Raw genomic sequence first — 125,000 nt, forward strand, 5'->3', positions numbered from 1 at the left:
ATGCGTTCCGGACGCAGCGGTGTAGTCGGATTTTTAATTTGAATTTTCTAAACTGTCCGAAATGGCCATAAAAGTTTCTGGTCAGAATGTAAAATTTGGAACTATTAGGAGTTTGATGAAAACATTTGAAATTATCAAGTCTTAGTGATATCTTAATGGTATTGAGTGGATTAAATGTGTAAACACGGTCTAATACGTGATCGTTCTGTGTTATTTAGGATCTCGTTTCATAAGAGGGCGAAATTTTAATTGTGCTTGAACAACGTGTGTTTGCAACGTTCAAAGGTACACGCTTAGACCATACTGTTTATATGGTTGTGCAAGTAATGTTGTTTTATTCCTAATCAAGGCATTGTAATCACATAAGGATTAGACACCTCAAATAATATGAAATAATTATGTGGAAATTGAGAATTTATGGATATGTTACCCAAAAGGGTTAACAAATAAATTGGAAAACTATCAACTATTTTTCCCATGGCATTCAGGGATCTTTATGGTCACCATTGGGGTATGCATACTTAGCCTTTGGCGACCCGAACAGGACGGGCAACGTCTTAGGTAGGTGGTTGCCTTGGGATTTGCTCTCCCAAGTGTATTCCACCAAACAAATTTGAAATATGACTTGTACGACCCGAACAGGACGGGCAACGTTACAAGGTTGGAAATAATGAATAAAGATTACATAATAGAGCCTTTGCATGCTAGGGTAAACACAATGCTTGTATTCAACCTGTTTTGTATATGTATGAAGTCTCTGACGTGTTTTTGGTTGTTCTTTGGAACCTGCTACGTGTTATCATACGACGTGCAGCAGGTTAACTGCAGGAGGGGGCTGGAGTGAGGATTCAGCTTAGAACCCGTAACTATCAAGTCTAGACTTACTTTGTAATGAGTCTAAATACCTCAGTTTATGTAACCAAAGTTTATGATGTTTTCTTCTTATCTCGTACAACTTTTAGCTAGTCTAGAGGCCGGTGGGCTCTCGAGTTGTATGTAAAGACTTCCGCTGTTTTGTTTGGTTTTGTTTTGTTTGGCGCTGTATTCTTTGTTGACCATATTCCTTTACCGTTGGAACGTTGACGATCCGAGTAAGGATGAGTTTCCTTGCGTCCGTTTGTGAGCCGGATTCATGTTTTCACATGATTTTTCCGGGTCACTTAAACCGGGCCGTTACATAATCCTTTTATTCTTTGTCGATGGAAAAACTTGTGTTATTGTTGAATTGACGATTATGCTTGGTGTTGAATGAGATGCGTACGTGTTAGAAGTAATTGAAAACTTGTCGTGAATGGATGATAATGGTTACTTTGGCTTTTAGCTGGTATGACAAAGTAGTTAAGGGAACTTATTCGTTCTATTCCTAACTTGTATATGTTCCCAATTCGTAAGAGGAAAATAGAACCTTAGTTGGGTGATTTTCGTAACTTTTGGTCGTGCAATGACGCTTGCAGGTACGTACACGTAGTAATTAATTATTATATTCATCGTTTCAAAGTATTATCAATATTACTTGATTATATGCATCGCATGAGAATTATAGAACTCCAGAAAGTAAACCATGCTAGTGAATAGTCATAATAGTGATATAGGCAAGTAGAATGAAAGTATTAGGAGACTATGAGAACAGATTTCTAAATAGTAGAGAATGCACCATGGTTGTGTGTGGTATCGAAGTGATTTACTACTTATTGAGCGTTGATTTATGATTAGCTGGCGTGATTCAACTGGATTATGTCCGGCTGATTTAGTAGTCCCCTAGGTGAGGTCCAACGGGACCACCGTAAAGGGAGTATGAGCATGCTTGGGTCACTGGGCGCCGAATGGCCGATACCGCCCCACCGAGGTGTTACCATGTGGGCCTTGCAACCCCAATATGGTGGCCTCTTCACTGGTTTAGTACCCCAATGTGTTAGTTTTTCCCGAAGGTAGCACCCGAGAGGGTCAGCTGGAGGGGGCATGAGCTCATACTTTGCCATGGGCGCCGGATGGCCGATAACGCCCATGGGCGTGTCACTATGCCATGAATAGAGAAAAGATTCATTACCTTTGAATATACTTCGAGAGATTAGTAGTTTGAAAGAGAAATTACGAGTAAAGAGAGATGATTAGACAGATGAGTAGACTCGTTATTGCTTTACTAAATCGTTGTCCATAGTTTTATTCAATGACTCTAATTGTTATAAGTTCATTAATTACTGACGTGTAAGTGTTTGTTGTTGTTTGTTCATGACTCTCTATGATGTTCCTGTTATGACACATCTGACTATGGTCATTATGTTGAGCGACAGGAGGATCATAGCTTGACATGACAGGTATAGGAGCTTCTTTTACTTTACATTGGGGAAAAGAGCGGAGTACGGTCGTAACAATTATGTACAAGTTGCCTAATGCTTGTAGCTTCTATATTACTTGTAAAGTTTCTTTTGGGGTTGTATAATTTCTTTCATATGGAGCCATGTGACTCCTTGTATGATCCATAGTTTCGCTGCGTAGTTTTTGGATGTATAGTAGTGAGAATACTCCTTTAGCATCCGTCAAATCGATGCGTTAACACTGGAACCACGATCTTCGTTAGAGTTGATGATTTGAGAAGCCGACGATGATTCATTTCGTCGTGACGTATTTTTGAAAGACATTAAAGGTCTTAGATTGGTTCAGTTATATTAATCATTTATACATTCTTGTCTCATCCTCAGTTTTTAAGCGAGATGTTGTCGAAATTTCCACTCACTCACCTTTTAAATTAATCTTTAGTGTTTATTTTAATTACCTTCCGTTTTCTTTTTATGTAACACCCGAATTTCCTCATTTTCTTTACGATTTCGGGTTTCATTTAAGGAGTTGGAAATTCAGGAGTGTTACACTATACCCTGTGAAAGACGCATTATTTGGTAACATGCGTAATACTAATAGTAATAAATGAAATAATTTATGTTTTATGGGTAATAATAAATTATAAAGGGAGTGTTATATATTGTCACTTCATGGATGCATGTAAAAAGACAAAGGAAGAATTCAAAAATGTAAAACCAATAGCCAAAATCCAATAATAGTCATACCATAGCCATGCTCATCTATAATTGCTTTTTCACTTGATAAATGATAAGAGTTTAGAAAATGAAACTGAGAAATATCGGATACATAATCCAACAAATCATTTACGTTGAAAAGAATGAAATGCGTTTTACTCAAACCCGGGTCTATTGCTCGGAAAGCAATTTCCTAACCGTTGGACTACAAACGCTAATGTTATTCAGTGGGATTAGACCTGTGCAATGAGCCGGAGCGGGCTTAAACTTAAACGGGTTAAGTTGGGTAGGGCCTTCTAAAACGTAATATGGGCTTAAAAACGAGCCCGACACAGCCCAAGCCAACCCGTATCTCATACTTCTTAAAACTGCAATGAATAAATTAACCCTTGCATAAGTACATAGTATCTGAAAATAAATAAATAAATATTTCAATTTATGATATTGTTGTATTATTATAAATATTAGAGCACCGAATAAAATTTAAGTATTGTTGAAATAACAAAGTACTACTAGTTAGTTGCAATTTATTTCTAACAATCAGCATTTCTTGTATTATTGCAGTTGTAGATATTAGGTGGCAGTGCTGACTTTATCTATACTCCATCTTTCACATTCTCTTATGCAACTTTCATTTGTTGCAACTTTTGTATTCTCTTCTTCAACAGCTTCATCTTTCTACTTACTCCACAGCCCTTGTTCAACCCTCAACAATCCTTACCCAGCCCGTATTAATAAAGCCTGTTCATAGCCCGCTCCGCTTTCAACCCAACCCTTTTTAAACCCCGGAGCCCCAACCCGTTGCACAGGTCTAGCAGTGATTATGTTTTATATATTTTCAACCCCTTAATTTCAGGTAACAATGTAACATAGTGTATCTTTGCCTTTGCAATTAATAAAAAAACCCATAGGGGAAAATAGTACTAAAATGAATGGTTGTGGACATGCAACGTACGTAAGTGTGCAAGTACATTATTAGCTTGTACTAATCAACAAATCCAAGGACAAAAACACAACATACTCCCCTAGATTAGTTGATAATAAGTCAATAGTGGGAACAGATGACCCATATATATTCCGATATAGAGTTATTTCCATTGGGTGCCACCATAGACATTCTCAAGAGGCATAAACTTAACATGCTATATTAATTAAAAATATTATAAAATAAATTCGATTAAAGGTGACGAATGGAAAGGGAAGAAAGGGGACGGATGGAAGGGTTGGAACTTGGGAAAAAAAGAGACGTTTCATATGTTTTGATTGTATTTACACGAAAGAATATTTCTTACAGAACGTGAATGATTTTTTCCTTTTAATTTCCCTTATATATCCTTTTCCTCCTAAGCTATAATTTAAAATAAAAGGAATTCTCCATTTTAAGGCACTTCGTTTCCTTTAATAATTCTTCCTTCTATTTTATTTTCCTCTCCATTTCCTATTAGAATGAAAAAAAAATTCTATCACCAATTCCCCACCTTTTTTGTCTCTCAATTTCCTTCAATCCATACAAGACTTTAAGAACACTATTATTGCAATTTTAAGCTCAAACTGAAAGACGATTCTATCTTTATTCTAAAATGAAATACATAAGTACTTTTAATTTTTGTGTTTTATTAAATTTACTATATCATAGGAAAATAAATTTTGTAAACTTTAATTAGCTTGTTCGATGATTCAATCTATGATTTATTGAGATATTATTAAGAGCATCAAAAAAAAATTTGACGATCTCACAGTTACCCAACTTATTCAAATAGGTTTACAATTATATAAAAACCCAGGTGAACACAAGACTCAATTTTAATTGTCTCGAAAAACCCAAATAAACATCTCTATATTATTACATCAAGATAAATATCACCAATCCCGATAAATAGCTTGCCCTAAAAGTGCAAATGAATCATGCAATAAACTGCCATAAAAGTGCAAGTTATTCAAAGTTGAATAAGATTCCACAATAGTAGGACCAATATGTTGGTTTGGCTAGGTAGCAAAGCATCAAAACATCTACCAACCAGAAATGAATTTTAGTAACTACGTAAAATCAAGGTGGAGTGACAAATATATACCAAACTTTAGTCATCAAAAGCAATAATGTAACACAAGTCCATTTTCATAAAGGTATTTTTCTTGTAGAATACACGAGTCCTAAATTACCATGTAGAAATATAAAAATAATCCGATTTAAAATTTATTTATCTGACTGTTTTAACGTGTCTAAATAAAAGTTATTAAAGTTTGATATTTTTAATATAAATTACAACTATAAATAAGAGAATGTTGCTAAATGATAAAAACAAAAGCATACATAATTATTAAAAAAACAATAATCAATTATTTGGTGGGACGTTTAATAATGGATGCAAAAGATCTAGTGATAGTGAAAAGTTGAAAGCAATTTGTAAAACCTATCTTGTCTAATAAGTGTATTAGAGTGACACTTTTCTCCTCTAATACATGCACTTATGCTTGAGAAATTTAACATCAAGAATTCGAAGTGTAGTATAAAAACAGAGTCGCATTATATCTCTTCGATTCGACCGTGTTGTAAAGATTTAATTAAACGGAAGTGATATTTTCCGTATGGTAAAGATGTAAAAAACCTAAATTTTAAGTCGTTTTAAGAAATATCTCATTTTTTCAGTTGATATTTAGTGTTACAATGATTCATGACCTATCACTATCGTTAGCGCATATTCATGTTCGTTCTGCAATCGCAATGGAAGCACTAACACGTTTGGACCTTTATTTTGAACATGATCATGTTTTCGTGTGTACCCTCGGCTCATAGGTGAGTTATTTACATCCCAAAACAATATTATTCACATAGAGTAAAGGGTTCGGTTATCTTAAATTTTTATAAGGTATATGCTGGGGTTTTAAGCTATTATATGCTGCGGTTTTCTAAGAACCACATCATATATCCCTTTTTTTTCTTCATTTTTCAATCTATTTTATGCTGCGTCTTAACCGCAGCATATGTCACGCAACACTTGATATTTTTTCCACCAGTAGATATATACAACCAATTTCAAACATTTTTCATTTCAGCTCAAGTACTTATGCCGGATGCTAAACACTTTGATCTTAGCATTACACCTGGGGAGTGAATTTCTTGTAGGAAGTAGAACAATAGTCTACTGAGAGGCCCCACAAAGCCCATTCTCCCAGTGTAGAAAGATGATTCACCAATGACAAATGAAACCCTATCCAGGAAGTGTTTACTTCTTTGTGTCCTTCTCTTTGTCTTCTTCTAGGAGGTTTTGTGTTGGAATCATGGATATGTTTAGCATCGGGACAAAGATTAATAGCTCTTTGATTTTAAATTATAGCAGACTATTAGGCCAAAATATGATATTATCCTTATTAGCTAACTCCGCACAAAATTGTTTTTGTGCACCTTCTCGGTGTGTCTCATGTTAATTTGAAGTTGAATTAATATGACTTATTAAATTATGTACACTTTTTAGTTACGTAAATTTGCTAAGTGAATAACAAGTTTTTGTAATTGTCGTATTAGCTAAGTCCACACATAATTGCTTTTTTACATCTTCTTAGAAAATTTGAGGTTAGATTAATACGGCTTATTAATTTATGTGCACTTTTTATTTATATAAATTTGCTATACCAAGAGTCTGTCGGAAATAATATTTTTTTCTCATTTACGAAGATAAAGTTGTGTACATCTGATTTTCCAAACTCCGCTAAAGTGAGAGCCACTTGAAGACATTGGGATAACAGAAAAATAATATTAAATTGTTGAGACAACTGTAACCTTTTATGTATAGCATACTTCTGTCTCAACTTTCTACAGAAAAACAGAAAGCATTGATCAGATATTGGCTTCAAGAACGAAAAGATGAAGGTAAACACAGTTTTCTCTACTGCATCTACAAAGACAAAATTAATGAAAATTTCTAAGTGTTCTATTTTTGTGCTTTGTGCAGTTACTTACTTGGATGCATCGTAAGTTTCGACAAGGTAATGGTGAGACAATGAAGGAATTTCCCATTGGTATGTCTTTTATCCTTTGAACATCTTTGGTGTTTCTCTCATCGAATAGACTATACAACCTATTTCGGACTTGTAATTATCAGCTTAAATTTTTAGTTGAGTTGTTTTTTTAATTTGTTATCATAAACTAACGTGACAAAATACTGTGTTGAAAAACTCAATTCATCCTTATTTCAAGTGCAATATTTAGCATGAATTAAATTGTCTTCTATATGTTTTATAGGATCAATGAATCTCATTTGATTGACTTTATGACATAAACTTTATAACATCAAATTTGCAACCTTTAGAAAACACACTACAATTGACTTTTGAAATCATAGGATCGACGACTGTCATTTGATCATATATGAGTATATGGTGATTGGGGTTTTGGGGAAGTCGGTTACACATACGAATTTAGGGTATTAGTATAGGATGAGTCAAACACTTATTTTTGCATATACTAATTTTCTGTGTAATATGTAATGCAATTTAATGTTAATAGGGTTTTTAATCGATGATCTAGGCCATAAATCCTACCCTGCCCCTTATTTTTGCATGTGTACTAAATCAGCTCAACTGTCAATTCTTTTCAGTGTTATATATTACACGATTTAATATTAATGGGGTTTTAATCGATGATCTGGGCCTAGATTCTCCCTTGGTCGATTCATTGTAAAGAGTCTAAGCATCAAACATCCAAGTAGTACTAGTATTGACACACTTTGAAGGTGGAAATTCCTGTCTTACAGGGCAACCATTGCTTGATGACTCTACCTTATACCAAAAACAAAACCAAGGAAAACATCAACGAACATCATTTACGAGCATAGAAACATTAAAGTACATAGAATTCGAAAGAAAAACATCATCAGCCGATGAGTATCCTGAGTACTTTAAAGGGTTCCTTGCAATCGGAACCCTTGGGATGACAGATGCTGTCATCTCGGAGCCAGAGACACCAACATTCGCAATGTCGTTAGAGAAGTTGACTGATGCGGAGGCAGAAGTGTCGGAGAATGAATTAAGGCTAATCAACGACGAGTTAGAAAGGGTGCTCGCGGCTGAAGCTAAAGATGATGGTTGGACTGATTCGTCAGGCAGAAACAGTCATGTTAGCAATGGGAGAATTAGTCATGCTAGCAGCATAACACTGAGTGGCACGGGCAGGCCACTCGAAATTCCTGAGTGCACGGTTATGACAGCAAGTAATTTGATGTACTGTCCTTTACAAGAGTATCTGTTGGGATCAGCAGTAGAATTGCCGGAGAAATCAGCAGTGTCAGTACCGACAAAAGAGAACAGGACATCTTTGGGTGAGTTATTCAAGAAGCATAAGGCGGAGGAGATTGCGGAGAATAAGTGTAAACGAGGAGAGAAGAGGGGAGACAAAGATGGGGATAAGATCGTCTCTATGAATCTAATGAAAAAGCTACTCATGAAGAAGAAATCTTCGACTACTCGAGGAATTACTGAAACTGGTAGTGTTGAGACAAAATTGTGCAAGGTACTTGGTTTATTTGATGCTTTTAGATTACTAGTTCTGTGAGGGCTTATGTATGGATCTCTTTGTGTTAAAGGAATTTAACTGATCAACCAAAAGCTTAAGCTGATGATTGAGGATACGGGATATGTTATATACTCTAACACGCCCTTTCACACAAGAGTCATTTGAGTTAAAAGTGTGGATGCAGCACAGACTCGTCTCATACCTGGCGCATATTCTACATTAAATAAGGGGTGGCTGAGATTCAAAACCATGTACTCTTGTCACTGTCAAAGAATTAACTCAACCAAAAACTTAAGCTCTTGGTTGAGATTCCAGAATATATTGTTGGAAATACTTCACATGTGAGACAAAATTCCACATCGATAAAATAGTAAGTTGTGGACTTGCATATATATTGGGTGGGCTAATCCTATTACTACTACATGGTATTAGAAAACAATGAAACTCACCTAGTGTATGTGCAAGTCAATGTTCTTGACCCGTGGGTTAGTAGGCCCAAGCCTACGGGTGTCCATGTCCACACGAATGGGCTACGGTAAGATCATGTAACGAATTATCACGGCCTAATATATATTATATACTCTTAACATCTTTGAACACTTCCATAAGGTGTTGTAAAAGAAAAGGACACTCAAAGTTCTAAGAAAGCTATTGATTTACATGTTGAGAATCTATATTTTAATCCCATCTATTCTCTGTCTAATAGTTTTTCAGTGCAGATCCTTCAGAAATTTTACAAGAAAGTGCATCCAGAAGAGTTATTCCCCGCAGAGAAGTCTGACAAAATGCACAAGATTGGGACTGGGATCAAGGAGATAATAACTTGCAATGGAGGCTACTGCAAGGATGATCATGGATTTTCAAATGGGAACACAGGCAGAAACGGTTATATGCTGTGCAGAAAGAGCACCTCTAATCCAGCTCAGTTCACAGATCATCAGGATGAGGGTGATTCAAATGGAAGCAGGGAGTGCTGGATCAATACTGATGAAAATTGTAAGTATTACCTTCCATGAAATATGATACTATGGATCAATCGAAACAACCTCTTTGTTTTCACCAGAGGTGTTCATTGGGGCGGGTCAACCCGATGGGTCAAGGTCGGATATCTTTAAAACGGGTCATTAATTGGTCGGGTCGATAATGGGTCGAATTATTGTTGGGCTTTAATGTACAAGGTCAGGCTGAGTCAGGTTATTATTGGGCTTGGTTTTCATTAAAATCTTTTATGTTTTTTTTATGACATTATTACATATAGACTGGTCAACCCAATGAGATACAAAATCAGACTAAAATATCATTGAATGAACTGTTTTAAATGGGTCGGGGTAGGTCAAATTTAAACAGGTTTTGACCCATCTCGGCCCATTAAAATTTATATCTGACCCGTTTTATTTAAAATTTGACTCGGCCCGACCCGACTAGGGTGATTAACAACTTAGTTATCACTCATAAAATTGAGGTTGTGTACATTTCATCATGGTGGGATCTATTTAATGGCATTGGGGCAGTGGTATGTTGTTATGCAACATTCTAACATAATGAGATGTGTGTTGTCGTCTCGTTTAGTTTTAGGCCCCGCAGCGAAAGATAAAAATAACCTTTAAAAACATAAGGCGGAATAAATTATATAATACTACTTTTGTTTTGTATTATTGATATTTTAACTATTTTATATAAAAAAATGCGAATAACTAATATTACATAACAAAAAAACTTGGGGCCCTATTGTTTTGTTTTGTTTTGAATAAATTACTACATATAATTTTAGGCCCCTTAAAAATTTGGGGCCCTGGGCGAAAGCCCGCTTTGCCTTGCTAATGGACGTCTCCACGGTGTTGTAGACCTTGTTTTAGAGCTCTAGAAAGGAAGTGCAAGGATACAGCTACAGTAAATCCGTCATGATTCATGAAGAACAATAATGATGATACATCATATGTGTATAAGTCTCAGTATTTATGTAAAGATTTCCCTATTATATTTGTCAAATATATTAAGTGGTTTGAGTATGAAGATATATAATAACAGGAACTCTGGTTTGAAACTATGAATCATCCATAAGTCTGTAATATATATTACAGTTGTATTGTTACTTTGTACCAATTTGTGATATACATTTTTCTTCAAATTATTAGAAATAAACTATACTTTCATTTCTCAAAATGAACATGTTTTGATGAATTTATGTCCGAAATTACGTAGGTAATGACTTGGTTTATTTGATTAAAATTGTATTCATATGATATACTTGATTCAACATTTCAAAAACTAATACGTATCTATTTTGTTCTTCTCATTTACTTTTTGCATCATTTTTAAAGTAAATTTTAAACCTTAATATCTCTAAATACCCATAATAAAAAATTATAAAAAATACATAATAAAATAGTATACATTACTAATCTAACGAGATCTCACATGAATATATTTTATCTTCTAAATATGTGCCAAAAACATTAATTAAATTTCTCTCTTTTTAAGGTGAAATATTTTAAATGAAAAGAATATTAAAGAACAAAAAGAGTAAAAAAATATCAAAATTCATTGACAAAAATATTAATCATAATACAACTATATTTTTGTTCTTCAAAAAGATCTATACAAATACAAATTAAACAGGATTGGCTAAAACACTACGCAACCAACAATTATATATCATTCCTAGAAATATTCTTCCTCAAAAAATCAAAACTCTAAAGACAATCTTGTCTAGCTAATAAGTAAGAACTGGGCTTGTAGATTCAATTTTATTTAATCCTTTTTGTTGTAAAAATGTCTTTTTTGAGAATTTTTTATTGAATCGAGAGGCTTTTTAACCGCATATTGTTTTATAGGTATAAATTGTCATCTTTGAATGATTTAAATTGTTTGAATAATATAAAGAAAAATTAAAATATATGAATGAAAAGACATATATAAAATATAAAATAAAAAACAGATAACAATCTCCTAAAAATAAAAAGGGTAATAAAATTTCAAATTCTATAGCGTGGTTCCTATTTCTCCGCAATCAATAGTTTATGATACAAGTGTTTCAATACCGAAAGTGAGCATTCTCTTATTAAAGTATCCAAGATTATTCAAAAAAAACATGTTTAATTCTGATTTTAATATAAATATATAAAAGGGACAGGGATCACATGAAGGGAATGATAATTTAATAGTAATTCTTTATGAGGGAAATTGCCAATAAATAACAATATTTGTTCAATCCGGTAAAACTATTTATGTTTTAAATAAATTTATCTGTTTGATATAATTCCCTAAAATAAACTTATTTATTGTCTATTAGATATTTACTTGATATCAGCAATTATAGTACTACACTAATACCTCCAAAGTAAACTCATTTATTGGATACTTAACTTTGAACACTATAGCATTAATTTTAACAGATTTTTTTTGAAAGTATTTTAAGTCAATAAATAATAATTGGGGTATATAAGGTTAAACATTCTATTAATTGAGAGTATGCAGTATTAAATAATAGTTGAAAATATTTTAATATCAATGAACAATAATTTTAATTATTATTATTTACAAAATTTCCTATATAATAATATTATCTTGGATTTTTCTCCATTAATTAGCATGTCCAATGTTGAAGGTTAGAACTTGTGTATGAAGAAAAAAAAGTTCAAAGAAGAATAGACCTTATACGTTGTTCTTATTAGATCTTGAATTTCGTGGTGCTTACACATAAAGGACGAAATGCCAACGGGCATATGATCATGACTCCTAATGACCAAAATCAAATTTGTAGACTAATTTATACATTATTACGTGTTGCTTCCTCTTTCCTAAATAGAGCTTTATTATGATTTATAAACACAAAAAAAAGCTAGCAACGTGTCAAGGCATTTGTTAACAAAAATAACAACATTTTTTAAAAAAATTAATTTGAAAACAAATATAGAATAGAAATTATATATAACATAGATACATAATTTGGTGACAAATTTAAATTATTATACTATATCAGGCGATATGATAAATATTTATAAAATTTAAAGTTTAGTATGTATTGAAATTTATTGTTAAATTGAATTCAATTCTTATTAACGAATTTCTTAAGGGCATTTGTTAGCAAGATTTGGTTTAACGTTGTGAGTTAATCGGTACTTTGTTGGGAAGAAACTATCACATTTGATTTGAGATGAATACGGAAGTTAAAAAAAAGAGTATAATTTAATTATTATAGTGATTAATATGTAATTTGATGATAAATGTTATTTTTTCTACTTCACTACATTTGATGAAAATTAGGTTGCTTGAACGAGCAACTTTCAGTAGCTCACTATGAGTAGAGGTGTTTAACGGGGCGGGTTGGGACAGATCGGGTCAAAATTTAAATGGGCTGGGTCGGGATGGGTCATGTCAAATGTTAAACGGGGCAAAGGTGGGTCAAAGCTTGTTTATATCTGACCCACTTTGACCCGTTTTAAAAAAAGTTCATAAAATAGTTTTTTTTTAATTCTATTTTATGGTTCGTTGGGTCAACCCACCTATGTATATAATAATATCATATAATAATATAAAACAAATAGATAAATATTTTTTTGCAACCAATTCCTATAAATATCAGACCCGCCACTGCCCGACCCTTAACACCTGTAACACCCTTGAATTTCCAACCCCTTAAACGAAACCAAAACCGCAAAGGACGGGAGGAAATTTAGGTGTTATATAAAAAGAAAAAGGAAAAGAATTTAGATAAACGTTAAAGGTAAACTTTAAAGAGGTGAGTGGAAATTTCGGCAGCATCTGCCCTAAAACTGTACGCCTTTGTAGGAAAACAAAAGTTATTTAGAATTTAATAAAGTAAAGGCATCAACGGCCTATCAAAACTATATCACGGCGGAATAATTCATCGCCGACTTCTCAAATCAACATGCCAAGCATGGATCGTGGTTCCGGAGTCAACGCTTGCGTTTTAAATCGACTTGAGTCTTTAAAACCATACAAGTTATAAACTACGCAGTGAAAATAACTTATACAAAAAGGAGGACATGTGCCTCAAGCCAAAAACATAAACAAATTTAAATGCAAAGAAACTACATGTAGCGTCAAAAACAAATATAACATTGCACGCTTCAAGGTTCTCACTCATTCCCCCTGTATGCAATGCATAGAAGCTCCATCACATGTGATGTCTATCTATGATGTCCCCGCTGCTCAACGTAAGATTATAGACCAACACATCATAGCAGGGCCATCAAAGACGCGCCATAAACAAAGAAAACAAAAAGTACACATCAGTAACTAACATTATATCATAATAAGGCATAATTAGTATCAATAGAGTATGTCATAATAGGAGGGTGATTTCACAACACTCCAAGTGCCAATCACAACCACGAAACATCACTTCCTACTTCTCATTATCATATCTATCTTCTTCACTTCTTTTCGACTTCATAACTTCTCGATATCACTTGAACCAAGAACTTAACCACTTTCAAAAATCTATATATATGTGACTAGAGGCCATCATATTGGGGTTTGCAAGACCCACATGGCAACACCTCAACCAAAGGGCGGTGACGGGCTATATCGGCGCCCAATGGTAAAGTATGATCATACCCCCGTACAGCGACCATATACAGATGATCCTACCTCCGGGAACTAAAGCCACTGGGGTACCAAAACAGTGGAGCCAACATACCTAAACGTATGTGACTAGAGGCCACCATATTGGGGTTTGCAATACCCACAAGGCAACACCTCAACCAAGGGCGGTGATGGGTCATACCGGCGCCCAATGGTAAAGTATGAACATACCCCCATACAATGACCATATATAGATGGTCCTACCTCCGGGAACTAAACCCACTGGGGTACTCTAACCAGAGGAGCCACAATAATCGAACAAATCTGTTATCTCATCAATAAGGGACTCATTCCCATTACAACCAACAACTTTCTTACTTCATCACTAAGGGACTCCTTCCAATTCATAAAACATAAATCAACCACATTAATAAGGGAATCGTTCCCTATTCAACTAACATAAATCAATCTCAATAACAAGGGAGTCATTTCCATTCATACTAACGTAAGTCAAACTCATCAATAAGAAAGCCATTCACTATTCAAACTAACAATAAACAATATCATTAATAAGGGACTCGCTCCCCTTTCAAACAAATAATAACCAATTCAATAACATGGGAATCGAATCATTCCTATTTAAAATAGCAATAACTAATCTTATCAATAAGGAACCCATTCACTATTCCAACTAACAATAATCAAATCTCATTAATAAGGGAATCGCTCCCATTCTAAATCATCATCAGCATTTAGCATACTTGAATCGTTTTCTATCGGTAAACTTGAAAATCATACAATCAATAACTTCGATATTTCATTCGACGATAATTCACAGATAGTGTACAACATATGCTTTAAAACAATTCAATATCGATAAATATACAATGCAAGATGCATGTAAGGGTTAATTACTGCGTGTACGTACCTATAATCGTCACCGCACGACTAAAAGTCACAAAAATCACCCAATTAAAGTTCTACTTTCCTCTTATGAAATGAGCATCTATATAAGTTATGAGTAGAACTAATAAGTCCACTTATCTACTTTGTCATACCAACTAAATGTCAAAGTAACCACTATCATCCATATAAGATAAGTTTCTAATTACTTTAGCATACACACATCTCATTCACTACAAGTCGCAATCATATAAGCCTTTCCACTAACCAAATTTGAGTTATATCGATCCACGTTACTTTAGGATAACATAGCAATTCACACTTAAATCTTACAATGTTAATGTAGTGCTAATATGACGACAATGAAGAATCTTAAGGTTATCACATCGCAATATCATTTATTGCATTCTCCAAGGTTAGAAAGAACGATAATCAAGACATCATAACAAGTAACTTCAATAATTCTCAACAAGTTGACACTATGTTCATAGTCTTACTAATTATATTTATTTATAACTTTGATAACCTAACAAGAGTACTTGTAATCAACATTAATAATTTCTTTTACTTCAACAAGGCCAATTAAAATTACCATGCGTAACAAAACTCCCACATTCAACACAGTTGAAGTTGCTCATGTACTAAGACACCATCAAAATAGCACACAACCATTATTTTCATTCATACTTCAAACTCTAAGTCATAAATATGTTCAATTCATCAAACACACTCTTACCCACAAAAAGATTCAATGAAAATAATACAAAGTTCAACACTTTTCATTCATATTTCTAAAACCCAAATCATAAGTACATTCAAATCATCAATCTAATTCTTACCCGTAACAAGATTCAATGACAATCATACAAAATCAACACCAAACTCATAAACTTAATAAAATCCCAATTAAAACTAGAGAATTAATTAGAGAATAGAAGAGATGGCTTACAAAGAGTGAGACTAAGAAGTGGACCAAGAGATGGGTGGTCCTTGTGGTGGTGGCTCACGTGTGTGGTGGTGGACCACAATTGGTGGTCGTGTGGGCAGCCTCCACGGCTGGAGGAGGAAAAACGCAGCAGAGCTGCTCTTAGGGGGCCTACAGCCGCCTGCTGCTAGAGTAGGGTGGACGGGGCTGCTTTTGGTGGTGCCGTGGTGGCAATGGGCTGCTGCTGGCCGCCAGTTGCTGGTGAGGGGAGCGGGACGTGAGGAAGAGAGAGAAAAGAGGGATGGGAGTAACGGCTACCCTTTGAACATTCAGGGTTTTCATGGCTTTTTATCCTCCTCCTCCTTCTTCTTCTTCTTCTTCTTCTTATTATTATTATTATTATTATTATTATTTTTATTTGTAACACTCTGAGATTTTCCTGACGTCATTAATTAATATTTTAATAATTTTTGGGTATTTTATAATTATATTAAATTAATTTTGAAGTAGTTTTAATAAATTTCTTTCATATACGAATTTAAATATTAACATATATTTATATAAAAAATACAATTACGATTCTATATAAAGGGGTTCAAATCAAATTAATTATTTTATTTAAAATGTGTGAGCATATAAAGGTGAGTTTCTTAGTTGGGCCTCGCAAGAAAATAAACCTAACTAAATAAATAAATAAATAAGTGTACAAATAATATAAAAGGATGGGTTAAGGTCGTGTCTACTCCTTCCCTCACTCACAAAGAATCACGTCGTCACTCCCTTCCTTCTCTTCTCTCTTTCTCCCTCCTCCCTCCTCCCTCACTGTGAGCAAGAGCAGCCGGCAGCCACCAGCACAGCTGTGCCTCTTCTCCTCCTCCACAAGTAGCAACCGAATCCTCCCCGTCCTCCACAGGTAGCAGACGGCAGAAACCGGTCTTGCTCCACCACCTGGCAACAGCAACTGCTGCTTTGCGTGCCCCAAACAGCAGCAAGCCGCTATAACACAGCCCCCGCAGCCAACGCAGCTTCTTTCACCACCTTTGTGCTCCACACCACCACAACAACCACCTATACCCTCACCCATTTCTAGTTCCCCTTTGTGAGCCATCTCCTCTTTTCTCTAATTTATTTTCTAGCTTTTGATTGGAGTTTTATCAAATGTATTGAGTTGTTGGTTGTGTTAATTCACTGAATCGTTTTGTGGATAAGAATTTGATTGATGAATTGAACATGTTTATGACTAGGGTTTGGATTTAGAAATGAAATCACTAATGATATGTGTTTTATGCTATATTTTGGGTGATGTGATGATTGATTAAATAACCTTAAAAGTTGTTTTGAAACTTAGTCGATTGATTGTTGTTGTGATAATTAGTAATGGTGATGATTGTAGCTGAGTATGGAAGTGATTTTGGTTGTTAAATTGGAAATAATAGTTGCTAATTGTTGTGGTTTGATTGTTGCGAACTACAAGTACCCTTATTAGGATGTCATTGAAGTCATAATGCATAATGATAGTAAGGCTATGAACATAGTGTCAACTTGTCGAGAATTATTAAAGTTACTTGTTATAATGTCTTGATTATAATTCTTCCTAACCTTGAAGAATATAATAGATGATATTGCGATGTGATAAACTTAAGATTCGTCATTGTCGTCATATTAGCACTACATTAACATCGCAAGATTTAAGTGTGAATTGATATGTTATCTTAAAGTAACGTGGATCGATATAACTCAAATTGGTTGATGTAAAGGAATGATTCACACGATCCTTTTTTCTCTTAAATTGATGGAAAGACTTATGTTGTGTTGAGTTAATGATTTTGACTTGTATTGAATGAGTTGTGTGCGTGCTAAAGTAATCGGAACTCATGTTGAATGGGTGATAGCGGTTACTTTGGTATTTAGTTTGGTATGGCAAAGTAGTTAAGGGAACTTATTAATTCTACTCATAACTGATATAGGTGCCCATTTTGTAAGAGGAAAGTAGAGCCTTAGTCGGGTGATTTTGTGACTTCTGATCGTGCAGACGTGCAGTGACGCTTACAGGTACGTACACGCAGTAACTAACCCTTATATGCCATTTCCCTTAAGACATTATTGTTTATTGTGATAATATGTAGTGTATCGAAACTATGAGGTGCTAGTGAGAAAACTTTATATATGAAGGGCCATCGATTATGAAATCCCTGAGCTTAGAATAGTTTAGAGAATGAGAGTGTTAGTAGAAGGCGGGGACCACCCCCTTATTTATTTAAGAATTAGATTATGCCTTAATTGGAGTTAGAATGACTCCTTTATAGGTGAATTTCATATTTTGTTGAGTGGCTCAGTGGGTTTTGACATGCTGCTATCCCAGGGCGCTCATCAATAGTCGAAAGTGGAAGTTATTCCCATCTGATAAAGTATTAGATTATGATTAGCAGGCGTGACTCAACTGGATTACGTACAGTTGATTTAGTAGTCCCCTAGGTGAGGTTCGACGGGACCACCGTAAGGGGGGTATGAGCATGCTTGGGTCATTGGGCCGGGTGGCCGATACCGCCCCTTGACCGAGGTGTTACCATGCGGGCCTTGCAAACCCCAATATGGTGGCCTCTTCACTGGTTTAGTACCCCAGTGTGTTAGTTTTTCCCGAAGGTAAGACCCTAGAGGGTCAGCTGGAGGGGGCATGAGCTCACACTTTGCCATGGGCGCCGGGTGGCCGATAACGCCCTTGGCGTGTCTGTATGCCAGGAAGTAGAGAAAAGATCCACTGATATAAAGTTATTCAATGATAGAAAGTTTATTCATTGATTAAAAGTTATTTAATGATAGAAGGTTCATTCTTTGATAGAAAGCTTACACATTGATAAAACGTTTACTCATTAGTAGTACATCTACTTATTGATAGAATAGTTTATGTTAGTGAGAAGTGTGCCTAAGTTAAGTTACCTCAAGGGTATTACAAACTATGATCACACTTACCTTACGATAGACAAGCTCTATAAGGTCATGTGTTAGGTATTCTGTTAATGCCTTGGTCGAGTTGATACTATGCGTGTTTTTCAAGAGTTTATGTTTGAAAAGAGGAGCGTGAAGACCTGCATTTTACCAAGAACACATGGTTCGTGTTGGAAAGAACGTAATGAAATTAAGAAGTATAAGTGGCCGATAAACGGTTACTATCTATGCTTGTGTCTTATGAAATCATCTTATGTTGTTTTATAATATAATGTTATCTAGTAGTTGGCCTTATTATATTTTATGCTAGTTACTGACGTGTACGTGTTTGTGTTTATGTTTGATTGTTGATGACATTCTATGATTGTCCTGCTATGACACATTGACCTTTGGTCTAATGTCGAGCAGCAGGAGGATCATAGACAGGCGTAGCAGGTATTGAAGCTTCTTTTGCATTGCATTGCATTGGGGGAGAGTGTTGAGGGCGAAGCATAACCTGTGTCATACCGTTATCTTTCGATTTTGTAGCTCTTGTTATCTTTTGTAAACTTTGGTTGTATGTGTTTTCTTATGAGGCCTTGTGTCCTCCCTTGTATAATTGTATTTCCGCTGCGTAGTTTATAACTCTGTATGGTTTTAAGGAGTTAGGTCTTTTTAAAACGCAAACGTCGACACTGGAACCACGGTCTATGCTTGGCATGTTGATTTGAGAAGCCGGCGACGAATCATTCCGCCGTGACATAGTTTTGATAGGCCGTTGGTGCCTTTACTTTATTAGCTTCTAAATAACTTTTGTTTTTCTACTTAGGCGCACAGTTTTAAGGCAGATGCTGCCGAAATTTCCACTTAACTCTTTTAAGTTAATATCTATAATTTATCCAAATTAATTTCATATTTTCTTTTATGTAACACCCGAATTTCCTCCCGTCCTTTACGGTTTTGGTTTCTTTAAGGGGTCGGAAATTCAGGGGTGTTGCAGGTGGATTATTATTATTATTATTATTATTATTATTATTATTATTATTATTATTATTATTATTATTATTATTATTATTATTATTTTTATTTTTATTATTATTATGTTTATGTTTATTTATTTATCTTTATCTAGATTCATTTTCTTGCGAGACCCACCTTCGTGTGCTCACACATTTTAATAAAATAATCATTTTGTTTCGAACCAATTTATTTAGAAATCGTAACTATATTTTTAATATATATATATATATATATATATATATGTGTGTGTGTGTGTGTGTGTGTGTGTGTGTGTTTCTGTGTGTGCGTGTGTGTGTTAGCAATAATTATAAAATCTCTAAAAGTTTACGTCATTAAAATCTCGGGGTGTTACAACACCAAGGCCTGTTGATACGCAACCCGTTAATGACCCGCTAAAATGTAACCCGACCCGCCCCATTGAACACATCTAACTATGAGGTAATGAAACTTGTGCCTCGTTCAAGACTTTCCTTAAACACCTCTTTACCTTGATCAAGGTACCTTCATGCACCCGTTGCATTGGACTCGTGGAATAGGCCACTAGGGTATAAGTGAATATGAAGACAATAAAGCCCTTTTCTAACCCTAGAAGAAGGGTAGAATATTTGGATTATATAGTATGAATACACCCCTAAAAGGATGCTTACATTTCCACGTATATCATAAATAATTGCTAAGAACATATTAATAATGGTGTCTTCAAAGGAATAGTAATTAAAAATATAACTAAGTATTTATAAGAAGTATTCTTAGTCTTTTAATTTTTGAAAAGTAAATGGTCAAAGAGAAAACAACTAATGTTAGGTGTATCTTTGACCGTCTATTTACATACTCCATCCAATTAGACTTAAAACACTACGAATTTTTAATGAGTTAATCAAAAATATACCTATTGCTTTTACACTTTGTTTAAATAAATTAAAGATTAAAAATAAATTAAATTAAATTAAATTAATATAAATTATATGGTCACATAATATTATCATTTTACTTGGCTATTGTAGGTTGTTTTATCATAAAAAATACTACTCTTTCCGTTTTACAATGTCAGTTGCATTTAATATTTTGCTTTATAATTAATAAAAATACTTATGGTATATCTTTACTTCACGCTTTATTAATTTCTGATTTTGTTATTTGGATAGGCAAAAAATAAGAGACTTTTTACATTTTTTAATCATTCATTAATTTAATAGATCAATGAAATTGCTTTATTCATTTTCTTTGCCAAAAAAAATTATAATAAAAGAAAAGATCCCAAATATAATAGGAGTGTAATCAAAAAAAAAAATAGAATAAAATAGTAACCAACATTGTGAAATAGATAAAGTATGTAAATGTAATTTTTAATTAAATTAAATGGTTTTGAGGGGTAAACCAAAACAAGGTACTCTCTCCATTATTTTTCATTTTGCAACTCACCTACAATTTTTCAAACTCATAATTTTGTTAATACTTTATAATATTAATGTCAATTAAGATAATTTGCTGGCTTGATCATCGCATAAAAAATTACCGTTTCACCACTAAATAAATAAATTTTTAATCAAAGAGTATTTTTTAAAAAATAATCAATTAATAAGAATTTTATGATATAAATTATTATGATGTCAAACATTTTAATGACATAAGCTCTTACTCTTTGACTACAAATTGTCACATTTTAATCAACCTAACGTTATATTGTTATTTATTTATGTTTTTCATTATTTAAGTTAATTTGTTTTAACGTTCTCTCTTGATTTTTCTTATATTTCCACTGTTCTAAAATATTCGTTACATTTCTACTATTGACACTATTTATGGTTCAAACTTATTTTATATATTGCAGCTAATGTTTAAGAAAAAATATAATCAAATGAGATCTTGTTTGAATCGTCTAATTGTATACTTTCATAATATTAATTTTTTATAATTTTTAAACGTGTATAATTAAATATATAAATAATCAAAATAACGCATTGAATTGCGTAAAAAGTCAAATGTAACAAACATAATGGCTTAACATTAGGTTCTCTGACAGTGGTGATTCCAAGGAAAAAACTTATTATTATATCACATATTATAGTACTAGTACTCAAGTTAATTTAAATTATTAACATCCTTAGATAAATTATTAACATTTTATCTGTCCTTTGCCTATTTTTCCTTAAACACTTCTCATGTACACAAATTTTTGTTTGAGACGTGATATACATTCTCTATATATAAATTTGGATAATCCAATTAATATAATTATTAGTATGTAAGCTTCTTATTTTATGATTGTCTCACCAAATAATAATCTTTTATAAGAATAATTTATTATTATATCACATAATTATTTTTATTAATTATCATATAAAACGTTAATGTTTATAATATAGACTATAAATATTCTAAGAACTAAAAATTTAGTTGTAATTGTGACACACGAGGAAGCTTCGCTTTCAAAAAGAAGGAAATGTTTTGTCTATATTCAATGTATTCAAACAAAATCTTGGATATTTTAACAGTGGATGTGATCAAAGAAAATTGAAAAAAGTCTAACATAATCAGTTATTTTTTTTCTCTTTTTCTTTTATCCTTTAACTTTTTTTTCTTTACACCACCTTGAACATGATTATTTATCTTCATGACATAGAATTTTACATGTAATATATATTTTTATCAAATTAGCTACACTATTATATTTCCGATAAATAAAGCAGAAAGAGAATAGACTCAAATTCCTTTATATAGGATAAAACATCATTAATTTACGTTTAAGCTTGAAAATGTTACGGCTTTTTCATACAAAATAAAAATAAAAATCACCATTTTAATATCAAGTTGAAAACCTTTAATAACCGATTGTAGGAAAATGTTTTTATTCATAAGTTAAAATATTTCAACTTAAAATTAATTGTTATCTACTTCAACAAACTAAGCCACAATATTCAAATTAAATTATGAAAAAAAATACTTATTAATCCCAATTAAATACTCCTATATTCATAACTAACACTAATCATTAAAGTGCCCATTTTTCAAATTGATTGTCATAATTTCCCATGATTATTTTAAACAACTAATAAAATGCAAAAGTCACTTATCCAACAAAACATGTAGCAAATTAAAGCTAAAAGTGCTAAGACATTGCACACTTTTTATTTTAGTTCATTTTTTTTTTATAATATTTTTATGAAAATGTTTATATTATTTTCTTTAATTTTTATCTACTTATTTTAATTTTTATTAATGTTATTCATACAACTAAAATAATTCTATTATTTTTTAACTTTTATGCAATTTGCAATTTAATTTTTTATCCGATATTATATCTCTATAGTTTTATTTTTCCTTCCACATTTACTTGATTGCTTGTCGTCTACGGCTCCTGCATTTAAGCAATAAGTGACTAACAAAAGATTACCCATCGACCAGCTCGAGCTAATTGGAGGTTGTACACATCAAGAAGAAAATCTACATTAATAAAATTTGAGTATTTCTCTTCTTAGAAATTGATGAATTTTGCTACAAATGTTAAGGGATTTTAATTAAAAAGGATATAACTTAATTTTAAATAAGAAATTAGAATATATTTTAACTTAAAAATTTATCTCTAATTACAAATCAAAATATATTACATTATTATTTTTATATTATTTAGTATTCTAATTTACCTTTTGTTAATGTGACACGTTAATTAGCTTTTGCCTAGTATTATTAATATTTTTTTAACTGCTTAATCAACCAAAAAATCAAAATTAAAGCCAAAAGTAAAAGAAAATCATTTAGATTTTCCGTTTTTCTCTAGAAAAATTAAGGGCCCTTGTGCAAAAAAAATTTTTTGCGCTTAATTTTAGTAAATATATTTATTTTATTAATAAACTTAATACATTTTTATTTTATTAACTTTTCCATATATGAAAAAAAGAGAGCTCTATGCGATTAATCACCTGTACCCCTAAAAACCCATGTTTAGAAATATATTTTGCCAACTTTCTCACTATATGTCCTCTTTTTTCACATGATTTTCTCACTTGCACGAATTCATGAGCATAGTGAGAGAGAAGCTTGTGGTAGAAACCTTGACAAACCCCATTAGAAACAATGAACTTGACGATTCTTGTTCTTATGCACATGCGCAATATTTTGAAAAGATAGGCTGCCAATGCAAATAAGCCGTGGTGCCATCAATCAAGCCGCCATTATCCCACACCATTACCACACATTAATTATAGGGAAATTGATTTTCTAAAAAAGTTTAGTTATTTTAGATAACCTTTTAGCTATAAAAAAATAAGGTTACACCATGATTATTATTTGATATAACTAATTAGAATTTGATATATTTAATTGAATCAAAAAGTGATATATTTAATAAATATTTTTTAAAAAATTTATATTTAATTTTTACTTTAAGAAAGTTATGGATTAGATAAATTTAATCAGCTAGTTTCTTGAGAGATCGTCTCTTTGAGAAACGTATCTCAAGCCCAACCCATTAAAGATAAATGCCTACTCACCGCATTTTTAATGCCTACTTACATTATTTTTAATGCTTACTTACTATATCCTTAATTCCTACTTTTAATATTTTAAATGTCTACTTATACATTATTCTTAATGCTTACTTACAATATTTTAAAAAATATATAATAGACCGGTCCAAATAGAGATTGTCTCTCACAAGAATTTATGAAATTTAATTACGATAGTATATACTTACATTATTCTTTGAAATTGTATTTTTATATATATTATATACTCATAAATTTTTACATTACATGAGTTTTTATACTGGTAACAAAAAATGTTGAAGTTAATGTTAGATATTTTTATGATATTTTACTATTTACGAAAAGTTATTTTAATTTGTCTTGTTATATTATATTACTAGTTGATTTATCCGTATTTTAATCTAGGTTAAATTTTTCTTAGGAAGGAATGAAAAATTAAAATGAAATCATTTCACTTGATAAGGATGCTTTTGGGAATTTTTTGTAGCGAGGTTTAATTATTTTATAATCTTAATTGTCTTATAACGTTTTAGGCCATATAAAATCATATTTTATCCTAATTTTGATGTTGAGGGTCACTATAAGAAATTGTTTAGAAAAAATTGTATATGGAAAATATTTTAAATTGGAGAGTTACAACTAATGTTCTTTAACTATTACTTCCTCTATTTTATTATGCTTCTTACATTTCACTTTTTATTCAATCAAATGTACAATTTGATAATAATTTAAAATATATCTTTAACCTATGCATATCTAAAAAATAAAAATTTAATATTATTAAAATATGCTATTAAATGATTTTAAACAAGATCATATATATAAAAAAAATTAAAAGATACACTCTCTGTTCTTTTTTGTTCTTCTCAATTACTTTTTGCACAGTTTTCAAAGCAGTTTTTGAGTCTCAATATATCTACAAGTGCATCATAAAAAATTATAAAAAATATATGATAAGAAAATATACGTTAAGACGAATTTAACAAGATCTCATATGGATATATTCTATCTTCAATATAAATCTCAAAAACCTTAATTAAATTTCTTTTTTTTGAAATGAAATATATTCCAAATAAAAAAAAAACATTAGAAAAATATATAAAAACAACATTAGAGCATCGAGGGATTACTAAATACCTCCAAATTAAAATGGGGAACTATAAGTGCAAAAATTTCATTGTGATACTATCCTTTTATTATTTATTCATTTTCACCAAACAATTCAATTCCAAGTCTTTCTCTCTCTAGATTTATTATTAATTCCCTCTTTCTCTCTTAAATATGGAAGGCAACTCCATATTCTCATCTTCCACTAACTCCTCAATTTCATCACCGACTAAAACTAATTTTCCATTCTCACTAAACCAAGCAGCATCAACCCTTGATCATCATGATTATCTTCATGAAGATCATGATCATCATGGATCATTGATGATGATGATGATGGGTGGTGACCAACAACATGTACAAAGCATTCAACCTCCCTTAATAAATACTGTTCATGAATCTAATCACCTTATGATGAACACTTATCATGATGATCATGATCATCATCATGGGAATGATAATGATCATCATAACAAGTGTATTTTTATGGATAATAATAATAATAATGATAATCATAGTAATAATAAGTTGATTAAGAAAGGATCAACGGTAGGGAAGAAGGGAAAGAAGCATAGATATGCATTTCAAACAAGAAGCCAAGTTGATATTCTTGATGATGGTTATAGATGGCGTAAGTATGGTCAAAAAGCTGTAAAGAATAACAAATTTCCAAGGTGTGTTACACTTGTGCATACGTTTGTACTCGTTTATTAGTAGCAGTTATCATAAAGATAAATTATAATTTAAAAAATGTCACCATGTCAAATCCCTCCGCATTGGTGTAATTTGTCAAATTTAACATATATTTTTATAATTGACTAATTTTCAATTTAACATATATTTTGAAATTATAATAATCGACTTACTTTTAATTATAAAATTAACTTATTTTTAATAATCTGACTTATTTTAATTTAGTTATTTCTCCATATTATAACATATTCGACTTAAAATAATCAACTTATTTTTAATTATAATAATCGACTTACTTTAATTTAGTAAAATAATCGACTTATTTTTAATTATAATAATCAATTTATTTTTAATAATTAAATTATTTTTAATTTAGTTTATTTTTAATGAGAATATAACATATTCTGAAATTATAATAATCGACTTATTTTTAATTTAGTTGAATTTTTCATATTATATCATAGCCAAATCATAAGTTTGAATCTCTGGCGGAAGTGTTGGTTGGTACTAGTTTGAATCTAATGAGGGATCTTCTCTTGTCGTAGAGCTGTAGCCATTAACTTGAGCTTTACTTCATAGTCCATATATTGATCAAATGTCTACGTACTATACAATGAATTATTTGAAGAGAACTAATCACAAAGAAATTTGTAATAATTTAATAAATATGCTAATTGATTAATTAACGTTAATATTCATTTAATATTATTTTTTTCATTTTGAATTGTTTCTCTTATATTATAATTCTATTTTTTATAATAACCCATAATTTTCTTTTTACCTTATCTATACATTTTAACTCTCTTTTAATATTATTCACGTAATTATTTTATTTTACTCCTTATTACCAAATATCTGCATTTTTTCTTAAAAACAAGTCACTTTAATTTCCCTATACTAGAAAGGAGTATACTATAATTTTGGTCAATGATAATTGTCTACAATATCAAAATTACCTTTGTAAAATCATAACTGGGAGATGGATATACGCAACAACAAATGAATAAAAACTTAAATCATTATTATATTCGGTGTATTTTTTTTGATAAAAATTAAAATCAAAGACTGAGAAGAAAAGAAAAGTAACAACTCATAATCATGAGATCGTGACAACTTAAATATATAGGAAATTTCATTTTTTGTTGCAATGAAACATATTTTAATTTTAGTATAGTCACAATCTTAAAATTATTTATTTTAGATACTTTTATACTGGTTCAGTAAATTTATGAATTCATTTTTTTTACAACATGCTTATGTGCTATGAATCGAGCAAACAATGAACAAACTTGATAAAAATGAGCAGATTGAAAAAATAGAAAAACTAATTACTAAAACATTAAATTAGATTTTGTCTTAGTTAAAGAAAATATCACTTTTGCTTGGTAAAATTTTAAACTTGATTTTTACATAATTCTCTCCTTATCTTAGCCTACTATGTAATTAAAAAAATAAAATTTTTATAAATATGAAAATTTGTATTTTTGGGTGAAAGTAATTTGACCGTTTAGTGAACTTTCTTAGAATTAATAATTTATGTATTCATTTTCTAAATTTTTCCATCAATGGATATAAATATATAATCAACAAAAAATATATGTATGTAGGAGCTACTACAGGTGTACTTATCAAGGATGCAATGTGAAGAAACAAGTTCAACGTCTTTCAAATGATGAAGGAGTTGTTGTTACTACTTATGAAGGAAGTCATTCTCATTCTATTGAAAGATCTACCGATAATTTTGAGCATATTTTAAGTCAAATGCAAATTTACACTTCTTGATTCATTTTGGTTGAGAATTAAATATTATCTCAATTGAAGATCAAAAGTCATTTTTCAAAAAGGTGTTGAGTTTAATTCTCATCTAGTCCATTTTAACTGCTTACCTTGTAATCAAAAAAAATTCTTATTAGAGTTGAGTCACGTACAAAATATATAAGTACTATTGAGAACTCTAATAATTTTATATGCAAATGCATGTAAGTATATATTTGTAACAAGATGAGATTGCTTTAGATTTATTTTTTGAAACTGTGAATCGTCTTAATTAAAAGTTTATTCTTATTGCGGAAAATTCTAAACTAATTTTATACTTTAGTAGATTTTCGATGAATTACTTCAACTAAAAATTTAATGTCATAATTGCTTTATTTCAGTAGATTGTCAATAGTGGCAATAATGTTATGCTAGTATGAAAGTAACAAGATCTGAATATTTTAGATTTAGTTTTTACAAAAATATTATAATTATGTAGACCAAAAATATAATTTTATGATTGAGGCTTCAAAATTAAATTTATATTATGATAGTTTTTCATGGAATAATCCTTCAATAAGAAAACTCTATTCTTAATTGCAACTTTAAGATTGATTTTATACTTTATACTAAAATATACACATGTAGTATTTGGGCATGAATCAATTTCTAATGAATTAAGAATTGAAACTTTTTTCTTTTACTTTTTTGAATTTATTTATGACTTTTTAATAAAAAAATTATAATAAAAATTTATATGTTGTTTTCAATAGCAAATAAAGTTTTATTTGACTTTTTAACTTACTTTTTTTTTACTTGATATTAGTAACAACAAACAAAGTTTAACCATAGGCTTTGGTATAGAAACACTTGGGAATTAGTTTCTAGAAAAATACTTTATATTTTTTCATTTAAAAATCTTATTTAATTCAAAAGTTCCTCATTTGACATATAACTATTGGTCTGGTTCAGATGTTTGGGCTGGACTGGTCCAACAACCCAAATAATAGTATACTTACACAATTCTGGTCTTGTATGAAACCATCTCATCATGAGATGGGTCTATATAAACGGCCCAATTAATATTTTTTTAAAAAAATTAATTAAGTAAATAAAAAATTGTTTTTTCCAGGTTTTTTAAACTAATATTGGGTCAATTCATATTAAGTCGTCTCATGATGAGATGATCTTAATAGTAAATGTGTCTACACAATTTGTTATATGAGATAGTCTCATTGTAAAATGCACCACATATATGCATTAAATAGCTTAACTAATACAAAATTATGAGAATAGAAATTTCTTATTTTAAGGCAGTTTTACAAAAAAAACCGATATCTCAAGAGAGTAGCTAATTTGAACAAATTAAGACCCAAGCTCTGTTGTAGGATCCAAATGAATTTTATGGAACTATGCGTATTCAAGTCTCAAACATAATTCAGAATTATTGTATGAAAGTGGTTTAAAGTGTCTCCTTTAAATAATTAAAGAGAATGTTATAATATACTAAGTCTAAATTTTTGTAAAAAAAATTAATTGAACTATTCAGTCAAATTAAAAATTGTTTTAATCATCTTAAATGAAAATTGTTGCAATTATTAAATATTGGTCTTGCTTAATTTTTCTGATTTTTACTGACTAAATTGATTTTTAATAATCAAAAATAATTTTTACTGATTGTAACTAATTTTTATCGATTGAAATTGACTTTTAGTTATAAAATATAACTAAATTTACTGATTGTAGCTGATTTTACAAATTATTAATAATTTTTTCTAATTACATCTAATTTTTATTCACTATAATTAATTTTTAGTAACTATTCATTTTTGTAAGTGAACTACTAAATAACATCTAAATAAATTTGCGTTTGGAAATCAAGAATTGAATTGAAAATTCAGAATTCAATTTTGAATTTCTAAATTTTGAATTTCAATTTCAAATTTATTGTTTGGAAAATCTTAGAATTTACAATTCCATAATTACAAATCCTAAAATTTGTTTGGAATCAATGAGATTTTCAATTTCTAAGTTTCAAATTCTAACATTGTTTGGCAAAAATGAAGAATTACAATTCTTGAATTCAATAGTAACATTTAATCAAACATAATGGTTCAAGAGTTGAGACATAGTAACACCCAATCTAATTTCTCATTTTCTGGTAGTTCCTTTAACATAACAAACTCTTCTGTATCCTTCAAAAACAGCTTTGTTGCCTTAAAGACTTCATGTCGATCTAGTCCGGCAACCTTTGAAACAACATCATAAACCTCTTTGGAATCGGGCTTAGGTGGAAGTTTGTTTGATTGTAGATAGTTTTCAAATGACTCTGTAAATCTAAAAATAGCATCCACGATAGAATCTTTCTTTGACCTCTTGTTAGATGATGCAGTGTTTACCTCAGATGCACTGCAAGTTTCATTTTCTTTCTCCATAGCTGCCACAGATTCTTCATGTTGCTCAGCTTCTTGACCCGTAGCTCTATCCATGGCAAATAGTGAACATATTTCATCCCAATGATCGATAATCTTATTTCAATAAGCAGACGCCACAGGATTGACCTATTTAAAAAAATTACTAGATAAATATTATAAAGATCAAAAATACAAGTTATTTATAATTCTATTTATTTCCTATAAAAGGTATCACAAGCACCGACAATAATATAAAAACCAAGGGCTGAAAATAATACAAAAGGCAAAGACAAGCAAAGACTGAAAATAAGGTGAAGAATTTTAATAGATAATAATATGAAATTGAAACTAATTAAGAATATTACTATCAAATATTTAGATAAAGTCAGTTTATGAGATTGTACCTTACAATAGGCACTCCATTCCTCGTGGTCTTCAATTGGGATAACAAGCATCTTTTTATCATCATCCTACTTAAACTTGGTGTAAGTGCGAATATCTGTGATAACTGAATGATGTTTCTTCCATACTTTGATTCGATTCTTTACATGTTTGGTGGTAGCCAATAAACCCAATTGGTTCCTTAGGTTATCAGTAACAGCTTGATATGCTTGTGGTTTGAATTCTCCATCGCCCTTATTTCCTTCACTGATTTGCTCAAACAAAGTGGAGATAAGTATAGCATCCATTTGTTGGTTCCAAGTAAAATAAGATCGTTTTGGTTGTTTTTGTGGTACCATCGGCTCTTTTTTGGATCTCTTCATGATGAATGCTAAAAGTATGTCGCAGCAAAGGCAATCAACATTAACAAGCATTTCCTCAACAATATAAAGAAAAATTGCAGAATATGCAATGAAATAATTACATATGAACAATTACGAGTAGCAGTGCAAATAATGAAGCCATATGATTTTAAACAAGTCTTCATGTACCCGAGAAAACAACATACTTTAAAGGCTTTAGTGCAAATAACAATACATAATTAAGTTGTTCTTTCAAATAATACTTAAGAGAGTAATAAGACTTTCAATCTAGCTTAGTATCTACAAGTATTTAAGACATCTAGGACAAAAATCTCCTAACTAAAATCTCAAGTAACATGTCTCCTTCGCAGTTGATATTCTTCAAACATCTTTTGAGCAAGATTATCTCTAAACACTTTCCACTCATTACTTGATTGCTTACTAAAAATGTAATCATCTTCTACATCTTCTTCATCAAATGTCTCTATATTTAGTAAATCTTCATCTACCTCATTAATAAGACTTGTTTCATCTATAATTTCATCCCTCAAAAAGTTATGAAGAATAAAACAAGCGTTGATAATTCTAATTTGAGTCTTTTTATCATAAAAACTTGGATCTCTAAGTATACTCCATTGCTTTTTCAATAACCCAAAAGCCCTTTCAATTGTGTTTCGAGTTGAAGAATGTTGTAAATTAAAAAGCTCTTTGTAATTTGTTGGAGTGGTGCCTCTCCACAAATTCAAATGGTACCTCATACCTCTATAAGGAGCTAGAAAACCTTCAGCGTTAGCAAATCCCAAATCCACAAGAAAATACTTATTTGCATTATATAATTATTATACATATATTAGCATTTCATTTTACATTTGGTGTAAATTATTAGGTTGTTGTTACATATATAAAGTCTTACTTTTAGGAATCTTCAAACCATTAGGCCTTTGAAGAGCATCACGAAGAATGCGTGGATCCGAAGTAGAACCTTCCCAACCAGGCAAAACATAAGTAAAACAAAGATTTGAATCACATGCAGCTAAAACATTGGTGCTAATGTCCCCCTTTCTATCTCGGTAGCGAGCTCGATCCTCAATAGGTACAGTCATTTTAATATGAGTCTTATCAAGAGCTCCAACAACGCCCTAATATGGTTTATGCTAGTTAATACTACAAATCAAACCTCCTAAGAAAGTAAAGACATCAATTTATTTTTTACACTATAACTTACCTCAAACCTATTCCCCTTTGTATCCTTTGTGTAATTGCTCTGGTTATTACATGGTTTTATATAATACTTTCCAAGCTTGAGTAGTGCTTTAAGGACTACGTGAAATTGTCAACTAATAGTCTCTCCAAAACGAGCAAAGGTTGCTTGTATTGTTCTATTTTTCAAATCATGTGCAAGAACATGAAGAAAAATTGCAACAATTTCTTTCACTGTAACATATCTTGTAGTCACTAAACCACCCTTGGATTGTAAAATATTGCACAATTTCTCAAAACAACGTTTGTCTAGACGTAATTGCTCCCTACATATTCTATCATTCATCAACGTGTCCATCCAAATTGTTTGTCTATTCATACGTTCTTTTTGATTCCATGTTATTTCCTTTACTCCATACCTCAAATCAAACCAAGCCACAACAACAGTCATGAAAAAACATACAACCGCCATAACAATTTTCTTATCTTTATCCACATTCTCCCTTGCACGTTTTCTGGATTCTTGAATACCAAGTTGATCATACTTTTTTGTCTTCCCACAAAAAAAATATTTGTCACTTAGGATACATGGGAGTATTTTGCAATTAATAAGTACTTACAAATTGTATAAATTATTATTAACATTAAGAATCGTTGACACTTCTAGTAGAAGTATATGATTTAACTTTTAACCCCTTAATAATGTAAATGAAGTAATAAAATAAAACATTAAAATAATAGAGGGGGACAAGATTCAATAATAAAGTGATGAGAAAATAAAGTTTGTAGAATGACGAAACTTTCAAATTCGACAGTACACAATTTGATTTTATTTCAGAGCATTAATCTTTAATGAGCTGGACTTAAAATATGTCTCTAAAAAAGATGGTATCTCAAGAGACTAGTTGTTTCTATTTATATAATTTTCAAAGGTTGACTAATACACCATTTGTGCTTTTGAATAGAAATTAAAGCGCATAAGACACCAAAGGATGACTAAGGGACAACTAACGACATTATACTTTATTAGCAACTAACAAAAAACAGCATGAACCAGAAATGGCTGATTCAGTAGGTATTTTCACTTCATTTCACAACAATAATCGAACAAATAATTGCACTAAACTGAGTTTACTTATCTCGAATTCCACTTCATTTCACAACAAGAATAAAAAAAGGTCTCAATTTTAATCCCAAAAATTGTTTACATGAATAAGAGGATGATCTTCAACTTCTGTCTATTTTTAGCATAACCTCCTCAATAATGGCAATTAGCAACTTCAACAACACAGTAAAACTATGAGTTCACTTTAAAATTCAATAATCAAACTACGAATTCACTTTAAAATTGAGTAGAACAACCTAATCTAAAGCAAATAACCTAATAATCGGGTAAAACAATAAAATAAACTAAGTTTAAGATTAAAATTTTGTACAAAAACATAATTGAAAAACCTAATTACTGAAATTAACTAAACAACACACTTGAAAAACAAACAAGAATATGATAAAGAAGAAATCTATACCTTTCAATTACTTTGTTTCAAAACAATTGTGTCGATGACAAGAAAAACATGATAAAAACAAATTCTTTGACTGAAACAATAATTAGTCTCGTTCACAATCAAATTGGAAAATTAAGAAACAATGGGGTAAGAAGAGTTAATGACAGAAACAAGGACGAAACATACTTGAAGAGAAATAGAAAGTAAGAGATGAAACATACCTGAAAAGTAAGGATGAAAAGCTTTGGAGCAATAAACACCAACAACAATGGTGGATCGAGATAGATTGAATCGGAATTGGGAGAACACAGCAATTAAAGAGAGATAGAAGGTGAAAGATGAAAATAGGGTTAAGTGGAAGAGGCAAATTGGATTTGAAATGATAGATCATGGGCTGTCATTTTACCATGGACTATTTGAAAGAGTATTGGAATTAGATTGGAATTGGGCCAAATTCTAAAATTGAAATTTATGACCAACCAAACAAGTAAATTGAGGCAATTCCAAATTTACAAATTAAATGTATATTTCCGAACAAAACATTAAAATAAATTAAAAACTTGAACCAGGTCTAATCTAATTTTCCAGTCTCTCCGTCCCCTCACACAACCACAAGTGCACAACGTTGCGAGAAAGCTCACCCCACAATAAATTAGGAGAGAGAAAAGCAGGCCCCTCCTCCAAGTCACTAATTTTTTTCGTTCCAAAAAACTTGATTGAAATCCAGAATTTATAAAAAAATTGCAATTTTGACGCTTTTGGAGCTCTATTTTCTTAATTTAACGATATAAAATTGAATAAATCAACTCATTTTTTTCATTATTAAGAGTAACTAAATTCTTAGGGTTTTGGTGGGTTTTCGTCAATCATGGCTCTCACCATGGGGAAGCTCACTATCCTCGTCGGTGCAGGTTTCTATTATCTTTCTATCTCTATCTGTTTTTGCTAAAATTGTGTCTGAATTTGTTTATTTTATTTTTTCCAGTTTGATTTAGATCATATTAATAGGGTTTTCGTTGTTATTGCAAATTGAACGGTATTGGAGACGTGTTAGGGTTTGAATTTTCATATGGGAGAGCTAATTGTGTTATGTAGTATATGGTGCACATTTGATCGGTATTGGGGACGTGTTAGGGTTTGAATTTTAGGGGTCATATCATATATGAGATTGTTTTATTTGCTGATATTGCCTTAAATTTGTTTTTTATGGCTAATTGCTGGCTGTTAAATTGCAGCTGGAATAGGGAAGTTTGAGCATTAAGTGAACAATTATTATACATAATGTTATTAATTTTCTAAATCAACACTTTATTATGAAACATATTTAATGCTAATGGGATGTATTTTAAGTTTATAGTTGTCTTTGTTTCTAATTTTTAAGCAGTCTGGAACTTCAGGATGTTAAGGTTTTCACCTAGGATGTAATATTACATAAGAATAAGGTATTCTTATTATAAAGGATAGAATCATGCTCTAAGTATTCATTATCCATTGCAAGTTATGCAGGCATTAATACTTAAGTAATAGAATGCTACAGTATCCAAATTGTGTACTATTAAACTAAATGTAGCAGCAAAAACAAGGCTACATTGTATTTTTTGAGTTGTAAAGGATTTTAAATCTATCAAACAATGGTATTTTTATCATAAGGGTGTAAAAGTGTTGGGACAAGTAGTTGTGCTCATTTAAAGAGCAGGGACAAGTTGGTTGAATGTGCGAAACCACGTTGAATTGTGACTTAGGTATGCCTTCTCTGTTGTGCATTTGGGCGTTGGAGAGATATAATCTAAATTAGTTGAAGATGGGTAGGATTATTTTAATAATTGAATTATTTTTAATTTAGTTTATTTTTAATGAGAATATAACATATTCTGAAATTATAATAATCGACTTATTTTTAATTTAGTTGATTTCTTCATATTATATCATAGCGAAATCATAAGTTTGAATCTCTGGCAGAAGTGTTGGTTGGTATTAGATTGAATCCAATGAAGGATCTTCTCTTGTTGTAGAGCTTTAGCCATTAACTTGAGCTTTACTTCATAGTCCATATATTGATCAAATGTCTACGTACTATACAATGAATTATTTGAAGAGAACTAATCACAAAGAAATTTGTAATAATTTAATAAATATGCTAATTAATTAATTAACGTTAATATTCATTTTAATAATTGAATTGTGACTTAGGTCTGTCTTCTCTGTTGTGCGTTTGGACGTTGGAGAGATATAATCTATATTAGTTGAAGATGGGTAGGATTCTGCTATATAAAAAATGAGAGATCACCCAAAAGACTATCCTAGTAGGTGATAGAGACCATTTACTTTATAAACCAATATTAGTTGTCTGAACAATCGATGTGGGACAAAGTTCTATAACCTCTCAATGGCTACAAATCCATTCCATTGCAGATTCCCACTTTTTATTTTTCGACATATATTATGTGCCTTATAGGTAGATTCAATGGGAAAGTAGTCAAATTTTCTCATTTAAAAGCTATATTTAGTTTGTTTGGTAAAAAGTATTGAGAAAGAAGTTCATATAATTTCTAATTTTCTACTTTTGTATTTCTCATAACAATTAGGAATTGAGTGGAAACTGATATAAAAATTTGTCAAATTTCAAGTTTAGCCCATTTTCTTCCCTTCAACTTAAAAAATTGTCTTTCCTAATGTCTAAAAGTTACAAAGTACTAAATAGTTTTTACCACTAACAAGGGTAAGATTGTGTAAGCTTGCGTTCATTAGTCATCCAAATCTCACCTTAGGTGAAAGCAACTTAATGAAATTTGGGTAATGAAATGTTGTTGTGTTGCTTCCTTTGTCATGTTTTCATTTTTGTTCTCTATAAACTCATGTTGCCAATGTTTCTTTCTCTTGCATCTATTTATTCAATATACTATTTCAGCCATTGCTTACAACAATCTTCTAATTTTGAAATCTTGTGGTAATTGTCATCTTAGAGACAAAAGAGGTTGTAATGTAGTATAATGTGCTTAGTTTGTCTAGTTGGTCAAACTATTAAAGATTATAGAGCATTTAGTTTTATGGGTTTATTGGAGAAAATGTACATTAGTAAAGTGGATTTAAATTACAAGCATGGAATCATCTAATATTCTTGTTGTTTGGCTTTCAAATTTTTGCTTAGGTTTTATTTTCACGAAGGAACATCTCCCGTCTTTGGTCTTTTGGGTTGCTTCACATAATCATAATAATTATCAAACCAACTCTACAGGCTAAGGATGTCGTATTTTACTGCCTAGCTACGTATTTTCTTTATACTTTTTTGATGAGTTTAGTGTATGACTAGAGATCTTAGTTGTAAAAGGTGGGAGGCACCCTAAAGCCATAAGGATCCATAAAGCCTAGGCTCTTAATCCATTTTAAAAAAATGAACATCTTACTTACATGCTATGTATGAGAAGTACAAATATAACATTGCTTCATTTAAAACCTTTTTATGTTATGATATTTGCATGGTAGCCAAATTTAACTACTAATGGTTTCTTTTATAAGAACTTTTGGCTCAACCAAGTTGTGTTAAGTCACTTGAAATGTTGATCGAAAATTGTTTTTATTCTATTGCTATATACCAGTTAGTTTGATAATGAGACTTAAACTTTGAATTGCACCTTGTTGACAATGCTATCTTATGCATTGTAGGCATCCTGGGTGCTGTTTTAGCTAAAGAGGAACGCTTGCCTAGTTTCTCAGATGTCATCTCAAGTGTTGTAAAGGTGATATCTGTAAACAATTTCCTATTTTTTTTAATCTTTGTAATGCTAGCCCCTTTATATTACTGATGTAAGCTAGTTCTTTCATTCTTATGTGTATTTTGCTGTTTTGCTGCTTTTCACGTAGTTTCCATCAGAACCTGCCGCACATCTATGTCTTGCTTATGTTTAAAAGCTGTGCTTCTGTATTTTTGTTCTTCATTAATGTTTGTTGTTTACAACGCTTCACGTCATCCCATAGCCAAAGCCTTTATCATGGAATTCTTAACCATCTATTGATGTAGTAAGCGACTAAGTTGATGTGATCTGTTGTGTCACAGGTTGCTCTGAAGCCAACACATCAAAGTAATTCAACTTCCTCAACAAGCAAACCAAGAAATGACGCTTTGATGGCTCAGGTGTTTGCTTACAAAACTAGTTGCCTGTTCCTGTTTTCTTTATCTGATTTTAATGCTAAATGTGGCCAAAGTTTCTCGTAATGAATATACAAACTTACTGTTGTTCAAAACATAGATGACAATCCTTCCCGTGAACAATCTTTTTGTGGTTATCTATGTGACTGTTATTTTGTTAATCATTGTACTTTGATCTTAGAAGGGTTTACTTAAAGCTTAGATAATGAGTAATTTACAAGGGACTACATCAGAACTTTTCTTCTTTTTTTTTTTTTTTTTTTTTTTTTTTTTGTTTGAAGCATTTCTACTATGTTTTCTAAAAAACCTTGACTGGTATGAAATTGCCTTTGTCATGCACTTGATTGATTGGGGTAATAGCATGTGTGCGTTAGAGATAAACTTCTGTTTGTCAGTTTGATCTTAGTCTGGATTTAGGCCCTGGATTCTTATCTTTTCTCCTTAATCTGCTCATCTGTTCACTCTAAAGCTTTCCTATTACCAGGGTGACCTTGTGGCTTGGAGGAATATATTTTGATGAAAGAGCATGTCTAGTGATTGCTTAACTGAAAGAACCATAAAATCAACTTAATAGACCGATATGTTAAATATGTGTGATGTTTTCTTTTGTAAAGTCACTGATGAATTATTTTGAATCATGTTTAGAAATATGTTCTAATTTTGGATCCTTTTATAGAGGACAGTTGCTGGGTGGTATAGTTAGTGTTTTAGTGATGATGCTTTTACATTCCTGATTGTGTTTCCTATTGATAGATTTCTGACATTCTTCCTGCCCAATTTTACCCTTAGCTGGTTGTTCTCTATTGTGATAAAATTATTTTACTTTTGCATTGAGCTGAAATACTAGGTCTGAATTAGTTAGAGCTTCTGGTCTGATCTTTTGCTTTTTCAGGTTAACAGTTTAAGGCAAGAGCTGCAACTACTTGCATCAAGCAAACCGGTGACAATTGTGACTTCAAATGCAGCAGGTAGTTTGCCTTTATATTACCAATCAGATGAATTTAAGATGTTTTTTCTGATTAGCTTGACTATAGTATATTTAATGGTTGAAACTCGTGGGAAGGAGAGGAAACTAAATAAGATAGAAAGCAAAGACATTTGTTTTGGTGGCCTCTAGTAATGGATGTATCTGAAACTCTAAATATCACATGAACAACTCTTATATCTGGCTTGTTTGTGTGGGTGAAATTCAACTCAGAATAAAGGGAAAGACGCTGGTTAAGAAAGTTTAATTGCTTCTGCAGCTTAAGTTTAAGGAATAAGGGTGGATAAACAGAGTGCAATACTAATGTCTTTCCTTATGCTTTGGGGGTGTAGTGCTTTGGTGTGATTGTGGGCATTGTGCTATGAATCAAGTTTACAGAAAGAGGAGCCAGAAGGGGCAAGTTGCTTATTAAAGAATAACCAACAGTGAATCAGATGCAGAGGCAAGTCGGGAAAATAGGCTGAGAATGCAGTTTAAAATCTGTTTGAGAATAGTTTAACTAGCAAGAAGTAGCGAATAATTTGGAATAGAATCAACAGCGAATGAGATGCAATCGCATACTGGGAAGAAAGGCTGACAATTCAATTCAATTCTGTTAGAGAATGGTAGAACAAGCAAAAGGCAAATAATTAAGAATAAACATAAGTTTTCAGAAAGAAGTTTCTTCTTTTTCATTTCTTTCTTTTCTTTCAACTTTGTCCTTAATATTTCGTGGCAATAATATGCAACTTCTGGAAGTTTTCCCTGAGTAGTTTGTAATAAATATTCTAACTCCACACTGGAGTTTGACCGGAATCGTAATAAATTGTTGACAATAGTTATGTCGGGATAGAGACAAGGAACCATTTTATCTGGATTGTGGGAGTGGAAGTTGCATACATGGACATATTGAGATCCATTCTTTTTATGGTGGTAGGATGACATACCTCATATAGGGTGGATGATAGGTGATTGTTGTGATGATAACTACCTGTTGACTGGACTCAGTTCTTTTTGCTTTTTCGACTTTTGCTTCTATTTTTTGAATTAGTTCATGTTGCTACAACTTTAGGAACTAGAGAAATGGATGTGGGATGATGTCATGTGCATGTAGGGTTGGGTGGGGTGAGCGTATGGGTCTTTGAAGATAGAGTAGGTGAATTCATGGGTAGATTGAGCAGTGGGAGATGGGACCAAATTGTGGAAAATTAAGGTTGTAGTTGAGAAAAGCATAAGCCAAAGTTGGAAGTGAAAAAAATGAGGGCGGATGAAAACAGAGTGGATGAAAAAAGAGGTATTACTTGTAAGTTATTACTTATAAAGTTAATTTGTTACATGTTGAAGGTAGTTCTGTTGGCTACATGGTTGTGTACTTAAAAGTTGGAAGGCGATAGCTTGGTGTATAAGTTGAGGACTGTATGTAGTTTGTCTATACTCCTTCTGTCCTATTCAATTTGCATCATTTTTCATTTTGGTCCGTCCCACTTAATTTGCATCATTTCTATTTTTGGACAATAGCCTACCACTTTTTTAATCTTATCCATACATTTTAACTCTTTTAATTTCATCCACACAATTCATTCTCTATTCTCTCTCTTCATTTATTACCACTTTCTTAAAAATAACCCAATACCTCTGATGCAAATCAAAGAGGACAAAGTAGTATATGATATCTTAAATTGATAGTAGGTCGTGCTATATTTTGATTTTGGTATTCCTTTTTCTATAGGTTGTTTCCCTTAGTGTTGTTGTTCTTACTTATCTCCCCCCAAAAAAGGACCTAGTTTAGTATCGTTTGTTAACCTGAAGGTTTAGAGAAGGGAGATGAATACTTAAGACTTGCATGTGGCTTTCGGGGCATTTTCTTCACTATCCTGTTCATCATGTTAAGCAGGAGGGATGTTTCTGAAAAGTGTTTCTTGAATAACACCTATTTTTTAAGTAGTCTGACTTTTTAGTGTAGCTTGATATAGACATGAACTTGGTGACTTATATTTGTACAATTTTAATGAAAAGGGAGCTGTCAGTCGTTATTTAAAGTAGTTATAGTTCATTTGTCATTAGTTTAGAGCAACACATTAGAAGTAGGACTTTTTTTAAGCTTAGGAGACATTTCTTCTATCTCGTCTGTGTGCAGGGATTAAAATGTGGAGGATGTGTAGTGTATGACTCTATGGCACTTAAATGCACCTCTTCCTAAAGTAAACAGGCTTTGGAGGTCACTTGATTACCTTGCTTTTGAAGGTTTTATAGGTCAAATTCTATCTTGCTTTTGTTAGGTGAATTACCTCAAAGAGGTGGAGAAGAAAGAGCTAAGAATCACCAAATGAAAATTCTGTTGTGCTGTTAGTCTTTTGCTCCCTTTTTGTTGACGGCTTACATCCATTACACTAGTAGAAGACAATGTTAAGAATGTCTTGTAGCACGTTAGTGGCTGGATAGTTGAAATGCATTTATTTCTTCTAGAATAGTTGTATATTAAGATAAATGATTGAGTTGCCTTTTAACCTGCTATCTGATTTCTCTTTTAGATATTTTCTATTTAACATGGTTCTTTTAATGTATAGGCGGTCGTCGATACGGTGTAATTATTGTGATTGCTGTTGTTGGCTATGGATATGTGCGGTGGAAGGTAATTTTGAGATTTTGGATTATTATGCTAATTTTTTGGAGCCTACTTTACTTTTAATTGAGTTCTGTTATTCATGGTAGCAATTATGGCCACAATCTTGTCTTGCTCTATCTCAAGTGTAGCATTGGTGCATCATCTATGCATCATTTAAGATTTTACAAAAGTTAATGATTTATTGCAACTTTGCAAGTGCATACTGAGTAAATGGTTGTTATGTAACATAGCAGTGAGGGTAAATTAAAATGAGTTTAATTCATGAACTGATGTATCTTTTGGTCTGGTACCTCAAAATGGAAACTTTCCTACTCAACCTATACCCCATACCTATGTTACCTGGAATGCGGAACGTAGGGTCTTTTTCGATTAGGAACATCCGACCCAATTGCGGACGACACTGTACCAGATCGCCGGGTCACGTCCCAAATCGTCAAAACGCGCGACCCTTCACCACCATCGCTAGCTTTCACGAAGAGATATTAGAAGAAATGAAAAGAAAGAGATGAAGTAGAAATAAGAAAGGCGATGCTCAGGAGTTGTTTTTATGTAGGTCAGTAGGTGCCTCGGTGGTGCTGCCATGGTAAGTTTCTTAAGTTTGCTGATGAAATTTAAGGGAGCCGTCACTATGTAGGGTTTTTTTGTGCTGTGAGATTACTTATATATAATTGGGGTTTGAAACATATCCTTTAGTGGGCCTGGCCCATTTTTTTCCTTCATTAAATTGTGTATAAATAATTTGTCTTACTTTTACCCTTTTATTTCGGTTTCCTTTCCTTTTCTTTTCTTCCTTATTCTTAATTTTAAACTTACTTCATCACTCAGTCATTCCAAGTATTATACAATACATTACACACTTAAAAAAGTATTTTACAATATAAACTCTGCTGTTTTATATGTTGTCATTTTTACTTTTCATTAATTTCTTTTAACTCCTTTTAATTTTAATTTGTAAATTTTAAAATCAAAAAGGGTACCCACTGTTCCGGAGTCACCCAAGGTAGCGTCCCGTGTTCCCGTTCCCGTCCCAAGTTCCAAATCGTATTGCCTTCCAGGTAAATGCCCCATACAACCGTTCCCATGTAACTAAAGGTTACACATTAACTATTTGGTCTGGCATTCTCCATAATTCTCATGTGGTGTGAGCCTCAACCCCCAATAAGTTTCTCTCTTTCATTAACACTTTTTTTTATCCATTCCCCACTTTTTATTCTATGTGATCCAAGTCATACAAGTATTCATTTGAGGACAGCAGTACATATTTTTGCTCTACTAGTTACATCTGTCTTCCTTTCAATAAATTGGTATGTGTACAAAAAAAGAGTATGGGTTCCGGCTTTTGATGGTTTGATTTTGGCTTATACTTAGTAGAAGTTTCTTTTTCTCATCTCAGCTGACACATGATTCCTCTCATCTCTCTGTTAATGCTGGTCAAGAAGTTATATATTGCTATATTAAATGGATGAAGATGTGTTTTTGTTGTAAGAATTATTTCGTGATTAATAATATGTTAAAAACCTGTCCCTCTTTTGCCTCCTTGACCTTTTATATGCTTCACCTTATCTGCTGGTCTAGCTCTTTGATTACTCTTCCAGGTGGAAAGGATTACTTATTTTGTAACTTCTTGTATGAACATTGATAGGGTTGGAAAATTCAAGACTTCATGTTTGCCACCAAGCGTGGTCTATCAGATGCCTGTAAGTCTGTTGCAAAGCAGCTTGATGATGTTTTTCTCTCACTCAGGGCAAGTTTCACCTTTCCTTTTCTTTTCTATTTTTGCTACATAGGCTTGTCAGATAGTCTTTTCATTTATGGTACTATGGCGCTATAGCTGCTTATCTGTTCTAGGTTCTCAGTCTACAGCTGATTTCTCTGGCTCCCAAGATAATAGTAGTGGCTTTAAACAAATTACGACTATTGCTGTGCTTTTTACTTGTTCAGTTGGCCATCTTTTGTTCCTGAATACTGTATAACTGTTTCCATCAAATAGAAAAATTCGGAAAACTTCTTTTTTCTTGGGTACCTCCACTTTACCTAGATCTACTAAACTAAATCAAGGAGGCTAATAAACTTGAGTTGTTCAGCAAGATATTGCAGCTGACATCATCATCAATTGTGCCCTTTTCTTTTCTTCTATAATCTGACTAGATCTCTATAATTCCATGTTTGAATGAAAGTTTAGAGGTCACCGGTCAATTTTTATTGTGGATGATCTTATGCTACCCAAAGGGAAGGGGTTAATCTCAAAGCGCTAGAAAAGAGGTTAAAGAATTTAAAGAGGGAGATGAGGAAACAAAAATGGTGTGCACCCTTTTAGTTTAGAGTTTAGATTTTAACCACTTAGTGGCATTAGGGTAATACATGATGTTAATCGTTGGTTTAGCTGACAATCCCTTGTGCCTACTTGTTGATGTTCACGACTTCTTTCCCCGACTTATCATTTGGATATCATGGAGTTTGATGCCATGCCTCTTGAGTAGTAGTTTGATCACCACTAGCTATTTTATTGAGTTGCAAGACAATAGGATGTCATATTGAAAAAATTGACATCAGGTCAAAACTATGGCTGATCTTCTACCAACGGTCTACTTCTTACTATGAATTATCCTACAATGGACCCAACAAGTTTGGGAATCTTACACACGTAGACCTGAGCAAAAGCTGACCCGTTTGTTTTTGTGGATGATTCACATGACACATTATTAATAGTTCCCACTTCTATTCATTTTCTTTTCCTTGTTATTTTATTTAATAATTTTTAGACCTTTATTTTCCTCCTCTCCTTACCCACTCCCATCATGTTATCACACCATAACGCACGATAGCTTACACCACTTTCACCTCCCATCTCGACGCTACCTCCCTTACTAACACCCATATGGCCATACCTCTTCAACCCCTCTGTCACACCACCACAAAATCTCTTTCACCACCCCATCTCTTTCTCCATTGAAGATTTGACCTTCACCATCACTCAAGCCACCACTAGGCTAGTGACATAACACCAGATGCACTATTCATAGCCAGCCAACATTGGAATCCTTCCCCCGTCCAGGCTAGCGCTTTCATTTTATTACCTATCAGTTCATTTGAGCCATCAAACTCCTATTTGGTGTTGCAGAAAGCCTACTCCATACTCACTATAGATCTATAATAGATGAATACTCACCCCCTCCCCTCTCCCATGTTCAAGGAGAAAATTAAAAGCTTGATACATACTAAAGAAAATAATTGAAAGTTAAGTATTCGCCATTGTTATGAATGGAACAACAAAAAACCATATCCTACAAATATTAGAATAATTTTTCAATTATTGTCCTATTGCGGGTGCTTCTAGGTCAAAGAGACAAGATTTAAAAGTTTGAATTAACTTTATATTTCTCCCAGCTAAATTGAGGTAATGATTGGTGATGATGATGATGGGGTTTATATAACATAAAATGCTTATGATGAAGGTGATGATAAAAGGGAGTGAAGAAATTATTGGAGTGCTGCTAAATAAAATGGTTGAAATAAAATAATGGAGATAGTGCAAAGGTTTTAGGTGTTGAGTGGTACTTATGTATGTGGGATAAAAAATTGGGTGGTTTTGCTGAGGTGATTGTGGTTGTTTGCGGTGTGAGGGAGTGGCAGTGATGGTGGTTGCACGTGATACAAATGGGGTAGGAGACGGACTCAGGAGTGATGGTGCAAGGAAAGGTAAGAAAAGTGATTTGAAGTTCACCTATTTTGCTGTCGCTGCTCACAGGGTCTATTTGCAGCAGACAAGACTTAAAGATGGGCTGTGCTGAGATAATTGAAATTTATGCTCATTTAAAGGAGTGATGAAACAACAGTTGGAAAGGAAAGGGAAACAAATTAAAGTTTAGTTGTTTTGCAGTCAAAAGTCACATGGTTTGTCCATAACAAACAATACAGAGGTTTGGCCCATTCCGAAATAATGGAAACTCGTGATTGTTCAAGAAAATTAGTCATAAATTGCTTGTTGGCTTCATTTTTTCCCATCTTTTTGACGTGTAATTCTGATGTGGACGATGGAGAAAGATTATGTGTATAATTGGGAATGAGGAGGGTCCAAGGAAAGAATTAAAATATAATGACCTAGGGATGGGACCATGCCAAAGTAAAAATGTCAACTAATATTGCCAGAAGAAAAAAGATATTGTTTAAACTAATTTGAGATTGAGAGAGCTTCGTTCACTGATGACTCTATAGAACTCTGTTACTCAAACTTAGGTCTTAGGGACTTGTATCAGGTATGCATGTGTTTGGTCCAAGATGAAGTATCCAAGTATCCAATAGTCCATGTGTCCTATCCATGTCTTAGTGTCGAGGATCCACGGGAAGTTAAGGTAAAATGAAGAGTTTGACTAACATGGTTAGAACTGTGAATTTGAATAATAAATCAGTTGGAAACTTCAATCATGTGTTTTGTCATTTACATAAATGCAGTTCCACTGCAAAATATTTTATGGACAAATTACCCTCTAGTAAACTACAGTTCATACTATCCCAGTAGCTTGTCATAAATATAGCTGTGGCATTTTGGTTGGTGTTACTTCATACCTATTAGTGTAGTGGGCTTGTCCTACAAGAGTTGAATAGTTTAAAAGAGATTCTGCTATAGATAATTATGCTGAAATGATCACTTATACTTAGAGGAGTAACTGCAAAATGAAGAAAGGTCGCACTGATTTTAAACATTTTTGAATTCAGTATCTATTTACTATTGTTGGGAACTTTTTTTGATGATTTCTTGGGTATTACATTATAATGTTATCGTCCTGTAACTGAGTTTCTGAATACAATTACTATACTTTGTATGTTCATTTTCTATTTTGTAATACAAGTTGATTTCTCATTTTTGGTTAGAGATGTTATCTGTCTGTGTCCTTAGTGACTCCTTTTTGGCATGCTAGTTGGCATTCAAATGAGTAAATTTATAAGCTTCACGAGAGATTGATTTTTTCTGTTTTGACACTGTATCATCATACATAATTTATCAATTATTTTGGTACTGTGTTTTTTTTTTTTTTGTGTCTCACTTCAATCTTCCATTGCTGCAGGCTACTAGAAATGATCTATCTTCCAAAATTGATGGTTCAAGTCATAAGTATGATGAGATTGTTGCAAATAGTATTACTACTAAAGAGGAGGTATGGTTGAATATCCATAATTACGAAATGCTTGTATTTCCTTTTCTTACTAGAATGGTTTATAATAAGTTGAATTGATATCCAAATGCTCTGGAACCCCAGAGTACTCGTTCTAGTTATGATACAGCATTGGGACTTTAATGCTATGGTTTAAAATCATTTACATGGTACTCATAAACAGGAGTCTTGTTTCTGGTCTGCAGCTCCCTACAAATTAAACCCTCTGTCACAAAGGCTTCTGTCTTTTGTGACTCAAATTCTAAGTAGCTACTATAACGATGACGTAGAAGTGCATTCTCAGCAAACATTCTTTGGCTATTGATACCTTTGCCTGGCTCTGTAAGACGAAGTAAATGGGATAGAAAGGATTTGTTTATGTTACCAAGCGTTTGACAAATTTCTATTGCCAATGTTTTTTGTTATATGCTTGTTTCTTACCTTCTTGATCTCCACTAAACTTCAACGTGCTCAGTTCACTTAGCATGCTAAGATTCTAGCCAATTTTAAGTGAGCTTTTGCCCCTTCTTTGTAAATTCGCCAAGCACAAATATCCTTTATCTCTGTTCTCATAACCTAGTATCCCCAAGTAGTATCGTAGCAAGCATTTTTAGCAGTTTCTAGCTATCAAAACGAGGAAAAACTAAGTGTGACGTGAGAAAGTTATGGTCTTAGAATTATTGCTATGTAAATATTAACTTAGGTTAAGTTTCAAGAAAACAGCTTGGGAGTTGGGAAGAGGCAAGCAAACCCATTTCAAAAGTTCTTTTCTTGCTATCCTCTTGTTCTTACTACCATTTAAGCAGCAAGGCATATAGCTTCGTCAGATGTTGACCACCAATAATGAATTGTGAGGCACTGATGTGATATGTCGTTATTGAGCCTATGGAAGATTTGCTTTGCATGCTGTTCAATTGTATTAGATGGTTATGGTAATTTTCCTTATATAGATTTCAAATCCTCAGTAAGCGTTTTATGTTTTCAGGTATCTGTAGTACGTGGAACGGTTTCTAAGTTTACGGTGGATCTCCAAACTGTCAATCATAAAATTCGGACTCTGGTGACCAACTTTACTTGGTGTTTTCTTTAACTGGGAGAAAAAGAATCAATCTTTTCTTCCCTCGTAGTGGCTTGTGAATCGTAGCATCTGACTCTTTTATCTTTTTCTGATTTTAGGAAACCCGAATGGGCAGAATTCAAGAGAAACAGGTGCTCTTTTTTTAACATTTAACTTATAGTCAGAGATGAGAGAACTATGTTGAAATGTAGACATTCAATTTGTTTTACAACTATGGTGAAACCCTTTTCAGGATGATACAAAGGAAGGAGTTGCAAGATTGTTACTTTGTACGCTAGATGCCGAGAATAAATTTGCAGATCTTATTCAGGCATGATCTGGTTACTTCTGTTTGTCTTCTTCGTATCTGAAAAACCATTATTCACTTTTCTCAAGTCTTTGCTTTTGCAGTCTGATGGGGGGAGGGGTGTGTGTGGGGCCTGGGGCTTGTTATCTGATTTTGTTTGTTCCCATCTTATTAGTTTATTTCATGGAAATGCTTGATTCCATATTCCACTTGGTTTTTCTTTTAATTGATTCAATTGTTTCTGAATGTAGGATTCACCTTCTAGTGCTTCCAGTTCAGCTATTGAACATCAGCAAATTGCAGCACCATCAAGGGTAAATCTTTTTTCTAGGTGTTAGTTTTTTATGTTTTTGATCACTGTGCTGTCAATGAGACTGGTGATGGATGCTTGGATTTGTTTTTTCTTCTTTTTGAGAAATAAGGTTTTTATCTTCCGAAGTTACCATTGATATAAACTTTATAAAAAGGAACGTTATTAAATTGTCTAATTTTCCTTTTGCCTTAAAGCTTCACTTTGCCCATTATACGATCATATCAGTGTTATTTTATCTGCTTTTTTGGTTTGAATTGTGATACAAGGCATGTGAATTTTGGGCTAATGTGATTAATTCAGGTAGCCAATTGTGAATTAGGTAAAATATTGTTCCAAACACATCACCCTCCTCTCTTTATTCTTGTCTTCTCTCATATGTTTAGCATTTTGAGCTGACCATGGCACCTTGGGTAAGGTTGCAATTGCTTACATTTAAACCCCCTCCCTTTACCCCGGATAGGTGAAGTTACTTTAACGGCGTTGGGTAATGTATTGTTGTGTGTTATTGTTGCATGAGCACTTAAGAACATATTCTCTAAGATATTGCTGATTAAGTGAACAATTGCTATGTATAGTTTTGCATTTACAAGATAGTTGTGTGAGCTTTAGGAGGATGTGTTGGTGAAGAGGCAAACGAAGGTCTCTTTGGAATCAGGGTGAACCACCCTTACGATTTTGTGGTTTAAATAATTTTGCTATGATATGGGGCTGTGGAATCATCTTTCTGACCTTGCATCACTTTTGTGATGCCATTCTACAATACTTGATTTTGGTAAATGTCTTGCTTTAAGGAAAAAGTATTTTACTATTAGGTTTAGTAGGGATGACATGTAAGTAAAATTTCGTGGGCCACATCCATCCAAATTGGTGTGGATGTTGGTATTAATCTTGTGGGTAGTGGATAGATTTTGTTAAAAGCCTTACCCAACATGTGTTGTGGATATGAGGACTTACAGGCACCAAATTCACCCACCCAACCCCATACCCGTTCTCCCCATAGTCGCGCGCCTCATATCTGCCTGCCTGTTGGTAAAAGTTATTTGGTATGTTTTTGATGAAGGAAAAAGTAAAGATGGTTCTTGACCCTTGCCCTCTTCCACTAAATAGGAAACCTACATGATACAAATGGTTGCAGTATCCCACATTGAACTTTGATTTCATATTCCTTGTTTATTATCTGCTACAAATACTTGACTTATGCTAAATGCTGCTGCTGTAAGATGGTTTTATCCTCAACTTCTGTTGTTTAAGCTATAGTCTTGCGTTGCTGTGATCTTGCAGACTGCGTCCTTGCCTTTAGTCCTGGAGCCTTCCTCTCCTTCAACGTCGAATGGATCTAGTGAGGTTATTTTATTTCCTATGCGGCCTTCTTGGATCTGATGGCTAGACTTGCTCCACTTTTAATATTTCCTGACGTGATTTATTTTGTTCTGGTGCTTATTATTTTTTTATTGCTTAATACTATGTTTGTTTGGCAGAGTGGTTCGATGTCTGGGAAAACTTTAACTGCTAGTGGATCTCGTAAGGTTTGTAGCTAAAAGTTGCTCTTGTTGCATGCCTACTTTTGCTAATATTATCCTTAGTACTGTCCTATAAACAAATTGGGTCATGCTTCGCATTTATCTGCAAAATTAATTAGTGATTTAGCCTTTTAGACTATATTGATCCAGAAATGGTCAGTATCACTTCTGAATGCAGTCAAGATGTGTGATGGAATTATAATGGAAGAATTTTATGGAAAGATTATGTTGTTACTTGTCATTAGGCCTATAAGTTGGACTACTGGATGAAACATAATAAGACAGCAAAGCTTCTTATATAGTATGGGATAAGGTGTCTGCACTACTTGTATAAGAGGAGGGGGGGAGGGGGGGTTAACATTTTTTGGTGTAAAACATTCTTGGAACCAGTTGTTTCGGCTCAGGTCTATGGCTTTTGTTAGATCTAGTGAGATAAGCTCTTGATAGGAATAACAAAATGGTTTGTAGATCAATGTCACATGAGTTATCTTCTCGCGAATAGAAAATCGGAAAAAGCAAATTATAGTTTGGTTTGCGCTATGTTTTGGGCCATATTCTTGCGGACCACGAAATCAAAGGTGAATTAGCCGATGAAATAAGTTATATTGCTCTAGAACCGACAAGGTTTGAGGGGCATAGCTTCAGTGTCCAGTGTACCTATTGCATATGCTTTTGCTAGAAATATCTTACATGTTTGCTAGGAATATCTTATATCTGAATTGCATTTCTGATTTCAGGTTAATGAACTTCCAAGGAGAGCTACCTTGGCGTCAGGCGAGAAGGTGATTTTTCCATTTTGTTGTTCGGTTTTTTTTACATTCTTGTTTGAAGTATTCTTAAGCTAATTTATTCATTTCAGGAGTGTCAAGGGACTTCTGGAGCATACGATATCAATTCAAGTCCTAGGGTTTCAAATGGGATTCAAATAACAGAAATCACAGAAAAACCTTCCAGTCCCGAGTCTCATGCTGCTCAATCCAATGTCAAAACCGCTGGTTTGCTTTCTAGAACAATTAGTGCGACACGGTATTTCAAGTTCATGTAGTTTGGTGAGTAGTAATATTTCTTAAGTTGTGTGGCCACAAGGTTATACACAGTATAGGTACAATATAAGCTGCTGTGAAGTTGTTTTGGTTCGGAGTCATACTGTTGGCTAATTCCCTTTTCAGTAAGGAGTTGCCTGCAAGATTTTTGAAGTACATTGTCATGAAATTTTGTAGAAGTGAAGACGAGCATAGATTTAGGATCATTTTCAGTCATGTACAATACGAAAACTTAGACCTCGAGAGGCAGAATTAAATCAATAAAAAGAAAACTGAATATTTATATTTGTGTTTTTCTCTTTTTTTGGGTTCTGCATTAGAACTACTTGTCAAATTTGTTCCTGGAAAGAACTTATAATTGGTAAATTTTTCTGCATTTATGCGTTATTAGTTTTGCAATGAAGTTTATGCTATGTTTTCCATGGTTTTCACGGCAGTATGAGATCCGTCCAGATTCAGCGGTGGGAAACAGTCGAGATTCACTGGACATCTCCAGTAGTCGAATGATGTACTAGTAAACCTCTAGAGAGGAGTTTAGAAGTTTACAGATACCTCCGCGAGACCAATTACAACATATGACGGTATGAACAATCTGTTTCTGGAAGCTGATACAGTAAGAAATAGGCCTGAAGAAAGTACTCCCTTTATTCTTTGGAGATGCTTTGTTCTCTACGTTTTCACTTTCATCATATTATTATTATTATTATTATTATTATTATTATTATTATTATTCTTTTAATAAAGAATATCCTTTGCCCATTAAAGCCTTGATCTTTTAGTTCATTTGCCTTTCTACAGTTTTCAGTTTTTTATCATTTTTTTTTGTCAATTATTTTGCAACACAGTAACTGCCATCTGCCCAGATCACTGCTAGTGCTAATTATGCGCTTAAATTTTCGTGAATTTATTACTAATTTATTGATAAACGTCAAAATAAATCTTTTTTTTAAATTTAAAATAAAATTAGATAACCTATACAAATCCAAGACTAAATTTTCTCAAAAAATAAAATCCAAGACTAAATCATTTGATTATCAAGGTTAACCCAAATTCTCTAATGAGATGGTGAGATCTAAAGTGATCATTTACATTTCAATTACTACAATTTAAACTGATTATTTTATATAGTTTAAAGTGATTATAAATCATTATTTATAATCTTAAAATGGGTATAATCTTAAAGTGATCACTTTTACAGTTTACTTAATCTCTTTTATAGTCTCAAAGTAATTATTTACAATTTAAATGTAATCATCTATAATCTTAAAGTGGTTAATTAATAAAAATAAGTAGATAATATTTATCCTTGTATTGGTTTGTTTCATGATGAGACCGTCTTATACAAAAGTTAATTTTGACCATCAATTCTCATAAGAGACGATCCTTTTATTATAATAGATTAAAAAGAACAAAACTCACTTGCTAGTTGCTACACTCCATAAAAGAAGATTGCAAGAACAATTATTATGACCTCGGCTCATATGCATGTATAAATGTACGCCTATGTAATCTATTAAGCTGTCATTTGAATAAAAAACCTTTTAATACTCCTATTAAATTGTGATGTAAGAGTATAAAATACGAGAAAGCTAAATTGATTTGTTCCAATGTCCTTACCACTCAAAAATATAACATTAAAAAGTTATAAGAATTATAATAAAAACATATTTTAGAAATAAGAGTTTCTTTATAATAAAAATGACATAACACATTAGATAAAAACTAAAGCTAATATCTATTTTAATTATCATCAATTATAATAATAATCAAACGTGTCCGTTTAAATAAAAATGAGAAAAGATCTTAGTAAATAACAGTTATTTGTGAGGTTAATAAATCATCCTATTACATAATAGAGTGAGAATTTTGTCATTTTAATTTATTTTTTATTTATTTTAATATTATCTTTTTATTTTTTTTGGTGATTTAACAAATCACTTGAAATTTTTGTAAGTTGCAATGTAACATGTAATAGTACGTCATATTGTGTCAGCTAACATTAACTTTTACAGTGATATTAGTCCTTAGAGCACATGAATGATATGGACAGCTCAATGATATTCCTTTATCTTTCATTCTTATGTTTGATTAATTTATTCGTTTTACTTCATGTTTAACCTTAAAAGGTCTGGTATAATTGTTTATATTTGCTCAATTTTTATGATTAAGTATTACTAGTACATATACTCATCAAAACTACTACTAGTTATCTAATCAGACAAAATTTTTTTACAAATAATTTCACCGTGAGACGTATCGCCAAAATTGTAAATAAAGCATTGCTTAAAAAAAATCTTGTAAAATCACATCTCATATTTATAATTAGTAGTTTAAATTACAAAAAAAGCTCTTGAAAAAAAAAATTAATTTTTAACATACTTCATTAAAAATGATTTTATTTTATAACAACAATAAATTAATACAAATATAATATAAATGTACATATCAATAATAAGGGTGATTAGCGATTACTTACTTTCATCATATTTATAAACCTATGTATACAAGCATAGAGATTATCCATATAGCTCTTAAAATATAATTAAATATTTGTACAAAATAGCTAATTAATATGATATTATAATAAATTAACTTGATCGGAGTTAAAATGATTTATGTGAAATTTAAAATGGCTTTATAAAAACTTAAAACTTAAACAACATTTGTGGATTATAATGTTTGGAATATCCATAATTGACAAATACATTGCAATTACTTAGATAAATATTAACCTAAATTAAAGTAATACAACTTAAATGATTTTGTTTAATATCTTTACAAAACAATTTTTCTTGATTTATTTTCAATAAACAAGACTGTCTTACTAGATAGTAGTAGTGATTAGTAGCTCACACCTTACAAAATACAATTTATTTATAATTTTTATTAGTTGCAATAATTGAAAAACAATAAATTAGTCAAATGTTACTACTGAAGTAAATAAATAAATGAAGAAGTAGTACGCTAAACGTCTATGCATACCCAAAGCAATCGAGCTAATTTCCCATATAAATTGGTCATATGTTTTTATTCCAATGGAAGCTCTTTTAATAATATGCATAACATATTCACAAATTCTTAAAAGGAAATAATTTTATAATTTTATGGTGAGACTATTTTTATTGGGCTGATATATATATGTATATTTAACGTGTTGAAGTGATCACTTACAATATTAAAATAATCAATTATAATTTTGGGCTAACTATATGAGTCTATCTTATGATGAGATAATATTATACAAGCCGAGTTGTAGTATAATACACGACTTAAATACACATTTTTTATAATAAAAATGCTCTTTAATTATATACTACTCTACTTACCGCAAATCTAAAATACCTAGAAGATTTAATTTAAAATTTTACACTATACACCAATACTTAATTTGTCCGAATATTTTTTTTTACACTCTTTGAGTTTTTGTGGTTAGTAGATGAGATAAAATAAGTGAATTAGAAAAATATGCAAAATAAGATGAAAATAGAAAATAAATACTTATATTTATTTAAGTTAAAAAAGAGAATGTGAAATTATTGTTATTAAATTCACAGGAGTAGCAATTTTGAAAGAAGATGGAGTAATTAGTGCAGTCTGCAACCATCCTTCGAGTGATATGAACATGTGCAAGAGGGCCCACAGGCAATCAATTGCAATTGTTTGATCTTTACTTGGACTATTACTAAATTTCTCGTTTACTATTTTCAACCATGGAGGACTGAGTTTTAATGTGTCAATTACTTCAAGTGTTCCCTTGAATTTGATGTAATAATTTATTAATTTGTATTTATTAAATAAGAGCAAAAATTAAGTAGACACGGATTATAAATATTTATGAGAATAAGAGAGAAAATACATTTGTGGATAAGAAAATAAAAAAGTGCAAGATTAAATTTGATAAACAAATACCTCCTCCTATTCACCATAATTATCTCATTTCTTTATTTGGTGAAGTCATCTTAAATGTCTTATTTTTATTTTTGGTATTTTAACTTTGTCAATTTACCTTTATTAAACTTAACTTTTTCACGCCTTTACACTTACTAACCCCACTTTATTCCTATTTAAATTTAAAAACACTACATTTTTTACTTTCACATCTAGTCCCATTTGGCCACCTAAAATAATAAAAAAATCAAATGAGACACATTTCATGAATAGAAGGGAGTATAAATTAAAAGTGTGTCAAAATAAAAAATAGAAGGAATCCAAACTATCAATAAAAATCAAAAGTCACTACACAAATTTTGTATGTGAAGATCGCCTTATACACGGGTTAATTAGGTAACTAATACAAGTTATTAGCATATGATGATCTTCTTGTTTTGAGCTTATCTCACCGACAGACGATCTGACCTCAAGTTAGTATTGTATTTTCTTTTTTTAGTTGTGTTCAATTAGGGTACGATTGCAAACAAATTATTAGAGTGGAAAAAATGAAGAATATTACCTTGTATAAGAGTTGTATAGTAGAGAATCGAGTCTTGTCTCAGCTAAAGTAATTAACTTTTTCTTGATGTAAGATCTTAAGTTCAATTCTCACAAGGTCTTCCTTTCCCTCAATCTATCCTATAATCAACCCAAAAAAGTCAAATAATGGGTCATATAGTATAATAAGGTAAATTTTTAACTAAAAAAAGAAATGATATACCTTACACTTGATACTTTCTCCGTTTAATAATATTTGCTATGTTTTCTATTTTTATATGTTTCACAATATTTAATTGCTTCATTACTGTATACTTCATGTCATTAAGTAACTTAATAATTATCCTAATACATACTCCTAATTCATTATAATATTTAATTGCTTCATTACTATACACTTCATGTCGTAATTTAAAGACAATAATAATATTTTATTATGTATTAACAACTATGTAAAATTAAAATAAAGTGAATATGATATAACTTAGGGTAGATGAAAGTCAAATAAGAAAAATGATGCTAACTAAAAAATGGAGGAATATAATTATGCAATAATCAAGAGTTGAGGTTGAGGAATGATATGATGATATGAAGGGTTGTTTTCAATAGAGTAGGCCAAAAGCAAATGCAAGTCTATGAAAGGTGACTTTATGATGGTGAGGGGACCTTTTTTTTATGGATCACTTGCTACGGAAATTCGTTGGTGGCCACATTTCATTCTTGATGAAAGATATTAATACATTGATGTATACCAATTATTCCCTTTTTCATTCAATAATTTTATTTTCACTTGTCATTTAGAATTTAAAATACAATATTTGAAAATCATTTCACTTTGATTTGCAATGTGTATAATGTAACAATTCCAAATATCACGTACCTCCAATAAAAGATTCACATAAGTAATTATAACAAAATCGAAGTAAAATTGAGAATAAATTTTGTTATAGAAAAAAATAAAAAATAAATATAAATTTAGAACTTGAATCGAATTACATGATATATTATAGATTAAAGCTTAAAAATTTGGGGAAACTAACCAGTTGCATGAAATAGAAATGCATGATCGTCACCGAAGGACGGGAAAGAGAAGAGAAAATATAAATCAAACAAATAATAGTACAACATAAATTTTAATAGGCTAAGTTGATATCAAGTAAAAAAATCAACTAAGATAAAAATATATTCTAATAAATAAAATCCTAAAAATAGTAATTATATATATTCTATAGATCACAAATTATCAATTACTTCTTTTTGTTGACCTTAATAATTCCATTTGACAATGAACATTATTTATCGATGACTCTTAATTTGTATTTTATTCTTATCCTATAAGTCATATAACATAGTTGAATAAAATCTTGTTTAATTCGTTCAATACAAAAATTATTAATATTATTTTTTTATAATTTTTAATAATTACAATTAAAGGAATTAACGACAGAATTATTGTATTGTCAAATATGAAGAATCAAATGAGATTATTAGGGTAGATAGAAGGGAATAATAATAGGGGCATGTTGGTCCACTCAAACAATTCTTTAAGGTAAGATGACATGATTAGCCGAACCCGCAAATGTAGAAGGATAATAAAGTGGATTATTCAGTGACTTGCACGTTTCATAAATCGACACGTGTCTAATAACTCTCGGGTATTTTAAGGTTTCCTTGCTTATTTTTCTTGTTTCCTCCAAACTTGAACTTCCTGTACCCAATCCGACCCAATTCAATCCAACCCAATCCAATCAATCAATTGTACTCCAACACTCATCCCACACTTCAGACTCCAACCGTCAATCCGTCATACAAATATTGATTAGCTTAGCTACATTATGTTTAATTTTTGTAAAATTCACATCAGTTTTTAATTGTGATTTGTGTATGCATCAAAAATAAAATTAGAAATGGATATCTAGGTAAAATAATATGGATTTTGAATTCTAATTAGGGAGAATATATGTATGAATTTGATGTGCAGTGAGTGAATATGAGAATAAAAATTTTTACCTACCATAAAAAGTGAATATGTGGTGATATGAGATCTTATCCGGTCCTATCCACCTGCCACTCCTCGTAGCTTTTATTTTCCTAATCCTCCGTATCTTTAATTTTGCTACATTACTAAAATCGAATTGATAACTTTTTGTGTATTGTGTAATAAAATCAAAGGGACACCTCTAATTATTGTAATCAAGGATCCCGTAGTTAAAATCATAAATGCACCACTTATTTAGATTAAAAAAAAATTATTATCACTTACTCTGTTACTGAAATTTTGTATTTATACATATTTTTATTATATATATATAAAAAATCTCTCTAAGTGCATCATTCACACTCTATAAAATAGGAAAACCTTTTTCAGCATGCATGATGCTCTTCAGTAATAAAATAAGGGCTATTGAAGTTGAATTTACTTAATCCATTCAAACATAGGGTTTATTTATGTGATTTTAGGTGATGTAAGACAATTTAAATGATTGTTTTTTTTGTTATTTATCTTTGACCAATAACGTTTTTATCTTATACTCCTATTTTAATACATTTCTAGTTATCTTTTCATAAAAAATATTCTATTTAGGAAAAAACAAACTTATGAAATACATATCTTTGGTGTATTTGTTGAAGTTAAAATATCTTTATGGATCATGTTAGATTCAATTTGACGTATAATATTTTATCATAAATATTTTTTTAATGAAATAAATATATATAGATATTGAATCTCGATCGCATAGTTTAAAAATTATAAAAAAGTAAATATAACCTTTGAAAAATTAAAATTATCACGACATATATAGACTCTAGAGAAACGGCAGGTCAACACATGTGTTCAAGAGCACAATTAAAAAAAGAGGGGGAAATAGTCTTCAGGCAATATCGTGCCATCAGTGAATTTATAAGGATTGAATTAACCATTTAATTATGATTAAATAATTATATTAATACTTAGTTCTATAAGTACAAAAGTTTAATAGTGGATTTGATTTTGTACACAATAGAAAATGAATGTTAATACCCATTCTAATTTAAAGGATTAGGGTAACTACAGTATATTCAATTAATGGAAAAGCTATCAGCCATCAAATAAAACAGTAGTTGAGGCATCATTAAGATTATTAGGCTACTTAAAGAGTAACACTTATACTCAAATAGTCAAACTCATAGAATTATAAAGGGAAAATTAATCAAAGTTAAGATCATTTTTTCATTTTTTCATTTTGAAATTATAATTATAATTATAATTATAATTATTTTAATTATTTATAAGTCTTAAACATAAACATTTTAAGAGTAATACTTTTCATAAGTGTATGCTTAGCTTCTCCGTCCCTTTAAGTTTTCTATATGATTCAATTTAGTTTGTCATATTAATTTTGATTTTGTGTAGAAATTTTATCTTCACTTTTGTCAATTAATACCCACCCATTTTTTCTACCTTTTTATATCATTTACAATATATAATTTTTTGTCTTAATATCTAAGAATTATTTGCGAATCAAAATCTTAAAATTTTAGGTCTTTTGTAAAAACAGTCTTAATGCTTTTTTTGCAAATTATAATCACCAAAATGTCATTTGCTTATAGTGTTCAAGCCAAATCACAAGATTCTCACCATTTTAGTGGTTGAAATTTTAAGTTAAGTGGTCAGAATTCTTTAATTTGACTTGAATATCGTACACATTAATACTTTAATGATTGTAATTCAAAAAAACATTAAAATTATAATTCATAAAACCCTAAATTTTAAGGTTATTATTTATCACAAATTATTTAATCAAACCAAAAATTAAATTTATGGCAAACTCAAGAAATATAAGTACCTTCTACTTCTAATGTAATGACCACATCGATTGATCAATAAGCTCAATACATCTTACCTAAGACAAGTTCAAGAAAAACTAAAAAGACATCGATCTTCTTAATTATTACTCCTACAAGTTAGTATGACATTATTACTTCTTTTCCTCCCACCCAAAAAAATAAAAAAATCTACTAGTATAAATTATTAATTAACCTACAAAATGCTATGATTATAATTCTACATCAAAAAGCTACCTCCTTTTTTTCATTTCTTATTTACATAAAAAAGAAAAAGAAAAATCATGAGCATCATATTCAAAGAAGCCATCTTTCTTATTATTTGGACAAACCAAAGAAAAAAATTGAGTCTTGAGAGAGAAACTAGAGAGAGAAACTAGAGAGAGAAAGTAAGAAAATGGGAAGAGGAAGAGTAGAATTGAAGAGGATAGAAAACAAGATCAATAGACAAGTAACCTTTGCAAAGAGAAGAAATGGGCTTTTGAAGAAAGCTTATGAACTTTCTGTACTTTGTGATGCTGAAGTTGCTCTCATCATCTTCTCCAATAGAGGAAAATTGTATGAATTTTGCAGTAGCCCTAGGTAATATATATACTAATATTTTATTAGTTTATTTTTATTACTAATATTTGAAATTAATTATAATTTCAAAAAATCATTTTTATTACTAAAAATATTTAATTTTTATCAATAAAGTTTACTCCTTTTTGGGTTTTTTTCCCCATAAAATTTTGGTATGAATTTGTAAGGATCTTGAGAAATAAGAAGGGAAAGATGGGCATAGGTTTCCATTTTGGAGAATGTCTCAGTGTTTTTAGCAGTTTTTTTGTGTTTAGCTTATATTTGTATATATTTTTATGGGAGTTTGGTTCTCTTTCTTTTTATTTTATTAATTTTTTTCCTTAAAAATTTTCATTTTTGTGTGTTGGGTTTAATTTTAGCATTAGATCTGTTTCCTTGTAATATTTGTACTCTGTTTGGTTTTACCAACAATAGCTTCAACTTCACAAACTTCTTTTTAGGTTTTTTTGTTCCATCTTTCTGCAAAAACTAAACTGGGCATTAGCTTTATCAAGCTTCTTCGTTCCTTTTCTTCCCTTACCAAGCTTCATCCTTTTCTTCTATTATAAATCCAAATTCATTATTTTTATTTTCCCATTTTATTATTTTTTAAGATCTTGGTTGTCAAGTCATTTTTCTCATTGGTTTATTTTTTTAAAGTTGAGAATAGAGCATTATTCACTGGGCCCAATTTTTTATTTTTATATTTTTTTTGTTCTTTTAGGGTTTCTTTATTATTCATCCTAGGTTTTGGGTAATCTTTAATTAAATGATTACTCAATTATAAATTGGGATTTGGTCATCTTATATTTTACTAATCTTTCTTGGGTTTTAATTAAAAAGTGCTTAAAAGCTAGATTTGGGGGTTTTTATTTTTAAATTTTTATTCATTTTATAATAATTGCTGCAAAAATCTTCAGTTTTTTATCCCTAGGGTTTTTGATTTTCTGGGTTTAGATTTTCAGTGCTATATCTCCATAGATCTGAGATTTACGAAACTATTCATTATTTTTTGTGTAAATTGTTACCTTCTTAGAAAGATTAGATCTACATATAAACCCAATGGATTTTCATAATAAATCCAAATTGAGTTGCTTGATTATTTTCTGGATTTTAAGACTGTCTTTAACCTTTTTTTGTTTCTTGAAATGACAATTTAAAATAACATTAAAATATCTATGTTTTGGGTTTTGTGATGCCTCATCTTATCATATTTTTAGCATTTTTTCTGAAAAATTTATGTTTGATATATTATAAGATCCATTTGGTTAGTCTCTGATATGAAATCATCAGTCTTTAGTACTCCTATTTTTTTGATAAAAGTTCATAAATGAGTTATCATCAAATTATGCTAAATATCATAAAGGTAAAAGGAGATTAAAGTATGAGTTTATTTCTCATTTGTGTGTAAACTTAAAGCTAAACATGTACTTCTCTTATGTCTTCAACAATGACATCAGGCTCTTGTCTTATTTTTTTCGGTGATTTCTTCATCCTTTTAGAAGATCTTTTAGTGCAAGAAAAAATCTAACAGTTTTAGCATATACTCTTTTGTGTCTTTAAATTTGTATCTCAAATCAAAATGAAAGCTTTTTAATTCTACAGCATATTCAAAGGAACATAATGATTAATGATTATCACATTTACTTCTTTGTCCCTTTTACTCTCGTTCAGGGCTGACCCTGAGTTTCGAGAGGCCCAAAACAAGATAATAATTATGGGCCTTTAATTATTTCATAGAAGTGAAAGAGTACGTAGAAATCTCAAAATTAGATAAATATGAATTTTTGTTAGGCTTATTCTAGATTTTTGGAATGTGCCTGAGGCTCCTCTTTACGCCTCATAGGGCCAACCTTGCTCTCGTTATGCCTTTGAATTTGTTATATATTAAAATAGTTTTTAAATCGCACTGGGTTAAATAGAAAATTAAATGAAATGGAGGAGTATTATAAATTCCTCACATACCCAAATTTTTGTGGTGGGTTATATATTTGGATCTAAGCTTATTTTTGAGCAAATTATTTGTCATTTTTCCTTGGAACTCATGGGAATTTGAGCTACATATCTGTTCAATCTTCATTATTTTATTTGCTCACTCTATATTCTACTTCAATTGCTTCACCTCTCATGCTTTCCCTTTTAAAGTGATTATCATTTTGATATTGTGTACTTAAAATTAGCATCATATAAATCAATATGTTATTGGAGCTCACATTTTAATATTTCATGTGTATAGAACTTAAGTGCTTGATTTGACTATTTTATGAAAAATTTTAATGTTTTTTTTTTTTTATCTGAGTGAAGTATTTAAATCTCATGTTCTTGTCAAATGCTAAGAGTTCAACACAAATATTTGAGATTAAGTGAAGAGTAACCAAAACACTTCCTCTCCACATGCATTTTTGGTCCTTAGCAAGCATTAACATACCACTAAACTAGTGAAAAAAGCTTATTAACATGATGGTGAGATTTGGATGGAAAATTCGTCTTTGTCTCCTTTCTCTTGTATCCTTCTTTTCTTTTTCTTCTTTTTATAAACACACTCTAATTATAATTCGATGAGTGTCATTAATTCTTCAGATAAGTCAAAGCTTTCTTGATTAACCAAATACTGCAATTTAACTCAAAAAGTTCTCACATATTTGAATCAAATGGTGCTATTCTAGAAGAACGGAGGCAATATATAGTTTTAAGAATTGCTATATAATATATAAAGCTCGCCTTGGAAATGAATTCATCATTACTCCTCAATCTCACTGAGATTGTTACATTTGATCCAAAAAACTATCACATTAAAGTCAAATGTAGCAGTATGTAGCAGTATATATTGGTACGGATGAGTATCTTTAGATTCTGTTTATATCAGCTTAAATTACGTACTCATAATCTTTAAAATATTCCATGTAGCAGTATGCTGAAAACTCTAGAGAAGTATCAAAAGAGCAACTATGGAGCCCCTGATCACAACACTGTCTCTTCTAGGGAGGCCCTGGTATGTATGCTGTTTATGTAGATAACATTTATCATCATTAAATTTGCTGCTTTTATTTTACATTTCAGCATATATAAAGTATGAATCCTATATATTAATTAACATACCTTTTAATTTGTATCACCAAGAAAATGACTGGTAAACCCTCCTATGTGTAGAGGATTAATTTAATATATTACTATGGATAAGGTTGTATACATTGATCTCTCAAACGTGTTAAGGTGACATCTACTTGACATATAGAGTGATATACTTTACGATGAATTTAAATTGATAGAATATATAATATATTTTCAAGTTTCAGACTTTTGATTGTGTTGATTTCTTGATATAGTTGTGCATTTTGGTTTATTTATCATGTTGTATCACTAGGATAAGGTTGGATGTCTTGAATGAGTTAAGTTGGAATCTATTAAATGTTCGGACTAATTTAACTTAGGATGAATATATATATGGTGTGAATTGAATTCAAACTAGTAATCTATGTATTTATTTTGGTGTATATATCATGTTGTATCACTAAGAATAAGGTTGCGTATTTTCAATCTCAAAAATGTGTTATGGTGATATCTACCTGATATTGGAATATTTAACTTATGATGAATATATATAGCGTGGATAGAATTCTAACTCATACTCTATACATTTATTCTAGTGTGCTTCTAATCTTTAAACGTGTTATGGTGGCATCTACTTGACATAAAAACTAATTTAACTTAAGACGAATTTAATTGGTGGGATGGAATTCTAACTCATAATCTATATTTTTATTTTAGTGTATAATATTTCATGATGTATCATTAGTTGCACAGCTTTAATCTCTCAATCATGTTACGGTGGGATCTACTTGACTTCGGCACTGATTTAACTTATGATGAATATAAATGGTGTGGATAGAAATCCAACCATATCAAAGTGATATTAACGACTAGTCACTAGCATCATCATCATACCTAGTGTATCCGATCCCTTTCATAAAAAACTATGGTCAGGGTTTGGGAAGGGAAAGAAGGCGGCAATTCATACCCATATAAGAAAATGCAGCCAAAGAATCCCTTGACTCAAAAGATCAAGAGATGTTCCTGCAATGAAAAGATTGGGTAAAGCTGAGGCTAGCTCCGCAAGTCTGTTTCTTAGTCACTAACAACAACGTACACTATTTCGTTACTCCAAAATCGTTGACTTACTATCATTTAGGATGAGTTTCGGAGGTCTGATGTACACAATCTTACCTTTATTAGCAATAACAATGAAATTGTTTTCAATGATTCTTGGTATGATCTAGCAATTGCTTTGATTTATATATGATTCCTTTCAATCCAATGTAGAAACTTTATATCTTATCTAATGAAATTCACTGATATTATTTATCATTGATTGTTATGAAGGAAATAAGTAGTCAGCAGGAGTATCTAAAGCTTAAAGCACGTTATGAAACCCTGCAGCGCCAACATAGGTAAGATGAAGCTACATCTAAAAAGTTCTTGCAAAATTGCAAGGCCGACCCTTATCTTTTCAGAGCCCTGTGCAAAATTTTAAACTAGGTCCCTTTTAAATAAAAATCTGTACATGGTTAAGTTAAACCCAATAAACACATATCAAAAACATGTAAATAAGAAAAAGCTTTATCTATTATATCTTGTGATTTTTAATAGTTGCCACAGTTATTATAGCAAACAATGTTCATCAACTGCTCTTATTTGACATATATACATATTTTTTATGTATAATGTAAGATATAGTCAAGTGGAATTTTATTTTATACGTCTTAATACATATTTTCATAATATAAACTTTTTAGAATTTTTTAACATATAAAATTAGAGATATTAAAGATTAAAATTATGCATTGAATAGTGTGAAAAATAAAAATATAGTCACTATTAAAAGCCAGAAAAAGTATTATTCATGTAGAAAAGTCGAGAGTTGGAGTTACTATGTCGAATTTTTTAATATTATTTTTGTAAATATGAGATTATGTGCAAAGGCTAAAGACATGATATATTGTTGCATGCATTAAGGAATCTCCATGGAGAGGATCTGGGTCCTTTAAGCAGCAAGGATCTTGAGGCTCTTGAAAGGCAGCTTGATATGTCACTGAAGCAGATCAGAGCAATGAGGGTAACTCGATCAATTATCAATACTTTTATATGACTTTAAGCTTCTCTTCTAAATCAACGGAACTTGGGGAAGTCTATATAAAGGTTTTGTGATTAGAGAATTTGTTTGATAAAAGAATAATTTTAAAAAGTTTTCAAATATTTATATTTTTGCTTTTTGAATTATAATAAATTAACTCAAAATTGCATATATTTGACCTTTAAATTCTGTCGAAATTAAAGTTTTGGTATATATTATTTAATAATATAATTGAAATATAAAGTATTTGCTTTTAAAGCTACACAAATCTTACAAATTGACAAAAAATGACTATCTAGATTGAAACATAGCTAATGGTTTTAAGTATGTACAATAAACCTAATTGCTTAAGCGCTAAAATATAAGAAATGTCGCATTATATATCAAGTATTTTAAGATCAATTTAGGTGGTTTAAGATTTTGATATGAAACTACACTTTATGAATTCAATGGCCAATAATAGTTTATATGTGCATATTAGAAATTTGTCAATTTTTAGTACGCTATAATACTTATGTCACATGGTCTTCCCTGGTAAACAATACCTAACCTTTGCTTTACAATCTTTTCCTTGCAGACTCAATTCATGGTGGATCAACTTACTGAACTTCAAAAGCAGGTAACTAATGGTTTTTAGGATTCGCCTTGTAAATCATTCTGAGTTGGGTGTAAATTATTTGGTTAAAAAACGAAAATCCAATTAACAAATAAGATTTTTTTTTTTTTTTTGATTTTTAGTTTTGATTTGATTTCCTTTAAAAAACAAAAAAATTTAAATCAAAATTTAAGTGCTTATGTTAAGAGAATGTGTTAAAAAAAATATTTGAGCTTCATCGTAACTTTGGAATTTGGTTTAATTTAAATGCTTTGAACTTTGAAGTAATTTAAACTTTCATTCATATATTTTTTATACTTAATGTAAAAAAAGTTTTAAAAATAAATGGTGTAAGAGCTTAAAACAAATTGATAGTTTATTTCTGATGCAGGATCATATGCTTAATGAAGCAAATAGGAATCTTAAGCAAAGGGTAGGTTATATTTTGCCGGTACGATACACCTAATTTCTTATTATTACTTCCTTTTGAGTTGTATAATGTTAAAATAATCTAGAAAAATCTAGGATTTTAATTAAATATAAAAATATCTAAACTAAAGAATTAAAAAATAAAAATATCTAAGATAATATAATGGAAGATCCTAGAAAAGTAATTAAAAAAATAAAAATATCTAAGATATTTTAGTAAACTTGCACTATAAATACCCATTGATGTAATCAATTTTTTGTGCAATGAAGAACAATATTCATTCTACATATTCACTCATCTTCCTCTCCAAATAAATCCATTCACTATTTTACCATCTAAATTTTTTCTACATTTGGTATCAAGAGCTAATTAAAACCAAGACCTCCAAACAACCTAAACACATTAACCAACATACTCCACAATAAAATAAACCTCTAACCACAAAATAAAAAATGACCTCAACCACTAATTACCCCCAAGTTAATTGGGTTCCCACATTTAAGGGAGAAAAATATGAACAATGGGCTATGCAAATGAGGTCAATATTTATCTCCCAAGATTTATGGGAATTAGTACAAGAAGGTTACGAGCAACCACCCAAAGATGACACTAAAGAGTCATCTTGGGATGAAACAAAAATAAAACAATATAAACAAAATAGGATAAGGGATAACTATGCCCTATCTCTATTATATCGTGGAGTCGACGAGGCAATACTTACAACGATCATGTCTGCAAAAACAGCTACGGAGGCTTGGAGGATCCTGGAGACAAAATACAGAGGTTCCGAAGAGGTAATTCTTTTTAAACTCCAATCACTATGGAGAGAATTTGATAATCTATTAATGGCAGAAAATGAAACAATACATTCATTTTTTGACTGAGTCACTAATATAGTTTATCAAATAAGATCAAATGGTGGTAAAATAGAAGATGAAAATGTGATTCGAAAAATATTAAGGAGTCTTTCACAAAAATATAACATTATTGCCACAACAATAGAAGAAGTTAACAAGAAAAATTTATCTCAATTAAGTATGCCCGAATTAATGGGATCACTACTTGCACATGAAGATAGATTAAAAAGATTTAACGAAGAACCACTAGAACAAGCATTTCAAGCTAAATTAAAATTTTCTAATGGTGAAAATAAAAATAGTCATTGTAAAAATTATGAAAAAGGACAAACATCAACTAATAGTAGCAAGGGGAGAGGAAATTTTAAAAATCAAAGGAGTCGATTAAATAATCAAACTGACCTTTATTGTAAATTATGTAAGAAAACTAACCACAATACTAATGATTGTCGGTATAAATGTAAGAGGTGTAAAAAACACTCTCACCTCGAAAAAGATTGTTGGTATCGACAAAAAGAAGCAAATTATTCCGAAAATAATAATTTCGGAGAGCAAATATTTTACACTGGATTAAATGCACAAGAAAAAGTAAGTGACATATGGTATATTGATAGTGGTTGTTCAAACCACATGACCGGCAATAAAAATTATTTTGTCACTCTTGACGAAAATGTTAAAACACACATCACACTTGGCGACGGTAAAAAAGAAGATGTCGCCGGAAAAGGAACAATTGTCGTTAAAACAAAAAATGGATCATCAAAATTAATTCATGAAGTTTTTTATGTTCCCGGACTTGCACAAAATTTATTAAGCGTAGGCCAATTAATTAAAAAAGGATATATGGTTAAATTTGAGAATAACAAATGTCAAATCTATGATAAAAATAAGGGTCAGATAATAACAACTGTTGAAATGGCTCCTAACAAAATATTTCCATTAAAATTGCCATTTGAAGAAAAATTGGCTTTAAGCTCAATAAATGATGAATCCACCTTTTGGCATTTGAGATTCGGGCATCTAAATTTTAACAGTCTAAAACTATTAAAACAAAAAGAAATGGTAATTGGACTACCATCAATAAAAAATGAAAGAAAAATTTGTGAAGGCTGTATATATGGCAAGATGCACAGATTGTCATTTCCTACTGCACCTTGGAGGGCCAAGGCTCCTCTAGAGCTTGTTCATGCAGATATCTGGGGTCCTACCAAGAATCCGTCTCTTAGCGGAAAAAGATATTTTCTTCTGTTCGTAGATGACTACTCCCGCATGATGTGGGTATATTTCCTGGAGAAAAAATCGGAAGCTTTTTCCCACTTCATGGAATTCAAAGCCCTCACAGAAAATCAAAGTGGGCATTCTCTTAATATTCTTAGAACAGATCGTGGCGGAGAATTTACAAGCAACGAATTCAACAACTTCTGTAAGAAGCATGGGATTAAAAGAGAACTTACAGCAAGGCGTACACCACAACAAAATGGTGTCGCGGAAAGGAAAAACCGCACTATAGCAGAGATGGCTCGCAGCATGATGCAGGGTAAACATCTACCCAAAGGATATTGGGCCGAAGCTGTTCACACGGCAGTATATATCCTCAATAGATCTCCCACAAAAGCAGTTAGGGATTTAACGCCATATGAAGCCTGGCACAAGAGAAAGCCAAGAGTAGAACACCTCAAAGTGTTCGGATGCGTAGCTTATGCCCACATCCCAAAGGAGAATCGGGAAAAGCTCGACGAGAAGGGAGAAAAATGCATATTCATTGGATACAGTCACGAAACAAAAGGATATCGCCTTTACAAGCCTGAATCTAAACAATTAATCATCTCTAGAGACGTAATTTTCGACGAAGCAGCCGAATGGACGTGGAAAAAAAAAGAAACTGAAGCTCGCGAAGGAGATACTCTCCTAAGAGATCCAAGTGAAGAAGACGGAGCAGACCAACCAACAAACCCATCATCTCCGAGTCCAAGTACACCTGAAAGTACAAGATCATTCCCAAGCTCAAGAAGCCAAACATCACGTTCAACTCCTCAACCTCAAGAAGCCCGAAGATCAACACGAGATCGGCAACCGCCATCATGGTTACAAGATTACCATTGTGACCAAGCAATGATGGCTCTCTTCTCTAGTGAGCCACAAACATTTCAAGAAGCAGCACAAGAAGAAACCTGGATTGAGGCTATGAACGAAGAAATCAAAATGATTGAGAAGAATCACATATGGAAACTCGTAGACAAACCACAAGATAAGGAAGTCATCGGACTCAAGTGGGTCTACAAGGTGAAACATAATGATGATGGCTCCATCAACAAGTACAAAGCAAGGCTCGTAGCAAAGGGATATGCGCAACAACCAGGAATCGACTTCAACGAAACATATGCACCAGTTGTCCGCATGGAGACAATCAGAACAGTCCTGGCATTAGCAGCACAGCATCAGCTACCAGTCTTTCAACTCGATGTCAAATCAGCATTTCTAAATGGAGAACTCGAAAAGAAGTGTACGTCGAGCAACCGCAGGGATACGTCATCAAAGGCCAAGAAGACAAAGTACACCGCCTTCGAAAAGCTTTGTACGGACTCAAACAAGCACCCCGAGCGTGGAACAGCAACATCGACAATTATCTTCTCCAGCATGGTTTCATCAAGAGTCCGAGTGAACCTTCACTATACATCAAGACACAAGGTAACAACTTTCTCATTTTATGCTTGTACGTGGATGATCTAATCTATACAGGCACACACCCAACGATGATCGAAGAATTTAAAAAGGCTGTGATGAAGGAGTACGAGATGACAGACCTTGGTACAATGAAATACTTCCTTGGCATACAAATCAAACAAAGCCCAGGAAAAATATTTCTATCACAAGAGAAATATGCAGAAGACCTTCTCAAGAAATTCAACATGGGTGAATGTAAACCGCTGGCTACACCAATGGCAATTAATGAGAAGTTATCAAAGTACGATGGCAAACCAAAAGTCGACGGAGCAATGTATCGAAGCTTGGTCGGCTCTCTTATTTATCTCACACATACAAGACCAGATATAGTCAACGCTGTCAGCATCGTATCTAGGTTCATGAGTGAACCGAGCAAGGATTATCTAACAGCAGCAAAGAGGATTCTCAGATATATTAAGGGAACAAAAAGCTATGGGATCATGTACGAAACTGAAAAAGATTTCAAGCTCACAGGATACACCGATAGCGACTGGGCTGGAAGCGTGGATGATAGAAAAAGTACAAGCGGGTACGTATTTCAGCTTGGAAACAAGGTGGTCTCATGGTCATCAAAAAAACAGGCGACAGTAGCTTTATCATCAGCAGAAGCAGAGTACATTGCAGCAACAAGTGCAGCACGTGAAGCAGTCTGGCTGAGAAGGATATTAATCGATCTACAACATAAGCTAGAGACACCAACAACAATGTTCTGCGACAACATGTCAACAATAGCAATGACGAAGAACCCAGTGTTTCATAGTAGATCAAAACACATCGAGATACGACATCACTACATTCGTGAGTTAGTAGACAAGAAAGAGATCGAACTACAATTCTGCAAGACGGGGGAGCAGCTCGCAGACATTTTCACAAAACCCATATCAACTGATAAATTTATCGAGTTCAGAAGACAACTTAGAATTCAAGATTTTTCAGATTAGGGGGAGTGTTAAAATAATCTAGAAAAATCTAGGATTTTAATTAAATATAAAAATATCTAAACTAAAGAATTAAAAAATAAAAATATCTAAGATAATATAATGGAAGATCCTAGAAAAGTAATTAAAAAAATAAAAATATCTAAGATATTTTAGTAAACTTGCACTATAAATACCCATTGATGTAATCAATTTTTTGTGCAATGAAGAACAATATTCATTCTACATATTCACTCATCTTCCTCTCCAAATAAATCCATTCACTATTTTACCATCTAAATTTTTCCTACATATAAGACATAGAGTAAAAATACGATAATGGTCGAGATTGCGCTAACAAAACGGTAATGCGTTTATTGTAACGCCTATAAATCGGTCATAAAATATCCCTTGATACGACCCAAAACGCATTTTTTATACCTTTACATATATCGCTGAAAGGTTTATTATTTTAAAAATCTTTACAATGCGACCTTATTTTATAGTACGTTATATGAGTTTCAAGATATCCATATTTGAAACGAAATGCTACATTTTTTTAGAATTTCGAATGGTGATGCTATTAATTAAAAGGTGGTAACAAAAATGAATTTTGGAGTTTTTTTTTTTTTTTTTTTTTTTGAGATGTGGTATGTGACAATGAAGCTCATTATTAATCATGTGTTTTTGTTTTCAATGTCCATTATTAAGTAATACCATCTTTCTAATTGGTGATAGACAAAAATGAATTTATGTTTAAAATATCTTAGAGTTTTAACTAACAGATTAAGATTCTTGTTAAGTGGGATTCTTGATTAATTCAAAGCTATGAATACATAGCAAATCCTTAGATTTTAACTCTGAACTTAAGCCGATGATTTTAGCCTAATTATTTATAAGCTTATATAAAGTTTTTGCACTAGGGGAATTATAATTGTAAATAATGTATATAATACACTTTTTCGCTCATATGTTATAAAAGTTACCGGTTTTCAAATAGCTATAAAGTTTTTTTAGATGGTTTGGATTGAATCTTATACTTGCATTCCTTTGAATTTGAAATACTCTTAGAATCGATATAAAAGTTGCTAAATAAGTGTGTCAAACTTAAAAGAAGAACGATCATGAAGCTAAATTTTAATGCAAGAATAGGTCAATTGACTAGACTTTAATTATTTAAGAGACCAAAATTTATAAAAATTTCTTATAAAAATAATAAAAGGAAAAATTCAATAATTAGAGAGTTGTGGCCGATTGCAACATCCCCGAGCTCTGCCTATAAAGAAAGAAAAGGGAGAAATATAAAAATGAAGGGTAGTAAACTGAAAATGTATGCTTAAAACCTACTGTTAAAGCACAAAAATTAATTTTATATTTTTGTTGTTAAATTTTTCTTGATTAATCGAAAGGGTAGTAAATTAATTTTATATTCAGAGTCCTAATTGTTGATTATATGGTTGAAGTATCGTAATAAATTTTATATATATATATATATATATATATATATATATATATATATATATATATATATATATAAATTTAAAGCTCTCTTATTTAACAGCATAGAATTTTTTTATATCTAATTACATGTCTACGTATATCATTTGAAATGAAAGGTACAAGAAATATGTTACATAACGAACAACTACTATAAGCATAAACTTATAATTGAAAGATGTACATTATATATATATATATATATATATATATATATATATATATATATATATATATATATATATATATATATATATATATATATATATATTTCCTGATGTGTTGATTTAAATGAATTGATACAGTTGATTGAAGCAAGTCAAGCAAACTCTCTTCAATGGAATATGCAAGATGTTGGTTATGATAGACAACCTGCCCCACCTCATGATGATGCCTTCTTTCACCCTCTAGAATGCGAACCAACTCTGCACATTGGGTATGTCCTTTTGTATTTTGTATTAATTACCGATAGAGGGTTGAGACTTAAGACTTAAGTGTACGCAACCTTTATCTCTCGATAGTATAATAAAGAGATAGTTTTAGATCCTTGGTTCTGATCGACCCTTGGTAGTAAGTAGTAACCATCACCTGCAATTTCACCACCTACAGGTAAAGAAGTGGGATTACTATATACCTACTACTTATTTCCAAACAGCTCGTCTTGTATGACACTGTCTGACTATGAGACGGATCTACATAATTCACCCATTTCTTTAAGTGATTATTTTAAGACTATAAAAAATGAACTTTAAAATTGTAAGAGATCAATTTAAGGTTATAAGTGATCATTTTACAATAAATATATACATTGGGCCGGTCCAATAGAGATAATCTCATAATGATATGCTCTCATTTGAAAATTTGTGATTTCTAAAAGTGAATCGAATTCAAATTAAATTATATTTTATGGGTTTGCAGTTACCAGCCTGATCCAGTAGCTGCGGCTGCAGCAGCTGCAGCGGCCGCAGTAGGAGCGGGAGGAGCTAGTTGTGTCAACAATTTCTTGCCAAATTGGTTACCATGAACATCAATATCCACGAATTTGGCTAATGTAATCTGATCTGATATGGCATGTTCTACTCATTATGTGTGTGTTTTGTGAGTGAGAATTGAGAACCCAGAATATTTGCTGTTATATTTTTGCAGTTTGCATAAACTTTGTCTGTAACAGGAACAATTGCTAGCAACATTGCCTTCTTAACTGAAGCTTTTGTATATCATTAATATGTATAAGTATTGTTGTAACAGATTTTAGTAATCAGTCTTTTGGATCTTATTATCTTTCAGTCTATTTATAGCTTACTCAAATTAGAAAGCATGGAGTATCGAGTTTTTCTTAGTCGGATCATGTACCATAATTTTTTATAAGGTTTTGGATTTAATTTTTATTTTCCCCTTAATCTAACCTATACTCAAAAAAAATTAGAAAGCATGAAAAGTCCAATTTTTTACAAAAATATATTTGAAAAAAGATATGGTTTATGATAGAGTTTAGTTAAGTTAATTAATAATCAATTAAAACTTTCTTAAATTGGTTCATTGATATGGTATATTTTGAGACGACAACTATTGAATTTAGTATGAAATAGTTGGAGTTTGAATAACAAAATAAATATCAACATATTCTTTTTAGCTTAATGTTAGTGTATAACAATTCATCATCCTTGTATTTATAAGAGAATTTTAAGTTTTATTTTACACAATATTTTTAACTAAAATGGTTTCATAATGACATTAATTAATTTGATTGGTTTATGTGTGTACATATAGCCTAAACGGACTAATAATATGAACCCGTTTCATCGTGAAATAGTTTCATATAAGATGAATTGTTCATTTTAAAAGAATTCTAATTTTTCTCGTAATATAAGATTAGACTTAACTAAACAACCTCCTAAATCCTAATATTAGGCTTTTAAAAAGTTCTCAAATTTTATTTGCTCAATAAAATTTTTAAAATATTATCAATCAATTTAATAAAATCAATTTTTGATAGATAGTGTTTGAAAACATATATTTCATTTTAAATTGTAGATACAATTATGAAATTATAAATGAAGAAATTGATAATGATAACGTTTGGAATGTTATTCTCAAATTCCTAATTTTGACTATGAGTGCTTTTTAAAATAATTGTGAAATTAATTTAAATTTTATTTTTTTCTTTCATGAGCAAATTTTAAATTCTTAAATGAAATCATTATTTTCAAACGTAGCATGATTTTCTTAAAACTTTGTAAATAAGAATTACAACGATAATTTTTCTATCTCTAGATGAAACGCTATAAATAAGGAGTTTAGATTCTTATAATATGTTTGAGATTGCTTATTTAGCCCATATAAAAGAGACTTCTCTCCATGAGATCTTATACAATAATTTGTGTACTTAAATTCCATTAGAAACAACGGCAGCATGGAAAGAAAGAGAAAAAAAAGACTATGGAGCAACAGAAAATACTTTTATGACAAATCGTTATTATAGTTAAATTTAAAAACAAGAATTCTCATGTGGGCCAATATAGGATAATTAATCGAACACAAAAACATGGATGCGACTAAATTTGGGTTGGCATAATTCCCCATCTAACAACATTTTAATTTTTTGGATATTTATTAATTTTGATTTTAAAGGTATCAATTCTAAAAATTGATACCTTTAAGGTCAAAATTAATACCTTTAAGATTAAAATTGAAAAATGCCCAAAAAATGAAAAAAAATTTAAGGTTATTACACGCGCGAATTGAACCGGTCCAAATTAACGGTCTCATTATAATGTCATCTTGTCCAAGACCAGCTGTTAATCGAAACCCGTGAGACTCGTATTAGGAACTATACAAAGCCCAAAAACATAGCCCAAAATTCTTTGAAATACACAAATTTTCAAATGAGGGATTGTCAGTTTGAAAGATGATTCTTTCGTAAGCGGACCAATAGATTTAAAAAAAACAAAAGTCACTTGTTGCACGTATTTATATTATGTTAAGTATGTGAAGCAGGCGTGGAGCAAAATTTAACAAATTTTTTTGAAGGTCGGTGCGATTTCAAAAATTATGATATTTTCTAACAAGTTTGTATCTTTAAACACATAACATATACTACAAAATTTAATGTTGAGATCCCAAAATTTTCGGGTCCCTGTGCAGTCGAACATGTTAAACATGCTCATAACCTCTCTTGATGTGAAGTAAATGTTTATAGTATGTGAAATAAATGTTTATGGTATGTGTGGTAGGTGTTTAAGATTTTATAAAGTAGATGTTTATGATATATCAAATAAGTATTTATCTTTTTCCGTAAACACGTACTTCACATATCAGAAACACCTAATTCACATATCATAATAACTCTGTATTTACAATGGTTCTATTAGGTGTTTATGGTATTTATATTATGTGTTTATGTATGTAAGTAGGTCATGATGGTATATGAATTGGTGTTTATAGTATTTAAGTAGGTGTTTATAGTATGTTAAGTATGTGTTTATTTTTTTATTGTGTTTTTTAGTTTTTTTTTTTGGAGGGGGAGGGGGGCTGACCCTAAAAGATGATATCCTAAAGAGACCGTCTCTCTCAACAATTTGTGTTGAAATAACATCAATAATTCTTGTGTGAGACGGTCTCTTCATCAGACGCTCTCATACATAAGCTAAATAGCCTAAGTAATAGAATTATTAGCATATGGACTCCTTGAGATCATCTCACCGATAGAACGGCATCTGACAAGATTAGCTAAAAAAAATAACACTACTTGTTCAATTTCGAATTGAAATTAATACATACAAACATTAGTAATACAAAACACACTTACATCATTAAACATTTAAACTCAGAAATTGTTTATGTGTCACTTTTGGAACATATTTTTCCTACAATTTTTTATTATGATGTCATTGACATTTGATCCAACAATGGACTACAATAATATTATTGAGTATTTCATTGTCCAAAATTTGGAGAAGTATACAATCGAATTAAATTTTCAAATTTTGAGACCTTCAAAATCTATTTATAAATCTATACATCTATATAGAAATCTATATTTATATATCTATCTATAAATGATACATTTATTTACAAATCTATCTATAAGTAAATATTACTAAAGTAAAACTCATATACAATCAAACTCATATTATATCAATCTACATACAAATGAATCTATAAAAACACTTTTTGTCTCATTTAAGATATGGCTATACTTTTGTAAGTTACTTGTATATATTTTATATAAAAATTTGGTTTTTTTTGTTTAAAGTTTTTAAATAAATAAAATTATTAATGTATTCTATATTATGACTTTTAGTGTATTATTAATAGTTGAAATAAATAAAGAGTAAAATAATACTCCTATTTATTTTTTGTTGCAAAGATGGTAATTCTTTTTTTAAAACAATTCATGATTGTATATTGTCTAAGTATTAAGCATTTGCTCTCTTCTGATTTTTTTTTAAAAATACGATCATACCCATTAATATATATAAATTTATCAGTTGTTATTGAAATATTTCACATGAACTAAATTTTCACATTTAACGAAAAAATACAATCCATACAACTTTGTAAAGTGAAAAAATAGAACTACAACGTATATTTGATTTCTTGAACTTAAATACATGTAAAAATAAATATGGCAGAATAAAATAAACAATCTTACATCCCACAAGTGTTATCTAGTATAGAACGAATCACTAAATATAATACAAATATTTACAAATGACTACCTGTTAACGATTATCATTTGTTGACTGTTACCTTAACCCTTTGACCAACACGTGGAGTGTCACGTGAGTTATTAAAACCGTCTTCTTCTACAATTAAAAAAAACAGTACTCACAGGAAACTCCATGAAATTATACAAACTCAAAACTACCAAAAATATTTGTAAATTTTCCTCCTGTATTTAAAATCTCTACTTTAAACAATCAAGATTCAAGAAATCCAGTCAATTTTAGAATAAAATTCCGAACATAGATCAATTTCTTGCCACGATTTCCACTCGATTTCCTCTCGTAAGTATTCAAATCCCTAGATCTTTGATCAACAATCACATGAGGAGGAACAATCTCATTATTATCAGAAAATTGCGCACCGAAATCGATTTCATCATCGTAACGAAAAGAAGAAGGAGATGAAGAAATAGAATTAGATCCAGGAATATTGACAGGAACAAAGCAGGATTCTTTCTTCCAGTTGAAGATCTTGTTGCGACGAATGAATGATCTTGAGTTTGAATCGGACTCATGGAAAGTACTCTGATCATCATTCGAGGAGGAGAAATCGTCGGAGAAAACGATTTCTAATTCATCAAACTTGAAGAATTCAGCCATTTTCAGAGTAGTTTAAGTATCCATTTTGTACCTACTCGAAGAATTCTGCTGTTTCATCACTTTTTTCATTAAATTATGTTCCTTTGCTTGATTCTTTTATTGGGTCGATCTCCATTGTGCAAGATTTAAATGCTCAAATGGGTTGTTGCTTGTGTTTGAAGGCAGCCATTAATGGCGGAAATTTGGAGGAAAGAGAAGAAGGAAATTTGAGGAAAAGGGTTTTACCTAAAGTTACGAAATTGTTAAAAAATGATGGGTTTAAAGCAAAAGGAGCTTTATTAGGAGTAATTGTGTTTTAATTGTAGAAGAAGACTCTTTTTTATAACTCACATGACACTCCATATACTAGTCAAAGGGTTAAGGTAACAGTCAACAAACGATAATCGTTAACAGGTAGTCATTTGCAAACATTTGTATTATATTAAGTAATTTTTTGCAAAAAAAAATTCAAATAAGATAATTTTTAAAAAAAGACATATAAATTAAATAGTTTCTTATAATTTTATCATTTATTTATTACAATTTCAAAATCCCATATATATTTAGTATTTTTTATTCGGAGATAGACTTGAGATAATCTTGGTTTGGCTTAGTATCTACTATTGTGATAAATGTTCCATTCTCATCCGTTCATATAAAAAGATCGATTAGCACTTAGGAATAAATCAACGAGAGAGAAAATATCTCTTTATGGGAAGAGAAATAAAACTTGCTCTTATTTCTATTATTTTTTAATGCATTAATTTAATATTAATATTTCTAATTGTGTTTAATAAAAAATTATACAATTTATATAATTAAAAGAATGTACACTATTAAAATTAAGTAGTAGGAAGAGTTACTTTTTAACTTTATGAAGTGACATATCCTAATCTATTTCTCCGATGTGAAACAATTCACTTGTGAATAATAATGAGCATTTTAACATCTCATATAAAATAACATACATCAAATTAAATTTAAGGAGTATAAATTAGAGAGTTTAACTATATATTTTTTTAAAGGAAGTTAGACCGTTTAACTTTTTTTTTTTCGTGAGTTGAGTTGACTTATATTGTTCTATGTAGTAGAATAGAAAATGAGAAATATAAACTTACGAATAAAATATTAAAAAATAGTACACAATAAAAAAAATCACTTAAAATAATTCAACTTTTTTATGATTTTTCTACAATAATCCCACCTATTGATTAACCATGAATAATCCCAATTTTAGGAGGTATTTGCCTAAAGTAAGCTTGAGTAACCCGATGACCTGCTATAGAAGGTAATTCACCAAAAAAATAATGAAAATTGATGTAAAATTAGAGAAAAATTTAGAAAATTTACATAAAAAATTATTAATGATTAAAAAAATCCAAAAAAATTTAAATATTTTTTTTAAATTTTTTTCGATATTGTATTTTAATTTGTTTAGTTTTTTAAATAAAACCTACTATAGTAAGTCATTCGGTTAGTAAGTTCATTCTAAGAAAATACCCTCCAAACTTTAAAATATTCATGATTAATCAATAAATATAATTATTATAGAATAATCATAAAAATGTTAAATTATTCTAGATAATTTTTCCTATAATTTAAATCCATATCTTTAGTGTTTGGAGTTTGGACTTTAATGAGAAAAACTTAAAAGGCACGACAAATATAGAAATTCTTTTTTGGATATGATACGACGCAAACAAAACTCTACCACAAAAAATATTATTTAAAAATGATAAAGAAAGCAGTAACTTTATCGAAAACAACACCTTCCCGATATGCATTAAAAATGAATTTCCAAAAATAGTAAAATATATATGTACTTTCGAAGTATTTCTAGTTTGACATGTACACCCCGGGTAAGATTAAAAATAACAGGATTTTTTTAAATCATACTCCCTCCTATTCATCTTAAGTGTCCCATTTATTTTATGCATTCTATCTAATGTACTTATTCAATCCTTAATATATCGAGTTATGTATAATTAAAAATTATACAAAGTTGATATTAATAACCTTTACTTCAAAACGAATCAAATAAGATCCCACATGACTATGCTTTAACTTATAAATTAATAATAAAATGCAATTTAAGAGTAATAAATAAATAGTGTCTCAAAAGTAAATGGGACACCTAAGGTGAATAGGAGGGAGTATTATCAATAGTACCTTCGTATTATTGTATTTATCAATGGTATCTCTGTGTTTTTTTTTTATTTCAATGGTATCTCCAAATTATCTTGCTAATTACAACCGTGATACTTTTTAATTTTTTCCGTTAAATTGCCATTAAATCTCGAATTTAACCTAACCATGAATAGTTTCGTCTTCTTTCCTTTTCCCTTCCCTTTTCTCTTTCTGCTTTCCTTCCATGACTGTTGTACATAATATTCAAACAAACTAGGCAGGAATGCAAATAAATAAGAATAGTGAAGATGTGTTGCTTTATACTTTGTTTTTCTCTCAAATTTCAATAGTTTGATTCATATAATCAAACCCTTCTCACAGTTTTAAATACAAATCTATTAAAACCATTCCGAATTTTCAAATTAAGTTGTCAATTGATTCCGATAATATTATTATGCAATCAAAATAGTATGAAAACCCAATTTGATTTTCTTCACTATAATATCTACGTTCAATGTTAACCAAAAAAAACCAACTAATTTATTTTAAAAAAATTTAGAGTAATGAACTTAAATGTTTCCAATACAACTACAACGCAATCAAACTCTCGAATTTTTGATTCCTTGGCTTTCGATTTTTTCCCCAATACACAATAAACTGTTCATAATCCAAGAAGTTAAGCAAAAAATTGTTAATTTACGAGTATCAGATGAAAACAAAAATGCAATATTGAAAAGTTAGAGAGAAAGAGAAGTACCAACAATGGCTGCAACAGTGAGAGCTAAGGTTAAGGTAGTTGGTAGCCAGGGATGATGTTATTGAGATGTCCATTAACCCAAAGGTGTAGGGTTTGTGTTCAAGAAATGGAGACTGGAATATTTGCGTTCAAATGTAATTCATGAATTTATAACATGTGTTGTTCACAAGATTCGAGTTTAGGTTATAAAAAAGTTATAAGAAATATTTGAAGCAGTCATGGAAGAAGAGCAAGAAGAGGAAATGGAAAAGGGAAGAAAAAGAAACTAACCATGGTTAGGTCAAATTCGAGATTTAACGGCAACTTAACGGAAAAAATTTAAAAAGTGTCACGGTTGTAATTAACAAGATAGTTTGGGGGTACCATTGGAATTAAAAAAACACAGGGGTACCATTGATAAAGTGCATTAATACATAGGTACTATTGATAATATTTAATTCATTAATAAAGAGTCATACGACATTTATATCAGAGATAACAAGAATATTTAAATAGAGTGGATTATATCAAAAGAAAATCAGCTCGTCTTGTATGAGACCGTCTCACCGTGTGACGGATCCATATAATAGCCTATTTCTTCAATTATAAGCGGTCATTTTTAAGACAAAAAAATTTCTACAAAGCTAACCCAATAGAGATGGTCTCAACCGTCTCATCTAAGAATTAGTGAAAGAAATTTAATACTTCCTCCGTTTCAAATTAGTCGCAACATTTGTAATATATACACTATTCACTCATCATCTTTAATTCGTAACTAAGTCTTAATCTATAAGTTCATAGTCAAGTGGAATCTTGTTTGATTTGTCTCGAAATAAAGATTATTAATATCAAAATTTTATAATTTTTTTATTATATATAATTAGAGATATTAACGACTGAATTGGTCTATTGGACTACGTGAAAAAGCAAATGTTGCAAATAATTTGAAACAAAATAAGTATATATAAAAAAATATTAAAAATATTCTTTTAAAGAAATAGATCAAGGTCATGATCATCGGTCGAGCATTCACCATAATAAAACCATACCTATACCTTTAAAAAATTAAAGGAATGCGTACAAACACAGTTAGATCTAAGTAAAAAAAATATTATTAAAAAATTATAAAATACTTAATTCGTTCCAAAGTAGTTGAAATGTTTGTCTTTTTACGCAGTTTAATGCACTAATTTATTCTTTAATATCTTTGATTATGCATAATAAAAAAATAAAAAAGATTGATATTAATCATCTTCTAAATGAGATGATCAAATAAAACTTCAATTAATTATATTTTAAATTATAAATTATAAATTAATTTTATAAATTAAAAATGATATATAAATAGTATTATTTTTTTAATATTACTAACAAAACAACACCAGCGGTGAATAGTGTTGGATGACAACCAAATACAGACTAGAGTACCTTTGTCTTGATTAGATTAAAGTAAAAGAAAATGAGAAATTTTAGGGAAAAAAAAGTAAAGGATAACGATAAATGAAAAGAGATTTTGCATAGAAAAAATTTAAATAAAGTTAAAATAAATGAATAACATTTAAAAGAAGTAAAAAGTCATAATTAAAAAAAATATAAATTAAATATGACGAAATAAAATAACAAATAATGTAAATTAAATGCAATAAAAGAGTATATATATGTATAAATTTAAAATTAAATTTAAATAAGTGAGTCGACAGACCACATTGTCCAGATTATAAAAAGATCACGTGTAAAATGCAACTTCGACCAATGAAAACGCCGTCTAGTGTCCAGAATTTAGGAAAAGTTAAAATAAAATAAAATACTGTTATTTCTATGTCTTTTCTTATCGTAAAAGTCATGTATATCTTGTAGTACATTATTTAGGGTGCGTTAATTTAATTTAATTATAATAATTATTTTATAAAAATTTTTTATATTTATATTATAAATTTTGCATAAAAATAACTTTATTCATTCTATTTTAAAATTTTGATAATGCTTATTGTTAGAGTATATAATATATCTTGGGGCCTCAACCATCAGCTTAAGTTTTTGGTTGAATTGGTTCCTTGACATGGTATCAGAAGTCAACGTGAGAGGTCACGGGTTCAAATCTCAACCACCCCTCCTTTAAAATGGAATATTCAACGCCTATGCGCATCTACACTTCTAGCCCAATGGGGTCTCGTGTGAGGGGGCGTGTTAGAGTATATAACATATCTTGGGGCCTCAACCATCAGCTTAAGCTTTTGGTTGAATTGGTTCCTTGACATGGTATCAGAAGTCAACGTGAGAGGTCACGGGTTCGAATCTCAACCACCCCTCCTTTAAAATGGAATATTCAACGCCTATGCGTATCTACACTTCTAGCCCAATGGGGTCTCGTGTGAGGGGGCGTGTTAGAGTATATAACATATCTTGGGGCCTCAACCATCAGCTTAAGCTTTTGGTTGAATTGGTTCCTTGACACTTATGATACTCACATATCTTCTAATAACTTTTATTTTAATATTTTTATATTTTTATGATCCTCATATGTTTCCCACTAACTTTATAATAATGTTTTTTATTTATTGTGTTAGTGTACTTATTTTTTCAACTAACTTTCTTTTAATATTTTTTAATGCTTATTGCATCCACTTTTTCCATTAAATTTATTATTTAATAAAATTTTATATTCAGTCATCCACTATTTAAAATATTCTATTTTTCTTAATTCTCGTAAATATTTCTTGTGGAAACTTTATTTTTTTCATAATAATTACTTCGGCCAGTCTCTTGAAAAATTATCTCTCTGAGAGACGTCTTTCAGATTCAACCCATTAAAATTTAATGCATAAATGACCTATTATCATCTCATTCATTCTATTTTATTAATGTAATTTTCTAACTATGATTATAATAATAGAAGAATATCCTAACTTTTAATATAGTTGGGGAGTATCTTAATGCGCACTTTTCTTTTTACCCTTCTATTAAAAAATACGAATATGATATATTTGCTATTTTCATCCTTATCTAAAGTCCGACTTATAAAAAATACTTGATAATTATAATTATGATTATCCTAACTTTTAATCTATCCCATCAATTTCATCCTCCCTACTACTAATAAAATTTGGTATCCTTTTTATCTTTGAGTATAAAAGAAAAACCTTAAGCCGACTTATATTAAATTATTATTAATATTTATACACAAATTGTTGTAAAAGACGGTCTCTTTAAGAGATCATTTTTAATTGAATCGGTCATTATATATTTTTTAAAATGTTGTAAGTATATATTAAGATCGATGTAAGTAAATATTTAATATATTGAAAGTAGACATTAAAAATACGGTAAGTAAATGTTAAGGATAATGTAAGTAGATATTAAAAATACGATAAGTAGACATTAATCTTTGATGGATTGGGCTTGAGACAGTCTCTCAAAGAGACAGTCTCTCAGGAGAATAGACGATATTTATAAACCAGAATCTAAAAAATGAATTTTTAATTCAATTGAATAGAATTGATCCACTACGAGCAGTTTCATTTTGTCTTGAGGAAGAGGAGAGAGAGAAAGAAGAGAAAGGAAACTAGGCAAAGTAATACCGAAGAAGGATAAGGATGGGAAGAAGGAAGATAGAGATGAAGAGAATCGAAGATAAAAGTAATCGTCAGGTTACATTTTCTAAGCGCCGTTCTGGTCTTATCAAGAAAGCTCGCGAACTCTCTGTTCTTTGTGATGTTGATGTCGCTCTTCTCGTTTTCTCCAATCGCGGTCGGCTCTATGAATTCTTCAGCGGTGCTTCATCTTCTTCCAGGTTAGTTCTTCAATCTAATTTCCAAATTCATGTTAATTTCAGTCCGTACTTGCTTAATTTTGTTGGTTTTGATATTTTTTGTTGATTTCTGTTTTGATTTGATTTGTTGGTTCAAATGGAGTTGGATTTGATATTACAACGTAGTTCGTACGCATTGCGTTTTTTTTACTATTTGAGTTTCAGATTTTGTTGCTGTTATGGATTTAGGTTTGCTCGATTTGCACTGTTATCGATTTTCTGAGCAGTCGGCGATCGTGTTTTTTAGTTCAGAATTTAAAAACGCTGCCGATTGTAATTAATTTCGGAAATTTTTTTGCCGCTACGAAGGATTTTTACAGGTCGTCGTTTTCTTAAAGCCGTTGATAAATGTTTTTTAACCGATTTTCTTCTTCCGATAACTTATTTTTCTGTTTAGAAATCGAGCTTTGAGGTATCAGGTACTCTACTAACCAAATAATTTGAGTTGCTTTTGTTTTGTTTATTTTTGCTTCTAAATTTCGGAGATACAATGTGATTTTCAAAATATTATGTCAACTGAAATTCTATCAACAATTTTACTTTATTATATTCATTTTTTATTTAATAGTTCTTCCTATGTATAGAGAATGATACATTTTTTTATTGGTTTTTTTACCATTTAACCTTTACTAAAACAACACAATAATATGTAAATATCTATGTCTTAAATAAAAAAAAGAATTTTCTATCTACTTTTAAATGATCTCTGACCCCTCATTGATTTTGGTGTAACATCCAAATGTCTCGTTCTCTATTAAAGAGAGGTATTGAAATATAGAAGTATCTTTAAAAACGCAGAAGTCGCAAATGGTTGAAATAGGAGCAGTGAATTAGAAAAGCAAAGGGACTAGTATTGTCTTTTCCTGTTATTGTCCTTAATGACGTGATTTGGTAAATATTTTAGAGCTTTTACTATATTTAGTAGTGTTAACTTTCCTTTTATGGCAACGATAGTTGGAATTTAGAGGCGTACTTTTATATCAATATATGGCCTTGTTTTAGTAACAAGGTGTTTCCTTATTTGGAAAATTTTGTAAACTTCTTTTAACAAATATTTTTTATCAACTTTTTATCGATTATTTTATGCTTTTAGAAATAATATCGACTATGGGTGTTTGGTAATTGACTTTTACATTAGTTTTTTGATTGGCTGTAGGCTTTTGACTTATTAGTTAGTCAAACAGATTGTGAAAGTGTTTGCTTAACGACTATTAAGCCAACTGAAAATTTAACTTTTAAGTCAAAATAAAAAAACTACTCCAGTTGACTTTTTTGGTTGGCTTTTGCCATGTGATTTCACTTTTTTTTTTTAATGAACAGTCAATAACTAATGTTTAAATTTATCAAACATCTTCATAAATAGCTGGTTTTTTCACCTAACTTATAGGGTAATAAAAACAACCAATATTTTCGGTTGGTCAAAAAATCGGAATTGTTAAATACTCTTATGTTCAACGTATTGAAAGCTTTTCGATCTGTTGAACTCTGAATACTGATGCTATCAGTACCCTATAACCTCTTTTAACATGTAGCGCCCCTAGACTAGCTTATCTTGTTCCCTAGGAATTAAATCAAATTAAAAATAAATTTAGTGGTATAGTAATGAAACATGATAGTATGCACGAGTAGTACTGTCAATTTTGATAGCTACATCTGCTGGCTGGGTTCGTGATAAATTTCGTGCTATTTTTGTTCTCGTACTTGTGTTGATTGTACTGCACTAGTGCATGCATATGATTCCATCTAATTTCGACCATATTTATAATGTATAGTATAGAGATTGATACATATTTCTCGAAAAGCTACTACATTTTGAATTGAAATGTAGTAAATGAAAGAATTGATGTCCTTCGATAAATTGTAGAACAATAAGTATAAATAACATAAATTATAGAGATAAAGTATATTCGATTATTTTAGGTAAATAGGCGATCAAAGTGTTTTACAATGAACTAATTTTGATATGTATACTAATTGGACTAGTCTACTACTAATTATAATCGGGTCTTATGAAATCACAAATAACGTATTGATTAGATGATATTATACTAACTAGATTAGTTTACTACCAAATAACACAAGATGCTTATTGGTATTATGGTGATAGTGTATTGTATTTAATACGGCTGCTAATACCCATGAGAAGCAAAAGGAGGAATCCGCCCGAGGAGGGGCTTGTGTCTGATTAGCTAGTTGGTGAAGTAATAGTTTACTAAGGCGATGATCAGTAGCTAGTCCGAGAGGATGACTAGCCACAATGGGATTGAGACACGGCCTAGACTCCTACAAAAGGGAGTATTGGGAATTTTCCAATGGAGAAAGCCTGATAAACAATGCCTCATGGAGATAGAACGCCTATTGGTTGTGAACTTCTTTTCCTAGATAAGAAGCAGTGTCGGTATCCTGGGAATAAGAGTCGCCTTGTGTTAGCAGTTAAAGAGGGCGTTATCCAGAATAATTGGGCATAAAGCGTTTGTAGCTGGCTTTTTAAGTCCTCCGTTAAACCCCAGGGCTCAACCCTGGACAACCGTTGGAAACAACCATGCTGAAATATGGTAGAGGTAGAGAGAATTTTCGGTGGAGCGGTGAAATGCATAGAGATTGAAAAGAAAACCAACGACAAAAGCACTCTGCTAGGACGACACTAACACACAAAGACGTAAGTTAGGGGAGCGAATGGGATTAGATACCCCAGTAGTCCTAGCCGTGAATGATGGCTGTGCATATTGACTCATGCAGTGTTGTAGCTAACGCGTTAAGTTTCTCGCCTGGGGAGTACCTTCGCAAGAATGAAACTTAAAAGTAATTGACAGAGCGTTCGGGAGATTTAGAGTTGCATTGAAAATAATTAAAAAGTCACTCCTCTCCTTTGTACCCATGTGTTACCACTAAGGTTCTACCATCATCGCTATCAAACTCGCTATCAAATATGTTTGGTATCCCCGGATGTAGAATTTCTAGGGCCACTCTCCTTTTGCATTCTTTTCCACTTTCAACAATCTTTTTTTTATGTACCCCTTAACTTATAATAATGACATATTATTGCCTTGTTGGATACTTGGACCTACTTTTATTCGTCCCACTAGAACTTATATCATTTGCTCTATCTTTTACAAACAACCTTTCATTAGACACATTCTATTTTTGTGTCAATTACTTCTCAATAAGGTTTCTTTGAATCAGATGATTCTTCACATCATCACTACTAAGATTCTTCCTACCATATAGTAATTATTCCTAAAGTAAATGTATCCCTAAAGTTTTTGTAAGATGATGGTAAAAACATAACAAGAAAATAGCTAAATCTTCTTCATTAACAACCATATCAATATTCTACGATTAAAGTGCAAAACTCATCCAAATGTGCCTTAAGAGAATTACCTTCTTCAAGCCTAACATCATAAACACTGTTCGAAAGTAATCTATTAGTCACACTTTTGGCCATGAACAATGACTCAAGTTTATCCCAAATGCCCTTAGTAGTACTCTCTTTCGGAACTTTCCTAAGCACTTCATTTCAAAAACATAATTGGATTGCACTTACGGCCCGTTTGGTACATGGTATTAGACGGCGTTAATGGTAATAAAATTAAGTAATGAAAATTTTGGTTGTTTGGATGCCTTCAATGGTAATGGATGGTAATAAAATAAGGTAATGAAATTACCAAAAAGGGCCATTTTCATTACCATCAAACAACATGGTATTAGGCGGTAATGGTAGTGAAGTATTACTGTGGTAATAAAATAAGGTAACGTTGTTTCGAGCTGAAGAAAAAAAATAATGAAGAAAAAAAAGGTAATGTATGTAATTATCCAAAAAAATATTATTATTAAAAAAAGAATCATTAGATAGAATAATTTAGATACAATAATGCTTTTAGATACAAATATACAATAATGAAACTAAGAGTCATTACCATTTTTTATTACTAACAACCAAATGCAATCAATGGAATATTATCTTCCATTACCATTCTACAAACAAAAGAATCTTCATTACCAATTCTCATATCCATTCCTTCATTACTATTGCCATTACAACATTTCATTCCCATTACTTCATTACCATCAACCAAACGGGCCGTTAAAGCCTCTGAGTCATTTTTCTCCCATTTTGTTGTTGTCATACCTTAGGGCATCTTATTAACACCATCTAAAGCCTTTTGCACTCCATGTTGCACAAGAATGACCTTCATCTTTCACTTGTCATAATCCAAAACTCTGATTTCTACAAGGGGAGATTGAAGAAGAAGTGTATATGCATGCTCCACCAGGCTTTACAGATGAATTTGCCCCGGGAGAAGGATGTAAACTTAAAAGGGCATTGTATGGCTTGAAACAGTCTCCAAGAGCTTGGTTTGGCAGGTTTACCGCAGCAATGAAGAAATTTGGGTATGAACAAAGCCATTCCGACCATACCCTATTCCTAAAGAAAGAAGGTGGGCAGATCACATGTCTTATAATTTATGTAGATGATATAATTATAACGGGCAACAATGAAAGGGAGATAAAAGAGCTTAAGAAGAGGCTTTTCATGGAGTTCGAGATGAAGGACTTGGGAAATTTAAAGTACTTCCTTGGTATAGAAGTTTTCCGATTCAAGAAGGGAATTTTCACTAATCAAAAGAAATACATCTTAGATTTATTAGCAGAAGTAGGGATGATTGACTGCAAACCAGCAGAGACACCAATTGCAACTAATCATAAACTCCAGACGACTCCTGGAGGAGAACCAGCTGACAGGGAGAAGTATCAAAAACTGGTGGGCAAATTGATCTATCTATCTCACACTAGACCAGACATATCATACGCCGTTGGAGTTGTGAGTCGATTCATGCACTTACCACAGATGCCACACATGGAAGCAGTTATGAGAATTCTGAGATATTTGAAAGGCACTAGTGATAGGGGAGTCTTCTTTGAGAAGAATCATCATTTTGATCTCATAGCTTACACAGATGCTGATTGGGCAGGTGATCGAGACAGCAGGAAATCTACATCTGGATACTTTACCCTTATAGGGGGGAACTTGGTGACTTGGAGAAGTAAGAAACAAAAAGTAGTCGCATTGTCAAGTGCAGAAGCAGAGTTCAGAGGGTTAGCAAAAGGAATAACAGAGATCCTATGGCTGAGAAAACTCTTATGCGAATTCGACTTTCTTCAAACAGCTTGCAAGATATTCTGCGACAATAAAGCAGCTATTGATATCTCAGAAAATCCAGTCCAACACGATCGAACAAAGCATGTGGAAGTTGACAGACACTTCATAAGAAAAATTGGAGAAGGAAATTATTAGCATCCCTCACGTAAGATTAGAAGATCAGTTAGCTGATATTCTCACAAAAGCCGTCTCAGTTGAAGTTTTCGAAACTACTTTATCCAAGTTAGGTATTGGAAATCCCATAGCCTAACTTGAGGGGGAGTGTGGAAATATATTTCTCTGATTTGGGAAAATGTATTTTCTGATTTGGGAATAATCTTCTGATTTAGTTACTCATAATAGTGCAATGTATTAAAGGATATTCTGATTTCTCAAGTTTTGTATTTCCTCAATTAGTTCATGAACTTTGTATAAATTAGGGTTGTAATTATAAAGAAAATCACTACAAAACAGTATTCCTTTAACCCTAAAATTAGTCTTCTTTATTCTTCATCTTTCACTTGTCATAATCCAAAACTCTGATTTCTATCGTACTTTTCAATGTCCAACTTCTTTCTATTATACTTTTTAATGTCTAACTTCATGGATGCCACCTATGCTTTAAAATCAATCAAAAAATCACCAAACGACAACATCTATGCTTCAAAATCAATCAAAAAACCACCAAACAACCTCTAAAACCTCAAGCTTTGATACCAATTGGTGAATTAAGCCGCCACTAATTAAGGAACAAAAGTTTAATTCTTAAGAATTAACTTAAACAAACAAACTCCCACAACAGAATTGTATGCAACACAATTAAGACGACCAAATCAAAGTAATGAAAGAGTAAACAAAACCAAAACCAAGCACAATGACTTATGTAATTTACTCCAAATTGCACTATGTCCACAAGTCTAGCCTAAATGTCTTTGTTGCCTTCAAGAATTTTTAGTAGAGTTATTTAGATTATTTCATTTGTAGGAAAGAGCAATTCGATTAAGGTTTTAAGAAAGAATATATATATATATATATATATATATATATATAGTCTTTATATATACTTTTATTATACATTTTGTTAGTTTTATGATGCATAATTAGAGATATTTAGTTTTAAAATTACATCGAAAATTCAGTAAAAAGTGAATGGAAAGAAAAAAGGAATGAGTAGTTATTATTGGTAGCAAAGTTTACACTTCTTAAGATCTAATTTTTAATACTATATTACAACTGATTAAGCCTTTAAATTGCAAAAATTATCCAAATAACTAACTCTTTCTTAATATTTCTTTCAAATTTCTTATTTACTTATAAAATAGTCATAAATTCTTGGTCCTATAATAGCTTACACTTTGTCTTCTTTTGGTTTTATTATAAACCCATTGGCTTGTCGTATATCGATTCAGTCAAAATTACCTATGACCCTTTAATATCAACTACCTCTACATAGTTAGGAACCTACCGACGAATAAGCATAACAATTATATTAAATTTTGCAAAGTGAAGATTTCAATCACTGGCAGGTTACAAACTTACTGGAAAAAAACAAATTAAAGTTTAAAAAGTATAATACTCCATTTGAATTCTAATCAAATTTTTAATCTAAAACGATATAGCTTAAGTTAAACACCAACAACAAAATAAATTAAAAAAAATACAAATACATTAAATATCTATTTAAAATTGGTAAAATCTGTAACAGTAATAAATCAGCTAACTTGGTACTTGAATGTTAAGGTTTCATTTTCAATGTTGGAAATTTTTGGAGATGGAACATTGAAGGTTTCCAGGAAGTCACCTAGTGACATGGCCCAAGCGCAGTTGAATCGGTCGGTGTCGTCAATCTTATATTTTCTCAGCATTTCCGGCATAAGAGGCATCAAGAAGGTTCTAGAATGGTCTAGAGACTGCTAGACTATTCTAGGGTGTTGTAGAAGTATCTAGAACACTCATGAAGGATCTAGAATGATCTAGAATGTGCTATAGGCATCTAGTACATTCATGAAGGTACTAGAGTATGCTAGAAAGTACTAACATACTCAAGAAGGGTCTGGAAGGTGCTAGAAAGTTGCAGCTCTATCTTGTAAATACTAGAACATACTAGAGTAGTATAGAATGGTGTAGTGTATTCTAGAGTATTCTGGGCATGTCTTTCCTTCGCAAGTCTAACCAAACTCATCGGCTTGCACACTTAAAGGGTCGAGTTTAAAGCTGAGCTATAGTGCAATCGTTAGTCATTGACACTAGTGCCGCATGGTTTTCACTAGGTAAATAGCCAGTGACACTAGGAAACTGCTGTGTATTGGAGATTGTGAAAATAAAAATAATGAAAATATGAGCTCTCTGTCTACAATTGCCCACTGTTTTTATACTCTTCTATCTTTGTTTAATTTATTTTCTCATGCGGGTATTGCGTTTTGAACCCTGATCTTGGACATCTCATACCAAAAATCAAACCAGTTGGGCTAACTAATATTAGTGATATGTTGAGCAACCTTTAATATGTAAGTCCTTTAATTCTAGGGCCCTGTTCGGTCGAACTTCCTGAACCGGCCCAGAACCGTAACCCTACAACCCTTAAACCTTGAGAATCTCACGTTGGTTTTTCTTTTGTATCAAGATTTATAAGGCGTTGTTTTATTTGTCTTTTATGGATTCTAACTAATAATATGACATGCATTTAAAATTGACAAAAAAAATAGTAACCTTTGAAGAGTTTTGACAAATGCATTATGCCCAACTCAAAGCTCTTGAGTCTTTTTTTAACCCTTTTTAACTTAAGAGACAAAATGAAGTACACCGATCCCATCAAACCGCTAGTGACGACCCATGAAGATTGTAAGTTGTCCTTACAAACTAGCACAGATCCTTTTAGTGCACTTTGGCTTCACTTATAAGCACTAAGAAAAACTTTTCATGAGATATAAGATTGTTCATTACAAAGCACACTTAACTATAGAATTCTTAGCAAATGGATTTCTTGAAAAGAAAATACAATGTTGATATGGTTAGTTCTATCAACCATTTTTAAAGCTCAAATTCAAGGTATCACAATCATCCCCACTTAAGAATACGACGTCCTTATTGCACCTTAATTTCATAATCTTTTTCCTGTTAGGTACTTTAAAACACATTACTAGCCACATAGTTACGAGGTTGCTCTTATACCACTTGTAACATTTTGATCTCATTAGAGAGTTAATGACTATATATGTAAACACCAAATCACTAATCAAAAGCTAAACACTTATTAAAAGATGGCTCTATATATAGCCTAAGCCCTAAGAGACTACTTAAAAATAACAACTAATTTAGTTACAAAATACAAAACTAATTAATATTGAAATATCAATAATACCCTTGGACCTTTGACCCGAGTAATAACATTACCGACCTCCTGAAGTTCCACCTTGTGCTCAAGGTGGATAAAGAGGATAAAATTTAGCCTTGTGTGTGAAGAGTTTGTCTTTAACAAATTGTGATATCCCCTCCTCAAAACCAAAGACCCAAAAATATATAGCGGTACTTTCTTCCAAACACCCTAACACTTTCTTCTCCCATACTCCGACCAGTGCTGTTGTCCTCACATCGCCGGCTAGCCCCACAGTTTTCGGTGAGAAGCCTGGGATTTCTGGTGGCCTTAAGTTTCTCCCAATCGTCGTCTTCACTTGTCAACCATTCGCCATTCGCCATTGTCTTTTGCCGGCGCCGCCTGCTTGGACCATCCCCAGAACCACCATCATGAGCATCCAAAATGCTCTCTCTTTTCTTGCTTCTTTCTTAAACCTTCTTTATTATTTTCTTATTTCTATTGCTGTGTTTCTCCATGGTTTTTTTTTCTTTATTCTCCTCTCTTATGTATATGTTGAGTTTTGTTTTATTTTTTTTCTTATTTCTTTTTATTTTTTTCCTTTCTTTATTTTCCTTTTACCCAAATTCCTCTTATTCAGCTGGCCTCTTTCTTTATTTTTCTATAACAGGTTCTTACCCATAATGCTCACATTAACTTTTTCCTTTCCCACCACATTTGGGTACTATTGGTATTTTCAATTCTCTACTTGATTTGTTACTTGACCCCCCACATATATCCGGCTCTCTTTCCTTCTGTCCTATATCCTCAACCTTTATACTCTCTTTATGAACGTCGTCTTTTCTTTCTTTATGGAATAAATGTCATTCATTCATCTTTCCTTTCTTGATGCAGGATGAGGAGTGAATATTCTTTGTGACTAATCAAAATGTTCATCACAAATCTCACAAATTCCTTTTCCCAACTTCTCCAACTTCTCATAAATTTCATTGGTTGATTGTGGATTTGAATTGATTGGATGAAACCATTTTGACCAGCCCTTTAAAGCATGTCTAAAGGAGAAATTTCAGGCCCAAGACTCTCGAGAACCCATCAACTTGATTATTTTTTGGACTTCTGCCATCGTTCGCGGTTTTTCGATCACCGGAATCACATCGCTCTAATACCATTAGTAACACACGTTCATTACCCATTATAAAATTGGATAATATAGAACTTCCTCATTATAATCAAAAGCTAAACAATATTAAAAGGGTGGCTCTATATATAGCCTAAACCCCAAGAGACTACTAAAAAATAACTAATCTAATTACAAAATAAAAACCAATTAATAGTAAAATGTCAATAATGCCCCTGGACCTTTGACCCGAGTTATATATACATCAAGCTGGCTCTACAGGCTAACATAAATTCTTTCAGCGCAATTGAGAAAAACTTTCTAGGAGGTTATTTGTAACACTCTGGTCCCATCAAGCACTGTAAAGTATAATGGAAGTGTAAACTGATCCCACAAATCATTATGAGTCCTCCTTAAGAGTGCAATTTGGACCCACTTGTAACACTTTGATCTCATTAAACTGCCAGTGACGGTCCATAAAGGCTGGCCATACAAACTAATATAAGTCCTTGCTTAACCGAAAAACTTTCCAGGAGATTATTTTTAAAACACTAGTATCACACAAATAGTCAATAATTATTTTTAATTTTCTCAATTTTATGACTAAAGTAAGTTACATAGGACTATAATTCTTTTACATAGCTCATAGTCAAAGCATAAATCCGAAGAACGTTCAAGAATAATGACATAATGCTATATCAATTTTTAGAATTTTGGGCTAGTCTTCCTCCTTACATTAGTCATGACCCAGGTTCGTAAGCTCTAAGTCGTGAAAAGTCTTCCTCCCTCATGAGTCGTAACCCAACTTTTACTTTTATCCAAATGTCTGTAGGCCTGTAGCTAACCATAATCACTCTTACAACCTCCTATCATCTTGTAAATACATCCTCATGAAGAATTTAAGATTGTGGAATTTAGGGTTAAGGAATACTATTTTGTATTACTTTCGATTACCATTACAACTTCATTATATACACAAATTAGGAGTTAACTAAGGAAATAATATAACTAGGAAATATATGCTTGCCCTAATACATTTGCTAAAAAAGAGTAACAAAATCAGAATATCAAAAAACAGAATATTCTCAAAAATAATGTATTTCCACACTCCCCCTCAAGTTAGGTTATAGGGTTTCCGATGCCTAATTTGGATAACGTAGTTTCAAAGGCTTCAGCTGAAACTCCTTTTGTAAGGATGTTAGCTAGCTGATCTTCTGATCTCACGTGTGGGATGCTGATGATTTCTTTCTCCAATTTTTCCTTTATGAAGTGTCTGTCAACTTCCACATGTTTCGTTCGATCATGTTGGACCGGATTTTCTGAGATATCAACATCTGCTTTATTGTTGCAGAATAACTTGCATGCTCCTGTTGGTGGAAAGTCGAGTTCGTACAAGAGTTTTCTTAGCCATAGGATTTATGTTATTCCTTTTGCTACCCCTCTGAACTCTGCTTCTGCACTTGATAACCAAGTTAGCATCTGTTTAAGCTATGAGGTCAAGGTGATGGTTTTTGCCAAAGAAGACTCCTCTATCACTCGTGCCTTTCAAGTATCTCAAGATTCTTACCAGTGCTTCCATATGTGGAGTTTGTGGTAAGTGCATGAATCGACTCACGACCCCAATTGCATATGATATGTCGGGTCTAGTGTGAGATAGATAGATTAGTTTGCACACCAGTGTTTTTTACTTCTCCTGTTAGCTGGTTCTTCTCCATGTGTTGTCTGGAGTTTATGATTAGCAACGGTTGGTGTTTCTGCTGGTTTACAGTCAAGCATACCTACCTTTGCTAACAGATTTAAGACATATTTCTTTTGATTGATGAAGATTCCCTTCTTGGACCCGAAAACTTCTATACCAAGGAAGTACTTCAAGTTCCCCAAATCCTTCATCTCGAACTCCATGAATAATTTCCTCTTAACCTCCTTTATCTCCCTCTCATTACCATATCATCTATATAAATGATTAGATATGTGATCCGACCATCCCCTTTCTTCAGGAATAGAGTATGGTCGAAACGGCTCTGTTCGTACCCAAATTTCTTCATTGTTGTGGTAAACCTACCAAACCAAGCTCTTGGAGACTGTTTCAAGCCATACAACACCCTTTTAAGTCTACATCCTTCTCCTGGAGCAAAATTCATTTGAAAAACCAGGTGGAGCATGCATATACACCTCTTCTTCGATCTCGCCATGTAGGAATGCGTTCTTTACATCGACTTGGTAGAGAGCCCAATTCTTATTAGCTGCTATGTCTATCTTGGCAACCGGAAAGAAGGTTTCGGAGTAATCAATCTCGTAAGTCTATGTATATACCCCTTTACCACAAGGCGAGCTTTGTATCTCTCAATAGTTCTGTCTGCATGATACTTTATTGTAAAAACCTATTTGCAACCTACCGATTTTTTCCCTTTAGGTAGCATACACTTGTCCCATGTGCTATTTTTCTTTGAAGCCGAGATCTCATCTTCCATTGCTTCTTTCCACCACGGAGAGCTTCTTCAGTACTGCGGGGCAGGGAACTTGAGTATAGACTTGCTTGGAATGCTACAGCTTGTCTGTGCCAAGTTACTCATCTCTCGGTTAATAGGATATCGAGATATCTGTGATTCGAACTCTGGATCATACCTTTTTGGAGGAACACCTCTTATGCTCCTTGGAGGTAATTCATATCTGCAGGGTGAATTAACAATACCAGATATATCATCATTGGTTTGAGGTTCAGGTTCAGTTAATACTTCTTGAAGCTCATAGACAACTTCTTGATCATTAGATGCTTCTGACAAGGTAAGGGAGGCCTGAAGAGAAAGTAATACTATGTTTTTCGTAGCAATGTCTGTGGGACTTTTCTCTTTGGGGTTCAGATCATTAGTTACAGAGTGTGTAAGTCAGCTCAAGTCATCACATGTAAGTCTCCCCCTGAGGACGAAGCTGGGAGTAAAAATAGGAATACTCAAAGAAGTCACAATCCATTGTGGCATACAGCTTATTCTGAGTCGGATCAAAGCAGCGATATCCTTTTATATTAGTACCATAGCCCACAAATTAACAGCACGGGGTTCCAATTTATTCCGAGCAAGTTTTGGGTAAATGGACATACACAACACACCCAAAGATCCGAGGGATAAGGAGTGGAAAGAGGGAACAGTAGTGTGGGTACGAAGGACTTCGAGGGGTGTTGTGAACTTGAGAGTTTTAGAGGGTAGTCTGTTTGTGAGGTAGGTGGCAGAGGCAATAGCTTCAGGCCAAAAATAAGATGGGACATCAGCTTCAAATAAAAGGGCTCGACCTATTTCAAGGAGAGCACGATTCTTTTGTTCAGCTATGCAGTTTTGTTGTGGTGTGTGGGGACAAAAAGTTTGGTGAATGAGGCCATGGGTTGTGAAGGAATTTTCCATATGTTGGTTCATTTCCCATGTGTTGGTTCATGTATTCCCCCCATTGTCAGATCGAAGTATTTGAGGTTTAGTTTTAATTTGCATTATAGAACTTGACAAAAACTTCAAAAACCTCATATTTGTGTTTCAAGAAATATATTCAACACATTCTAGTACAATCATCAACAAATGAAACAAAATATGAATAACTTTGTTTACTAAACTCAGGAGTAGGGCCCCAAACGTCAGAATGTATCAAAACAAAAGGTTCACTGCTATGATTAGAACTAGGAGAGTAAGAATGTTTGTGACTTTTTGCAAGGACACAAGCTTCATAATCTAAGACTACATTACTTCTAGTTAATGACGGAAAAATATGTTTCAGATACCCTAATGATGGATGTCCTAGACGTCGATGCCAAGTCCATAATTAACGATCAGAGAACCCATGAGCAAGCAAAGTGTGACTCGTTTGAATCGCCTCATCCACATAGTACAAACTATTTCGTTCAGTACCACGACCAATAATCCTCTCTGTCTGAGCATCCTGCAAAACACAACCAGAAGAAGACATAAGCACAGTACAATTTAATTCCCGAGTCAATTGGCTAATAGATAACAACTTATAAGATAAGCTATGAATTAAAAGACAATTGTTAATTTTGAGAGAGGGAGAAATAGTAACGGGCCCAGATTGATCAACACTCACACGCTTCCCATTAGCCGTTTGAATGTAGATGCAGGTTTTTTTATTAGTGGACCAAGTTTATGGGTGTCACATGGGGTCATGGGTTTTGCGAGATTATAGGTGGATTTATAAATGGGCAGGTGGTTATTTGTGGGCTTAGGGTTGTGGGTGTTCTGTGGGATTGGGAGTGTGTTCTATGATACCAGGGGAGTGTTCGGTGGTTATTTGTTTTGCTTCTAGACCCTTCCCTCTTTCTCTCTCTTCTGGTCAGTCTCCTTCTCTATGTTTTGTTTCACCTTTGACTCTATTATTACCTTCCTCTGTCTCTGTGTAGATGGTTGGTTTGCTGGTGGGAAAGGGAACCCCGGTGGCCAAGTGAGCCTTGCTGCCGGTTTTAGCTTACTGAACCTTGGTGGCGGCTTTTTGTTGTTGGTGTTCCTCCCACAACTCCGGAAAGCCGATTAACTTGAAACATCCTTCCTTTGTTTGACGACTACCTCCACAGTGACTACATCTCAGGTGAGTTTTGTCCTCCCTATCACGCCAGAATGAGGCATCCGACGGCGTTTAACGGCCAACCCATTCCTTATTTCTGAGGGAATTTTTCCCTGTGATGAAGTGTGGGTCATAATCCCACGCCCTGACATTTCACGCCTAATTGTAGCATAGTCTACATTTCAACTGTTGGGAGTGGGTCTTGATTTAACAAGTTTTTTTTTTGTCAAAGGTGTTGTGAATCCCAGCCAAAAACTGGAATAATCGTTGCTTTTGAATGAAACTGTTGAAGATTGTGAATCTTCAGCATGTGTCATTGGATTTGGTTGCTGTCGGTCCATTTCCTTTCAGATTGTGGTTAGTTTTCCACAGAAGATCTCCAAAGGGTCTTTATTCTATTTTAGACTGTTGGCTTGAGAACTCAGATCAAAGATCTGGAGTTCGAACCCTCCACTGCTCAATAGGACTTCAATCCCTCTCCATAAGTCCCTTGGAATTGTGTAATCAAAGAACTGGTTTATGAGATTGGTGTCGTGTTTGAAATAATCCAGGACAGAACTATAGAGTCCTTTTGCTTCCATGCTCTATAATTTGGACCCGAGATGCTAGAGGGATCGTCTATGATGTGGCTCATATGTCCCCTGCATTCTAAAGCGATCTGCATCATTTTACACCAAGTTGTGTAATTTTGGTGATATAGTTCGAGGGTTGTGTTTGGTTTGTGCATCTATTGAAACAGTTTGAGTATTTGTTGTTCCATTTATTCCATGGTTATGAGTAGTTTCGGGTCGGTTTCTGCCACTGTTCCTAGTGAAGCTGTTCAAGGTAAATGATGATAACCAACGGTGTTGTCGATCCCAAAAAACACCTTTGGCTCCGATACCATAAAGAATTTAAGAATGCGGAATTTAGGGTTAAGGAAAAATACTGTTTTGTATTACTTTTTTTTTTTAATTACTTTTGATTACCATTACAGCTCCATTATAATACACAAATTAGGAGTTAACTAAGGAAATAATATAACTAGAAAATATATACTTGCCCTAATACATTTGCTAAAAAAGAGTAACAAAATCAGAATATCAAAAACAGAATATCTTCAAAAATAATATATTTCCACACGTCAAACCACTTTTACTAGTCACTATTTTCACTAGCCAACCAAAGACACCGAATAAATGTGTGATGAGTTTTTCCGTCTCCTATTAGGATTGAAAGCATAAAAAACTAACATAACATGCTTATTTAACTCTAAGAAAGCATACAAAATATTTAATTTTGCTCTTAAAAGTAAGGCTTCTACAACAGCCATTCAAGCTATAGATTCATGCCCGTTCATGCCAATTACATAAAGCTAAGTATAGTTGACTTTGTGCAAGATTATAATCTGTTGAATGAGTGTTACTACCTTTAACTTTACCTTTTTACCCTTATGCAAAAATTAACCCACCCTCTATTGATTGTTTGTTATTTGTATTTTTAAACTATGAAATTACCTAGAATGTTAATTTTTTCTAATATCTAATGGTGCTATAGTTTTTACTTATTTTAACTTGATATTTTTCATTAGTATTTTTCTTTTCTCCATTTTTCAATTTTAGGAGATAACTATAATATTCATTTAATTTATACATGTTTAAGGTATTTTGTAAGATGAAGGATGATACAATTACAGTTCATATTGTACTTTTTTCCTTTTTTATCTATAATTAATATTTTTATTTATTTTCGATTTCATTGGAAGGACATGGAGGAGAAAGAACTACAAGTGCTATACCAGAACTTATGCAAGATGAGACATTTAAAACAACTACATTGCCCCTAAATTGGGAATCACAGATAACTTTTCCATTTCAAGATAAATAGAAATCTTGAAATTTATGTACTATGTTTTGACTTCATGGTAAAGTCCTAAAAACTATTTTGTAAGAACATACACATTTTGAACATATTTTTCAAAAGCATCCTTTTAAGACACCCTAAAAACAATTACCTCACTTTTAATAGATGTCTAAATATATGCTATAAACTTTAAAACAACTCTAAACTTGGATAGATTTATTATGCTATACATCTTGAAACTCCTCTCTTTAATAAGATAAAGAGAAACCTTATAGTTGTAAAATAAACTTTAAAATAACTTTAAACTTTGATAGATATTTAAACTTTATAGATATATTATATCTATACATTTTGAAACAACTCTTTAATAACATGAAGAAAAACCTTATAATTATTTAACCCAATGAAAAACTATTCAAAGTAATATGCCTTTACTCAAATATGTAAAATTAGATCTTTTCATTATATATTATTAAATTCACTTTAATTTTGCTTGATTTTTAAATTGCCAAAAAATTACCTTGCTTTTAACAATTATACTAGTTTTAGCTTTTAAGGCTGTCACCATATGTTAATTTGTTAATATATAAGATAATCGACTTGCAAGGAGTAGAAAAAATCCTAAACCCCTTCTCATATAGGAAAAATGGTAAAAACAAACATGATTTTCAATTAAAGATTAACAAGGTGGAAGCTTAATCGGAATCAATTAGAATTTTTTTGTATGATCGATCAGTATAAACATCAATGCGGAGATGAAAAAGAATTTTTGAACCTATAAAAAGTGAAATTTGTGCTTGTGAAAATCATCGAGTAAGAGATGAAAAAGAAGACCCAAAATTTTGCGAACAATATAGAGTCAAAATTGTTGTTATATTAAATTAGCATGCCCAATATCTCACGTGTGGTATTTGAAACTTTTTTGGATAAACCTCTAAAAGATTTAGAGGCCTGATATACTGCGATGTGTGATTTAATCATTATAATTTTATAAGCTCGAAATGAAAAACTGTCATCCCATTCAATACAAAAGGGAGGCCCAGGCTCTGACATGGTTCCTGGGCAGAAGAACATGAAGCTCAGAATCATGGGGTATTCAAACTCCCATATGCAAACGGAATTGGTCAATGGTCAATTTCGTGACGAAGAAATGGTTAATTTCTAGTGGAATTGACCATTCTTCTTCATTGAGAAAGATATTTGGTGCACATATGCAAGCAAATAGGTTATAATTACTACCCATGCATATAGGCTTAAAAGGCTAAGATCTTTTTCAGATGCAAGCCCAACCCTAGATAGAACCTAAATGAAAAAAATTAAACCAAATTTATAATAGAGATAGTTATAGTCATGAACCCAATAACCTTCTTAAGTCTTAATCCAGAAAAGAAGGAATGTAACATACAGACCATACTCATACCCCTTCTAAGGAGAGGGCAAAGAGGTCTACGTGCAAAGAAGAAAGATGAGTGGCATATAGCTCGTCTAGGGAGCACCTACTACTAAAAATCACATTAGATTTGTAATTGCGCCATTAGAAACGTAAATGTAAATACGTAGCACAAAAAGGTAAATAAAAAGCTGAAATAATAACTAAGGTCGAAACGAGTTAAGGGTTTGTGACTATCAATAGTCTAAAACAAATATATACGACGTCTCTAACTACTCCTATCTCTGATTAGGTCCTTAGAGGAGCACAACTCCAGCAATTCAATTTTTCGTTCTCTTGGGTCTACCTCAAGTTTTGCAGCCTTCCACTATAAGAATTTCCAACGTCTCCAACTTTTGTAATGTCTGCAGTCTTCCTCTTCAAATGTTTAAACCACTTCTATATGATTTTACGCAACTTCAGCGACGCCACCCTTTACCTCTCTCTCCGCTCCAAGTCCTTAACTTTATCCATTCTTGCATTTTCATCTATACTATATTGAATTTTTGTCCATAAGACTTCTTTACAAGCCAGCGTTCTATCCTAATACATCTTAGTACATCAAAGAATTCATCTTTTTAATGGAGAACTTCTTATCACCGAGCACCTTAGTGACCGTTCTAATTTTTCCAACCGACTTGTATTCGATAAAGATAACATATCCATGAAGCTTTTCCCATTAAACTTGATTGTACAAGGCAACAACATCGTAACACCTTTCCTTATGTACACCTTTGTATTATTTTACTGATCCATCCTACATCACATAGAACTTGCAGCTCAAAAATTCTATTTTCCTACACTTAAAGTAGCCTCTTAAAGTAGCCTTTTACCTTCTTAGATCGCCCTCTACTCCCTTAACTTCGCGTTCATGTCCTTAAGAGTTTCTCGTACAAGCACGGTGTCATCAGCAAATAGCAGATGACATAGTTTTCCAAATAGATTTTTAAAGCGCATTTAAGATGATGTCAAAGATGAAAGAGCTAGATATCGATCCTTAAGCCCACTTTTACCAATTTAAGGCTCCTAAATAGGTATTCTGACGGCTTCCGACAGCTTCTTGTTCTTCCCATCCTGACAACAGAAGAGTGTTAGTCAAAGTAAAAGGATCGAACAAGTCGGACTCCATAGGCAATTCCAATTGCCTTTGGGGGAGGAGGAAGAGGAGATTTGTCCGTCTGTGCCTTTCTCTTGCGAGATTCGGCCAATTATCTAGGCCAAGTTGAGAGAGTTCATGATTTCAAGATATTTTTTCTGCAACTCCTCAAAGGCCATCACCGCAAAAGGAAGAATTCAGATCAGTAGTTGAATATGAAAAGAACAATTAATAAGGGCTCCAACTCATCCTGATGATACTTCAGACTAAGGCCCAAAGTAAACAAAAATAATAGATCATTCTGAAGGTAGTCTGGGTTCACCACAAAATTCCTTTGAACCAAAATTGGCTTAAAGCCCCCTAATTCTACTTCCTTAGTAGCATGCTCTATAATCAAAAATTCCTCTAAGTTACATTGGGGAACGTTGTTGTTGAATTGAAAGTTCGACTGCTCATCGTGACTTGTCTTGACAGGCCATGGATCGGCTCTGTACAAAAAGGCGAAGTCATTTCTGAAGCGCTTCATGCTATCTCTCAATCCCTCAACGATAACCTAGGCCTTGAGCCGCTGCACATCTTCTAAGTCTAAATATATACCTAAATGCCGTTAGAGTCGACTCTATACCTATTGCTATACAAATCATTATGAAAGCTATAATACAGCTCCAACCATTGGGATACAACTCGAACACCGCTATGTTGTAGGAGTCGAGAACCACTATGGCGAAGGGGTGGAAGGGAAACCTTAAATTCGTCTCCATGGCGTCCTTGTAAACGCCGATGCACACTTCAAGCACATGTTTAGTGTTGTCCTTCTTTCCCGGCTTCACTAAAGAATATTCGTCCGGCAAGGCCCAGCGCTCCCTGACCAAGGATAACTCCTTATCAAAGGTCGTACTCCAGAAGAGCCAAATATAGTAAAGGTTAAAAGACTAGAGCCCGGAAAATACTTCAGCCCATCGTAGTAAGGATTCTGACCCAAGTCTGCCCGGAAAATACTTCAGCCCATCGTAGTAAGGATTCTGACCCAAGTCTACTGATTAGCCTGTTGAAGTACATTTTGATAGTAGATCTTGGATACGGCTTGTAGGAGGGGGGAACGACCGTTCTACACTCTAAACTACTAGGATCAATCTCATAACGTCCGGAGGCAAAAGCAACAGTAGGTTCCCAAGGAAGAGGGTGTAAAACTTCCGGGTAATGTACAGAGAGTCCTTACATGACTCATTTATGTCGTTCTCGGTGGCATATTTATATACGACTAAAAAATCAGTGTGTACATCAAAATTGTCAAAGTTATATTGTGAAAAAGAATAATCGGCCATTATTTTTATACAAAGCCTAAGAACAAGAAATAACATATCTGAAAGATTTAAGTCCTAGAAAGAAAGCTTGGAAATTGAGAGGATTCTTGGATTTTTCTTAGAATTTGCTCTGAAAACAAAATAAAGAAATGAGGAAAATGAGGGAAATGAGCTCAAGTCCCATATTTATAGGAAAAAAGGGTGAACAGTAAAATGGACACATTTCCCACACGTTGAAGCTGTCAGTAAACTATTCGGGCCCTCCCTTGGATGGACTCCAATGGGGTTCAAACAATATTTCAAGCTTGGGGCTTCAAGGGGCTCATTAGCCCAAGTATTTTCAACCTGGGGGCTCATTAGCCCCTCAAATTAATTAATTCGGACTCCCTAGGAGATGGGGATTCCTATCTTATTCGGCACCCCTGCTATATTTGACAGGTGCCTCTACTTATTCGGCCCCTCTCTTGGATGGACTCCAATGGGGTTCGAACTACGTTTCAAACTTGAGGCTCATTAGCCCGTGAATTCAACTCTGGGGCTTGTTAGCACCTTACATTAATTAATTTGGACTCCCTAAGAGAGGGGGAGTCCCATCTTATTCGGCAGGTGGTTCTACTTATTCGGCCTACTCCTTGGATGAACTCCATATGGGTCTGAATTATGTTTCAAACTAAGAATTTTCAACTTTGGGGCTCATTAGCCCCTTACCATAATTGATTCGGATTCCCCATGAGAGGGGGAGTCCCACCTTATTCGGCACCCCTGCAATATTCGTCAGGTGCCTCATCTTATTCTATCCCTTCCTTGGATGGACTCTAATGAGTTCCGAACTATGTTTCAAACTTAGGGCTCATTAGCCCAAGAGTTTTCAACCTTGGGGCTCTTAGCCCCACTCATTAACTGATTCGGACTCCCCATGAGAGGGGGAGTCCCACATTATTCTGCACCTCAACTATATTCGGCAAGAGGCTCATCTTATTCTGCCCCTTCCTTGGATGAACACCAATGGGGTCCAAACTATGCTTTTTAATTAGGCCTATTAGCCTAAGTGTTTTCAACCTTGAGGCTCATTAGCCCCACACATTTAACTAAATCGGACTCCCCAGGTGAGGGGGGAGTCCTATCTTATTCGGCAGGTGCCTTACTCAGCCAATAGCAGTTCGGCGTTCTGTTATATAAGTTGGACCCTCGCATGGGGAAGTCCACATTATTCGGTCATAAAGAGTTCGACCACTAGCATATCTCTAATCTTGTGATTGATTCGAACTCCTCTCAAAGAGATCCAGGAGTTCAAGTATTCGGCATTTTCTCGGATAGGCTAGAATGTAAGTCCGGCCCCTATAGGCCGAAAACCTAATAGCCTCTGATATTCACAGCCACTCCAAAGGAATGCTATCTTTCTCTGATTGATGATTTCTTTCGCATAAAGCCTGCCAACAATTATGTTTGACGCCCTTTGTGCGTGGGGCTAATGTTATTGGGTCAACTAACACCGATTTGATGGGCCAGGTCAAAAGGCCCAACGATCTTGAAAGTCGGTCACAACCTTCAGAAATCCCACCTTCAAGGGCGAAGTTACCAAAATGTCCTTTAATCAGTCACCCAAGGTCATTTATTGCCCTATAAATACCCTTATTTATTGCCATTTATAGTATTTTTTTTCTCTCTCTAAAAACCACTCTCCCAACTACTTGCATTCACTTCTTGCTTCACATTTCGACTACTGACTTGAGCGTCTGAGGGGCTTTCCGGGAGACCGTCCCCGAACAAGTAACTCTATTCGTTTTGCAAGTCATCAGCCGATCCCGATTCGGATCCTTCCCCAGCAGGACCCATTGTCATAAACAACTCCTTCCTCTTTGAATACATTTGACCCGATTTCTTTAGCAGAACCGCCTATATTTGAATGTCATTTATCTCTTCTCTTCAAAGTTGGACTATTATGTTTAAAATTTTGGTGTTATCTTTTGCATTGTGCTTGTATACCCTTGCCATTGGTTTAAGACTTTATTTTTCCTCTAGTTTGTCTCAGGTTCTTGAACGCTATCAAGATTCCATTGCAGCCGAAGGCAAGGCTTTAATAAATGCTGAAGAAAGGAAGGTAATATAAGCATCTTATTTTACACACATGCATGCTCCACACCAAGGCTTATGTTTGTGGCAAGTCTGAACTTTAAAGCTTTGTCCACCGAGTGTTCGAAACACCTTATACTTGTAGAGCAGCATAACACAACAATGAGTCGGCATATATCCTTTTCGTTGCTGCAGTTTCAGGAAGACGGATATTTGTAGAAGTTATTGTTGCATCTGTTTTTTAGTACAGTCATGCCTAGTTGGTTGATATGTTTGTGCACGCCCTGTTGAGTGCCAACACCTTGATCCTTATTTTCAGTTGTCCGTAACATTGAAATATTTTCCAGCTAGGGTCATCGTGCCACATGAGGCAATCGCCCCATCTGATGGAATTAAGTGTAATATAATTCAACAGCTGATTTGCTTTTGACTCAAAAATAGCCCAAATACGAATCATAATTCATCTTTTTCAATTTGCGGATCATATGACACTAGATGGGCTAGTCACCCATTTTCTGATATTTCTGATGTTTTTATGCCCGGAGCTGCCTAATGTTCCATCCTTAAAAATATTAGATGTAAGATTTGATTTTCTGAAGGTATACACATTTTAAAGGATATTTTGGATGCAAAACAGTTTACCTTTTGTGTTTAATCTTTGCCGAGTGTTTATCATCCTAGCACTATAACCACGTTGATAGTGATTTAATTTATGATAGTATACCGAGCTGTGTCTCAATCTCAACACCCAGCAGGAATGCAGAAACGGGGCTCTGCCTACTACAAATATTTATTATTTTCACTCTTTATAGCTCTCTTCTTTTCTCTAACAGGAGAGCTCCAATTTGAACTGTACAGAAATCCAAACATTTGGTGAGCTTGTGAAAACTGTTGGAAGGCAAGTACTCAGATCTCTTTTTCTCCTTTGAAGATGACTACTCTGTATAGCCCATGATTATTAATTATCTAAACATTCTATACAGATGTCTCGAAAGCCCTGATGTTGACAACCTTAGTATAGATGATTTCGTGAAGATGGAGAAACAACTAGCTGATGCCCTTGTACAGACTCGTAACCGAAAGGTCCTCCTCTTCCCTTGTATAAGTTCTTTTGTCTAAGATATTAGGTTTTGATTTAGTGAGCTAAACATGGTTCATATGGCGCGACAGGCTATTGAGGTTCCTGTTTCCTTGTTTTGTAAGACGAACTCATTTCTTTCCTGTAGTAAACATGAAATCCTACACTCGACTTCTTTTCATTAATGTCATTCTCCTCAGAATGTGTTGCAATGCCAAAGTAGTCTTTATATATAAGCTAATGTTGACAAATGGCCTTATTTTTGGAAAAAGTACTAGTTACTACCTAAGGTATGCGACTGTTGGCAAAAGAATCTATATTTATTTCGTTTCTGCTTCTACCTTATTACAAGTTTCAGATATATCCATCACCTTGAGCCTCCTCTTGGTGTGCTTTTGGAGAATGAGTGGACAATCACGTAACTTTTGGATTTTCTGAATTTTGTGCCTTAGGTTCTTATAAAGCAACGACGCACTAGGCAAGAAACATGCTGCAAACAAGGATACAGCAGGCCCATCTGTCGCTGGATCGAAACAAAAGTATCAAAGTTCTCGCATGAAGAAGAAAGAGTTCAAGCAATTATCTAGATTTTGATGAAAAAGATGATGTTCAAGACTGTGACAAACAAATTTCTCCAAAAGGAACATCATCGAGAAATCAAGCAAAGGAAGAGGAACATGGATACTACTGGGTATATGTATAGTCCATCATGGGGATCTTCGACAATAATGTAGAACAAATCGAGAGAAAACGAGATATGTCCCTGCTTTTACATGTGGAACACTTGGGCTTTCTTGGGGATGAGTTGATGCACGCAATAATACACAACATGGTCGACACATTGGCTTAGCTTAGATGGTTGACATGCTTGTTACAAAATTGTGACACAGATTGATGGTCTTAGGAATCATTATCGTCTTGCATCACTTTTAGTCAAACCTTTTCAGCTTCTGGGGTGGTATTCGCGGAGTCATAGATTGCATAATCAAACATGTTTTAAGGTTCATTATCGTCTTGCATCTCTTTAGTCGAATCTTTTCATCTTCTGATGGTATTTGTAGAGTCGTAGATTGCATAATCAAACATGATTTACCGTAAATCATTGTTGTATATTTCACTATTCTTACAGTATGATATCAAAGTTCTAGAAACAAGCCTAATTTCTATGGATTTTTGATAGACTGTATGGCAAGCATCCTCAGCAGTCATGTCCTAAGTAACTAGCAATTGTATCTACATCTATAACAAGTTACGTATATGCCACATTTGATAACCTAATTTGATAAACAAAATAAGAATTAGTAAGATCTCATACCACATCATCAGTTTTCTCTGTATTGCAAAGACCGTCAAGCATCTTAGCTAAGCAAATTCTCACTTTTATGAACAAAGTAAGAATCCGCTTAGCTAAGATCAAAGAAACTGAAGAAAATTGGTATATAGTATGAGATCTTACTGATTCTTATTTTGTTTATCAAATTAGGTTATCAAATGTGGTATTTGTTCTTGGCATACACATCTTGTAACTTGTTATAGATGTATATATCATGCTGGTTTCGAGTTGAAGTCGCTTGTCATACAGTCCATCAGAAATCCATTAATATTAGGCTTGTTTCTAGAACTTTCTTATCATACTATAAAAAAAAAGTGAAATATGCAACAATCATTTACCTTAAAAAACGCTTGATTATGCGGTCTACGGCTCTTCAAATACATCAGAAGATGAAAAGGTTCGACTTAATAGAAATGCAAGGCGATAATGATTCCCAAGACCACCAAACTATGCCACAATCTTGTAACAAGCCTATCAACCATCTTAACTAAGCGGATGTGTCGACTATGTCAAGTATTATTGTGGGCACCAACCCGACCCCAAGAAAGCCCCAACATAAATCTCGTTTTCCTTCGATGCGTTCTACAGTATTGTCGAAGAATCCCCTAAAGTTTACCGATGATGGACCATACATATATACCCAATAGTACCCATATACCCCTTCCTTCGCTTGATTTCTCGATGATGTTCGTTTAGAAAAATTTGTTTGCGACAATCATGAGGATCATTTTTGTCATCAGAATTTTGATAATTGATGGAACTATTTCTTCTCCCCCCCTCTTCATGCGAAAACTTTGATATTTTCGGTTTGATCCAGCAACAGATGGTCCTGCTGTATCCTTGTTTGCAGCACGCTTTTGGAAAAAATGTATGGCCAATCACATAATCCTTTCAATTAGATGCGCTTTCTAAATTTAAGCACCTAAGTCATCCCTCCAATTTACCAGCAGCCGTCTCAGACATCGTTTTAGCTTGTTTGTCCCAATACACCAAAATACAAGAAGTCTCTCTTGAAATTGTTTAGCTGCTCTAACTTGCTTGTACCAGAACTCCAAACTCAACATGTCCATTCTGTAATCGGTTAAGCTTGTTTATCATAGAACATTGTTCGCCGACTGTTGTTTTCTATTGTTCTTATCAGACTCAGCTGATGCTAGAATCTCTGGTTACACTCCGTGAACAGGTACAACGGCTCTATCCTTTAACTAGTATCATCATCTGATTAGAGCGGTGTTATACTTCTATTAGTTAGAGCTCAATCCTCTTTAAGTTCACAAATAACTTTTCAAGGGACTGATGCCTTAATATTTGAACAAAATGCTGTCTGTTCTTGGTCTGCTGTTGGGATTTGTAAGTAGCTCGCTGCTCGTAGACTGTAGCACTTCAACAAAGTAGTAGAAAGCCTCTCCAAGAGGCGTCTCTCAGGCCCAACCCGACAAAGCTTAATATATACTCTTACTTTATATTTTCCTTTATGGACCGACTGAATTTGAGAGACCATCTTTCACAAGAATTTGTGTATACTTGTAACTTCTTCAAAGCACTTGGACCCTCTTGTGATTCCAAGGGATTTAATTTATTGTTGATTGTTCTTGTCCCTTCCCTCGTTAAATTTTTCGGCTAGGTGATCAATGCAGTTCCGTAGTGTCCTCGTTCATGGTCAATGGTTTCTAAGATTCTCCATTCATGTGGATTGAAATCATCTTTTTTGATAAAAGTATGGTCTGCCATCATTCAACCCTCCCAAATTGGATATATTTGGGTAATGATAAGCTGAAGCTAAGAAATTCAAACCCAAGAGACATAGGTTCAATATTTTTCTAAACCAAGTAGCAAACCTACTACCAGCCATTTCTGATCTTAAAAATAATAATTATGGACATGAATGCAAGCTCATGTTTATCCTGCTTCAATTTGCTGCATCCGTTTCTACCTTAACTGCAATCTCTCTTTTGACAGGAAAAGACTCTGAAAGCAGAAAACGAGCAGCTAAAGAAAAAGGTAGACCGTAAACATGATCTGTAGAAAAATAACGGTAGCCTAAACGTATAAAAATAAAGCAGCCTTCATATTCATTTGTGGATTGCAGGTTGCAACTTCGATTGCCACATCAAAGAATGGAAACAAATTAGGATGTGACGGCATAATTGATTTGAATGCACATTTGCCATCCTCGCAGCTGAAAACGACACTTCCTTTGCTGTGGTAACTGCTGTTCGGAGTAGCAGCTAAGCATTGAGCATCCTTTTTTCGCAGCAAGGATGCTAATTAGGCGGTCTATTCGGAACCGGAATATCATTGTATTTGACATCAAGCGTGAATTCGCACATAATTTGACTCGATTCTTCGATCCAAAATTTTCACTCTATGATTGTCCTCTATGTAATTGCACTATTCTATCCACTATGTACAACTATTTTACTACACCAGTGTAATTACGCCATAGTCAATGTAATAAAACAGAAATTACCCAGTTGATCAAATGGTTTTTATGCAAAAACCTATGAGCAAGACTGGTCTAATCCAGTGATCTCGGAATCATGGGTATCTCCTCCTCGGCTGGAATTATTCAGGTTTTACCGACCTAAAATACTAGAATACGAACTCGATATCATTCTATTATACAAGAATGAGACAACAATGTCAAAGTCTTAATTGAAATCGACAACGAATTATTCGTCCAAAGTGACCGTCCACATATTTTTTCTTCATTTATATGGATCATTTTTAAATTCTTATTGCCCTCCAATGATTTTCAGTCAAAAGGTATGAGTTAATAAGTCCAGAGTCAAGACCCTCAACTCGAACAAACATGCGACTCTATTGCAAATAATATAATTATTCCTCTGGATTTTAATAGTTGCTACAATCATTAACTACTATATATTTAATAGTTTAGTAAAACATAGTTAAGTGGAATCTTATTTGATTCGTCTTTAATGCATATTTTAATAATATCAATTTTTTTGAATTTTTTATCATATAAAAACAAAGATATTAAAGATTAAAATTGTAAATTGGATAGGATGAAAAATAAAAATATTACAACTATTAAAATCAAAAGTATTCGAAGTAAACGTGTTATCTTGAGTTAAATATAACGACTATTAAAATTGTATATTGGATAGGATGAAAAAATTAAAATTAAAATTAATGTTATGTTGGTTGAAACTCGACCAATAAGAAAATAAGAGAGAAGATAAATACTTTTTAGGAGAGGAGAAGAAATCTAGATGAGAAGTTTTATTTTATTTTATTTCATACTCTAATACAATATTATGTTTCCTTTTATACTACTAAGACTATAACAAACACCCAAATATACCTGTAACAATTAAGCATTGGATTTGGGAACATGCAACAGCCCTTGATAATCATCAAAAATAAGCTTGTGATAAAGAGGCAATTTGGAGTACTTACAAATTTTAAGTTCCTTGCAAATACACTTGTTACTTCTACTCTGTCCCCACATCTAAATAAAAAGATAGACAAAATAAATTAGTTGGTTAAATTTATAACATATTACTCAAAATTTAACGGAAATTCAAAGGCAAAAAAATGTGAAAAACTATAATAAGAATTAAAGAATAGGCATAGAACAATACTCAAATGTATATTATGAATTATTATATTATATATAATAAATATAATATATAATAATTAAAATATCATAGTGAATATCTATCTTCTATGAATATAAATAAAACAAAATAAAAACAGTTACATAATCTTCTTTCAATTATATATATTCAAGGTTGAAAAATACACATATTCAAGAGATTCAAATATATATATATATATATATATATATATATATATATATATATATATATATATATATATATATATCCGAGACACTAGCTTTAAGATTTCTACTTCACAATTAATAATAAATACTAAAAAACTAAAAAGATCCAATAAAATTGGGAGAAAGATAGAATTTGCCATTCACCCAAATTGAGATTGCATTTTCCAATTGAAGCATTCAATAGTTAATATATTTTTTTACATTATTATTATTATTATTATTATTATTATTATTATAAGACGAGAGAAGATATAAGATTATGTGATAATCAAATCTAATACCTTTTCATAGTATTTGCTCTGCATATGAAATAAATCCAAGCCTAAGCCTGCATTGAATTGTAAATAGTGGTTATATTAGATTATTAGAGTGTTATGGAGTTAGAAAACCTTAAACCCTAAAAATAAGAACACAAATTAGTTATAGATGTATGTCTATATATACTAATGGAGAACTGTATATATTGCTATGGAAATGTAAATAAAAATAAATAAATAATACCTACCGCTAAAATATATTGTGGATCCACTTTGGGTGAGACTTAGCCCACGTGAATTGTCTCTTCAAGAATAATTCTTTTAGTACCGCGTACAGATGAACTACAAGCGTCACCGCTTTGGCTTCCATTATTCTAGGAAATACTTCGTTTTGCTATTAATTTTATTATTTCTTCCCATCCCACCAAATATAAACTTAAAAATTAAATGATTTAATTATAAAAAATTTAAAAAATTAATATTTAAAAACAATATATATTAAAATAAAATTATTAAGATTCGACATAATTATATTTTCTTCAGATAGATTAATAAGAAATGATAACAAATTAAAAAGTTTCCTTTTAGTTTTTACATTTTGACAATACATTTTTATTACATTGCCATAGTGTGCATATAATGCTGATAGAAAGATAGATAAAGAGAAAGATGAGCAACTAAATATTCAAATCCACCGCTTGCAAATACAATTTTGTGTTCAACTTTGTAGCTATCTAATACACATCATGGTTCCAATTTTGCAGGCCAACAAATGTCATCTTTTTTTTGAATGAAAAAGGATAATTCAGTACTAAAACTTTTATTTTTTTTTTTAATTCTCATAATTACCCACCGTCTCGAACGCATTTCTAAGAATGTAAGCATTTATATTTAATGTTTTATACGCATTTTGAATATATAAATTAATACAGCTTTTATTTTCAAATGTTCTTCTTATTTACTTTTTTAGCATGTAAACTTTAAAATTAAATAATTTTAATTGTGAGTTTATAAAAATTATAAAAAGTTGATATTTAAAAAGTATATATTGAGACGAAACTAACAAAATTTCACGTGAATATGTTTCTTATATTGATCGATGAAAAATCAAAGTCAAAATTTAACGCTAAAATTCGTATATTTTATTTGAGAAGAACATATGAAAACAGAGGAAGTACTTTATTTATATTACAACCGTTATTTTTTTGAACTCTGGCTCGTGTATATATATAGACTTGGGAGAAGAAGAGAAGATTTTTCATTTAAGTTTTTTTTGTTTTCAAAGAGAGTTGTTTATTAACAAAATTGAGAAAGAAAATCTATTCACATCTCATTCTTTCAAATTCTTCCTTTTAAAATTATTACCCAAATAATAAAAATTCTTTTTATTCTTTTCCTCCGATTTCCTTGATTCAATATAGAGTAAAACTACCCTTTGAAAATTCGGCTCACCCCGTAAAATTTGATAATTTCTTATTTAAGACGGTTCCAATATAAAACTGTTCTGAATTGTGTTAAATAGTGCAACTAAATTATTTAAAACATTAAATTTAAATATGAAATATTTAATTTTTTGTTTTAGCTTCTTATATATAGACATGTTTGAGATGATTTCATACAAGCTCTAATTTTGCAGGACGGAGTAATTTATTTGACCGCTTATTGAAATTCCTTGCAACTTCCAAGAACAACTTTTGTTTTTCTTTTTTAAATCCTTCCAGAAGTTTCATCTAAGTGGGGACTGAGGAATTCATTTCTAACTGTAAAAAAAAAAAATTGTTTTGATTATTGAATTTTATATTGTGAAATTAATTTTTTTCTATATTTTGTTCTCAAATAGAATTTATAAAATTTAATGTCAAATTTTAACTATAATATTTCATCGATTTATATAAAAAAACATATTTATATAGGATTTTGATAGATTCATCTTTATATATACTTTCTAAATATAAACTTTTTAAATTTGAATTTTAAGTTTTCATTGTGATTCACAATAAAAGTGAATGGGTTGAACAAAAAAGATAGAAAATACTACCGAAGAGCAATAAATAAAAAAGAAGTCCAAATACTCATGGTCACCCTTATTCTTCTCAATTTTCATGTTAAGGACAAAAATAATCGAATGAATAAGTTATAGAAAAAATTGTTATATTAGCTTATTCATCAAATTATAAGTAAATTAGTATCTATATATGCTCTTGTAATGTTTGAAATTTTTATTTCTTAATTTATATAAATATAAATAGAAAATTTAATGATTATATACATATTTTTTAATGTGTTCATGTAAATGATCATGTAAATAAAAATACAAACTAAATGGTTGTTAACAATATATATACACAAATTGTTGTAGAGATGATCTCTGAGTGGGTGAACCCAAAAAGAAAATATAGTGTAAGTTACTCCGTGGACATTAAGGATATTGTAAGCAGACATTTAAGATATTGTAAGTATTGTACGCTTACTCGATGAACATTAAAGATATTGTTAGTAGGCATTAAGAAATGATGTAGGTAGATATTAAGGATGACGTAAGTATGCATTAAGGATATAATAAATAGGATTTTTAAGGATATTGTAAGTAGGCATTAAGAACATTATAAGTAGGCATTACAGATAAGTAGATATTAAAGATAATGTAAGTAGGCATTAAGAATGAGGTAAGTAGGCATTAATGATATATTTAAGTATCTTTAATAGACTGCGAGTAAGAGACGTCTCTCAGGAGACCAAACCAGTTGAATATGTTATATAACTTATAAACAAACAAATCAGGTAAAATATATGTCAGAAACTCAAAATAAAGTGCTAAATAACACGTTAGAGTTGTGAAAACTTCCTTGCATTGCATAACTATCAATGCTAGTGCATGTGTTGTTATTTTTATCATAAATATAAGCATTTTCAATCATTCTTGCTAGTTACTCAAGATATTTTATCTTTAAAAAATTTAAAAAGTTATCAATATTGAACTAAACTCATTTACACTAATTTTTTTTTTAATTGAATTCAATAAATATAAACCTAACAATATTTTCAATGAATTGAAATAGGCTACTATAATTAATGACTTTTTAACAATACAAAATAATTTTTTGGTGGACTAAGCTTTGTAGATCAAAATTGATCCAACTAGTCACGGAGCAAGTGGACTGTTTTCACTTTATGCATTTTATGTCTTGTATGTTTAATCATTGTATATCTTATTGGACTTTATTTAGGTAAATTCTTTTGTTCGACTATTATTAAACCATGTCAATTTTTTATTTTTTCTTATTATCCTAGTTATTTTATCTACACAATTTTAAAGTAAAACTACTTAGATCGTTAATATTTTATGATAAAAACGATGATAATAATATTCCATTCATTTGTTTTTGTTTGTCCATTTTAAGTTTGTTCACTTTAAGAGATAAATTTAAATTAGATCTTTGAAGTATATATTGAAGATAAAATATATTCATGTAAGATCCTATTAAATTTGTCTTGACGTAAAGTTTTTTAATCTATAATTTTTAAAATTTTTTATGATGAATACTTAGAGATATTAAGGCTTAAAATTTGCTAAAAAATACGTGTAAAATGTAAAGTGGACAAATAAAAAGAAATAAAGGGAGTAAGATCAGTCTTATGTAAACATCCAACTACTTACGATATGATGATTTGATGCTAACACACAACCAATTTCAATGATGCTATTTGATTCTTTTGTTTTGTTAGTCTAACATATATAGACAATATTATTAGAGTTTGGAATACTTATTCATTGAGACGTTATTTTTTAATAGAAAAAGTCTTAAAATTTACAAATAAAATAAAGATCATGCCAATCACAAGATCACATCAATGTTTTGAGTCCACATCTAAGTAGGCCCGGCCCTATTAATTCCATTGAGTAAAATGTACATCTCTTGACTTATCTACCATCTTTATAAATAGTCCACAATATTATTCCAATTTGTGTTCTATCCATCACCTCCACGTTTGCTCCAATTTCTTGATAAATTTGGTCCAAGTTGTACTTTTTCTATTTTCATTTGTTTTTCATATTTGCCTTAAAAAATTTAATAATTTCAATTGTAAATTTTTAGAAATTTTAAAAAGTTAGATATTTAGATAATATATATTGAGACGATTCTATCAAAATCCTATATGAATATGATTTTTCTTATAGATCGATGAGAATAGCTAAAGTTTGACACTGAAATTTGTAAATTTTATTTGAGAATAACATATGAAAAAGAAGGAATACATTTGAATTGTAAGTTGCAATTATATCAATTAGTATATTAATTATCGGATTTTTCTTAGTTGAAGCATATAGTTACTTTATGAAAAATGGGAGTTTTGTTTTTATTGTCTCTTTTCTTTAGCCTATTATACATTACATTATCCTAATATCATTAAGTGGCTTTTACGTATGATGTGAGTTGGGAGATTAGATGTATACAACCTTATTATTAATAACAACACTAACAAAAAAGTTGTTTTCAATTAATAACAAACTCATGTGATTTAGAAGTATAAACTTACCATAATTATTGTTCTTATTTTATATTGCATTTTATTCTACTACTAAAGATTGTTATTTTTTCATATAAGATTTTGGATTCGATTCTCGTTTAACTCCCTACTCATTCTTTCATCCTAGTCTATATCCAAAAATAGAGTTAATATATACATGTTTATTTTAAAATCATTAATATAGATTCCTTCACTTTCCCTCTACTAGCTTCTGGCTTTTTTACCTTTTTCTTTAATAACACAACCGACAACCAATAATTATTTTATCACATTTTTATAACAACTACCTTAAACAATTGTCATTTAAGTCAATACTTTCAATTGAAAAAATTAATCAACTACTATAGCCAACAATTCTAGCTAACAACCATTTGATAAAAAAAATCTCATAGTAGATATGATGATGCAAGGATCAAGAGTAAGAATCAGGATCAATAATAAAGTATTAAATTAAATCAGCTCATTTTGTACGAAATCATCACACCACAAGACGAACTCATATAACTAGCTTATTTTTCCGATTAATTATTTTTAAAATTATAAGTAATCACTTTAATGGGCTGAATATGTATAGACCAACCCACTAGAGATATCTGCCTAAGTCAAAATTTTGTGTAAATTAAATAATTATAATTATTTTCAAGTGTCAATTTTCAGTTTCCCCTTTTCCCTTTTTGCCCCCACATTCTCCCCTTTTTCTTCTTACTTCGTTTTCCTCCTATTCGTCACCGGATAAGCTTCCTCCATTTTCCAGTTTACTTTCTCTCTCTTCATTTCTGACCCAATTATTTTCCCTCAATTTATTTAGGTTTTTCGTATAATTTTCCGGGGTCAATTCAATTTATAACCAAACCCAAACTTCAATTCATTCAAAATGTTAACCCTAAATCACCATGATCATCATGATCATCAACAACAATCTAGGGTTTTACACGATTTTTCTTCTTTAATACTTAACATATTACGTGATCCTCCTTTGCCGTCGACGTTGAATTTATCCAATTTTCTCGCTTCCTCACAACCTCCGATTTCTTCGTCATCATCATCTTCCGATAGGTTTCCGTCCCAGTTAACGGCGGCGGGATTTGCATCGTTGATGTTAGGGATTTCACTTACTTTGATGCTTTGTGGATTGGTGACTTTTTTTATAGGGTTTATGTTGTTGCCTTGGGTTATTGGTTTAGTTATGGTGTTCTATATTGTCGGCCTTGTTACCACTATTTCGGTTTTAGGAAGAACTTTTCTCTGCTATGCTACCTCTTCTTCATCGTGTTCTCCTCAGAAGGATTTTCCTGGTATGCTTTTTCTAATAAAACTAAATACCTTAATTCCTAATTTGGATTTTACTCCTATTGTATAGAGGTGATATTTTTTTTAGAACTTTTTGATTATGTTCATTGTAACCCGAATAATAATGCTTGATTTATTTATCAGGAAACAGTTGGTTTAATTGAAGACATGGTTTATCTCTATACCCTTAAGCATATTTACTATTTAGAAAATGACTTGTTTTTATCGAAGCACCTCTGTTTTTCTGCCGATGGATGTGATATGCATATAGTAGTGTGATAATCTTGGAATTTTGTTAAATGAAGAACATAAGGAAGTATAAGAAATCTCGATTCTCCCTTTATAATCTTCAACCTGGATATCATTCAAGTCTTATAGTTGTGAGTACCACATTGGCTACTCATTCCATGAATGGATGACATTAGAGGTCTTTTTGGTTGAGTTTTTATTCCTTGTGTGCTTAGGGATTGGAGGAATTGTGAATATGAGATTGATTTTGGTATATCCTTTGTGGAAAGAGCAATTATTAGTCCCTTGTAGAGCTGCAGTCTTAAGCTCAATTGACACTATATATCTTGTTTTGATGATTTAGGTATTGTTTAGATGAGTAAAAAAATTATATTGAGAAAAATTGTTGATAATGACTTAAGTACTGTAAGGGCATGAGTAATGGGAGCCTTGTAAATTTTTCTTGAGGCAGAAGTCTTAAGAGATATATTACAAGCTATAAATGGAAATTTATTACTAAGACCTTTGTGGCCTAATCTGAAACAAGAGATCAGGTAAGAGAGAAGGGTTTAAAGTTGAAGCATTTTTTGACTTGTTCCTATTAAGAATTGTATCACTACTGATGCCCTAACATGTAATATTGCAGCATGGAAGTTTTTGTAAAGATGGTTGTGGCATTCAGAGGTATGGTTGCAACAGCAAAGAACACAAGGTCTCATAGTCGTTGGCTCTCCTGATTTCATGCTTTTGGGGAATGGCTGTAAGCCGTAAAATTATTGGGTTATGGAACGTCAAGATACTGGTTTGATTATTGTCGCAAGGATTTGTGAATATGGCAGCTTCATGCAAAAGGGGATAATTTTTTTTTGTTTGCTTGAGTTTTGCCTACTACAGTTGATATTATTTTGATGTCAAGAACAATGAAGGTTCGTTCATCTTAAAAATGTTCAATATCTATACTGAAAACGTTGCTCTTTGTAATGATCCCCACTGTAGAGAAAATTATAGCCATGGCTATGAGGGTTATCATCTATAGATCTTATTCTTCGAGATTACCGAGAAAGAAAACAGAGAGAATATGTTTTCAGAATTCTAAGAACATTAGGATATTAAGTTACTCAAATCTTTTGTTAATACAAACCACAAAATATGGGTATTCTGATGTACCGTTTCTAGTTTAATTGTTCTATTCTATACTAATTATTGCTATCATTTGTTTTATATTCTGTATTTGTTTCATAGTGTTTGATAATATGAATTGTTCCGATGTGCATATTACTCGCACTTGCTCCATGTAGTTTGATTGATTGATGAAGTTTTTGTTGAATTAGCTTCCTTTTCTGGTCATTTTTTTGTTGTGCAACTGAACTTATATTTTGCGATCATATCATTTCACCAGATTCTTGTTTGCTTTGAAGTTGCTTACTGGTTAAACTTAGCACCACTGAATTTACACTTAGGAATCATATATCTGAAAAATTATTTGGTACACTTCTTTAGCAAGCATTGGAAATGGAAAATCCTCTTGGAATCAGAAATTCTTACCAAATGTAAGAAATCAATTACCAAGGGCACTGATATTTCTCTAGTGTTCTACTGTTCTCTAGTGCAAAAACTCCAACCATATGTAGGAAGCCTGTGAAAGTAAAAGTACAGTAGGAATAAATTGGAGTTCTCTTGTGTTCTAATATACAAGTAGTTAGTAGTTTCTGTATCAGCATTTTGGCATTTGTAGCATATGTAGTGGCAAAAAGAGGAATGTATGCTTGTTGGGGCTAAAACTTGATATTTGATATTTTGGCTATTTGGTTATGACTGGGACTTTTCGTCAGTTGCCTCGATAGTTAAGTGAGTATTGTCTGTTTATCACGGGTTAAGGTTCTCTTATAGATGTCTCCTATAATCACGTAAATGATTTTTTTCGTAGCATTTAAGTTTGTTTCTATATTCCAGGCGATTAGAAGGAAACGGTAATTGTTGGGTAGTTTATGGTTTACTATATACGAAGCGTTTGGGGAATAATAAGCTCGTACAATTCTTATCATTTATGTATATGTTGTCGTTGCTAGTTGTGAATGGTGTCCAGAACTGGTTGTGGATAATGTTTCAACTAAACAAACCATGTGAGCAGTTTCTTGCATCAACAATGCTATAGGAAGAATAGACATGACCACAGGCCAGTCCAGCATGTGAGCATAGCTCTCTCATGGCTTGACATACCATGACACGATTCACAATCAGGTACAGCAAGGTCTGCCATCTGTCTCAGGCCAAGTGCATGCCACATACACGATTGATCGAAACTGCCATGACATGTTGCCAGCGGACACAACCTGTTAAGCACATCATTTTATAATCGAATTTGGGGGAAGGGTTAAAAAAAAAAGCAAAAGAAATGGAAATAGAAAATGGCGTTTTGGCACATGATATGACTTGCTGGCTTGCATGGTCATGTCGTGTGACAGGCCATTGTTCCGTTAACTGTAGCATGACACAGCCCGCTGCAGACCCAAAGGCAAGCTACCATAGAGATATACCGACCTGCTTAAGCACGACCCCAATGACACAACATAGCTTGGTTGCCCTGGTCTAAGAAAGAAGGAATATAGCAATTCAAAACATGTCTGTCTTTGCTCATCTAGGCTCTATCTAATATCTTTACATAAACTTGGGCTTTTTTGATGGAATGTTGTTAGTTAGAATGTTGATGCTTTGACGATCTTGTTATGTGCAATGCAACTACAATTTTATGTTAGGCTTATTATAGAAGTATATTGTAATGTTTCTTTCTTACTTTCTCATTGTGAATGATGTGTAGGCTATCATGAAATGATACTCCGCTCTACATTGGCATAAAATGAGCACAAATTCTTGTGAGAGGCCTACTCGATATATATTTTTTAAAATATTGTCAGTAGACATTAAGAATAATGTAAATAGACATTTAAGATATTGAAAGTAAGCATTAAGGATACAGTAAGTAAGCATTAAAGATAATGTAAGTAGATATTAAGAATATGGTAAGTAAGTATTAATCTTTAATGAGCTGGACTTAAGATACGTCTTTCAAAAAGACGGTCTCTCACGAGACTAGTTGATGAATGAAGTACTCCATATTATATAGATCTGCTTCTTTTTTTCCATAAAATTATTTTTATCAAATAATGTAATTATTTTATGATTATAAGTTTAGATAATGATATAAAATAACAATTGCTTTCCACGATAAATAATAAGTTTTCAAAATAAAAGGTTAAATTATAGAAATTTGTTCAGAGCCTTTAAAATATCAAAAGACAATCCTGGATAACATATAGAGAGGCTGACAATTAATATAAGTATTTACTGTTTCACGCATTTAGAAGTGATGAAGAAGACTACATACTAGAGGTTGTGAAGTGAAGAGCGAAGTTTCTTTCTTATCTTGTAGTACTTAGATCAATCAAAAGTAAAAACCAAAGAGGTTGGTTAGATTTGACCCATTGAGTCATGTTTACGACTCTTACTTTTTTTTATTTTGATTTTTATCTGCCTTGAATATTACGTATATTATTTTTAACGGTTGTTTTAGGAATGTTTTGATTCAATGAGCAATAGTTGAGAATATACAAAGTTAAGTATTGTCATCTCTATCTGCCTTGGATATTATGCATATTATTTTCAACGGTTATTTAGGGGATGTTTTGAATCAATGAGCCATAGTTAAGAATATAGAAAGTTAAGTATTTTAATACTTTGAGGTATATAGAGTTAAATAATAATTTGGAGTATTTTTAGTCAATAAATAATAGTCGTTGAAAGTATTATTTATAAATTTCCTATAATAAATAGTTTATTTACAAAAAATGAGATTTTTTTTGTACTTAAAGATTTTTTCTCAATGAATATTTATTTATTGCACTTAATCATTTTCAAAATCAACCCTCAATCAATGCTAAGTTTTAGTCTTCACCTTTTTTTCAACTCTTGTAAATTAAGTGGGAGTAATAATCAGACACTCTAAGGTGTGTTTGAATTATCATCTGACATCCGTCGGTTGGCAAGTCAATTCTAAGTAAATTGCTCCAACTCCTTTAAACATCCTACTTTCTGGTATCCCACTATTGGGTGTCTAATGTCTTGTTTTTGAAAGTGAAAGCCAACCATCAAGTTAATTCAGAAATAGAAATACCTTTCATAGACTCTAATAATGGCCCCATCAATTTCATGCCCCTTGTTCCTTGCCTTTTTCATATCGCTTTTTGACTCTTTTTAATTAGTTTTTATTTTTCCTTTATTTATATGCTTAATTTTATATGCCTAGTTTTTATGTATATTTATCTGTTAATTATTATTATAGGTCAAACTTATGGTGCAAGTCGGTGAGTAAAGGCAGAAAAAAAGAAACTTCTTCAAAGGATTAGTTTTAAGTCAGGAGACTCTTTGACCGCATCCTCCTTAATGGGTATGAGCTACCGTTTTCCTTCCCTTCTTAGACCCTGCTCATAGGTTCTTATAAGCGGGATACACTGGATGTAATGATGATGATGAATTTCATGTCATGTTCAACTTTTTACTTCAAATAAGCTTTTTTTTTATTTTATTAAATTACATTTGCAAAGTTTGTTACTTTGTTGAGAGAATAAGTTAAAAGTTTATATCTTAAAAAATTATTAAAAAATAGATTAATTATATAGATGATTTAAGAAAGTGGTGGGGATTATTTTCAAATACAAAAATTTATCGAATTGATTGAGACAAACGATATAGAATTTTCAAGCACTAATCCAAAAAATAGAGTGAGTTACACTAATTGCGAAATTTATAATAATATTTGGCAAAAGTATCTTCTTAGAGATTTATTTTTTCTTATTTGATTTTTCAATTCATAGTTTAATTCAAGACAAATATGTGAATTGACAAAAAATTGTGACTATCAACCATCATTTTCATAAAAAAAAAAGGACAAGAATTTTCAACGTATAATAGCAATTTGATGATTAGATAAAACAAAAGGAAGAAATGCAAGCTAGTTAGATAAAGATAAATATAACTCCAATCAATTAAATTTAATAGATACTTCTAACTTCAATTTAATTATATTAAATTAAGAACTATTTGAAAATAGACTTGTTTGATAGCTCAACTTCATTCCTATACATCTAATTAGAGTCAAATGTCTATTTTTTTGGCTTTAATTCTAGAAGATTGTATTTGGAAATAACTATTTTATTTCAAATTATAAACGAAGAATTTGAAAATAATAAGACATAATAAGTATTTTATTTTAAATTTGAATTTTTTAGATTTGTCAATTACTAAATTTGAGTCAATTTTATATATTCAAATAAAATCATCATTTCTAAATATAATATAATAATCATCGAATAAAAATAAGTCCGACGACTCAAACATATCAATAAACTCAAATAAAAAAAACAAAAGAAATTATTTTTAATTCACGATGAATCCATATAATACAATAACTCGTGTAAAAGAAAAATGGTGTTTTAATTAACCCCAATACATGTGAATACCAAGGGCAATCAAGAAGATACAAATAAGGCCAAAGTAGAGAAGGGCATGAAACAAAATGGCGGCCCCACCAGTACGGAAGCTCCCAAACTCAATGCACCTTTGTGCACCTGGCACTTGGAACAATAGCCCAGGAGAAAGAAGCACAAATAAGATTGTTGCAATGAACACTGGACCCCAATCATGCACATGGCTATGACCCATGTTTGATTTTCGACTAACGAGATCGATAGACAGATAGACAGACAAATTATTAACGGTCGAGTATTTTGTTAATGATGGTAAAAAAAAGGTTTGGGATGATTGGGATTAGGGTATGTTTGGGGGTTTAAGTAGTAGTTTAGAAACTTTGAGGACAAGAAAAGAAGATTACAATTGTAGTAATAAGGATTAAGAAGATTAATTATGGTACAAGTTAACCTGGATTCACTGTTGCCGCCCCACTTGCATTGGCCAACAATATCTGAAAAAGGGTGGGACTTGGGAGGATAACTTGCTCTGCTGCCTTAATTGGAGTTACAATCAATCTTGTTGTCTCTTCTTTAGATTGTGAAAATAGTTGTATTTGGATCAACAAAACTTTAAGAAAGGCTTAAAATTTAGGTTTATTAAATAATACATAATACACTCACGATCTACGGCTTTAATATTTTTTTATATACTTGTAGTAACACAAAGTTTAAGTAAAACAAATTTTCAAATGAAAAGGTCTTACGGTGAGAATATCTAAATTAGGTAGAGTGATAACTCATAACCTCTAAGTGATCACTTACAGTTTTAAAGTGATTATTTTTTATTGTCTTAAAATGATCACTTATTCGCTAATTCGCTTATAATTTTAAAATAATTAATTAGAGAAATAAACTAATTATATAGGCTCGTCTCATGTTGAGGTGGTCACATATAAGACTTGATGTTGTAGAAATTAAGAATTAAAAAAAATAAAATTTCCGTAATAAATTGTTAGTCTATCACATACTTTTTATATTCAATGATGTAACAAATTGGTTATCACTAATTCTTTATTGAGAACGGCTCACTATAAAACGGCTTCAATTGAATCAGTACAAACTCTAAAAAAAACTATTGCCCTTTACAAATCAAACTTCATTGCTTTTTAAATGTTTTAGAAGTATTACTAATAGGCTAATTGTATGTGCTTGTCTCACGGTAAGACAGTTTCATACAAGACTTGTTGGTTTGTTATTTTAAAAAATGTATTGAATGTAATATTATTTTTTATTTTCCAATTAA

The 125,000-nt window shown here is 31.9% G+C and overlaps 9 protein-coding genes across 16 annotated transcripts; 6 read left to right on the forward strand and 3 right to left on the reverse strand.

The window, feature by feature from the left end:
* Positions 1 to 6,758: 6,758 nt before the first annotated feature.
* Positions 6,759 to 10,704, forward strand: LOC130820827 (protein LAZY 1-like). 2 transcript variants are annotated; one of them, XM_057686363.1, is made up of 5 exons: positions 6,759 to 6,900; positions 6,983 to 7,049; positions 7,763 to 8,538; positions 9,261 to 9,537; positions 10,386 to 10,704. In XM_057686363.1, the coding sequence occupies exons 1-5, from the start codon at positions 6,895 to 6,897 to the stop codon at positions 10,403 to 10,405; spliced, it is 1,146 nt and encodes a 381-aa protein (XP_057542346.1). In that variant the 5' UTR covers positions 6,759 to 6,894; the 3' UTR covers positions 10,406 to 10,704. The 2 variants fall into 2 exon arrangements, with proteins under 2 accessions (XP_057542346.1, XP_057542347.1); XM_057686364.1 differs by having other exon boundaries at positions 6,760 to 6,900; positions 7,784 to 8,538.
* A 14,789-nt stretch (positions 10,705 to 25,493) lies between these two features.
* Positions 25,494 to 28,239, forward strand: LOC130820623 (probable WRKY transcription factor 12). The gene is made up of 2 exons (XM_057686065.1): positions 25,494 to 26,129; positions 27,756 to 28,239. Exons 1-2 carry the CDS (start codon positions 25,630 to 25,632, stop codon positions 27,928 to 27,930), a joined length of 675 nt encoding a protein of 224 aa, XP_057542048.1. The 5' UTR covers positions 25,494 to 25,629; the 3' UTR covers positions 27,931 to 28,239.
* A 1,711-nt stretch (positions 28,240 to 29,950) lies between these two features.
* On the reverse strand, positions 29,951 to 34,138 carry LOC130820624 (uncharacterized). Its single transcript, XM_057686066.1, has 3 exons — positions 33,987 to 34,138; positions 30,722 to 31,089; positions 29,951 to 30,464 (listed from the first exon to the last, which is right to left on the reverse strand). The coding sequence occupies exon 3, from the start codon at positions 30,390 to 30,392 to the stop codon at positions 30,018 to 30,020; it is 375 nt and encodes a 124-aa protein (XP_057542049.1). The 5' UTR covers positions 30,393 to 30,464; positions 30,722 to 31,089; positions 33,987 to 34,138; the 3' UTR covers positions 29,951 to 30,017.
* Positions 34,139 to 34,339: 201 nt separating this feature from the next.
* LOC130820625 (uncharacterized) lies at positions 34,340 to 51,928 on the forward strand. Of its 2 annotated transcripts, XM_057686068.1 has the most exons (16): positions 34,340 to 34,676; positions 37,429 to 37,502; positions 37,820 to 37,897; positions 38,805 to 38,880; positions 41,444 to 41,508; positions 43,145 to 43,246; positions 46,569 to 46,658; positions 47,641 to 47,715; positions 47,832 to 47,864; positions 47,966 to 48,043; positions 48,271 to 48,333; positions 49,614 to 49,676; positions 49,811 to 49,858; positions 50,590 to 50,634; positions 50,712 to 50,901; positions 51,333 to 51,928. In XM_057686068.1, exons 1-15 carry the CDS (start codon positions 34,634 to 34,636, stop codon positions 50,895 to 50,897), a joined length of 1,119 nt encoding a protein of 372 aa, XP_057542051.1. In that variant the 5' UTR covers positions 34,340 to 34,633; the 3' UTR covers positions 50,898 to 50,901; positions 51,333 to 51,928. The 2 variants fall into 2 exon arrangements, with proteins under 2 accessions (XP_057542051.1, XP_057542050.1); XM_057686067.1 differs by lacking the exon at positions 51,333 to 51,928 and having other exon boundaries at positions 50,712 to 51,178.
* A 7,354-nt stretch (positions 51,929 to 59,282) lies between these two features.
* LOC130820626 (agamous-like MADS-box protein MADS4) lies at positions 59,283 to 73,114 on the forward strand. Of its 4 annotated transcripts, none has more exons than XM_057686069.1 (8): positions 59,283 to 59,730; positions 62,617 to 62,701; positions 64,090 to 64,157; positions 64,723 to 64,822; positions 65,418 to 65,459; positions 65,827 to 65,886; positions 72,166 to 72,296; positions 72,779 to 73,114. In XM_057686069.1, exons 1-8 carry the CDS (start codon positions 59,546 to 59,548, stop codon positions 72,882 to 72,884), a joined length of 777 nt encoding a protein of 258 aa, XP_057542052.1. In that variant the 5' UTR covers positions 59,283 to 59,545; the 3' UTR covers positions 72,885 to 73,114. The 4 variants fall into 4 exon arrangements, with proteins under 4 accessions (XP_057542052.1, XP_057542054.1, XP_057542053.1 ...); XM_057686071.1 differs by having other exon boundaries at positions 59,287 to 59,730; positions 65,827 to 65,868; XM_057686070.1 differs by having other exon boundaries at positions 59,291 to 59,730; positions 62,620 to 62,701.
* A 3,668-nt stretch (positions 73,115 to 76,782) lies between these two features.
* On the reverse strand, positions 76,783 to 77,187 carry LOC130821777 (protein S40-1-like). Its single transcript, XM_057687556.1, has one exon. It carries the CDS (start codon positions 77,185 to 77,187, stop codon positions 76,783 to 76,785), a length of 405 nt encoding a protein of 134 aa, XP_057543539.1.
* A 6,304-nt stretch (positions 77,188 to 83,491) lies between these two features.
* Positions 83,492 to 110,619, forward strand: LOC130820628 (agamous-like MADS-box protein AGL27). 3 transcript variants are annotated; one of them, XM_057686073.1, is made up of 7 exons: positions 83,492 to 83,819; positions 105,658 to 105,736; positions 106,542 to 106,606; positions 106,692 to 106,791; positions 109,261 to 109,302; positions 110,079 to 110,120; positions 110,209 to 110,619. In XM_057686073.1, exons 1-7 carry the CDS (start codon positions 83,623 to 83,625, stop codon positions 110,326 to 110,328), a joined length of 645 nt encoding a protein of 214 aa, XP_057542056.1. In that variant the 5' UTR covers positions 83,492 to 83,622; the 3' UTR covers positions 110,329 to 110,619. The 3 variants fall into 3 exon arrangements, with proteins under 3 accessions (XP_057542056.1, XP_057542057.1, XP_057542058.1); XM_057686074.1 differs by lacking the exon at positions 109,261 to 109,302; XM_057686075.1 differs by lacking the exons at positions 110,079 to 110,120; positions 110,209 to 110,619 and having other exon boundaries at positions 83,519 to 83,819; positions 107,239 to 109,303.
* Positions 110,620 to 117,376: 6,757 nt separating this feature from the next.
* LOC130820629 (uncharacterized) lies at positions 117,377 to 119,444 on the forward strand. The gene is made up of 2 exons (XM_057686077.1): positions 117,377 to 118,009; positions 118,879 to 119,444. Exons 1-2 carry the CDS (start codon positions 117,589 to 117,591, stop codon positions 118,893 to 118,895), a joined length of 438 nt encoding a protein of 145 aa, XP_057542060.1. The 5' UTR covers positions 117,377 to 117,588; the 3' UTR covers positions 118,896 to 119,444.
* A 4,206-nt stretch (positions 119,445 to 123,650) lies between these two features.
* LOC130820630 (uncharacterized) lies at positions 123,651 to 124,309 on the reverse strand. Its single transcript, XM_057686078.1, has one exon. The coding sequence runs from the start codon at positions 123,948 to 123,950 to the stop codon at positions 123,726 to 123,728; it is 225 nt and encodes a 74-aa protein (XP_057542061.1). The 5' UTR covers positions 123,951 to 124,309; the 3' UTR covers positions 123,651 to 123,725.
* Between the last annotated feature and the right edge of the window lie 691 nt (positions 124,310 to 125,000).

This window comes from Amaranthus tricolor, chromosome 8 (genome assembly GCF_026212465.1).
Source record: "Amaranthus tricolor cultivar Red isolate AtriRed21 chromosome 8, ASM2621246v1, whole genome shotgun sequence".
Classification (NCBI taxonomy): Eukaryota; Viridiplantae; Streptophyta; class Magnoliopsida; order Caryophyllales; family Amaranthaceae; genus Amaranthus; species Amaranthus tricolor.

Bases quoted from the DNA above. Each gene is read 5' to 3' on its own strand.
- LOC130820827 (XM_057686363.1), top strand. The intron at 7,050-7,762 runs GTATGTCTTTTA...CACACTTTGAAG, and splicing joins AATGAAGGAATTTCCCATTG to GTGGAAATTCCTGTCTTACA. The intron at 8,539-9,260 runs GTACTTGGTTTA...TTTTCAGTGCAG, and splicing joins TTGAGACAAAATTGTGCAAG to ATCCTTCAGAAATTTTACAA.
- LOC130820623 (XM_057686065.1), top strand. From the start codon at position 25,630: ATGGAAGGCAACTCCATATTCTCATCTTCCACTAACTCCTCAATTTCA. The intron at 26,130-27,755 runs GTGTGTTACACT...ATATGTATGTAG, and splicing joins AAGAATAACAAATTTCCAAG to GAGCTACTACAGGTGTACTT.
- LOC130820624 (XM_057686066.1), bottom strand. From the start codon at position 30,392: ATGGATAGAGCTACGGGTCAAGAAGCTGAGCAACATGAAGAATCTGTG.
- LOC130820625 (XM_057686068.1), top strand. From the start codon at position 34,634: ATGGCTCTCACCATGGGGAAGCTCACTATCCTCGTCGGTGCAG. The intron at 37,898-38,804 runs GTGTTTGCTTAC...TTGCTTTTTCAG, and splicing joins ATGACGCTTTGATGGCTCAG to GTTAACAGTTTAAGGCAAGA. The intron at 47,865-47,965 runs GTGCTCTTTTTT...AACCCTTTTCAG, and splicing joins GCAGAATTCAAGAGAAACAG to GATGATACAAAGGAAGGAGT.
- LOC130820626 (XM_057686069.1), top strand. From the start codon at position 59,546: ATGGGAAGAGGAAGAGTAGAATTGAAGAGGATAGAAAACAAGATCAAT. The intron at 64,823-65,417 runs GTAACTCGATCA...TTTTCCTTGCAG, and splicing joins AGCAGATCAGAGCAATGAGG to ACTCAATTCATGGTGGATCA. The intron at 65,460-65,826 runs GTAACTAATGGT...TTTCTGATGCAG, and splicing joins TTACTGAACTTCAAAAGCAG to GATCATATGCTTAATGAAGC.
- LOC130821777 (XM_057687556.1), bottom strand. From the start codon at position 77,187: ATGGCTGAATTCTTCAAGTTTGATGAATTAGAAATCGTTTTCTCCGAC.
- LOC130820628 (XM_057686073.1), top strand. From the start codon at position 83,623: ATGGGAAGAAGGAAGATAGAGATGAAGAGAATCGAAGATAAAAGTAAT. The intron at 109,303-110,078 runs GTACAACGGCTC...CTCTTTTGACAG, and splicing joins TGGTTACACTCCGTGAACAG to GAAAAGACTCTGAAAGCAGA. The intron at 110,121-110,208 runs GTAGACCGTAAA...TGTGGATTGCAG, and splicing joins ACGAGCAGCTAAAGAAAAAG to GTTGCAACTTCGATTGCCAC.
- LOC130820629 (XM_057686077.1), top strand. From the start codon at position 117,589: ATGTTAACCCTAAATCACCATGATCATCATGATCATCAACAACAATCT.
- LOC130820630 (XM_057686078.1), bottom strand. From the start codon at position 123,950: ATGGGTCATAGCCATGTGCATGATTGGGGTCCAGTGTTCATTGCAACA.